The sequence below is a fragment of the Mirounga angustirostris genome, unplaced genomic scaffold, assembly GCF_029215605.1.
Source record: "Mirounga angustirostris isolate CCGP_5_RB_7025 unplaced genomic scaffold, mMirAng1.0.hap1 SCAF_1, whole genome shotgun sequence".
Taxonomy (NCBI): Eukaryota; Metazoa; Chordata; class Mammalia; order Carnivora; family Phocidae; genus Mirounga; species Mirounga angustirostris.
Genome location: NW_026991709.1, coordinates 79717963 through 79841126, shown reverse-complemented (window position 1 = coordinate 79841126; position 123164 = coordinate 79717963). Strand labels below are relative to the sequence as shown.

At 43.1% G+C, this 123164-nt stretch overlaps 1 protein-coding gene and 1 non-coding gene across 6 annotated transcripts; both read right to left on the bottom strand.

The window, feature by feature from the left end:
• Nucleotides 1–62734: 62734 nt before the first annotated feature.
• Nucleotides 62735–121894, bottom strand: ETV5 (ETS variant transcription factor 5). 5 transcript variants are annotated; one of them, XM_045903202.2, is made up of 13 exons: nucleotides 121734–121894; nucleotides 118563–118681; nucleotides 118341–118428; nucleotides 118163–118210; nucleotides 118019–118069; nucleotides 93008–93137; nucleotides 91799–92086; nucleotides 80344–80603; nucleotides 78309–78368; nucleotides 73581–73649; nucleotides 73252–73421; nucleotides 68815–68916; nucleotides 62735–65307 (listed from the first exon to the last, which is right to left on the bottom strand). In XM_045903202.2, exons 2-13 carry the CDS (start codon nucleotides 118605–118607, stop codon nucleotides 65086–65088), a joined length of 1533 nt encoding a protein of 510 aa, XP_045759158.1. In that variant the 5' UTR covers nucleotides 118608–118681; nucleotides 121734–121894; the 3' UTR covers nucleotides 62735–65085. The 5 variants fall into 5 exon arrangements, with proteins under 5 accessions (XP_045759158.1, XP_064440082.1, XP_064440084.1 ...); XM_064584012.1 differs by lacking the exon at nucleotides 121734–121894 and adding an exon at nucleotides 121600–121621; XM_064584014.1 differs by lacking the exons at nucleotides 118019–118069; nucleotides 118163–118210; nucleotides 118341–118428; nucleotides 118563–118681; nucleotides 121734–121894 and adding an exon at nucleotides 105821–105950.
• Nucleotides 99242–99348, bottom strand: LOC123834947 (U6 spliceosomal RNA). Its single transcript, XR_006788522.1, has one exon. It is a non-coding gene; the product is annotated as a U6 spliceosomal RNA (small nuclear RNA).
• Nucleotides 121895–123164: the final 1270 nt, after the last annotated feature.

The following is a 123164-nucleotide window of genomic DNA, read 5'->3' as shown; positions in this document are numbered from 1 at the left end:
TGAATCACAGATCTATACCTCTGAAACAAATAATGCAATATATGTTAAGAAAAAAAAAAGGATAGCAGGAGGGGAAGAATGAAGGGGGGAAATCGGAGGGGGAGATGAACCGTGAGAGACGATGGACTCTGAGAAACAAACTGAGGGTTCTAGAGGGGAGGGGGGTGGGGGGATGGGTTAGCCTGGTGATGGGTATTAAAGAGGGCACATATTGAATGGAGCACTGGTGTTATACGTAAACAATGAACCATGGAACACTACATCAAAAACTAATGATGTAATGTATGGTGATTAACATAACAATAAAAAATTTTTTTAAAAAAGAAAATTACACAAATGTATGTTTTCAGACAGCAGTGGCTCTCCTGGGTAAAATCTAAGAATTTAAGATGGTCAGGAGTCCTGTACATGCTAAGGAGACTTAGCCTCCCCTGCCTCACCCTAATCCTGGCCTTGCTGGATCCTGTCTTTACTGAACATTTTGAAATATGTTCACCATGGATGTTGGGGATTCATTTTGATTTTTAAAAATATTGCATTAAGATCTTTATCTTCATCATGCAGTTTTTGGCGATCCCTTAAATTGTGTACTGAGGGGCGCCTGGGTGGCTCAGTTGTTAAGCGTCTGCCTTCGGCTCAGGTCATGATCCCAGGGTCCTGGGATTGAGTCCCGCATCGGGCTCCCTGCTCGGCGGGAAACCTGCTTCTCCCTCTCCCACTCCCCCTGCTTGTGTTCCTGCTCTTGCTGTCTCTCTCTCTGTGTCAAATAAATAAATAAAATCTTTAAAAAAAAAATTGTGTACTGAGGTGAGTGCCTCATTTGCCTCACCTTCGTCAAGACAAACTCTCCAGATCCCCCAAGCTTCTCTGTTTCCTTGGATGTGTCATTAAGACCCGAGGAGAAGGGTAGAGTCAAGGTGTCATTCATTCTTCAAGATAAATTGCGGTGGAGAGTGGGAGACAGGAAACCCTCCAAGCTTGGCTAACCACTAAATCTTTTGTTTGGATTCAAATGTGCTTCATGCCTCCCCCACCCCCAGGCAGATTTATTTCCATATTTTCCTTTTTGATAAGCTAACTGCTGCTCTTTGAGCACATATCAGTTTAGTGCATTGGAGAGGATGAACGGCAATGTGGGGTAAGAGGCTGGTTGCCGTGAGGAAACTAACCGGATAGTGCAAAGTGCGTTGAGAAATAATAGCAGTTCATTTCTTTTAACCACACCACATAGATTAAGTGGTTTAATTTCATTTAATCCTCACCACACCGATATGCAGTAAATACTACTATAACCCCCATTCTGTAAATGAGGAAATCGAAGCTTAGGGGAAGTGTAAAGCTTGTCTAAGCTCAGGCAGCTAGTAAGGGGTGGAGCTGAGTGTTAAACCCGGGATGGTCACACTCCGCAGCTTGAATCATGTTATACAGCCTTCTGGCTGAGAGCTGACTGGGTGGAGGTAATTACACTTGGAAATAAGAGGCAAACACAGGCAAGGCGGTGTGCAGCTGAACGTTAAGAGCAGAGAATCCTTCCTGTTCTCTTCACTGGGTGGACCAAAAACACAGACTCCTTTCATCAAGGGAACCCTAAGTAAACGCTTGGACATCAGCTCAGGATGCCTTCAAACTACAAAGAAAAAGGCATTGAACTCTGGAAAACGGTATGGACGTTTCTCAAAAAGTTGAAAATAGAGCTACTATACGACCCAGCAATTGCACTACTGGGTATTTACCCCAAAGATACAAATGTAGGGATCCAAAGGGGTACATGCACCCCAATGTTTATAGCAGCAATGTCCACAATAGCCAAACTGTGGAAAGAGCCAAGATGTCCATTGACAGATGAATGGATAAAGAAGATGTGGTATATATACAATGGAATATTATGCAGTCATCAAAAGGAATGAGATCTTGCCATTTGCAACGACGTGAATGGAGCTGGAGAGTATTATGCTGAACGAAATAAGTCAGAGAAAGACAAGTATCATATAATCTCACTGATATGAGGAATTCTTAATCTCAGGAAACAAACTGAGGGTTGCTGGAGTGGTGGGGGGTGGGAGGGATGGGGTGGCTGGGTGATAGACATTGGGGAGGGTATGTGCTATGGTGAGTGCTGTGAATTGTGTAAGACTGATGAATCACAGACCTGTAGCTCTGAAACAAATAATACATGATATGTTAAAAAAAAGAAGAAGAAGAAGATAGTAGGAAGGGAAAAATGAAGGGGGGCGGGAATCAGAGGGGGAGACAAACCATGAGAGACTATGGAGCTGAGAAACAAACTGAGGGTTCTAGAGGGGAGAGGGGGAGGGGGATGGGTTAGCCTGGTGATGGATATTAAAGAGGGCACATACGGCATGGAGCACTGGGTGTTAGACGCAAACAATGAATTATGGAACACTACATCAAAAACTAATGATGTAATGTATGGTGATTAACATAACATAATAAAAAAAAAAAGAAAAAGGCACTGATTGTTTTCCGTGAGCACATGGTCTTAACGGGTCACTACCTGCCCTGGTGGGAATTAGCTTAGTTATAAAGCCTCAGGTTTTGTTTCCACCCAGACTATAGCTGCCCATTTTAGCTTCTCCTGTTGGGTCACTTTAAACTTCTTATTTTTCCTTGAAGTAAACTTTCCAATGAAGTATAATATATATATTATATATCATATTATATAATATTATTTGTAATAATTATATATAATTTGTATTAACTTAAAATATTTTATATTAATAATTTAAATATATTTTATATTAATAATTACATATTATATATCTATATATGATTTGTATTATATTTCATATATATACAAATATTTGTGTATATTTGTATATATACATGTATATACATACATGCATAGATATGTATATGTACATATATATTATATATATATAAAGATGCACACATCTTAACTGCACAGCTTGATACATTTTCACAAAATGAACATTATCAGCCCTGCAGAAGGCCCTGTTAAGCTCCTTTGGGTCACTATCCTGCAAAGTAACTACTATTCTGATGTCTATCACCGTAGATTAGTTTTTCCTTTTAAATTTTATGTAAACTGAATCATATGCTAGTTGTTCCTTTACTCTTTTGTTCCACATTTAATTTGTGAGATGCTTCCAGGTTGCATGTTGGAAGAGTTTGTTCATTCTTGTTGTTGGGCGGCACACTGGTGTGCGAATCTGCCACGCTTTATCCAGTCTACTCTAGATGGACAACTGGGTTGTTGCCAACTTTTGGCTATCATGAACAGTGCTGCTGTGTCCTTATAGACTTTCAGGTTTTTTTTCAGTCAACCGTTAGAATGTGCATGTCATAGCTGTAAGAAAAACGTGAGTGTGATACCGTCATGTTATGCCCAGTCCTTGGGCTCTACCACCAACATATTGTGTAAAAGCCTTCAGTAGTCTTAGGCTCTGTGTGTGTGTGTGTGTGTGTGTGTTGTGTGTGTAATTATTTGTCTTTACAACCTGGAATCACAGTTCTCTGTTCTATTGATATCATATAACTTTATGTTGTATTTTCCCATATTATGAAAATTCTTAGAAAATGTAATTTTTAATGGAGATATACCATTCTGTCCTATGGTTATGCCATAATTTATTTAACTGGTTCCCTAGTGGCAAATATTTAGATCGTGTCCAGTTCATTTCAATTCAAGTAATGCTACGGATAAACTGCCTTGAATATAAATCTTTGTCTCTTTTGCATGTTTGCTTGGAATGGTATTGAGAATTCTCCACCCGACTAGTGTAGGATTGTGTGTAGTTTAGAATGGCAGAGACACTGTGTATCTTTCTTGTGATATATCTGACTGTATTCCATTAGTATATTTATCTTAGGAAAGAGAACATACTAGGAACCTCTTTTGAAAATAAAATTGTATGAAGAATCTCAAAATAAAATCTTTAACCCACTAAGAGTAGGGTTGCTCAGTTGAATCTGGGGCAGGGTCTGGCACCCAGCTCATTTGGATACCTTTTGCCTCAAGCCTCTCCCATCCTTCCTCTCTATGACTTCTGCAAAGGTGCTTCTGAAACCTAGTTTGAAAACCAATGTGGTGAGCCAGGCGGACACCTTCTGATGCAGCTACTACAGCAGCTCTACTCTGAATAGTGGAGCTCAACTTCTTTTAGTGAACTTTCTTCCTGATCCTTCCTGTGTTTCTTCTCTCCTCGACCCTGCAGGAGCTGAGAATGCCTCTGTGACCAGGGCCATTTGGGAGCAAAAAGTTGGCTGGGAGAGTACTGACCAGGTTTGTGATTCCACCAAATGCACTGGTGCTCTGGAACCTTGGTGCCCAGGTGGTAAAAGGAGACCTGAATGATGAAGCGGATGCCGCCTTAAAAGGTGCCTAGGGGGCCTTTGTCACGACCAACTTCTGGGACCATCTCAGCCAAGGGACTGAGAGAAAGAAGCATGTTGGGTGGCAACCACCTCTGAGGTCTTTCCTTTCATCCTCCCTGGCTGCTCTGCCCTCCCTGGAAGAGGGGAGGCCTTCTGTCTGGGCAAAAATAGAGACCTCACTCCACTATATCCCACTGGCATTTATGAAATATATGTACTTTGGGTGCTTGGTAGAGGTGTCTTTGATTGTGAAATCAGGGTTATGTGTCGCTTGTCCAAATCTCCAGACCTCGGATACTTGAGAGGGACCGTGTAATGGAATCTGTCATTAGATTCTCTAGTTCCCATTTGCTTGTAGATGGAATACAAGTGGTGGCAGGAAGGACATCCCACATATTAAGGTTACCCTGAGAATGGAATGGGAAGAACAAAAGTGCAATGAGTATATTCACACTTCTGGCAGAGAATTTGGGGATGAATCAGGAACAGGTACACAGAAAAAGAAATTAACAAGCAAATAAGCCCACAACGATTAACTCCTGGGAAAACAAAAGTTTGTAGAAAAAGCAAATGTAACCATAGAATGTCACATGGCTCAGCTTCAGCTGTGTGTAAGCCCTGATTATTGATCCAACCCCACAGTTACGGCGCTGGGAGGATGAACAAGAGGAAATTGTGTATACATGTGGTGGTGATGGCCGTGGACAGTGTGTGTGAGAGAGACATGGAGAGAGAACGCTAAAAATGAGAACTCAGCTTTCATAGTAGGAATTTAGGAAATGATATCATAAACTGAAAAAAATCAAGACTTAGCCGAGTTAATATGTTATTTAGGAATAATGAAACAGCTAAGAGATGAAAATGGTTACTTCTGGAAAGCAGTTATCAGCACTGGGGCTCAGGGAACTGCTTTGTCATTATAAGATTTACTTTTGCCCCCTTAATGGTACTATTTGAGAATGATATAGATGTATAAATTAGAAAAAATATGAAAATTGAATTTTAAAAATATAATAGATGGGCTCAGCCTCTTGCAGAAGTGGCACAATTCAAAAAATTAAGAGCAGGATTGAGCCGTTTAAGGAATGTCTGTTAAATGAATTCCACCATTTACAGCTTGTCTTTTAGTGATAAACTTTGGGTGGGCTTATTTTAGGAACTCTGGGTTCTAATTCAGATCTTCACTCACTATGGAACTGAGGGGCACAAGTCACTTCTCTGCCTCACTTTCTGCATTTACTAATCCAGATTACTGATGTCTTCTCTGCCTGCTACATGGGTTTTGTAAGGGGACGAAAGAAGACAGTCAAAATAAAGAAGGAAGAAAGAGTAAAAGAGAAAGAGAAATGAAGATGCTTTGGAAAATTTGGAACTAAAAACACAAAAAAGAGAAGATAGATATATTTGTCTGTAAGTATATATTTTATACATACAAATTTTACGTATTTAATAAATTGTATAAACAAACTGTAAAGTGTGTAATATACCTATATCTCCCTCAGTTATGCCCTCCATATCCAAATGATGTGCAGATAGACTCCATTAGCCAAAAACCATATTTTATATATGTAAATGTGGCAATCGACCATAAAGACACTGAAAGCCAGAGGGAGGGGCCCATTTGGACTATTCCCACCAGGTTGTCTCTCAGCTTCCCAGAGGTCCCTGGAATTCCTTCTTCTCAGCTCCCCTCCCCTCTTTCCTGTTCTACTACCCCCTCCCCTCTTTCCTGTTCTACTCCCCATCACCTCCCCAGTGTCCTTGGGTCTTCCAGCTCTAGTGGGAGCAGGCTGTGGGCTTCAGCATTTTGGCACAGTGGAGTCTCTGCTTGCTAATTCTTGTGGTCTCTCGTATGATACTTTAAATATATTTTGATACTGGAAAAGCTCCCTCTCCAAGGAGACCGGTAAGAAAAGGAGGGGGTAGAGGGGACCCAGCAACTGTCCTCTAGTCTCTATGCAAATCTAGTCATCTATAGAAAGAATTTGTCCCTTAGGGAAAGCTCATGGCAGAGGCCACCAAGCACCTAGGTCTGAAGCATGTGATACACAGCAGCCTGGAGAAGGTAAAGTGCCTGAGTAGGTGGCAAATTGGAGGTGCCCCACTTTGATGGGAAGGGGGAGGTAGAGGAATATTTCTGGTCCATTGGCATCCCCATGACCAGTGTCTGCATGGCAGCCTTTTTGAAAACTTGCTCACCATGTGGAAGGCCGTGATTACGACACCTTAAGCAAGTGGAAGGTTGCAATGATTTCTTTTCCGTCTTTTTTTTTTTTTTTTTAAGTAAGCTCTGTGCCCAACATGGGGCTCAAACTCACGACTCCGAGATCAAGGGTCACAAGCTCTACCGACTGAGCCAGCCAGGCGTCCCTGGAAGGTTGCAGTTCAAGTTAGCCAGACACCTGCTGTCCTCCCCTTCTCTCCTGCCTCTTTCCCTGGCTTCCTCTCTTCAGTGGATAATGACATTTGAGTGCTTCCTACGTGCTTAGCTCTGTGTGAAGTGCTGAGAGGGATAGCAGATTGTCGTGAACTTCACAGAGAATGGGATCTTGGACTGAGCACACAAAGGGTTACATTTCCAGTCTTGACATACTGATGCTCCTTCTATAAGTAGTTAGCTTTGTGACCTCAAGCCTAAGCTTTCTCATGTCTGATGGGAAAGTTGGACAAGATGACTCCTAGCTCATCCACCTGACCTTCTGTGGCAGCAGGGGAAGCATTCTCCTCTTGACCTGGGCCCCACGGTCAGAATCCCTCAAGGATCCCTGGCTCCCCAGCGGCAGGTTCCCACCCCTGCCTGCAGAGCCTGATTCCACAGGTCTGGGTTGGGGCCTGGGAGGCTGTAGTTTTAACGAGGACTCCTGGGAATTCCAATGCTGCCTGGCTGGCATCCCTTTGGGGACATTTTCTTTGCCCACAGTCCGAGGTGGCTCTGGGGTGTGGAAGGAATACTGCAGTATCAGTGGTAGCAACTTAGCCTTTCTTCCTTGGCACATCATTAAGACTCTTCAGAAGCATAACTGGTAGCAGGCAGTGTAGACCTGAGCTAGAGCCAGGAGCACCTCCCCTGCCCCGTAGGCAACTCCGGTCATAGTTCAACAAATGACTAGATAAGTCTATAAATGTGGCACATCTCTTCACCCCTATTTCTTCCCAAGCCTCTACCAAGTTTCAGAAGCCAGCTCACCTGACACTTCCTGGATGGGCCCTCGGTGAAAAGATGATGCCTTTTACTTCTGCTAGTACCCAGTCCCACTAGGGGCCCCAAAGTCTGTAAAGCCCAGCGTCAGGTATCCCCAAATCTCACTCCCCACTATAGGAATAAGTAACATTTACTCAGCACTTACTAGGTACCTGGCACTGTGCTGTCTCCATTTTACAGATGAGGAAGCTGAGGGACAGATATACTAAGTAACTTCCCCAAGATCACGAAGGCAAAACCAGGACTTAAACCCAGGCACTTTGGCTCCAGAGCCATATTCTTTACCATTGTCCCACAGCTGCTTTTAAGCTTGGCCCAAGAATGTCAACCCTGAAGTAAAAACCAATCTCAAAGTCAGAACAGACTTGACTCTGAGTGCCTCAAAAGGCTCCAGCTGCTTGACAAATACAAAATATAATTTAATCCAAGGAATGAGCAGACATTTTGCCTAGAAGTTCTAATCTAAGGAAGTGAATTTTGCTACAAAAGACAAAATATGGTATTTAGTCCCTGGCTGCTAAGCCTGAGGTCACTTTTACTGGAATGACAATCAGGGGCCATGATTCTTGTCTTCGCTGTTTGCCTTCTAGCTGACTGGGTGAGTCAATAGACTCAATAGACTTAGTTTCTTCATTAAAAAAAAAAAAGCGTGCTGGGGTTAGGTCATGTCTACCCTGGGTTCTTGCCTGGGATTCTGGGAATCTAGGAGAGGCTGTATCAGGGCACTGGGTTTGGAGATGAGGGTTTGAACCCACTTCTGCTACTTGCTGGCTGAGTGACCTCAGGCAAATCAGGTTGTTTGGAGGATCAAACTAGCCACTATGTTTGTCGATTTGCCAGTCCCTTGTTGAGGAATCAGTAATAAACAGACAATGCTCTGCCCTCGTGATGCTCATATTCTGGTAGAGATGACAGATAATAAACATACTAGAGAAGTAAAATATATTGTATGTGAGAAGGTGACAGTGCTATAGAAAAACCAGGGCAGGGTGAGTATATGTGGAGAGAGCAGGAAGGAGAGGATGTGAGATTTAAATGAGACAACTGGTGGGTCTCCTGGAGAAGGTGACATCTGAGCACCTTCTGATGGAGGTAAATAATGGGCTTTGTGAATATTCAGGGCAAGAGGTTTTTGGGCAAAGAGAATAGCCAGTATGGCTGGATCAGAGCAAATGTGGGGGAAAGTAGGAGGTTGCTCACATGATCTGTGCTAGAGGTGATCAAAGAAGGGCAGGAGAAGGCTTCATGGAGAAGAAAGAGGCCGGGAGGTGGTCCTTGAGGCAGGTCTGGTTAAATTCTAGAATCAGCATGAGTGAACCAGAAGCTCTTTGGGGGAAGTAAGCAAATCTTGGCTCTTTCCTTATCTATCTGTGGAAGAGAGGTATCTTGGCAAGAGAGTAACTTCTCCAGCCTCAGTTTATTCATATGTTTAAAAAGGTTATCACAGCAGGGCACCTGGGTGGCTCAGTCGTTAAGCATCTGCCTTCGGCTCAGGTCATGATCTCAGAGTCCTGGGATGGAGCCCCGCATCGGGCTCCCTGCTCCGCAGGAAGCCTGCTTCTCCCTCTCCCCCTGCTTGTGTTCCCTCTCTTTTGTGTTTCTCTCTGTCATATAAATAAATAAAGTCTTTTTTAAAAAGTAAAAAGGTTCTCTCTCTCTCTCCTGGGACTGTTGCAAAGATGAAGTGAGGAACACAGGGGAGGTGCCCAGCACGGGGGTCTGGCACTCAGTAAGCCCTCAGGAATGGATCAGGCTGGAATGGCCTGGCCTAGAGTGTGGCTAGGACAGACCTGTCTTTTTTTTTTTTTTTTTTTTAAGATTTTATTTATTTATTTGACAGAGAGAGAAAGAGAGAGAGCACGAGCACAAGCAGTGGGGAGAGGAAGGCAGAAGAAGAGGGAGAAGCAAGCTCTCCACTGAGCAGGGAGCCCAACGCGGGCTCCATCCCATCCCAGGACCCTAAGATCATGACCTGAGCGGAAGGCAGATGCTTAACCGACTGAGCCACCCAGGCACCCCAAGGACAGACCTTTCACAGAAAAGCAAGAGGAACTGATGATACTGAGCACCATTTCTCCAAGGAAGGGGAAAGAGAACAGGGTTTCGGAGAAGGACGTGTAGGTGTGTGTGCGCTTCACACAGAGTCCGTCAGAGCTGAAAGGAGGGCCCATGGCTTCTCTCAAGCTGGCAAGCATTAACCAATACGCTCTTTGCCTCTCTTGGCTGTGGTTCTCCCAGCTGTGAAATGGGACTGTTGTTTGGATGATCTCTAAAGTCCAATCCAGCACCAACATCTCTTCAGAGTAGGGGGTCCCTTCTTCCTTACAGAGTCCAAGCCTGCTTTTGTAGATAATGATTTATTGGAACACAGACACATCATTGTTTATGTATTGCCTGTGGCTGTGCTCATGATTCAATGACAGGGTTGAATAGTTGGAGACAATACGGCCCACAAGGCCTAAAATATTTACATCTAGCCCTTTAAGAAAAAGCTTGTTGATCCCTGCGGTAAAATGATTCCTGGAGTTAGGGATAGAAGTTAACTTTTGTTTTTATCTGCACTTCTTGGTCCAAGTGAGTCTTGCAGGGGTATCTAGATTCCTAATTCTGCCTCAGGTACTGGAAGCAAGGGATTTCTTTTTTCTGGAGAGGGGAAGCTATTGTAGCTGTCAATCGAGCCACAAAACCACATGTGGGGACTCTCACTAAAAACCACACACAATTTCCTGGAGAAAATATGTTACTCCCAACCCCATGCAAAAAATGGACTTCTGAGGTGATCTGCCAAGTCGCCTCTACCTGGGTACAAATCTACTTCTCCGTGACTGACCTCTCTCCCAGGGCATTTGCATCTGGGTCTTATATTCAATTTGTGTTGCGGGGTTTGAGTTCTGTAAGGAAGAAGGGGAGAAAAGCGAAGGAGTGTGAGCATGTGGTGTGAGTGTGTGCATGTGTGAGTGTGTGTGTGTGTTCATTCTCAGAGGACTGAGTCGACATTATTTTGGAGGGCCCAGGACCTTCCGAGCATCTTTCAACTGTATACCTGGTGCCTGACTGTTCTTGGTACACCAGGTTGTTTCACAATGCAGCGGAAACTTCTCTGGCACCAAAAGTTTGAGGGCATTAGAGGCTGGGTGTTCTACAGAGTGGTTGATGCTGTTCTTAGTAACTTGGCTGACTTGAAGACGCTCTCCACTGTCTAGAGTGGGGAAGGATGCATGTGGCCACAAGGTGGCACTCCAGCCCTGGAAGTCTGACTCTCCCCCCAGTCTGGTCAGAGGAGGCCTTTGGCTTAATTAACTTCAGGGAATGCTGGCCTCAGAGCAAACTCCCATTAGCGACGCTGGTCTGGCTGAAACTGTCTGTCTAATCCCAGAAGGAACACGGTTCTCTCAGGAATTGAGACACAACAGAACAAATCTCCTTCCTTCCAAAATCTGCAGAAAAGAATCTCTTATTTGACTGAGGGATATTAGTAATCCAAATTACAGGATGAGAGAGTGACCCAAGGAGACAAGAAGTCATCTTTCAAGCTTCTCATATAGTGTTCTATTTCCAAACTCACTAAAATTTTAATTTTTTTTCTGCTTTCAAAAATAACAATGCTTTCTACAGACAACTCAGAAAATACAGAAAATTGTAAAAAAGAAAATAAAAATCACATCGTTTGATTTTTCAGAGATAGCAACTGTTAAGATTTGGCACATTTTCTTCTAGTCTTTCCCCAGTGTATTTATGTAATAAAATTAAAATAGCACCATATGTACCATTTTGTATCTGTTTTTTTCACTTAACATTATGTTATGTGCGTTTTTCTATTCTGTTAAACTTCTTCGAAAACATTAATTCTAATAGCAGCATAATAGTCTTAGAGAAAATGTATCAACATTTATTTTATCATTCCTTTTTTTCTGGACATGTAATTCGTTATTGATTTTTCATTATTATAAAAATGGCACATGACGATCTCTGTTTTATATAACTTGTTTGTGTCTGTCACATTTTTTAAAGCCAAGTGGCATAGCAAGGTGAGAGTTTATTTCTGGAGACTAAAGACAGCTTACACTGGATCCAATAGTTAGAAATGGTCTTTGCTGGTTCAGGTGGGGCATCTATGGTTTCGTTAGTGTCAGAAGGGACTCAGGGGGGTGGACTTTGTGGAAGGTAACAGAAGGTGGCTCAGTAGGTATGTGATCAGCAGCATTTCTGTTTGGGCCTGGCCCTGGCAGAGGTTGGGATGGTCAAAATGCTCGTTTCTAACCAAGGAGGGGAGTGATGATGGAAGGGACGCCAGACAGAAGGAAGGGGAGAGAGCCCAGTGCCAGAGTCAGGGAGCCTTGATGCGGCACAGAGCGCTCAGTGCCTGATTAATTCCATGAGGACATGTCTATGGAAGCCGGTCAGGTGAAGGGGGGTACAGATCCACAGTACCTTATCCAAACACTTGGGGCAGGAATGATTTAGCTTTTAGGATCTTCCAGCAATTTTAGATAGGTTATGGTCTACGTGTATTATGTAACATCACCAGCAGGGGCTGGGGCAGGAAACTGTCATCAACACATCAATATCTCTGCAGAAAAATATATGACTATTTCCACTAAATGGGATCACTGAACACCATAAATAACTTCGCATAAGTTCAGATCAGGTTTTGCTGCCAAATGAGTTGAGAAAAGTCACTGTGCTGCCAAGTTGCTCATAAAGAATGTGGAGAGTATCTTGGGTTTTAGGGTTAGGCCAAAGAATTGTGGACCTGTCTCATCACTAAGGGGAATAATTTCATTTCAAACTATTTTCAATGTGGGCTACAGCATTCCCTGTCTTTTAACTTGTTCTTAAAAGATCACCCCCCAAAGCCTAAGGGAAGCTGGGATTTCCTGCAGCAGAGGAAATGGCCAGCATGTGCCATGTCTCTCAAATGAAGCCAGATCGTGATGCCAGGCCCCCCCCCCAGACTAAACCCCAAAGTCCAAAGCTTCAGCTAGCTTATCTCAGAGAACCAGAGAGCCTCGAAGGGCATTTAAACTGTTCATACAGGCCCCCGACCACACAACCCTCTTCCTCCCTGATCCTGGTCCTCTTTACAGCACAGCATCTACATTTATGGAAGAGATAATGTCAGAACACAGTTGCTGGAACGCCAAAGGTGTCCCTGCGGTTCTCTTCTCAGTAGGAACACTGCAGTGGTGATCCGACACAGTGCTTTCACTCACACATAACTTTCCAGCTGGTGTTCAGGGTGGTATCCCCATTGGGTTAAGTGAGAAGCCCCAGACCTATCACCTTTTGTAGCCCCCCACCCCCCCACTGCAGTCAAATTGCCTCAAAAGGCTCTGGCCTGAGGAATTTGAAGCTTCTTCCCTCGCATGAGTTGGGGGCCATTCAGCGTTCTCCTGCATGAATGACTCTGAACCCTGGTTCTGAAACTCTCCCGACGCGGCTCCAGCTTCTCCAAGTACACTGTCACATTCTCAATGAACTTTTAAGTAGCTTTAATTTCTTAAATTAAAAATTCTTTGTAGAGGGGGCACCTGGGTGGGTGGCTCAGCCGGGTAAGCGTCTGCCTTCAGCTCAGGTCATGATCCCAGGGTCCTGGGATCGAGCCCCACATCGGGCTCCCTGCTCCTTGGGAGCCTGCTTCTCCCTCTCCCTCTGCCTGCCTCTCCCCCTGCTTGTGCTCTCTCTCCCTCTCTCTGTCAAATAAATAAATAAATTCTTTAAGAAAAATCTTTGTAGAGGATTTTCTGGGGGAACACAGTGTTCAATGAGCAAGCACAAGTGTTTGTAAATTCTAAAATTCAGTTTTGCTTCAAGGATGGAAGTTCATTCTCTGATTCATTTGTTAAACCATCCATTGACTCATCATTCAGTTATTCATCTATTCGTTCATCAATCCTTCACTTATCCATTCCACAAGCTTGATTTTTAGCGTCAGTGCTGACGGTACATTTGTGGACTTCTCTCCTGGGTGTTTTCCTGTCAGGGTGGTCCAGGCTCCCAAGGCTGCCACTGGTCCTTTTCAGTTTGTGACTGGGTCTGTGTCAAGCCAGGGCAAGAGGGACCATCTAAGCATTTAATTAAAGTGAAACCCAGAGGCTCTGCAGTGGGTGAAGGCAAGGAGCTTGAGGCGAGGCCAAGGTGAAGGGAGGAAAGTGGAACGAGAAGGAGGGAAGGGACTCCATGGTATCTTTGTATATTTCCAGCTTCACATTTCCTACGCCATATTGTAATTGTCTTACTTACTAGTTTTCTCTGGACTCTGAGAGACTTGCAACTCATCTTTGTCCTGGTGTCTGGCACAGGTTAGGTGACCAACAAGTATTGATTGACTAAATGAGTAAAAAAGGTAATTGATGACATCATTATAAGAAAAGGGAAATAAATATGTGCATAGGTTGGAGAGTGGTAAGAACCAGCAACTGGTGATTCGTGGACGAGAGGTTGTCCACTTCTGGGAGAGGAGGTGAGGCAGGCTGTGGATGGTGCTGAGAATAGCTGAGCCAGGATGGGATGTGCTCTCTCTGTGAGAGGATGTAGTGGCCTAGGATCTGACCCAGAGGAGAAGGAGCTGGGCAGTGCCAAACATCAACCATTTTTGGCTCTTAAGGCATCAGGTGGCAAGTGTTTATTGATGGATGACGTTGAAGTTAGTGCAATGAATGAATGATGCTGAAGTTATTGGAGGCAATCTTGGTTCTTGGGGGGAAGTCACAGACAGTGCATCTGAGGACCACTCTTCTTTTCAAAGAGCACTTTCCTTGTCCCCTGAGCAACAAACTCTAGGCGGTTGAAGCTCTCAACCCTGGGAAATGGTTCTGGATAGATCTCTAAAAAGGGGAAAGAAAAACAAAACCCTAAACTAAAAATAGGCAGTTTATTACTCATCTGGGTGGGCCAGGCAGAAAAAAATGTCTGCTCTTTCCTAAACAAGCCTCAGCATCCCTTAGTGGGGAGTGTCTGCAGGCTGGGGGGTTCCCTGCCCCCCTTGTGTATTTGCTGGGTGGTCCTTTCAGGCCTTGGGACAAGGCTAGGGTAGCCCTGGGCCAGCCCCACCATTGTTCTTGGAAGGCACATGAAACCTTTTCTGGGCTTAGAAGCGAAATTTACAGCGGCTCATCGGAAAGGAGAGACCTGGTAGGGGCCTAGTTTGCGTCTTCCTCTCCCATAAGCAAAAAGGGAAAAGAACTGTGACAGGAAGTCTACAATATTTTAATATTTGTTGACAGTAGACAAAGGAGTCCACTACCAACCTGTCCTCCCCGTCAACAATCTCCAGGCTTAGGAGGGGAAGGCTTCCCTTTGGAGTTGCTCCGAGTAGAGACGTGGAGAGCCAAGAGAGGCTCCGAGGTGAAAACAGGTTTATGCCCACAGTGAACAAAACCGCCCTCTGTTGCCCAGGGAATGGGTTGGGTGAGGGTGGGGCTGGGGTGATGAAACAGAAGGGACAAATGGGATCTCTCTCTGGATTTTAGAATTATTCCTAGAAACCTAAACTATGAAGTCAGATAATGCTGGATTTCATCCCTCCCTGTGCCACTGACTAGTTGTGGGAACTTGAGCAAGTCACTTGATTTTTCTGGCCCTAGTTCCCCTCCTCACAAGGGGCTGATGGGAGGACCAAAAGATGGAAAGCCCAAAGAGCACTTTGGATAGTCCTTGGCAGACAGTAAGTGCTCAATAAACAGTAGCTGTAAATATTATTGGGAATAATTCCTGCCCTTGCCTCCTTCATATGGCACCCCAAGTTCTGTGGGGTTCCCGGGGTGCTCTGGGTCTCCCCTGACCTGCCCACCCACTTGTGGCCTTCTGGACTGCAGGTTCATCCTACCCTGACTATCCTCTGCTGTGGTCTTGTCCCTGCCCAGCTCCCTTTGCCCACCACTAGATGGCAGGACGAGCCTTCCGTTAGAAAAGTTGACATCAGCCTTGACCCACATGGATTTCTCCAGGAGCTTTCTTTGAGAACAAGGCTCCAGGAGACAGTTAGATGGTGCATAATACAGCCCTTTGGTCTCTCTCTTTTAGGCTCTCTCAGTCCCCCTCCAAGGTCATTTCAACAAACATGTGCTGGACACTGTCTCTGCACCTGGCACTGTGGGATTAAGTGCCTTCTCTGTGCCTACTTTGGGATTAAGGAAAGGAAAGGAAGAGCCAGGGTATTATCCAAAGGCTCCAGCACTGGCCTGACCCACCACCATGGAGAGAGGCTTTCGGGTGGAGGGTGAACCTTTTACGGAAAGAGGGCTCCTGCCCCAGGAGCACAGAGCACTGCTCTCCAGCCCAGTGGTGAGGGGGCAGAGCCTGGGTGGTGCTCCTGCAGGCTGGCTTCAATGTCATTCTGTCTCCTGCCGAGGGGACCCTTCCAACTCTGTACACCAAAACTGTAAAAGGGGCAGAAACAATTCCCCCAAAGGAATTCAGGGCATTGTTAGGGAAAGAAAGTGCATGCCGGGCAGCCCCTCCGCCCCCCCTTCCCCCAAACTGTGCACTTTACAAAGTTACCATCCCCTGGCCATAGAGTCAACTCATGGGCTCCCTGCACAAGTGAATAGGAAAGCAACAGCATGAATTTTAAAACACTCCAGAGAATAAGTTGTAATAGAATTTCTGAAGGAAATACTGAGCTGCTTGTTGCAAGAGGATTAGAAATGTACATCCCTTTTGACTTGGCAATATTACTTCTAGGAACCCATTTTAAGTAAGTAAACACAAATATTGATAAAATAAAAGTTGCAGGATTTTATATGGAAGTATTGTTCATGAGAGTAAGAAAATGGAAATAATCTAAATGTTCAGCTCTAAAGGAATGGATAGGTGAACTGTTGAATAGTTTAAAAATTCCCTTGAATTTAAAATTCTTTAAAACTAGCATTTGTGGGGTGCCTGGGTGGCTCAGTAGGTTAAGCCTCTGACTTCCGGCTCAGGTCCTGATCTCAGGGTCTTGGGACCCGCAGGCTCGGCACTCAGCAAGGAGTCTGCTTCTCCCTCTCCCTCTGCCCCTCCCCCCATTCATTCGCACTCTCCCTTTCAAATAAATAAATAAAATCTTTAAATAAACTAGCATTTGTAAAGAATTTTTACTGCAAAAATGCTTACTATGTTTTAAGTGGAAAATGTTGGATGTGAAACATTATAGTTAGCTTAATTCCAATGATGTAAAGTATACATCTACATAGTAAAATCCTGCGAGGAAAACCACCAAGATAGTAATAGTGGTTTTTATTGAATAGTATGGTTTTTGGATGATTTCTATTTTCTCCTTTTAAGTTTCTCCTTTCCTCTAGTTTTCCATAGTAAACATAGGTTAATTATATGTTGAAACTTCATGGAAAAAAGGTGACTTTAAAAATTTAACAAATAATCTAAAAAAACAAAACAAACAAACAAAACAAAACAGAAACAGACTCATAAATACACGGGACTGGTGGTTTCCAGAGCAGAGGGTGGGGGGATGGGCAAAATAGGTGAAAGAGGTTAAGAGGTATAAACTTCCAGTTATAAATAAGTCACATATTTATAAAATAAATATGCAAAGTACAGCATAGAGAATATAGTCAATAATACCATAATGACTATGTATGGTGACGGATGGTAACTGCACTTATCATTTCGTAATATATATAAATGTCAAATCACTATGTTGTACACCTAAAACTAACATAACATTGTATGTCATTTATACATCAATAAAAAAAGTAAAAAATGAAACTTAATAAACAGCATAGATCAACCTAATGCTTCCTTATGTTAGGCAAGCTACAATAATTGTTATTTATGAGTGTTTACTTGGTATCATCACTATGCTCTGAGCTGTATATACATGCTTTCACGAAGTCTTTGTACCAACACTCTAAACAAGACTATCTCCTCAATTTACAGAGAAAGAAACATGCTTAAGAGAGTTTAGATAATTTGCCCAAAGTCATACAATTAGAAGGTGACAGAGCCAGGATTTAAATTGAAGTCCGTATGTCTCTGAAGTCTGTGAGCTTTCCACCATATAAGAACTTTGATCAACGCAATTCTCAAGTTATGAAAGGCTTGGATCATAACATTCATTCCGAATTCATTTGGCATTTGGGACACATTTGCTCTTAGAAACAAGGTAGAAACGCTAACCGGCCACACTGTATAAAGATCAACCCTCTAGAAGCTGGTGACACCTCATCCACTCCTATGCTCCGAAACCACAATATTCAGTAAGATGTTGCTCGCGAACCCTTTCGCCCAGATGAATAATGAAACCGATGCTAAGGTGAGGACAAGGCAGTACTTGGGAAAGTCACGAGCAGGGTATCCCCAAAGCCGTGTGTATGTACAGAAAGAGAAAGCGGAGCCAAGGTGTGACTCAGGGTACAGGCAAAACCCGTGAGGTCTGAGGGGCCGACTGGGAATGCATCCAAGAAAAGGGTGCTGGGCTTGAGAGTGGCAGCCCTGCATGGAGACCCAGGGAGCCCCCAGGACATCTCGAGGGGCATCAAATCCAAAGGTTCCCAGGAACCAGGCAGGTCAACCAATGAGCCAGGCCGGATGTCATCAAAAGGAAAGGGTGGGGACTGCGGCAGTGAGAGACTGCATACCGACCTGCAGGCATGAAGAATAAAATTTAACAGAAACACAGTACCACCACCGGTAACTTACCTCACCTGGTCCTTAAGTGATGATTTTCTGACCCTGCATTTAACAGCCGCAATTTCCCATTTCGTGGAAGAGTAGGGACCTGGTGAAGCTGTGAAGGCTGTGGGGAGAGTGTTGGACGATGCGGGGAAGGAGCAGGAGCACGATTTCAGGGTCTCCCGCGTTGGCAATGGGGAAATGTCGGGCGAGGGCGGTGGGTGGGGGTCAGGAGCTTGTTGGCACCAACTGTTCCTGTTGTGAGTCATTACAAATGAAGATTCTCTCATTGCTTCGAGCAAAAGTTTGGCCCTGGAGAAGGAGAAAGAGGAAAGGAAACAGCCTGTGTTGAGAGCGGCCTTATTTCATAGTCATTATTTCCTTTAGTCCCATTAGTGCCCTGAAAAGTTGGTGCAGGTGGCAAAGACTAGGTAGATGGTCACCAAAACTGTTTCCCCACCTTCCTGGGCACACATCTGGACCTCAGTTCTAAGTGTTCTTTGCAATTAATTGCAGCCACACATCTGTGCTATAGTCACTAGTCGGTGAGTGGAGGTGCTGTGTGATGTTTCTAGGCGTAGTATAAAACTCTTCCACTGGTCACAGTCCTCCATCATCTTCCTCCCACCTTTGGATTGACGTCTACAAAGCCTGATGACCTGGAGGCCATTTAGAAAACGGGGAAGCCAGACAGAGAAAGGACGTAGGCATGTAACTCCTCTCCTGCGGGAGAGCAGCCTGCAGATTAGGAACACCTGTTTTGTACTTCAGGCGAAGCAGAAACGAACTTCCACAATGTTAGAGCCAAGGAACTTTGTGTGTGTGTGTTTATTACAGCAGTTAGCATTGCCTTAACCAATATGCTGTTTTTATGCCCATTTTATAGCAGAAAAAACTGAGGCTCAGAGAGGTCAAGTAATTTGCCCAAGGTCACACAACTGAAAATAAATGAATTTGAACCCAGGTTTATCCAACTCCCAAACCCAGGCTCTTTCTATAATAGCGTACTGCTTCCAAGGTAGCCAGTAAATTCTGTAGTGTTTAGTTTGTGATTTCTCATTCCATTGTAACTAAGCTACCCACCCCCAAATTTGATGGGTGCCTCCAAAATGCAAGCAAGTGGGAAGAAAAACGGGGGCCGGGGGAGGGCTGGATCACCATCTCCCTCTAATAGCTCGCTGCAGAAGAAGACATGCACAGGGGGCTCCCAGGTCTTTCTCCCAAGAGCCAGGAGGGGCCGCTGACAGAGCAGAGTGTGGCCTGACAATCCTGGGGAAGTGTTTTGATTCCCAGTGGCACTCTTGCTTGCTCCCCTTGTTCATTAACATCTGTGTCCCTCCAATTTGGGCTCTGGCTTGAACTCTGTGAACTGCTCAAAGAGGCCCTTGCTACCTCTTTGTTCAAACAGACAATGGTTGCAAAAAAAGAGGAAAATCAGATGCAGGTGAAAGTTTATTTTTAACATTTCCGAGGCCAAATGGGGATTTAACATGAAAATCAGAGCCCTCACTTCCGCCTGCCCTCTCCAAAAGTGCTTGGGTACTTTGGGCTGGCCAGGACTCCAACACGCTTGGCCCCCTTCCAAGCAAGTGCACCACTTGATGAAGTCGACAGTTCAGGCCTTCTAGGGCCTTCTTTTGGCCCGAAAGGGATGTTTTGTTTGGAGATGGTGTTAAACTTGGGCCCACAGAGTGTGATAAGCTTAGGAAGACGTGCTGCTCGGGCCTCTCCAAATTTGTGAGGTCTCTCTACATTTTAGTCAGATGAGACTGAAGTTGGAAAAAATGTAATAATAAAGTGAAAATTCTTGGAAACCATTAGGTAGAAAGCTCCCTTGGGAGCGGGTCCCTAGCTTGTGTCCCCGTGTGGCTCCCCTAGAGGCCTGCAGAGAGCAGAGGCTTGGCGGTTCCTGGGACAAGCAGCAAGGACCACTGGGCCTGTCTTCAGGGAGCGCCGAAGTTGGGCCAAGTCGCTGACCACGTTACGCCATCATCATACCGTCTCCCGAGGGCAGTCATTCTCACTGTGTTGGATCAGTGAGGAACTAGCAGCTCTGAAACACAACGAGTCAGTTGTGAATCTAAGAGTATTAGATTCCAGAGTCGATCTTCCCTGCATTGTCTCATAGTGTGGATGAGCAGTAGCTTTCTTTCCGCGGATTTTCCACCTACCACAGGGAGGCAGAGACATGCAGAAACGGGTCTGTGCCTTCTCTCTCCTGAGAACCCCACTAGAGGCAGTTTTCCTGCAGAAAGGAAGCAGTGAGATGTTGTGGGTTCACAGCAGCCACAATTTGAAATAAAATGTTGCAAGGAAATGAAACAAAAATTAAGTGGCGTGTTCTTTTTGTGCGCTTTAAGCAAAATTGGTTTTCTGGTACAAACAGCTTTCCTTTCTGATTCAGTTCTTTCATCGGCAGGTCTTGGGCAAGTATGGACTGAGGAGAAAAGGAAGAGGAGACTAAGTGGGCTTGCAAGAGCTAAGCACTGCCTTTCTTTAGGACACTTGGTGAATGGGCCTTCCTCTTGCTTGTATTTTATGATTTTCTTGGTAAAGCAGAGAAAAGATGGGGTAACTGCTGGAGGGAAGGGAGGAGCGGAGAAGGGCAGGGAGAGGAGGTAGAGTGAAAGAGGACATCCGGGCAGGACCAAGAGTTGGTAAAGCCAGCTCCACCAGATGGACTGGGCTGCCTGGGGCAAAAATGAGGCAATACAGCCTGGGAATGATGGTCCTATTGCTCCATCCAGGGCTCCTCGCCATCCACCTCTTTCCTCTCTGCTCTATGCCTTCTTAGACTGGGCAGTCCCTACCCGCTCCTTCTGCTGCCCCTTTCCCAGAAGAAGAGTCACTCATTGAACCCCCACCTCTAGCCGGTACCTCTCATACCATACTGTCTCGTATGACTCCATTTGCATCACCAGCAACTTCTATGAAGCTCAACAAGGCAAAGTTATGGCTGGATCTTCTCTCACAAACCAACGTCTCCTTCTTTCTTTCCATTTTTAAAGGGTCATTGCCAGTGTCCGGGACCCCGGGGCCGGAGTCCACCTTGACCTTCCTTTCCTGTGAACTCCCACAGTCCCTCATTCACAAAGCCCTATCTGTCCTTTCTTTCGCATGCTTCTCACGTTTCTTATTTTTTCCTAACTCCCTCTCCCGTCCTAACCCAGAGTCTTGCATCTGCCTCTTGCACCTGCTTCTTGGCTGGTCTCCGTATAGAGTCTTTCCTCTCCAAACTGTCATTCCACTGGGTGTCATTTATTATTCGTTCATCAGGAAGATATTCACTGAGTACCCACCAGGTGCCAGACAGTGTCCTAGATGCCAGATGCACCAGTGAGGAAGACAAGCATGGTCCAGCGGGGGAGGCAGGCAAGGGTCAGGCACTTACAGTGCTTTGGGGTGAGTGTGGTGACCGGAGAAGTGCAGGCAGCTGGGGCAGCCCACGGATGGGGTCCTAGTCCACACAGGGAAACGTGTGCGGGGATCCCTGCGGACGCCGGCCACACTCATCCTCATACCACAAACGCTTTTATCCTGTTTTAATTAAAATGGGCCTCCTGGGCGCCTGGGTGGCTCAGTCGGTTAAGCGACTGCCTTCGGCTCAGGTCATGATCCTGGAGTCCCGGGATCGAGTCCCGCATCGGGCTCCCTGCTCAGTGGAGAGCCTGCTTCTGCCTCTCTCTCTGCCTGCCTCTCTGCCTACTTGTGCTTTCTCTCTGTGTGTCAAATAAATAAATAAAATCCTTAAAAAAAATAAAATAAAATAAAATAAAAATAAAATAAAATGAGCCTCCTGTTACTTTTTTTCCTTCAGGTTTGCAATGGGCCAAATGTGTCCCACCAAAGTTCGTATGTTGAAACCCTAACTCCCAATGTGATGTTATTAGGTGGCAGGGCCTTTTGGAGGTCATGAAGTCATAGGGGTGGAGCCCTCAGGGACGGGGTTAGTGCCCTTGTCGAAGGGACCCCAGACAGCCCTCTCACCGTCTTTCTGCCACGTGAGGGCACCACGAGAAGTCGGCAGTCTGCAACCCGGAAGAAGATCCCCACCAGAACCCGCCCGTGCCGGCACCTTGACCCCAGACTTCCGGCCTCCAGAACTGTGAGGGATACACTCCGGTGGCGCTTTCTTATAGCTGTCCGAACAGGCTGAGATGAGGTTCAAACTTCACAAGCTGAGATTCCGACCTTTTCCTCCCCGGACTCGCTGATGGTAGTCGTAGCGGTAATAACAGTAACCATGGCGGCAACAGCAAAACTGCCTGAAGATCCCACGTGCCCCGGACCCTCTCCTCAGCGCGTCTCCCATGCTCAGTCTTCACAGCATTCTCTGTGGAGGAGGGAGGGTTACTGTCAGCGCCGACAGATGAGGAAACTGAGGCACAGCCGCTAAATGGCAGGATCTGGGTTCAAATCCTGGTGGCGTGGCGCCAGGCCTGACACATCGACCACAGCACCATCGCACAGCCGAGTCACCTGCACGCGTGGACCTTGGGCTCTTTATCATACACCATCAAGTCTCCCTGAGGGCCTTTTCCCCCCGTCCTCTCTCTCCTGGGAATGCTCTTCTCTTTCTTCCTCTTTCTTTCTTCTTTCTTTTTTTTTTTTTTTTTTTTTAAAGATTTTATCTATTTGACAGAGAGACAGCGAGAGCAGGAACACAAGCAGGGGGAGGGGAGAGGGAGAAGCAGGCTTCCTGCGGAGCAGGGAGCCCGATGCGGGGCTCGATCCCAGGACCCTGGGATCACGACCCGAGCCGAAGGCAGCCGCTCAACCGACTGAGCCACCCAGGTGCCCCTCTTCTTTCTTTCTTTCTTTCTTTCTTTCTTTCTTTCTTTCTTTCTTTCTTTCTTTCTTTCTTTCTTTCTTTCTTTCTTTCTTCCTTTCTTTCTTTCTTTCTTTCTTTCTTTCTTTCTTTCTTTCTTTCTTCTTTCTTTCTTTCTTTCTTTTCTTTCCTTTCTTTCCTTTTCTTCTTTCCTTTCTTTCTTTCTTTCTTTCTTTCTTTCTTTCTTTCCTTTCTTTCCTTTCTTTCCTTTTCTTCTTTCCTTTCTTTCTTTCTTTCTTTCTTTCTTTTTCTTTCTTCTTTCTTCTTTCTTTCTTCTTTCTTTCTTTCTTCTTTCTTTCTCTTTCTTCTTTCTTTCTTTCTTTCTTTCTTTCTTTCTTCCTTCCTTCCTTCCTTTCTTTCTTTCTTTCTTTCTTTCTTTCTTTCCTTTCCTTTCCTTTCCTTTCTTTCCTTTCTTTCCTTTTCTTCTTTCCTTTCTTTCCTTTTCTTCTTTCCTTTCTTTCTTTCTTTCTTTCTTTCTTTTTCTTTCTTCTTTCTTCTTTCTTTCTTCTTTCTTTCTTTCTTTCTTCTTTCTTTCTTTCTTTCTTTCTTTTTCTTTCTTCTTTCTTTCTTTCTTTTTCTTTCTTCTTTCTTTCTTCTTTTTTTCTCTTTCTTCTTTCTTTTTCTTTCTTTCTTTCTTTCTTTCTTTCTTTCTTTCTTTCTTTCTTTCTTTCTTTCTTTCATTCAGAGAGAGAGAGAGTGAGCGGGGGTGCAGAGAGGGCCAGAGGGAGAGAGAATCTCAAGCAGATTCCGTGCGCAGTGAAGAGCCGGACCCAGGGCTGGATCTCACGACCCTGAGGTCATGACCTGAGCCAAAACCAAGAGTCGGACACTTAACCAACTGAGCCACCCAAGCGCCCCCTCTTCTCTTTCTTAGCATACCCTATTTTTTTTACAGAGCCTCGCTCTTTGGAAGAGGAGCTGAGTCTGGACTCAGTTCAATGTTCAACTCCCTTCTCCCTGACCCTCAGTTCCCCCATCTCTGCAATGGGACTATCACCGTGCTCTTCACTGGGCCTTCCTGAGTGTTCCATGAGAATAATGGATATGAGGGTGCCCTGCAAACTCTATAGTCATATACAAAAGTAAAGAAATTGGCATCATTTTTTCTTTATGTTTTCCGAGTCGGTCAGAATATTTCTTCCATACGGTCTGCACTTCACTGTGATGAAGTTTGCTTACACATTCCCTTGGCCACATGACTTCATCTTTCTAAACCTCAGCTCTGTCATCTGTGAAATGGGCATAACATTTGCCTTCTAGAGTGATTTGTGGCGATTAGATGCAAGGGTCTTTCTGAAGGATTACATGCATTCTAGCCACACAAGAATGTGCTTCACATTCGCACCTTGACTTTTCTCAAACTGCCGGGGTTAAATCATTTATGTCTCTCACTCGAAGACCATCTAGAATCATGCCTTCTCTCATTCTCCATGCTTTTAATACATGAATGAAACCCGTCTTCTTCGAGGCTCACATAATTCGGCATCAACAGCGGAATATTTACTTAGCAAAGAAAACTCCTCTTTTCACTCTTCTTGCCTGTGTCACTCTATGCACTGCCACACGCCCCAGCTGCCGCCCCAAGCCTGTTCCCCAGCGGCAGGACGTTTTGTGAGCACAGCAATACTCCGTGACCCTCTGAGTGCTTGTTCAGCTGGAATTACTTGTGTCTGGCACAGACCTTCTCTTTTGATTTTGGCAGAGCTTCAGGGAGTGAAAAAGCTGGGTTAGTGTGAGGGCTGGGATTAGAATTTGAGACTCAACAGATCATACTGTTAACACTTCTTCTCTTTGCTAACTTTATGAAGTTCAAGAAAAGCTTTCTGGGGAACGGCACCAATTTATTTGCCAAAAGCTGAGATGGGCCAAGGAAGATGTAGTCAGCATTTGGAATCTCCTTGCTTTAGAATTTAACAGCTAAGGAGGGAAGAAGGATATGCTGGGGAGCCGGGGAGCTGGGGGGCTGTGGGGGTAGGTGTGTAAAAGGGATTTGGAAGGATTCACGATGCTGAACAGGCTTGGCTCCTTGTGCTTCCACCCCCAACATCTCTCAAGCAGTCCCTTCCTGTCCTCTCTAGCACAGCCCCCTGTCCTGGCCCTCGTCACCCTCACCAATGACAGGTATACTTTCTGATCTGCCTTCCTGTCCCTCTGGTTCTTCCTAAACACTGCTGTTGTCCAAAGCTCCCTAGTGTTTATCAGATAAAAGCCTCGCCTTTAGCACTGTGTTCAGGCGACCCCAAACTCCCAGCTGTCCCCACCTCATCCTTTACCCTGCACAAACCTCACACCCCCAGGTGGGTAGGTGCTACCCCCCAGTGGGCCAGTATGGTCTAATCTGTGAGCCTTTGCCCTGGCTGCTCCCTCTGCCCGGATCGCTCTCACCTGGTTCCCATCTTTGCCAGGTGGATTCCTCCTGGTCCTCGAGGACACAGTTCTAATATAGCTCTTTCTGAGAAGCCTTTCTCCCTTCCTCCAGGCAAAGCTGATGCCGCCTCATCTCTCCTCCATGGAGACTGTGTACTGCATTTGCGTATGGGTGCCACTGGTGACTTTGGGGCCAGGACGAAGCTTTATTTATGTCTTCCCCATCCCCACCTAGTGTGTTCAGTGTATTCTACTTTATTTGAACTTTTGAAAGCTGATGGGACAAACTCCCATGATGCTAGGGAGGAGCCAGAGCAGTAGACTGAATTTTTGGCTGGGTCGGGCTCACCGATTCTGCCTTCCAGATGAGTCTCCAGAGAAGTTTAACACATGGGGTAAGTGCCTCCTCATTTACCCATGGGTAACTGCTCCCTGAGAATGTGTCTGTCTCCGAGAAGGTGTTCCAATTGACAGACATTCTCTTGGGGAAGGGGGGTGTTCTACTGTATCTGCAGCTACTCCTATCATGGTTTTCAGTAGGTGCATCCCAGGAAAATGGCCAGAAATGCAAATTTGAAGACCCCACCCCAGAGCTCCTGATTCAGGAGCTCTGGGGGTGAGATCCAGCAATGGCCACCAGCTTCTGATGCACACTGAAGTCTGAAAACTACTGGGCCCCACTCATACAAGAATGAAAACAAAATGCCATGGTGGCTCAAGGAAGGAGAAATAATGTTTGATTAGAAGATGAGGAAAGCCTTAAGAGGCCTTTCAAGAAATAACAAGTGTTCATGAATATGTGGAGAAAAGGGAACCCTGGAGCACTGTTGCTGGAAATGCAGACTGGTTCAGCCACTGTGGGAAACAGGATGGAAGTCCTTCAAAAAGTTAAAAATAGAACTACCCTATGATCCAGTGATTCCACTACTGGGTATTTACCCAAAGAAAATGAAGACACTAATTCAAAAAGATATATGCATCCCTATGTTTATTGCAGCATTATTTATAATACTCAAAATATAGAAGCAACCTAAGTGTCCATCAATAGATAAGTGGATAAAGAAGATGTGGCATATATCTACAATGGAATATTACTCAGCCATAGAAAAGAAGGAAATCTGGCCATTTGTGACAACATGGGTGGACCAAGAGGATATTATGCTAAGTGAAATAAAGTAGACATAGAAAGACAATATCATATGATTTCACTTATATGTGGAATCTAATAAACAAAACAAGCAAACAAACAAAGCAGAAACAGACTCATAAATACAGAGAACTGGTGGTTGCCAGAGGAAAGGTGGGTAGGGGGGTGGGCAATGTAGATGAAGGGAATTAGGAGGTACAAACTTCCAGTTATAAAATAAATAAGTCATGGAGATGAAATAGGGAATGGGAAATATAGTCAATATATAGTCACTATAGAATAGGGAATATAGTCAACAATATTGGAATAACACTGAGTGGTGACAGATGGTGACTACACTTATTGTGGTAAGCATGGTGTAATGTATAGAATCGTCAAATTACTTATGTTGTACACCTGAAACTAATATAGCATTACCTCTCAATTATACTTCAATAATAAGAAAAAAAAGGAGAGAAAAGAAAAGAGAAGTTCTTTGAGGTGGGTTTTGAAGATTGGGTAGGTTGCTTGAAATAACTACAAGTTCACACGTAATATTATAATTAATTATAATATTGTAAATATAAAAATCTTTAACCCCAAAACATCAACAGTTTGCTTTTACTGACGGTCTTTTCCATTCCAGGTCCGTGAGAAAACTTACACTTTATTTTTTTATAACTAACACAAATACAATTTTCTTATTACCAGTTTTCTTCCTGATACACTATGGTTTTTCTTATTCAAGCGTTTTGACCACTTACAATGAATGGCTTTAGGGAAATTCATTTAAAACAACTTTAGAAATTATCTACGGACTCATCACTGTAACCCAATCATCATGATCATTTCCTTCTAGTCCTTTTCCCGTGGAAATTGTTTCTGCAAGAAGGGTGGAAGCAGAGATGTATTACCCACACGTACTTTACATTCTAGTGCGAGCATTCTTTTTCATTACTGAGCTGCTTCATTCTGTGTGAGAGGCCAGCAAATCAATGTATCATAACTTATTTAACCCATCTCCTATTATTGAGCATTTTGGTTGTTTCCAGCTTCTGCTATGATAAACATTTTTGTGTATGAAGTGCTTCCTCCCACATTTTGAGTTATTTCCTTAGAATAGATTTCCAGAAGTGGAATTACAGGGTCACAGGAACAAACTCTTTTATGGCTCTTGATGCATGTTGCCAAATTCCTTCCAAAAGGTTTGTACCGATTTACATTGCCACCAGCAATGTGTGACAGTGCCAGTTTTCCCATATCCTTGGCAGTTTGGGGCATTTTAATTAAAAAAGAAAAAATTTTTTTTTGGCCAATTTAACAGGGGAAGAACTTTTTTACCTTGTTTTAATTTGCAATGTATTACTTTACTTAATATTACTTAATAAATGTCTTGCCATGTTTCTTTAGTGTTCTTAATGTGCTCTTTTATGGTTGCAATGTCTTTTTTATGGTTTAAATTTGATGAGTGGTGGGCATTCCAGCTTGGAGACCACCATGAGTCAGAGTGCAGGGCCAGGCAGCTCAAAGATAGCCTGTCAGGAATCGGACTCATTGTTCTCAGCGCCTTCCTCCTTCTGGGTTCCCCATCTCAGTAACTAGTACCACTAGCCATGTAGTCATTCAAGCCAAAGCCTGGGAGTCATTGATGACTTCTCCCTGCTCTTTATCACCTACATTCAATCAATAACCAAGTCCTCTAAATTGCTCTTGAAACCCTACTGCTACTGCTTGAGTCCAGGCTATATCATCTCTTTCCAAAACGATCGCAGAAGCCTCCTGATGAGTCTCGTTCCCCTCTCGGACATGCTTCATCTTGCAGGCAGACCTACTGGTCTCATATCCAAATATGATTCAAGTCAAGTCTAACAACTTCCCGTTACTTTCGGGATGAAGTCCCAACATTTCTTAGTTCATTTGCATGGCCTCCATGATCTGAACCCTGCCCTACTCTTTTCCAAGTGGTGCAGTTAGAGGGTTGTGTATGTCTCTTTCCCACTGAGCTGTGCAGAGACCATGGCCCAGACCTTTGAGGACCCAACCATGGCTGGCTGGGTTGGGCTTAAAAGGTGGGAAGCATTACCTGGTTCATATGAGTGGTCTCACTCTCATGCCCTATATCCAGACCAACCACCTGGATGGTGCTTTATCTGGAGCTACTCAGAGTAGCTCCAAGACTTGTTTATGAAGTGTGTATTACCGGTTCACAATGGAGTGAACACAGGAATAGAAAGTAGGTGGTTAAAAACTGTTCTAGCAATTTGATAGAGTAATTTTATGTTTAGAATCTAATAATTAAAAAGTTGTATTTTGGGGCGCCTGGGTGGCTCAGTTGGGTAAGCGACTGCCTTCGGCTCAGGTCATGATCCTGGAGTCCCTGGATCGAGTCCCGCATCGGGCTCCCTGCTCGGCGGGGAGTCTGCTTCTCCCTCTGACCCTCCCCCCTCTCATGCTCTCTCTATCTCATTCTCTCTCTCTCAAATAAATAAATAAAAAATCTTAAAAAATATATATTTTAAAAAAAAAGTTGTATTTTATGAGTCTTTTAAAAATTCAATTTGTCTCTTGGATTTTCTTGTATTTTACAAATTATTGGTCTATCAGAAGATTAATTGGAAATTTCAAAATAAAAGCTCTTGACCACAGATAGTCTGACTTGAATTCTCCTGGAAAGTTTAGTCTGAAACAAACAATCTTCCCTTAAGTGTGTAAATGTACTTTTTGGAGTAAAGAGATGTTTGAATGTCCACCCGGGAGAGTGTGTTTCAAAGACTGAAGAAAAGCACGAAAAGAAAGAAATCACAACCTTAATTTAGTGGGGTTTTTTTTAAAGATTTTATTTATTTATTTGAGAGAGAGAGAATGAGAGAGAGCACATAAGAGGGGGGAGGGTCAGAGGGAGAAGCAGACTCCCTGCCGAGCAGGGAGCCCGATGCGGGACTCGATCCCGGGGCTCCAGGATCATGACCTGAGCCGAAGGCAGTCGCTTAACCAACTGAGCCACCCAGGCGCCCTTTTTCTCTCTCTCTTTTTAAAGATTTTATTTATTTATTTGAGAGAGAGAGAGAGAGAATGAGAGACAGAGAGCATGAGAGGAAGGAGGGTCAGAGGGAGAAGCAGACTCCCTGCCGAGCGGGGAGCCCGATGCGGGACTCGATCCCGGGACTCCAGGATCATGACCTGAGCCGAAGGCAGTCGCTTAACCAACTGAGCCACCCAGGCGCCCTTAATTTAGGTTTTAACTTCATGATTTTCATAGAGAAACTGGTTAAAATAGAGAGCCCTGGCTTCTGACTGTCAAGATGTAACAGTACGTGATATAATGAATGGGATGGTAACTGGGAACACCTAAGAGGGGAAACTGGTTTTAAGAAATTCCTCATTTTCCTGGCCTGTAAAATGAAGGGGTGGGATGAAAAAAACTTCTGATATTCCTTTCTGCTCTAGGACCATGTGGTTTTCTTAATTCTATGCTTAACTATTTAGTTTAAAACTTTTCTAATAAAGGTATGTAACATGGAGAAACGAGGGCTTGGAAAAAGCAGCCAATAGAGAATCATTATTCTTCCTTACAATTTTCCTTTTCCATTCTACAAATTCAACAACTCTTTAATGGAAGAAGCTGCCAAACACTGAATCATTTATCAGAGACTTGGGTTCTCCACCCCTAACTAGCTGTGTGACTGAAGACAGATGACTTCACTTGTTTGTGTCTTCTGCTTTGTAATCAGGAGATTGGACTGTTACCAGCACCCCTAGAGTGTTGAGGGGTCTTACAGAGGGTGTGAGGGAGGAGGATGGGGAGAAGATTGGGTCCTTCTTGGCATTTTCCCATTCTCAGCCAGATCAATTTCTCTTTGTATTTAAAGATCAGGCCTTGTGTAAGATTTCATTAGAAGAAACACTTCACTGCTATAAAAGGTTTGGAAAAGCTCTCTATCAGTCTACACGATTGCCAATGTTCCTTTTAGATTTATGTCTACCTATTGGCATTGTACCATTTTGTGGCAGATGCCTGACTTGCAGTCATGATGTCTAGGTGGAGGGGTAGAAAATTCAAATGGAAGGAGACAAGCAAGCTGTGAAGAAGGCTGGAGTATAAGCTCAATAGGGAGCAGTGAGGATTGTGGTGAAGTAGGAAGTGCATGCCTTATCTAAAGAGAACCTCAGTAATTCAGCTTCTGCCCATTGTTGCCATGTGGGGATGCGGACACTGGCCTGTGCATTCAGTATGATTTCTGGGAGCAAAATGTGACTCATCTGCGTCCAGACTATGGCCACCTGAAATTCTTAAAATTTTTCATGCTAATTAAGTAGCACACATGAACTCCCAGGCTAGTGGCCTGATCATCTTCCCAACTGTTTAGCACTGTAACTGGAACACAGTAAACAGACTTTGGATGTTAGCTATCATTACTTTTATCATCATCTTCATTACCTAATAATGATGTAGCAGACTGGGATCTGTTAATAATTGCAGCTGAATTGTAACATAATTATACAATTCTGTGCCATTCAAGCTTAATTCCTTTAAAAGCCGTATCATAAAACGAGCATTTCGGAGCATTGCTGACAAGAGGAGAAAGGCAATAAAGGACGCCTCACTGTGAACTTGAGTCATGTCCAAGATAGGTCCCATACTGTTCTGCCAAGTGTGGTCCTTCAGACTCATCATGGCTCACAGTGAAAAATGTGTGGGTGTCCAGCACCATTAAAGACTTGGATGTATTCGCTGTGTGTGTGTTTTCAAGTCAGACCTATTCCAGTGATAATAAAACAACACAATCACACTCAATGAGGTGTTGGTGTTCTTGGCTTCTCTCTCACTCACATAATAACGATAGCTTTAAAGGAAGTTATAATATCTATAGAATAAGGCCCTCTTCCTTACTTTTCTCCAAAAATGTCTTGGCTTGTCATTTAAGCTTATAAATTTATTTTTCCAGATAAACTTGCTTACTCACATGGGACATAAATACCCAAAGCCTGATTTCAGATATCACGGTGAAATCCTATCCAGGCAATTGAGATTCTGCCTTAAAAAAAATTGTAAAACAAAACATAAAAGAAAAATATTTTTTAAAAATGTTCTCTCAGTTTCACCAGCCTAACACAATTATTGTCATTTCTTTGCATTCCCCTCATCACATATTCGTACATTGTTAAGTAAATAAAGAATCATGACTGTATCGAATTTTGTTAGTGGCTGGTGAAGGGGTAGGTGGTTACAAAACTGAGTAGGACATAGTTTCTCAAAGGGAAGGAGATGAAGAGGTAAAAAAATCTTAAAATAGAATAAATAGAGCAGAGGATGACAAGGGTGGGAGGTGGCTAGGGCGAAGGAAGCATAGAAGAGAAGAGCCATGGAATTACCTAGCCTAACGTTTGCCAAATCACTTTGAAACCTGTCTAGTAGAAGGTTTCTGACGCTGGAGTCCCACCTGGGACCAGGGACTAGAGTTATATTTATTATCATGTACTGTTTTGTGTTTTCCTCTTATTAAATTTTATATTAACAAGTAAATCATTTCTCATGTTGCTACAGAGACTTTCTAATTATTTTTTGTAATCTACTGAAACCTCCCCTTGTATTAGGTATGTATGTCATATTCAGTTTCTCACTAATATAAATGACAGTGACAAATACCTTTAGATATGTAGCTTTTTTTCTTCATTACAATTTCTTCCTTAGGATAAATTCCATGGAATTGGGATCCTGGATTTAGAAGGATAATTATTGTTTTGAATTGTGTCTTCCTGGAGTCTTGTATAAATTTACATTGCTACTAGATGAGGTGGAGTTTTTAATTTTTCTGTAGACTTCCGAGAATTGGATTTTATAAGTTTTTGTTTTCATTGCTTTGATTTTGTGTTTTGAAGACTATTGAAATAGAGGATCTTTGAAAACTTCCTGTTTGTTACTCTTTTTTTCTTGTGTTAATTGCTTCATGTCCCTCACCATTTGTCAAATGGGATTGAGGTGATGTTCTTGTATATATTTGACCCTAGGATAAATAATAGCTCTTTGGTCATTATTTTTACAAATAGTTATACTTTTTAAATCTTAGTGTGACTGCCAAATATCCACTGGGCTTTCTTGTACTTTGCTCCTGTCTCATTACGGTTCTTATCAGGTTGTGTTGCAATTACTGCTTTATGTACCTCTCTCCCCTATTGAACAATGAGCTCCTTTCCATACGCCCACCTTACACAGAATCTGGCACACCATTATTTGCTCAGAATTGCTTGTTGGGTTTGGAAGAAAAAGAACGCTTGATTGAAAGAAGTAAATGAAGAATGCTTTGCAGTGATACTACCATTTTGAATTTCTAGAACTACAGGGAGACCCGGGTTTTCTTCCTTCAGGCAGGAAGAGCAAAGGAGAGCCTCTGGCTGACCCTTGGGGAGGGCTAGCGGTTGGAGAGCAGGTCTTCCTCTCTCCCCTGGGGCTTCACCCAAGACTCTGGTCTTACTTGGAGAGACCCTGGGGGTCTGGGTGGGCAGCTGCTTTCCTTTGGTGCCACTTTCTGGGCAAAAGGTTCCAGTGTTTGGATTTTATTAGCCAGTAAAATTAAGGGGGAAATGCTGGAAAAAAATCACAGCACACTGTTGTTACTCTTGTGAATGAATAACATAACTCGCAACTAGACTATTAATGTCTAAATGGATTTTCTGTGCTCCAAGCCAAAACACATTTCATAAAGTTGCACAGAGATGGACGGTATCCCAGTTAATAAAAACACTTGTGGGCAAAAGATGCATGGTCTGATGGAAGGGAAGCTGATTGATGCTAGGTTGGGGGGACTGTTGCATTTCACTAGCATTTTATTTATTTTTAAATTGAAAAAAGACCACTTTATTAAATAATTGAACTTAAATATTATTATCAAAACTTAGCTGAAAAAAGTGAATTTACAGAGCAAGTGTTTAAAGATACAAATACGTAGATGGAATTTTATAAGCTATCTTGAGTAATTTTCAACATTGTATTATCAGCCATTTTAATCCAAATCCTAGTTTGTTTCTAATCGTAAGTAGGGATGTTTCTTTTTTTTTTTTTTAAGATTTTATTTATTTATTTGACAGAGAAAGACACAGCGAGAGCAGGAACACAAGCAGGGGGAGAGGGAGAGGGAGAAGCAGGCTTCCCGCTGAGCAGGGAGCCCGATGCGGGGCTCGATCCCAGTACCCTGGGATCATGACCTGAGCCGAAGGCAGACGCTTAACCGACTGAGCCACCCAGGTGCCCGGGGTGTTTCTTTTAAATTCACATTTAGGAGCACCTGCGTGGCTCCATCAATTGGGCTTGATCTTACCTCAGGTCTTAATCTCACCTCAGGTCTTGTTAAGCCCCATGTTGGGCTCCATGCTGGGTGAGGAGGCTACTTAAAAAATAAAATTTAAGGGGCACCTGGGTGGCTCAGTCGTTAAGCGTCTGCCTTCGGCTCGGGTCATGGTCCCAGGGTCCTGGGATCGAGCCCCGCATCGGGCTCCCTGCTCGGTGGGAAGCCTGCTTCTCCCTCTCCTGCTCCCCCTGCTTGTGTTCCCTCTCTTGCTGTGTCTCTCTCTGTCATATAAATAAAAATAAAATCTTTAAGAAAATAAAAATAAAATTTAAAAATAAAAAATAAATTCATGTTTATTTGGTGGAGTAATATCTCTCCCAGAATTGATGTGCAGCTCCAGAATTTTAGTCAATACTTAAAAATAAACAACTCTACAGATTCTGATAGCTGCAGATACCTTAGCTCAAAGAATTATTTTTGTGATTATCTTCCTTTACAACCTATTGTGATAATACATTTCAGAGTTTGATTTCTTTAGAGCCTCCATTATGGTGAGCTGAAGGAGGAAAGAAAGAATGCAAGCCACTGTACAGAAAGCTGAAAAAACCTGGGGCTTTCATCTGAAAAGGTAACTTTTCATTCTATTCTTAGAAAACTTCCCATTCCAGTGGATCTCCGTGGTGATTGGTGCTTGTGGCTGGATTATCACTTGCAATTGCACCTGCCTCTTCCAACAAGGCTGTTTGTAACAAGACTAAGAAATATGTGGTATGGGACACTGCTTAGACAAAATAGTTAGAATCATATATACATATATGATATATATACATATATATCATATACATTGTTTTCCTTTATCGTTACATATGTAGTATAGGCATAATGTAAAAAAAGTGATAAAATATGAAAAATAAATGATGTATATGTGGAAATGCACCAAATGTGAACAGTGGGTTACTTCTATGTCTTGGAATTAGGAGTGATATTTGTTTGTTGTTTGTTTGTTCCTATTTTTTCTGCATTAAACCTGAAGTTCTTATATTAGAGAAAAGGGAGCTATTTTTCCTTTTCTTTAATTTTGGAAAATTTTAGACTTGACTAATAAAGCTAGACTGTCACCTAGAGCTGTGCAGTGGATTTCAGACTCGCTTGGGACCCGTGACCCCTTTATGCTTTCGCCCTCTTCTTTCTCCCTTTTGGACTGAGAATACCTATCCCGTGCCTGTCCCACCACTGTATTTTGGAAATAGAATTGTTTTCTGGTTTCACAGCTCCACAGACAGAGTGGAATTTTGCGTCAGGACGTACTATATCCCAAGTCTCACCTGTAAATGACTTAGAGGATGAAATGTGGGCTTTTCGGAGTTGATGATATTTAGATGAGATTTTGGATTTAGAGCTGATTCTGGAATGACTTAAAACCTTTGGGGACTTTTGGGGATATTTAGTATGTGGGACAGATGTGAATTTTGGGGAGCTGGAGGGCAGACTATACTAGGTTGGCTAGTGTCTCCCCCAAATTCATGTCCTTCCTAGAGCCACAGAATTTGACCTTATTTGGAAATAGGGTTGTTGCAGATATAGTTAAGATGTAAGTTAAGACAAGGTCATGTTGGAGCAGTGTGGGTCTGTGATCCAGTATGACTGGTGTCTTTATAAGAAGGGAATATATACATAGAGAGAGACACCGGGAGAAGACCACGTGACAGGGGCAGAGGAAGGAAGAGCAAGGACTGCTATTAATACCAGAACCAGAGAGAAAGGCATGGAACAGATTCTCCCCTAGACCCTTTCGAGAGAGATCATGACCCTTGCCCACACTTTGCCTTCAGAACTGTGAGACAATACATTTCTGAGGTTCTCAGCTGTGCAGTTAGTGGTACTTTGTTACAGTAGCCCTAAGAAACTAAAATAATTTGCACATAGGCTCCTGTATGGGTATATTATGCACATTACAAAACGTACACAGAAATAGATATTGAAGGGGCGCCTGGGTAGCTCAGTTGTTAAGCATCTGCCTTCGGCTCAGGTAATGATCCCGGGGTCCTGGGATCGAGCCCCACGTCGGGCTCCCTGCTCCGCGGGAAGCCTGCTTCTCCCTCTCCCACTCCCCCTGCTTGTGTTCCCTCTCTTGCGGTCGCTCTCTCTGTGTCAAATAAATAAAATCTTAAAAAAAAAAAAAAAGAAATAGATATTGAAGAATGTGTAAAGATGAAAAAAACCCTAACATTTTAAACCTTTTCTTCCTTTTTTTTAAAAAAGTAATCTCTACATCCAACATGGGGTTCCAACTCACGACCCCGAGATCAAGAGTCGCAGGTTCTCCCGACTCAGCCAGCCAGACGCCCTGAATAAACTAGCATTTAAAAAATAATTTCAACTTACTTATTGTTCACAAAGAGTTTGGCATAAGAGAGCAATGGTACTATTTGCCGTTTTTAGATAAACCTATCTTGGGATAGTTTTACAGGTACAGAAAAGTTGCAAAACCGTGCAGAGAGTTGGCCAGAGACTTGGCTGGTGTGGCTGGGGGTGGGGGCAGGAGACAGGGCCTGCTGGACAGCAAGCAGCTGTGATATCTAGGAGAGAACACTGACCTTGGAGCAGGAGACCCACGTGAAAGCCTCACTCTGCCGCCCACCATCTTCCTGCCTCCCTCAGTTTCCTCATGAGGGAGAACACGGGCGACAAAGCTACTGACAGAGTTGTGAAGGTAAAGTAAATCCTCACTCTGCCCTGTGTTAGCTAAATGAACCCGGAGAAGATATTCGACCCCACAGTGTCCTCCTCTGTTAAAGTGGGGAGAGAGGTTGTTCAACTCTAGGCCACCTGGTCGTCTGTTCTTCCCTTTCTTTGTCCACTCAGCCACGTTTCCTAGGCTTTCCCTTAAACAGAGTTCTTGGTTACAGTTGCAAAAATGCCAAAAGGCAGCTCAAATATTTGCATGGAATGTTCAGACATACCATGAAAGCTTGCTCCGAAACATACAGCTCGTGGCACTAACATTATTGACGTGTGTGTGTGTGTCCGGGGGTGGGTTGGTGACCCCTTAAAGACCTTCCAGTCTTAGGATGCTTTGTTTCAAGAGAAGCAGAATCTAGGCTTGTTGCTTTTATGCTGCGAGTAGTCTTCAGCTCTGTCTGGAAAATTCCAGGAGGAGGCTTCTTTAGTACATATGTCGGAGAAGAGCTGATTTGTTCTAAAACTAGCAAGTGCGTGGGATGCTACGCACCATTGCTCCTCAGCACCCGCCCCTCGCCCCCACTTCTGCGACACCAGCCTTGCCTTCAGCTGAGGAACCTCTGCCACCCCCGCTCCTTTCTCCCCAGACTCCCTCAGGGGGAGGGGGCACCCTCCAGGGTCTGGACTTCAGCCCTTTCCTCCTTTTTTCCCTTGAGGACAAAGATCACTGAACAGGGATTTTAGAACAGAGCAGGTTGTTCTTACATCAGTTAGTCTCTGTTTCTCAATCCTGGCTACACTTTAGAATCTCTTGGTGAATACTGTAAAGCATACAGATTCCTGGGTCTCACCTTCAGAGGTTCTGGGGAGAAGCGCAGACACTGGTATGTTTGAAAAACCTTCTCAGGTGATGGGGCGCCTGGCTGGCTCCATGGGTGGAGCGTGTGACTCTTGATCTCGGGGTTGTGGGTTCCAGCCCCATGTTGGATGTAGAGATTACTTAAAAATAAAATCTTAAAAAAATAATAAAAAGCTTTTCAGGTGATTTTAAAGCCCAGCCAGGATTGAGAGCCAGTCCAGAGTTTTCTGAGCACCCCTCACTGAAGGCAGAAACCTTGTGTCTCTTGTGTACCACAGCATCCACTAGCGGCACAAATATTTGTTGAATTAATGAATGAAACAGACTCCTCAGAGCCGTGGGAAGTTCCTTGGATGCCCCAGAGTGTTGGGAAGAAGAGGGCTACTTTACTGGGTCCAGGCCCCCATCCTTACTTCACCTGGAGCGCTCACATTTATCTGTTAAATTTTAAATATATACTTCCACATAAGACATGGAAACCCTCATTCACTGATGAATTCTGGTTGTTTTAGATAAAAGAATAGGGACAATGTCTCCCGATGCAGCACAATGGCCTAAGAACAAGTGTTCTCACGATAAAATAAAACTCCAACACATGTTCATTAATAAGTTTTATAATTTAATAACACATCTGTGGGGTTCAATACAACCTTATGGCCATTTTTCCAAACACTTTAATTTTTAGAATAGTTTTAGATTTACAGAAGAATTGTGGAGACAGTACAGAGTTCCTACGTACCCTGTACCCAGTTTTCCCTATTAATAAATATCTTACATTAGTAATATACTCGGTTGCAATTAATGACCCAATATTGATACATAATCATGAACTAAAGTTCATCACTTTATTCTAATTTCCTTAGTTTTTACCTAATGTCCTTTTTCTGTTTCAGGATTCCACCCAGGATCCCACACTACATTTAGTTTGTCATGTACCCTTATATTTTTCTTGATTGTGACAATTTCTCACATTTTCTTCTTTTTAAAGACTTTGACCAGTTTTGAGGTGTGCTGTTTGGGTTTTTTAGAGTGGTCCTCTATTGGAATCTATTTTTCTCATGGATGGACTGGGGTTATGGGTTTTGGGGAGGAAGGCCACAGAGGTAAAGTACCATTCTCATCCCATGATATGAAGGGCACAGACTCTCAACATGACTTCTCACTGTTGATGGTGACCTCCATCACATGGCTGAGGTGGTGTTTGTCTGGTTTCTCCACTGTTCAGTTATTCCTCCCATCCCTGCCCTTGCCCTACTGTTTTCTTTGGAAGGCAATCACTTTGTGCAGCCCACACTTGAGGGGTGGGGAGTTATGTAACCCTCCTTGAGGGGGTAGTATCTACATAAATTATTTGGAATTCTTCTACTCGGGAGATTTCTCTTTTTCTTTCTTTTTATTTATTCAATCATTTATTTATAACAGTATATAATATATATACTCTGGATATTTATTTTATACTTTGGGCTATAATCCAATACTTCTTTATTTTGTTTTGCAGAATGTTCCAGCTTTGGCCATTGGGAGCTCTTTCAGTTGGCTCAAGTGTCCCTCTGACATATGACCATCAGTTTTCTTTCTTTTTTTTAAACACTTCCTTACTTTTGGGCACTACAACATGCTACAGGCTCATCGTGTCCTAGATTGTAGCCATCTAAAAATGTTGTGTTGTTGTGCACTCCTTGATTTCAGATTAATGTATATTTTTCTCAGAATAATTGAAAAATTTAAAAAGTATCAGACAAGTGTGTCAGGCTGTTAGAGATTTTACGATGTTGGTCAGCTTTTAAAATTCGTAATTTGCTGTGCTTTCTTTCCTTGGTCAAAATAAATATTATTTTTGTACCTAATTCGGTATTCATGATTTTGTTTGTTTTTCTTTTAAAAAGTCCCTCCAATTATAAAAGTTTTAGGCCCTGGGGAGCCCTTGGTGCCCCTTGCTTCTTCAAGTGAGCCAAGACATTTAGGAATGAGATCTAAGTCTTCAATAGTCAAGGTCAAGTGAGAGAATGACAAAATACGAACATGGGAAAAAGCTGGTCCAGCCCATGGGCCAGGACAGCTGAGCCTTCTCTTAAACTGGTTGCTGACCATGGGCCTTTGCTAAGAGCACTTCTTTGCCAATAATGGAATTCAGTTGTTATTTTACTAAGCACCTGGTACTAGTGACTCATTCAATAAGTACTCAGTGAGAACATTTATGTGTTAGGCATCTTTCTGCATAGCTGGAGACAATAAGACAAAGTTTCCAACTCAAAAGATGGGAGGCACATGAATAATTACAAATGGAATGTGACAGGTGTTCTGGGGCCATAAAATTCTCCAGGAGAGACTTATTCTCTCTTGAAGGGTTAGGGAAGGCTCCATAGAGCAAGGGATATTTGGATTGGGTCTTGACAGATGGGTAGAAGTTTACCAGGCAAAGAAAGGGTCATTTAGGTTAAGGAGTAGGGTGGCTGCATGAATAAGACTTAGGGTTGTGACAGGGCCTGCCAACCACAGTAGGAACCTTAGGGAGTCTAGTGAGCCCAAAGTATAATTACTGATTCTTTCAGGATCCTTGACTCGATTAACAGGCCTTGTGCCAGATTCATCGTTGTAAATTTAGCATCTACATGTTTCACGGTGAAGAGTAGGTACTCAAGAGCAGTGGTTGAGTGAAGAAATATGGCACTCGTTCTAAACTGACTCCTTCAATGTATGTGAATATCTGGCTATAGAGATGTCCAGTGTAGCATTATATATAATAATAAAAATCTCAAAAGAACTTAGATGCCCAAAAAAGTGGATTGGTTAGACCAAGTGTGGTATCCTCACTAATGCAATAGAATTCTATATAGCCATTAATAACAATAAAGATAATACTTATGAATATGGAGCAATATTTATAACATGTTGAGTGGAATAGGAGATTACAAAAAAAATATACAATATGAACCCAGTTTTGTAAATTATGTGTGTATATATGAAAATTGGGCAAGGATTTTTACAAATTATAGATTATTCCAATTTTCTCCTTTTGGTTATCCACTCTTCCTAATTTCTCTATCATGCATGTATGTTAAATATGTAATAAGAAAAATGTTTCCAGAAGACTCAAATTTTGAGAAAAAATGTTTCTTGAAAAGCCATAAAGCAGTAACCAAAACGAGTTCTCTGTTGAAATGCAAATCCTCGTGTGTGCATGTGTGTCCGCATGCAGGGGCGTATGCTGGTGTATATGGTGTGGATGTACCAATATTTTAACACCTTGTTGCCCCACATTGAATGGTTTTTTCTTAACCATTGTCTGATTGCATTCTTGCTGCAGTCCTTGGTTAGAGGCGGTGGGATTATGTAAATGTTATAAACTCACACTCGCAGCCTCAGCCCTCCCTCGGAGCACAGAGCACTAATTACCTGGCTGAGCTGAAACTCGTCCAGGGCCTTTTGATGCCTGGGAGCCAAAGCATTCTTCTTTCCCAGTCCAGAGATTATCTGATTGGGAGGGAGGCAAAAACCAGCCATATTAATATCCCAGGGCTTTTTCCTGCATCGTAGCCTTTAAAAGTCATACCGTAGAAAATTTGATCATACACAGACATGTCCACAAAACATGCTTAAGTGAAAAAAGCCCAATTACCAAAGTGTGATCCCGTTTTAGTAAAAACTAAAATGTTTGCAGAAACACAGGAAAATATCTGAACTAAGATTTACGATCAAGAGCAAAAAGCAAGATGCAGTATATGTGGTCTGATGCCTCTTATAGTAAGAAAGGTGTAAAACAGGAAGTTATGTTTGTCCTTGAATTCGCATTCAGGAGCCCTACAAGGATACACAAACAACCTAAAAGACTTCACCTGAGAGGGTGGCAGGGGGTGGGAAACATAGCTGAGGTGGGGGCAACACTTCTCAAGGAATATCTAGTCAATACCACTTTGTTTTGAACATTCAAAAAAAACGAAAATTACATAAAAAAAAATGAGTAGACATACCAAAATGCTAATTTTGGGTGCTGGAGAAACATGTTATGTTTATTTCCTTCTTTTAGTGCATCTGCATTTTCTCAATGTTTTTCATGTGTCAGAAAAGGAGTTATTTTAAAACCTTTTTTTTTTCTAAACTTATTAAAGTCTTTGTACCCTTGGTTGAAAAGAGGAGCTGAACGAGATTTCTAGCGGGTTTTGGGGAAAAGTGGTTGTGTCAGATACCATAAATGAGAATCCTTCTTTCACCTGACGCTGTTTATTACTTCAGGCTGCCAGGCTGCAAAGAAACATTCTGGACATGGTTTCCATTGTAAGAAGAGCAGTAGGCCCCAGAATTCTCTCCAGAATTGCATTTGAAATCCAGCTCTGGCTACAAGATGAAATGCAGATTTTCCACCACAGGCCAGTCCTTCCCACTCTCCGCCCCCAAAAGTTGATTCAGATAATACTTGAAAAAGAATCCCACACCACCTCCTTTCAGGGAAATGCAAGAAGTCTAGTCCAGAGACATTCTCTGGGCCTTTAGCATTTTTGATTGATTGTGAATTTAATATATTTTTAACTCAATTCAAGTGCTTCTCTCTCAAGAGACTGCTCCTCTTTTTTCTCGTCTGTGTTGTCTGGGTTGTAGTCAGTGGAGTTTGGCTGCGTGTTTGTTGACACATTTTCTGGGCAAGGCTATTTGAGAAATACTGACATTTCCTCTAACTTTCTCTTTAGGCGTCAACCCAGTTTGTCTCCCCATCCCTGTTGGGGTTCCAGTTTCTCTTTCTTGGAAGAGAAGAATCCGCTTTCGTCTTCACAATCACTTTCAGATTTTTTTCCTCTTTCTTTCTTCCCTTCTCTAGACTTGTCTCTATTCCATGGCCTGGGCATCTGCCCAGCCAGCTTCCGAACCATGCTGTGTCCTGAAGCACGGAGTCCTCTGCTCTCAGATTTGGAAGGGACCTCAGAGATCCTTTTAATTTGCATATTAGGAATCTCCTTTACTACATCCTTGCCAGATAGTCACTCAGTGTCTTTTTAAACACCTCTAGTGACAGAGGACTCACTACCTTTCAGACCAGTTGGCCATCTATTGTTGGTGTTAGAAAGTTGTTTCCTCAGGAAGCTGAGAGCAAGCTTGTGGTCCCCTTACTTGCTCTTTGGGTGATTTCTGATCCGAAAAGAATCACCTGAGACAGGAGGATGGGGAACAGAGATCATTGCCCAGCCTGGACCAAAGGGACCAGAAGTCTGGCATTTGCCCCGAGGGCAATGGTGAGAGTGGGGGTGGGGCGGAGGGGAGGTCAAATCTTCTGGATTTGGCCTTAGAAGACAGGGCTTCATCCCTGCGCCATCTTTCACTTACTGACCAAGTTATCTGGAGAAGTCATTTGTACTCTGAATCTAGTTTCTCTCATTTGTAAAACTGGTGTTGTAATAACTACTTCCCTGGGCTAATGGGACCACTGAATGAAATAACCCAGGCGAAAATGCTTTGTAGCTATAGACTTTTATGGAAAGCACAGTTGTCATCTAAATTCTAGATGCATAGCTTAGTAAGTCCGTGAACTAGCCCAGCCTGAGGAGGTTACAAAGTGGAGGGTTTGGGGATTAACTTTGCCTACACGTGTGTATCATTGGCAGGATCAGCTCGTGACCGTTGTTGATCACCTCTGGGGGGCCAACCCAACGTGATGACAGAATCTGGGCACATCAGAGGCTGAAGGATGTGAGTTCCCATCTGGTATAAAATGCTCATTTTCAAGACGAATGAGAATTGGTGCCTTGCCCAGTCACATGGCTCAGTAATGGTGGGCTGGCTGACCATTGATCCCAGAAGCCTGATTTTTAGGCGTAGCTTTTGTCAGTTTATCTGGTATTTTGGATGGTACAATCTTCATTGTGTAGGATTTCCTGGATCACTGTAGCAAGTTTAACATCTCTCCTCCCCATCCACTGAATGACGGCAGCATCTTGTCGTCTTTTTTTTTTTTTTTTTAGATTTTATTTATTTATTTGAGAGAAAGAGTGAGAGAGAGAGAGAGAGTGAGCACGAGAGGGGGTGGGGTAGAGGCAGAGGGAGAAGCAGACTCTCCGCTGAGCATGACCCCAGCCAAAGGCAGACAATTAACTGACTAAGCCATCCAGGCGTCCCTCAACCTTGAACATTTATTCGCTTTTACAGTCTCAAGCAATTCCTCATCTTCTGTTCTTACTCTCACACTTGTTTGCTCTTCCTCACTCTCGAGCACACTCTCTCCCCCATTTACCACCCACTCCTCACTACTGCTATCTGTATTTAACTATACTTAAGTTTCTCTCATTAAAAATACCCCTGGGGGTGCCTGGCTGGCTCAGTCCGTGAAGCATGTGACTCTTGATCTCAGGGTTGTGAGCTGGAGCCTCACGTTGGGTGTAGATATTACTTAAAAATAAAAAAATCTTTAAAAAAATACTCCCAAACCCCCAAACCTTTGACCAACTTCTCTCTCCTTCCTCATCACAATCAAGGCTGTGTAGGAAATGACAAGAGTAGTACAAAGACTTCCCACATACTTTTTGCTCAGACTTCCCAAATGTTTCCATATTACCACATTTGCTTTCTCTCTCTGCATCTAATTTCATCTAAACATATAAATGATATGTTTGTATTTATAAATTTTATTTTCTCCTTAATTTATTTATTATGTGTTTTTTTTTTAAAGATTTTATTTATTTATTTGAGAGAGAGAACGAGATAGAGCAAGCATGAGAGGGGGGAGGGTCAGAGGGAGAAGCAGACTCCCTGCTGAGCAGGGAGCCCGATGCAGGACTCGATCCCAGGACTCCAGGATCATGACCTGAGCCGAAGGCAGTCGCTTAACCAACTGAGCCACCCAGGCGCCCTATTTATTATGTTTTTATTTATTCTTATTTCTACTATTTTTCTGTGTTCTAACACATTGATTTATTCTTTTTTTTTTTTTTTTTACAGGGGGTGGCAGAGCAGAGGGAGAGAGAGAATCCTCAATAGGCTCCACACCCAGTGCAGAACCTGAAGTGGGGCTCAATCCCAAGACCCTGAGATCATGACGTGAGCTGAAATGAAGAGTCTGACACTCAACCCACTGAGCCACCCGGATGTCCCACACATTGATTTATTCCTGTATATATATTTTTTTCCTGAACTGTTGCAGACAGGATGCTCATTTACTGCTATACATTTCAGTGTGTATTTTCTAGAAACATAAGTCAATGGTCAAAATCAGGAAATCAGGGGCATCTGGGTGGCTCAGTGGGTTGAGTGTCAGACTCTTGATTTCTGCTAAGGTTATGATCCCGGGGTCATGAGATTGAGCCACGCTGAGGGTTCCATGCTCAGCAGGAAGTCTGCTTGTGATTTTCTCTCTCCCTCTGCCCTCCCCCAGCCCCACTCAAGTGTGCGCTCTCTCTCTCTCCCTCCCTTTGAAATAAATAAATAAATCTTTGAAAAAAAAATCAGGAAATTAACATTAATACAATGTTATCTGATCTATAGATCTTATTCAGATTTATCCATTGTCCCAATAATGTCCTTTATAGCAAAAGAAAATTCATTTGTCTTGTTTTAGTTGTGTTTTTTTTTAATCTGAAACAGTTCCTCAGTTTTTTCTTACTGTTTTGTGACGCTGACATTTTTAAAGAGTAGAGGCCAGTTTTTTTAGTAGAAAATCCCTTAGTTTAAGTTTGTCTGATGTTTCCTCTTGATTAGGAATTTTGTAGGAATACTACAGAAGGGATGCTGTGTTTTCTTAGTGCATTATATCAGGAGACATGGGGTGTTGATTTGTCTTATTATCGGTGGCATTAACTTTCATCACTTGATAGTGTTAAGCAGGTTTTCCTCTGTAAAGTTACTATTTTTTCCATTGCAATTAATAAGTATCTTTGGGGAGATACTCTGAGACTCTGCAAATATCCTTTAGTCCTCAAACTTTCACTTACTAATTTTGGCATTCACTGATGGTTCTTAGCTTGCATTAATTATATTATTGTAATGGTTGCTGAATTATGATTTTCTAATTCCTTTATTCCTTCTACATTTATTAGTGATTTAAATTCATGCTCTTTTGTCAAATGCCTTTTCAGCGTCTATGGGAATGATCATATTATTTTTCTTCTTAGATCTAGTAATATGAATTATACTGATTGATTTCCTAGTATTGAACCATCCATGCATTCATAGAGTATCCTCATGTAGTCTTTTTTTTTTTTAATTCTGCTGGGTCTGTTTGTTAATATTTCATTTAGGATTTTTATATCTATATTTATAAATTAGCTTGACCTGTAAATTTTGTGTATGCAATCCTTGTTATTTGTCTGTATCAATGTTAAATTCTCATTGTAAGAGACATTTACAAGGTTTTTATTTTTTCCAAAGCTGTGGAACTGTTTAAATAACATTGGCATTAGCAGCTCTCAAGAAGTCTAGTAAAAATTCCCTGTGTGTATGTGTGTGGGGGGCGGGGGATTCCCTGTGAAATTCTCTGAGTTTGCTGCTTTTTGAGGGAGTAGGTCTCTGATAAATTTCTCACCTCCTTTTATGGAAATTGGTCTATTTTTATTTTCTACCTGTTCTGAGGTTGATTTTAGGGAATCATATTTTCCTAGAAGTTGGTCAGGTTTTCAAAGTTAGAAAATCAGTCTCATGACCTTTTAGTGTTCTCTAATTTGGGTGTATTTCTCCCTTGTCATTTCTTATTTTGTGAAATTGAACTTCCTCATTGTATTCGTTTTGTTTGGTTGCTATAACAAATTACCACAAGCGTAGTGGCCTATTATCTCACATTTTAGTAGGTGGAAGTCTGACTTGGGGACTGCCAGGCTAAAATGAGGATGCTGACAGGGCTGCATTCCTTTCCAGAGGCTCTGGGAGAGAAGCTCTTTCTCTGCCTTTTCTAGTTTCTACAGCTGCCTGCATTCCTTGGCTTATGGTCTTCTACTTCCATCTTCAAGCCAGCAATAGCACACCAAATTCTCACATACATCACTTGGACCCTTCACCCATCGTTAGATTTCTCACCGACCTCAACAGGAAAAGGTTCTCTGATTTTAAGGACTCCTATGATTAGGTTGAGCCCACCTGGATAATCCAGGATGCTCTTCTATCTCAAGGTCCTTCAGCTTAATCAATATGTGAAGTCCCTTTTTGCCATGTAAAGTAACATATTCCTAGGTCCTATGGATGAGAGTGTAGACATCTTTGGGGGGGCCATTATTCTGCCTCCCATACCCGTTTTTTCCCTTAATAAGATTGGCAAATTTTAATCTATTTTATTATTTTCCCCTTATTTATTCATTGTGTCTTAATTTATTCTTATTTCTATTTTTTCTGTTTTCCAACTTTGATTTATTTTTCTTTCTAGTTTCCTATAGTTTATGTTGTTGTTCTTTTTTAAATTTTGGAGTCAGATGTTCAATTATTTTGTTTTTCTTCTATCTTCTTTATCAGTTTAAATAAAATTATGAAATTTTCATTGAACACTCTTTTAATACTAGTCCATAGGTGCTGCTATGTTGTTTTCATTGTTATTGCTTCTAGATAGACTAGAACTTTAGTAGTTACTTTTCCTTAAACCCAAGAAATGTTTAAGACAAAATTCTAATATTTTTTAAATTTTTTTATTTTTAAAAAAATATTTTATTTATTTATTCATGAGAGACAGAGAGAGAGGCAGAGGGAGAAGCAGGCTCCCAAGGAGCAGGGAACCCGATGTGGGACTCAATCCCAGGACCCTGGGATCATGGCCTGAGCCGAAGGCAGATGCTTAACCATCTGAGCCACCCGGGTGCCCCAGAACTTTAATATTTTTTAAAAATTTCTGAAGGTGGGGGGCTCCTGGGTGGCTCAGTTTAGCATCTGCCTTCAGCTCAGGTCATGGTCCTGGGACCCTGGGATCGAGCCCCAAGTTGGTCTCCCTGCTCGGCGGGGAGCCTGCTTCTCCCTCTCCCCTGCCTGCCGCTCCCCCTGCTTGTGCTCTCTCTCTCTCTGTCAAATAAATACACAAAATCTATGGGTATTAAAGAGGGCACATTCTGCATGGAACACTGGGTGTTATACGCAAACAATGAATCATGGAACACTACATCAAAAACTAATGATGTAATGTATGGTGATTAACATAACACAATAATAATAATAAAAAGAAATTAGGGCCTCCATGCAAAGAAGGATCTGAGGTGAGATTAAAACTTTCCAAGAAGTATTTCCAACTATATTCTACAAAGCTTTTGACCTCTGTTACATTTTTCTTAGTATATGGTCTGTATAGTTCCTAAAGTGTGCTTATTTAATGAATCTCAACCTTTCTGAAAGAAAAGAACCTACCAGTTAGTGTGATTAAAAAAATAAAATAAAATAAATACACAAAATCTTTTTTTAAAAAGAGTTTATTTAAAAACATTTCTGAAGGTGGAAGGGTCTTTTTATTTTCTGATTTTATTATTACTGGTATTACTGTACATTGGTCTGAGAATGCTTTCCTATGGTCCAATACCTGATCAAGTTTCATGAATGTTTCAGGGGCCCTTGTGGGGAACAGGAATGTGTTCTTTATTTTCGGGGTATAGAGTTGAAATTTTATCTATCAGAACTTGTTTATGAATAATTACATATGTAAGGTCTTATCTGTCATTGCTTATCTATCATCGTTTATCCACTTGACCTGTCATGGACTGAGAGAGGTGAATTAAAGTCTACTAGGGGCGCCTGGGTGGCTCAGTCATTAAGCGTCTGCCTGGCTCAGGTCATGATCCCAGGGTCCTGGGATCAAGCCCCGCATCGGGCTCCCTGCTCAGTGGGAAGCCTGCTTCTCCCTCTCCCACTCCCCCTGCTTGTGTTCCTGCTGTCGCTATCTCTCTCTGTCAAGTAAATAAATAAAATCTTTAAAAAAAAAAAAGTCTCCTACTAAAGTATTTGTGTTTATTTCTTCTTGTATCTTTTCTAACTTCTGCTACATGATGGTCATTATTACATTTCTTGGCGTATAGATTTTCATAACTATTAGATCTTCATTGTAGGTCTTCCTTACCTCATTCAGTGTGGTATTTTTGATGTATAAAAGCTTTTAAGCTTTTATGTAGTCAAGTTTTATCAATATTATCCTTTTTGGTTTCTGTGTTTTGTGTCATGCTTAAAAAGGCTATCTCTATTCCCAGTTTTTAAAATTATTCAGTCATGCTTTCTTCCAGTACTCTTGTGGTTTTGTTTTTTGCATAAAAATTTTAAAAATCATCTGGAATTTATTTTGATGTAAAGAGTGAATAGGTGCCTAGCTTTGCTTCCTACTCTTGAACGCTGGTCTTTTCAGATGGCTTATCAGATGTCTAAACATCTTTATTGGATAATCAGTTATAGGAGACATCTGTTGTTTCTGCCTCCTGCCCAGCATCCTCTGCCTCGCTCTTTAATAACAGCCCGTCCATTTTCCCTGGGGAACTACCTCTCAGTCCATATGGTTTGTCTGGAACTGGTACTAACTCCTGCTGCAGGGTTGGGTATATAAATCAAACTTGATGTCATCTCCCTGGCCGCAGTCACTGACTTGCGGATGGGGCATGACCTAAGCTAAGACAATCAGATCCAAGAAGACTTAGTTCTAAGACTTTTACTGATATTATTTCAGAAGACATCATCTTTTTCTATTGGACTTGAAGCTCTACAAGTGTAAGCCTGGGTTTAAAGGGACCACCATCAGGTATAACCCAAGAACGAAACCAACAAAATGAAAAGCAGAGACTTGTGTGATAGAAAGAGAATAGGTACTGGTGAATCTATCTGAGCCTCTGGATTCAACTTTGGCTTAGGCCTGGACTTTTCTGTGATGTGAGCCAAGAGGTCTACTCACCTTTTAAGATATACCAGAAAATTAATATCTGACAACCACCAATGTGTATATTGATTTACTCAGGCAAGATCATCAGAGGATGATAAAATCATCAGGGGAAATTTAATTGGGGAATGGTCTACTTATTAATCCCATAGGGGAATGAGTAATTTTAAAATAGAAAGAGCTAATGTGCCATGGTGAGCGCTGTGAATTGTGTAAGACTGATGAATCACAGACCTGTACCCCTAAAACAAATAATGCATTATATGTCAATAAAAAAAATAAATAAAATAGAAAGAACTGGTGTTACCACCTTAACCACGTGATCAGCTTCAGGCTCAGCCCTCTCAGGGTAAGCTGACATCATGTGCCTCTCAAGGTGATGGGATAGGAAGTACACCAACACTTAAGTGGTATTCCTGTGCAAAATGTTTAGTAGAATCTAATCACGAGAGATTATCAGACAAATCCAGCTTGTGATGGATTTTCCTAGTCAATAGGCTTGGTAAAGTTCTTACAACTTAGGCACTTTCATTTTATATACTTTTATAAATAGGTAGAAGGTTAGATGAATTTAAGTGAAATGTTTGCATGTGTCTATTATATTACTCTTTCATCTTGTCATAGATCTGAAATTTTAAAAAAAGACAAATTTGCAAACAAAGTATCCTTCATGCAAGCACACTGAAATAGGTACTATATAAAAATCTCATGGGCTTTCAAATTTGGTATGCCTCGTTCAATAAAATAGTTCAAACCTCTTTTGTCAAATCATATTATGAAATGTGCATTGCAATTATAGTCAATACTCATCTTATTTCAGCTTATAATAAGATTTTCCAGTTCTTATTAACAAAAAATAAAATTATACGCTAGCCGCTGGACCAATTAGTTTTAGCAGTATATATCTTTCTTTTTCATTAAATACATGGGAAATTTAATCATAATGTCTAATGAAATTAATGGAGCTATTTTGGCCTTTTTAATGCATTATTTTATTGCATTATCCCCCCAAAGCTGTCCACCAGAGTTCAATACCCACATGAACACACATTTACTGAAGGAGTATCTTGTTTTCAGTGATACTCATCACATTAATAGTAATTGATAACTTTAGTCACACATCACACTGAATAATTATAAAGTAATGAGTACTACCATTATCATCTCGTTCTGGTAACTCAGACGTGATCAATTATATTAGACATGCATCAGTTTGATCTCGACTGATTTTAATAATCTTCCTTACCATACGTGCTATAAAATGTATTATTTCAAGTTTTTATGTATTTCTTAAATTCTGTATTAACACATTTATCTGAGCTGAAAAATGACATCTGACGTTTTCTGACAGAAAGTAAGTCATAGTCCGGTTTGGCTGATGGGTTTACCACGAGACCCAGCTTTGCAAAAAATTATTCTAGTAAATATTTTCCAGCATGTTTATTATTGAATGATCTAAAGGGAACCTCTGAAGTTCTATCAAATAGAGTTCAGGCAAGTGATGCAACAAAGGCACATAAACAAAAAGTCCTGAGTGATGCAGCAGAGAGTTTAGGGCACTTCCCTGGTGTTCTTGCCCCCGTGTAATATCTTCCCCTTCTGTGTGGGCTTTGAACCAGCAAATGGCCGTACGGGGCTGACGTCAGTGTGGCAAGGAGCTGAGGGTGGCCTCTAGCTGGTCGACAACAGAGAATTTTCTCTGCGAATTTGGAAGGGAATCCTGTTCCATTTGTGCTTCCGATGAGACTTCTGTCCCTGCTGGCACTTTGCAGCCTTATGGGACCATGAAGTAGAGGACCCAGTTTAAGTCATGCCTGGACTCCTGACCCACAGAAATTGGGAGAAAATAAATGTGTGTTGTTTGAGGGTAATATTGTCATGTGCTAATAGGTAACTAATACAAATGGCAAAGATATGTTGAAATCAATATTTCGATATTTGAATGCTTTTGGAAACTATCAGATTAAATACAGGTCCAGGCAAAAGAATTACAGGTATAACACACAGTAGTAATTCTCAACTGGAGCTTCAGAATCACCCAAAGGGCTTGTTTGGTAAAACACAGACTGCAGGTCTCATCCCCAGAATTTCTGATTCAGTAGGTCTCGGTGGGGCCTAAAATTTCTAACATTTTCTAACATAGAAATTCTAACATCTCTAACAAGTTGCCAGATGATGCTGATGCACTTGTCTGGAATCCACACTTTGAGAACCACTGATGTCGAAGCATTTGGTAGCTAAGTCTTGGTAAAACCTTTTCGGTATACTTATCAGAAATGGAGGAAATGATTAGATTCTAGTGACTGGTAACTTCCAGCTTGTTTGTTTTTTTTAAAGATTTTATTTATTTATTTGATAGAGAGCAAAAGCAGGGGGAACAACAGAGGGAGAAGGAGAAGCAGGCTCCCCGCCAAGCAGGGAGCCCAATGCGGGGCTCGAGCCCAGGACCCAGGGATCATGACCTGAGCCGAAGGCAGATGCTTAACCATCTGAGCCACCCAGGCTCCCACAGTTTTGTAAGTTAAATTGATTCCAATCTTTCCTTTTCAACGAAATTGAAGGAGGACCTAATGGAATTGTCAATTGATAGATCATTTAAAATAATTTCTGATGAAGATCAGTATGTGGACTTTGGCATATAATGTGGAAGGACTATTCTATAATGGAGCGGCATTTCAATTAAATACACACACACACACACACAGCTTATTCCATTCTTAAGGATTTGTTTAAGTGAACAAGATATATTAGTTAGGGTAAGTTAAACTGCTGGTACAGATAGACTTAAACATGGTTCAAACATTATCAAAGTTTGTTTCTTAACTGGCGGGTGCTCTTCAGCATGTGGTGAGTCAGAGACCCAGGCTTCTCCCATCTCATGCCTCCGCCATCCGCCAGGGTCTTGTCATCATCTACATCCAACTGCAAGAGGGCATCGAGGAGGTACTCACGCTTTTCTAATAGCCCTAATCCAGAGGTAGCTTACATGTGCACTGTATCTATCTGGGTCCAATCAGAGGAGAGAAACCATAAGGTAATTTGAATAAGGAGAGTTTAATATGAAGAATTACTAACCAATACAGGAGACTGGAATAACGGAATTGGCAGTTCAGAAGTAAAGGAATAGCAGATACAAAGAGTGAGTACTAGCCCTAGGGTGAGACAGAGCACCAAGGAAGGGTCCCAACACCCTCCTCTCCCCTCAGGGCTGAGATTCAGACTTTACTGGAAAGGCATATATGTATTTATTTTTAAAGATTTTATTTGTTTATTTGAGAGAGAAGAGAGCACAAGCAGGGGGAGTGGCAGAGGGAGAGGGAGAAGCAGGCTTCCCGCCGAGCAGGGAGCCTGATGCGGGGCTCGATCCCAGGACCCTGGGATCATGACCTGAGCCGAAGGCAGACGCCCAACTGACTGAGCCACCCAGGCATCCCTACTGGAAAGGTATATTTGAGAGTTCCCAAGATCACCCTCAGGTTTCATGATTTGTGAGAAGGACTAACAGAACTCAGAAAAGCTGTTATACTTAAGGTTATGGTTGATCACAGCAAAAGGCTACAGATTAAAATAAGCAAAGGGAAAAGGCACACAGGGTACTGAGTCCAGAAGAGACCAGGCACGCTCTTCCAGTTGTCCTCTCCCAGAGGGACAGCACATCATTCTCCCAGCAGTGATGTGTGGAAAACACTCATGAAACCTTGCCAACTCAGGAAGCTCACCTGAGCCTCGTTGTCCAGGGTTTCCACTGGGGGCTGATCATGTATGCTTGGCTTACTGCCCATATGGCTGACCTCAGTTCACCCTCCAGAGGTCAACTGAGTCTACATGGTCCAAAGCCCCCCAAGTATAAATCATATTGTTAGCATAGACTATGTGGCTTGGCCCAAGGTCCTAGGTAAACAAAGACACTCTTCTCAGGCAGGATATTCCAAGGGCTTAGAGGTTATCTCAGGAGCCAGGCAAAGGCCAAACCATTTTCTGGAACGTGCAAGGTTTGGAGAATGCAAGCCTGCTAAGGTAATTCTTTACTGTCTTAGAGGGTATGGCGATGGCTCACTGTAGGACAGAGAGTTCCTGACTGGTAGAACTTGCTGGAAATCCACCCTCTTGGGTGCCAGAGAGAGCTGCTCAAGGTCCTTTGCTACAGAGCTGACCGGGAGGGTACAGTACCGAGGGAAGCTTCTGGCCGCTGGTTGCTGGGGCTACTGGGCACACAGGAGCCTGCGCAGGGCCTGGAGGAAGTGTGAGCACGGTGGGAGTTGCAAACATTCTGCTATAAACCCACTGAAGGTAGGGGCGCCAGAAGAAACCGCTGGAAGCTGCTTGCTACGCAGCAGCTAGGTGCTAGAGAAGCTGGGATAACGTCAGGAGCCCACACGCAGGAACTGGGAAGTAAAAACTTTCTCCTTCAGGGTCACTCCAGTGCCTTCTGCTGACAAAGCGTCACCGCCTCCTGGCAAAAAGGGAATGCATGTGGGGCCCAGATTCATTTCACAAAGCAAACAGAAAGGATGAACTTGAGCTGAGAAACAATATATTGACAATGGGCACGGCAATGGCAAGGGATGCTGGGGAATGTCATGTAGCCACGCTATGGCGACAATCTTATTACCAAGGGAGAAGAAGAAAATGAATTTGGTGGACAGCTGACACCGTCTGTCCCACAGTGTATCTTTGAACTTACTTAAAATTGAAAATCAGGACTAGAATTGACACTAAAACCCATCTCATTCATACAGTGAACTAATGGAAAAACAGGAGTACTCCCATGCCAGGGTTTGCTGACAGATTCATTTTTTATAAATTTTTACTTTTTAATTTTAATAAATATATCCCAGATTTGGTTATATAGTTATATTGTTTTGATCAATTGTGAACTATTAATTTAGTAATCACTCAATACAGAATAATTTTTCAACATGTAAAGCCTTGTTGCCAAAGGAAATTATTTAAAACAATTTATGGTATACAGGTATGATAGAGTAAGATTAAAAGGTAGGATAAAGACTTCCCAGCATAAAAATAGATTATATCGGGATAAAATTCTTTTGGGGGTGTACATGGAAATACGGATTCAAGCATAAAAAAGAGTGACATCAGGGCATCTGGGTGGTAGGTTGCTTAAATGTCCAAGTCTTGCTTTCAGCTCAGGTCATGATCGCAAGGTTGTGAGATTGAGCCCTCTGTGCTGGCTCAGGATTCTCCCTCTCCTTATGCCCTTCCCCACTCTCTCTAAAAAAAGAGTGACATAAAAGTCTGTGAAAGAGATTGTATAGTTTGGTGATAATCAATGATGAAATTTAGTAATGGTGGTAATTAAATTGGTAGCATTATTGAATCCATTGTTAAATTGGAATAATCATATTTTAAAATGTCAGAATTTACAATAAATTGGAGATTATATCCTTTTCAACTTTTCATAATATGATAGAAAATATTAAATGTTGACTTAAGACAGTGCTAACAGGTGTCTGGTTTTTAAAAATTCTTTTCTATGGTATGTGAGCAAAAAATGTGAAAACTACTGATATCATTCATCACTGAATTCTAAGTAGCTGGCTTGGTGCATGGTATGTAATAGGTGCTCAATAAATAATATCTGAATAAATAAATTAAAGAAAAGAAAGAGGGAATGGCAAATTGAGGTGTAAGCATAAACAATGTCTTGCCTAGACAAAGGGTATAAGAATCAAGTACGAATCACAGTCTTTTTGGTGAACCTTTTGCAGTTCATACAAATAACCTTGAAATATGCCTATCCTTTGCTTAAACGTCCATCTTCTAGGAATTTATCCTGAAAGTCATAAAAGAACAAAGACGCTGATTCACAGCATCTTACTTGTTCAATAGATCTCTTTTTGTTTGTTTAAATTTTATTTATTTATTTGACAGAGAGAGAGAGAGGGAACACAAGCATGGGGAGTGGGAGAGGGAGAAGCAGGCTTCCTGCTGAGCAGGGAGCCCGACGATGCAACGATGCAGGGCTAGATCCCAGGACCCTGAGATCATGACTTGAGCAGAAGGCGGATGCTTAACCAACTGAACCACCCAGGCGCCCCTCAGTAGATCTTTCTTAATCACCCCCTCTGTATTGGAGATAAAGCTGTTAGCAAAGTATACAGGGTCCTGCTTTCATGGAATTTACAGTCTATTGGGAAAGACAATCAACTAATCTTGCAAATAAATGAATAAGAATTGTGAGAAGTGCCATGAAAAAAAGATAGTGTGGGAAAAGTGGATAATGGGAGATGAGAGCAAAGGTAGGAAGGCCAGGAAATTGAAATTACTCACTTACTTGTGAGAGTAGTTGATTATTTTCCCCTGGGGTGACTTTTGAATTGAGATTAAAGTATGTGTTGAGGTTAAGCTGGTTGGAGGTCAGGGATGGTTTTGAAGGCAGTGTCACATTTCAGGTCCAGGGAATAGTTTGTGTCTGGCTGGAGCAGGAGGGGGCAAGGTATGGTTAAAGCACCAGGAGGCCTGGTGGGGGGCTGGAACATCTACAACAAGAGAGAATGGGGCAAGATGAAGCTGAAGAGATAGAAAGGACTCACGTTGTAAGGCCAAGTTAAGGATTTTGGTTTATCCCAAGAAATGACTAGAAATACTCTTTTGAGGACTACTTCACATGACATAAAAAGCACAGACTTCAGGTGTTCAGTTTGCCAAGTGCTGACAAATGGACGCGTAACAGCCCCCGAAACCAACATCTAGAGCATTTCTACCACCCCAGAGCATTCCCTCCACACCTTTCCAACCAGTTCCTGCCCATCCACACCTTGCTATCACTTTCTGATTTCTATCTCCACAGCTCATTCTTCTTCTTCTTTTTTTAATCGCTGAGTAGCATTTTGTTGTATGGATACCACAACCTGTTTATCCGATCTTCCCTTGATGGACACTTGGGTTCCTTTGGTGGCTATTGTGAATCACGCTTCTCTAAATGTTAGCGCAGAGGTCTTTTTGTGAACACATGTCTATATCTCTCTTGGCTAAATACTTATGATTAGAATTGCTAGATCATAAAGTGGATGCATGTTTACCTTTATAAGAAACCACCAGTTTTCCAAAAGAGTCGCACCATTTTACATGCCCTCAGCACGGTATTCTCGCCAACATCTGGTGGTATTAGGCTTTTAAAATTTTAGGTGTTCCAGTGGTTGTCAATGGAAAGGCACAAGTGAGGGGGTGACTTGGGCTTAAAAATCATCACTCTGGGGCGCCTGGGTGGCTCAGTTGGTTAAGCGACTGCCTTCGGCTCAGGTCATGATCCTGGAGTCCCGGGATCAAGTCCCGCGTCCGGCTCCCTGCTCGGCAGGGAGTCTGCTTCTCCCTCTGACCCTCCCCCCTCTCATGCTCTCTCTCTCTCTCAAATAAATAAGTAAAATCTTTAAAAAAAAAAAAATCATCACTCTGACTACAGTAGGGAGAAGGGGTTGGGGGAGGTAAGGGTGGATGTGGCAAGGCGTGTTACGAGGTGAGGGCAATAGTCCAGTGAGAGGTGATTGTGGATCAGTTATGACAGTGATGGTGGATGTGGATTTGAGAGATATCTAGAAGGTAAAATTAGTAGTTGGTTGTTAATTGGGAACATGAGAAAAAGCCCCAATTCTTTTTCTTTAAAATTTTAAAATTAACATATAATGTATTATTTGTTTCAGGGGTACAGGTCTGTGATTCATCAGTCTTACACAATTCACAGCGCTCACCATAGTACATACCCTCCCCAGTGTCCATCACCCAGCCACCATATCCCTCCCACCCACCTCCACTCCAGCAACCCCCAGTTTGTTTCCTGAGATTAAGAGTCTCTTATGGTTTGTCTCCCTCTCTGGTTTCATCTTGTTTCATTTTTCCCTCCCTTCCCCTACGATCCTCAGTCTTGTTTCTCAAATTCCTCGTATCAGTGAGATCATATGATACTTGTCTTTCTCTGATTGACTTATTTCGCTTAGCATAATACCCTCTAGTTCCATCCACATTGTTGCAAATGGCAAGATTTCATTTTTTTTTTTTAAAGATTTTATTTATTTATTCATGAGAGACAGGGAGAGAGAGAGAGGCAGAGGCAGAGAGAAGCAGGCTCCCCGCCGAGCAGGGAGCCCGATGCGGTACTCGATCCCAGGACCCCGGGATCATGACCTGAGCCGAAAGCAGATGCTTAACCATCTGAGCCACCCAGGCGCCCGAAGATTTCATTTTTTGATGGCTGCATAATATTCCATTGTGTATATACACCATATCTTCTTTATCCATTCATCTGTCAATGGGCATCTTGGCTCTTTCCACAGTTTGGCTATTGTGGATATTGCTGCTATAAACATCGGGGTGCACGTAGCCCTTCGGATCCCTACTTTTGTATCTTTGGGGTAAATACCCAGTAGTGCAGTTGCTGAGTCATAGGGTAGCTCTCTTTTCAACTTTTTGAGGAACCTCCATACTAAAAGCCCCAATTCTTGTTTTTTGTTTGTTTGATTTTCGAGGATAGAGATCACTTGGCTTGGTTTTGGATATATATTTGTGCTGCCTTAATCTTCAGCAAAGGGACTGCTCAAAAATGGTATAGTACATATGTACTGTGGAATATGATGCAGGCACTAAAAATGATACTGTAGGAAAAGACTTCCTGATCTGGAAAGATATTAAAAATATATTATTTAAATAAGTTAGAAATCTATGTTCACTGTATAGCATGACCTTATTTTTATAAATAAATAACAATACAGAGAAAAGCCATGTGGATGGGGCTCCTAGGTGGCTAAGTTGGTTAAGTGACTGACTCTTGATTTCGGCTTAGGTCATGATCTCAGGGTCCTGGGACTGAGCCCCATGTGGGGCTCCTCGCTCAGTGGGGAGTCTGCTTGAGGATTTTCTCTCTCTCTCTCTCCCTCTTCCTCTGCCCCTCCCCCTGCTCATGCTCTCTCTGTCTCTCTCTCAAATAAATAAATTAAAAAAAAAAAGAAAAGCCATGTGGAAGGATGTATGATAAAGTGTTAACTGTGATTTCTAGGTGGAGTTTTCAGAATAATTTTAAATATGGGCTAAGGTTTTTCTGTTTTTCTACAAAGAACATATGCTAATTGTGTAATATGAAAAAAGGTTATTTAAAAACACTTAACATTTCAAAAAAAGAAATTTAAGAGCACAGAACAAGAACAGAGTCCCATAGGAATGGCAAAGATGGTGGTGACAGCAATGTAATCTCTCCTCCTCTATCCCCGAATTGCTCACCAATACCTTCTGGGCAGGACACCTGGCAGGGATACCCAGGGCTCTTTCAGACTTTGAGAGTCAGGGAATAGAAGGGCTAGTGAGAGAGTCTGAGCTGAACTCAAGCCCAGGATTCTGAATCCATGGAGCCTTCTCTGATCCCTGCCTCAAACCACCTTCGAATCATTCGGTTGTGTCTCTTTCTCTCACTCCGTGGAAATGAGCAAGTAATCCATGACATCCATGTTGCTAATTCTGTCCTCACCCTACTGACAGGTTATCAGAAGCATCTGCCACATTGATTTCTCCTTTCTCCTGGAAATACTGTTCTGATTGTCCCTACCTGACTAGCCACTTTCCCCCCTTCTCTGACAGTTCTTCTCCATCGCCTCAACCTCTTAATCTTGAAGTCCTTAGGGCTCAGTCCTGGGAACTTCTCTTTTTTCTATCTAGACACATTCCCTTAGTGATCTCATCCAGCTTCAGCTTTAAATACACACTGACGACTTCTTTGTCTCTACAGTCTGGATCTTTCCCCTGAACTCCTGACTTGTATATCTGAATTGATGTTCCCATTTGGATTTCTAATAGGCATCTCAAAGTTAATATGTTCAAAACAGGATGCCTGTTCTTCCCCCACTCACACCCCCAATTTCTCCTCTTCTATCTCGGTAAGTAGCTGTAAATGGCAACTTTGCAATTCCTTGTACTCAGGCCAAAAATCCTTAGAGCCATAACTGACCCCTCCCTTTCTCTCACTCTACACATCTAAAACCTATTGGCTCTACCCTAAAAATATACCCAGACTATGGCCCCTTGGTGCCCTGGACCAAACCACATGTGACCTCACCTGCATTACCATACAGCCTACTACTTGGTTGTGTTTCCTTCCCTGTTCCCCTAGGACCTCAGCGGCCCTGAGTGGTCCTTTAAAATATAGGTCAGATTATGTCACTTCTCTCTCAAAACCTCTAACAGCTAAACATTAACAGAGCAAAGGTCAGAGTCTTTAAAGAGCCTGCCTGGCCCTAGATAATACAACCACAATTTCTTCTTTCTGCCTTTGTCTCTTAGTATGCCCCCCCATCTCCCTCCCTCTGATCTGGAGTCACAGGCCTTGCTATTCCTAAATATTCCACATGTATTCGAAGTTTCAGGGCCTTGCACTTGCTCTTCCCTCTGTCTACATGCTTTTCCTTCAGATATCCATCCGGCTACTTTATTTTTTCAAGTCTTTGCCCTGACATCCCTACTGAAAATCGCAACCCCCGCACTTCACCATTCACTATTTCCCTTTCCTACTTTATTTTTCCCTCTTATGGTGGGATGGTACTTAAGACCATCTAATGAATACTGTGACTATTTGTTTCGTGGGTTTTTTACCCCCTTCCCCAGATGTAAGATCCCTGAGATCAGACACTGGTACCTATTTTTTTCCTTCCACTAATCCTCGAGCTGTGCCTGGCATAGCATAGGCCCAACTTATTGGATGAGTAATAGTAAGTTATAACTTGTATTCTAGTTTCACATGGAAAACCATTTTCCCCACTAGCCTGTGAGCTGTTTAAGGGGAGGGTGGGTTTCTCTGTGTGACCCTCACCCCCACCCCTGCCTCAGAGCATCTTTTGCAGGGTCTTACACAAAAGAAATGCTTGCTATATGTTTGTTAACAGAATGAGGGAAGCAAAGAATCACCCACCTTAAGTATGGAGACCACAAAACCAAGGTCATCCAGGAGAGCGCTGCTAATGTGAGAAGTAGGTGTAGCCACCTGCCCCATACCTGCTCCATGTCCCCTCAGCCTCACCTGAGTTACTACGTCTACCGACAGCTCTCTGCACATGGACCCCTGAGCCTACCCTCTGCTCTTCCTGGTAGGGAGGTACACCAAAGAGTTCACATCCCTGGGAACAACCCTCAGCCAGCTGGGGCAGGAGTTGGTGGAGAAATGCCCACCCTCCTCAGCCTCTGGTCAGTGTGGTCCAAAGAAGGTGGGGTCAGCGTCTTTTGAGTCTGAGCCGCCCTGAGCTGGCGACTACAGCATTTAAGGAGTCACTAAGGTATTACCGTGCCACGAACAGGGCTTTATTTGAAAAATGCCATCTGAAATCATTTGTTTTCAGCATCCAGCAGTGCCTGGCTTCTAGCAGGTGCTCAGTAGAGGCTTGGGAAATGAACAAACATGTATCTTTGATGGTGGGACTCAGCAATCTTCAGAGCTTCCTTAAAGGTAATGACTTGAGGATGTTTTTAGCTGTTAAACCTTAGCAGATACACACACACCCTTTGAATTCCCAAAGGAACTCCTTTCTCCCATACCTCCTAAGAGATCCCGAATATCAGCTCGTCTTGTCAGTGCCCTCACTGATCTGGGAGGTTAGGCGAGGATGGCCCTGAGATCATTGAGGTAATCCAGTCAGTCCCGGAGCTGGGGCCAGAAGCCCCATGTCTAGTCCTCGCCCCACTGTAGCTACTGTGAACCTTCCAAGAAAGTACTTTGGGAGGCTCAGAGCCATATTTTCAGATTCAATTTCAACAGAGTGTTACCATTTAAGAAAGTCTGCCAAAAAGATAATGGGGACGAAGAAGTGCCCTGTAATCTGTTAAGTGCCATTCAAAGGTTAGCTATCTGAGCTTCACTGCCAAGGTCAATAAACCAAGGCGTGGGTATGGATTCAGGTCTTAAACTGGAGGAGCTGAAGAAAGGCTGGTCGCTCAAGGACTGGTGTCTGGGACGTCGGTGTATTTGCCGGGATCAGAACCCCCGGGGCTGGTTTGTGCTCCACTCTCACTCCCACCGCCTACTTCAAGTACAGTGCACTTACGCTAAATAAAATCAATGCTTACATATATATGTACTAAAACTGATGCTTTTCTGGCCTTTTTTCCCTTTTGCTTGTGTTCCAGAGGCCACACACGGAGCACCAGCCACCTGCACCACCAGGCAACGGATTGTGTAAGGTGTCCAACCGTCTGGGTACATGAGTGTTTTTCTTCCACATTAGTTTACGTTTGTCCCAGCTGCGTTAGAATTTAGATTCTGCGCATTCCCTGGCTCTCATGACCACATTCTTTTGCCCTCACACTACCTCTTTGTCATCTACCAACTGAGTAAGCATTGTTTGCCTGGCCTGGCTCATGAAAGGGGACCTCGATGAAGAGTAAACTTCACATTTTCTGGGCTTCCTTATCCTAGTGCCCAACGCTAGAAGGGCGGCCCAGTGTTTGGTGACCTCCCGCATTAGGTTAACGATCTGGGTCTGGGCCCGGGCTGGATAATGAGCCCGTGAATAATGGGGAACTGATTGTCAGAGCCTTATCGTGGTGAAGCTCGCTTTGTCCTCGGCTCCGCTGCCTTCTCTCCAAGCATCTTTTCTTAATCTGTCGAAGCTAATGGGTTTATGTGGCAGGCATTCAGGCCTCACAAGCTCCGATTCGAGCCGCTGTGCACGGATTCAGTCTCAGATGTTTGTACACTTACGGGCTTGTAAAAGAGTGAAAGAAAGATGGTAGATAAACTTACAGAAAGCCTTCTGTTAGAGGCCTGAAAAAAGGTTCTACTTATTTCTCTCCTGTAACAGGAGTCTTGAAAAGCCCAAAGGAAGGTGCAGAAAAGCGTGAAAGAGGAACACGGCATGGTCCCGCCCCGCACACAGCCCTGCACACAGCCCAGCACCCTGTATTTCCTTCCACCACACCTGCCCCACGCAATCAACCGATACATGCCCACCAGGAGGAGATGCACTAGGAAAAAAAAATTCCTTCTGCTGCACGTCTAGGAAAAAAACAGGCCAAGGCTTTCTGAAGTCTTTGTTGTCCTTCCCAAAGGAACAGCCTGATACTGGTAAAAATTTTACTTGTTATGATTAAAGCTTGTTGGGGGAAAATTAGTAACGAAGAATTTCTTAGGTGCTTACTGTTTTTGCAAGTATGTATCCAAGGGGATGAGCTAGAATCACTCTGGAACTCACAATCCTAGCCTCATTAGTAATCTTACACACAGTCCAGGGTCCAAACAGGAGCTAGGCTTTAAAAAATGGTTACTAATTTTCAGCAGGTAGGTGGGCTCAAGGAGATGGGGTGGTCTCAGCTCACCATTGGCTGAGGAAGAGGACCTCTCTACCTCCTAGTGCTTCGGATTCAGTTTTTATCTAGAGTTTAAGAGGTAAGGCCAAAGAGCACTATGCACTTCTATTTCCAGGTAACAGTTCCTTTAATGAGTCTCTACTCCAGTCCACTGGTAAGGCTAAATAACTGAGAGGGACAGAGGGAGAATGGGGTGGGGGGGAGAGGAAGAGAGAGAGAGAGATAGAGGGGGAATTAGAGAGAGGAAGCCAGGTGGCTTCTGCTTGCTTTCAAATTAGACCGCAGAGGGCAAGAAAGAGGCAGGTTTCAGGCACTTGGTAAACTGAAAGCAAACTTCTTTATTGTACACAGTACAGAATATAACGCAGCTTGGCAGGATGCATACGGCCCTGCGCAGGGGAAAGTACTTCAAATCAACTGGCAGGTTAAAGCCTTTCTGCACTGTAGACTTTCCACACTCTGGAAAAGAAGCGAAAACAAAAGAAAACAAATAAAAAACCAAAACCATCCGGGAGGTGCATGAGTCCAATGGGAATGCAACGGTGATGCGCCATCCTGTGTCCCGTGACAGTACAGGCCCCATAGTTACGGGGGGGCGGTGGGGGGAGCTCAGGCTACAGAGGGTTATTTCATACTTGCTAAGACAGCATAAATTCATCAAAAAAAGAAAACCCAAACCAGGATAAGAAAGAATATAAAACAAAACAGAAACAAAAAAACCAAAATCCTATACAGCATTTACAACAAATAAATCTCTAGCCAGCTGGGGGTAAAATATGCATCTATATATAGACTATGTGTAGGTTAGAGAGCTATAAATATGGTTGGGAAAGAGTCCTTTGATTAGAGTACAATGCTAATTAAGGCCCAAGCTAGAGGTTCAATACCTTGGCGGGCTAATTAGCTTCCAGTAGAGGAAAACCTCATGTGTTCGTTGCTATAAAACGCACCCCTTCTCCCTATGAACCTCTTCGCAGACGTGCGGCTGCTGGTCAGAAGGGGGACTGGCGGAGACGGGCGCACGCCCCAGTCAGAGGCAAACAACTCAAAGCGTGTTTCTTCCCCTCACCGAGTCAGCACTCGGTGTGGCGCGGCGGCAGACCAGCGGCCATTCTCAGCGTGCTAAGTGCCGCGGGGGGCGCGGGATCCTACAGCGGAGCAGGCAGCAAGACTCTACCACTTCCTAGGAACTTCTCCTCTACTCTGAGGCCGACTTGCACATCGCTTTAGCTGGGTGGTGGAAAACTTTTCCAATATCATACAGCAACCGGAGTAAACCTTTTTCTTTTTCTTTCTTTTTTTTTTTTTTAAGGTGGTGGGAAACTAAAATGCTAGCACTGTTTTTTTACCTGTCAGTGTCACACGTACATCTCAAACCCTATTGAATCATATGCAGGGTTTAAAGTCCAAGGATTAAAGAAAAAAAAAAAAAAAGAAAAGAAAACAAACTGATGAAATGGAAGTTGTCATCGGTCATGCCCGGGGAGACATCCCCAGGGTTCCCACCGGGTGGCCAGGTGTCAAATGGACATGACGCGTATTATGTACATATGCTTTCCAGAGAGGGCGTGTTAGAGGACACGGGGAACTATACACATAGAATCTAAGTGGTGTGTCCGGGCTGCCCTGCACACCTCAAAAATGTACAACTCAGGTGCAAATGTTCCGTCAGGCTGTCTGGTGCAGAAAGCACAAAGCAGGCAATAGAGTGGGCTTGTGCGCGGCTAAGGGGGCGCCCCCAGCAAAGCCCCTTTCAAGCTGCAGCGTCTTCATCAGTCGGCACTGCCCTGCTAAGGACGCAGTGCACAGTTACCAAAAGGTTTGTTTTTTTTTTTTTGCTTTAAATACCAAAACTACAAAAATCAGTTTATAAACTGTTTTTCCAAAACAACCACCAAAACAAAATGATCCCCCGAATCAAAGCAAAACAAAATACTGTCAAAAGTGTAAATCACCCTTCTAAAATGAAAGCCATCGACACACAGCCGTGTGACTGGGAAGAGAAAGGGGGCTTGTTCTACTTGGTGACCACATGGCTAGAAGGTTCCCAAGAGTAGCAACGGTTTATTATTTGAGAACCATGGAGTGGGTAACAGCTGTTCTGACTTTCCCCCCTTCTTTCTAGACCGAGGGGGAAAACATTTCAGCTTGAGCTAGAAGAACTCTCCGAATTTTAAGATCTACTTTTAACCCTTCGCGGGTTGAGCCTCCCCAGCTTCTTAGCCGACCGTTCTATAGGTTTGTCATTTCTTTTTCAATAAATTGTGCAAATCAGAGCCCTTCTATGTAAAGGCAATTAGTAGTCCATGATCAATGCAGATTGTCACACACTCTTGTCCTGGTTTGTGGGCACTAACCTGAACAAGGTATTGCTTTGCATATATTGTCCATGGGAAGGAGGCTCCATTGCAATCTCTTCCCAGTAACCTTGTCAGGATCAGAGCTGAGGCACCAGCCTTTTGATGGCTTTTCCGCCCCTGCCCTTTTCCCACTCCCCAGCCAAGGTATCTGTCTTTAAGGGTGCCAATCCAGAGACAGCTTGGGTTCTCCCGATAATACTCAAAGGGCAAGCTTTAGGAACAGCCAAAAACACAAACAAAACCACTGCCCTCGTTTGCCTGAATGGGAACTGCTAGCTCTAGGGTTCGGCCGCTCAGCCACTCAGAAACTTAGTAAGCAAAGCCCTCGGCGTAGGGGAGGCTGCTGCAGCGATCCATGTCCAGGAGGTAAGCCGGGTTGTCTTCAAAGTGGGTCAGCGGCAGGGTATCCTCCTCGCTGAGGTGACACTCGGACTCTGCTTTCAGGAACGGACGCTGGTTGTCGGGGAAGGCCATGGAGAAAAGGGCATCCGGGTCACAGACGAATTTATAGACGTATCGCTCCCCAGCCACCTGAGAGAGAGAAAACACACCTTCTCAGGCCCAGCTGGAACAGGGCACGGGGGGAAGGGGAAACCCAGGGAAGGATGATGAGGTATTTTTACGTCATCAGGTTCTCAAGGAGCCAGGGACCAAAGGAGGCTCATTAGTAGCTGATTGTCCAAATCATTCAGATTTATTTTGATAAATCTCGGGGACCTGTTATCTGCCAAGGGTTTTGCTGACACCACCGCTCAGCAGTTGAAGACATCTGAATTTCAGATTCACAGTAGATAGGCTCGCCATTTATTTATTTATTTATTTAAGTCCTTTTAGAGGAAAATTCTCACTGTGTCGTACTCATAGCTTAGAAAGAAAGGTTATGTCGAGGCTGGTGCTTGGTGTTACAAGGAGGATTGAAAAGTGAAAGGCAGAAGGTCAGACCCTGTTTTCAGTTACCACCGAAGTTCACAGTCTTCACAGTACTGCTTTGTTATTTGGAAGGGCTAGGAATTTGATCAGTAGAGCCTATGTAGAAATTTATATGTGTTCCAAAGCCAAATAAAATTGCTTTTTGGCTTAGCTGCAGTTTTAAATTATGCATTCCGTGGTTCTGCTACACCGAAGAACTGCGAACTACCTTTTTATGAATTTTATGCATTATAATATTATTAGAACCAAAGGTTTTGATTCGAAGGCCTCATGATGTAGTTGATGAGCCATCCAGGTCACCGGGATCAGCTATTCTCTGCTGGTCATTTAGCGTCAGTGCAAGAGGACCCAACCCCTGAAAATCAAACCTGATAACGCGCTCTGCTTGGGTAATGCAAAGCGGTAAGGGAAGGCAGCTGAAATTACTGATCAAATATTTTTACGCTCAAAAATTCGAAAGGTTGAAGTTAACTCTGCCCTTTGGTCATTCTGTTGTGATTCTAAAATCTCTTTTAATTGCAGAAATATGGCTTTGCTTCCAAATCTTGGGTTTAAAAAAATCCACTGCTACACTGGCAGCTTGTAGAGGTAACAGCAGAATTCTCCTAATAGGTCCGAAAGCTTATTTTATGGTGACATGTCTGTCTAGTCACCAGAACATGGCTGTTTGCGCCAACGTTCTTTGGAATTCAAACACTAGGAATCAGGGGCTGTGGGAGTGAAACGGGACAAGCAACATCTTCGCCAAAGCAAGTCAAGGGTAGCAGATGTACGCGATCCATCAACCCTATTTAGTTTTTTAAGCTACAGACTTACCCTAAATCTCTTGATGCCCCACCCCAAAAGCCAGTACTTATACACAGAAGAGGGAGGCAAAAGGACATAGTGGAAATAATATGAGATCAGGGGCCAGGAGTGGATGGCTTCCCCTCCTCGTTCAGTCACTAATGAGTCTTAACCTCTGTGCACTTCAATCCTCCCTTTTAAAAGCTGAGGGTTTGGGACCACAGCTTTTCTACCTCTCTCCTCACACGGGCATGCTATCATTCACCTTTAATTAGTTCTCTTTCACTCACGGGTCATGTCATAAATATAACAACAATCCTTTACATTGGGTAGCACAGTATTATCTCTGGAACATTTTCACATATATTACCCTGTGAAATTACAGCAGGGTTTTTTTGTTGTTTTTTTTTAATCTCCACTTTTATTAGGAAGAGAGGCTTTGGGAGGTTAATATAAAGCACCCAACTAATAAATGAGAGCATTAGGATCTGAACCCATCCAAGCCTCATTCTTGTGCCTTCCTGTACTCTTCGCCTGCCTTGTTCTCAGAAATGAAGTTCTCTTCTACTTCCTGAAACAACTGACGACCTAGTCACAGGGACAACTCAGTCGGTAGTTCAAGTGATTATGTCTTGTCACATTCCCTCAGGTTGGATCTGGAGTTGGGAACAGCGAAGGAATGATAGCACTTCTTCCTGAATTTTAGGATTCCACCTAATAGTATTAACATTAAAAGGGGAGTGAGTGTGTGTGTGTGTGTGTGTGTGTGTGAGAAGTTTGGGGGAAATGGAAAGTGATGGCTAGTGGGTTTGGGGTTTCTTTCTGGGGTGATAAGATCTTCTAAAGTTGATTGTGGTGATGGTTGCACAACTCTGTGAATATATTTAAAAAACCGCTGAATTGTACACCTTACACAAAGGGGAAATCGAGCAACCACCCTTCCTAGGTTATCTATCAACTCTGTGCCAAGCACTGAAGTCAAACCCCCAGCTCTGCCCCCCAGGAGCTTACATTACAGTACAGAGAGAAGGGCTGTGAGAGAAAGGTGTGCAGGTGCAACCGGAAGCAGGAAAGGACACCCAGTCCCAGGACTTCAGATTCTTGGGAGTGATGCAGGGATGATTGGCTGGCCGGTAATGAAGGCATTCGGAATGTTCTGGTTCTTAAATAGGATGATAGCTTAATAGGTGAGGTTTTTTTTCATTTTCAAATATGCTTGATGACCTCCATGCACATGGTGTATATTCTTTGGTAAACAAATCCTACATTAATTAAGAGAAGATGGCCGTGCCAGCGAGAGCAGTCAAGTGTGGGTGAGGAAACAGGAATTGGGTGATGGTTCCCAGACTGGGAATAGCCTTACAGTCTGTATGAAGCACTAGAAAGTCTGTAAGACTTTATCTTTAACTTCACCTTTCTTCTTTATCCAGAGGACCATGGCAAGCTGTTTAATATTTTTTAAGATGGTGAGAGGAATATGGGGTCACATTACCACCTACCTATGAGAAAGATCAGCCTGGCTTCGGCACAGACAAGTTCTCAGCGGCAATGGCCATATGCTTCTGCCAAGTGCATCTTATTGGCCACCTACCACACAGACTGCCTAAATGTGTAAATGCTAGAATCTGGGCAACAGCACGGCATAAAATATGGTGGCTTAAGAAAGATGAACCAACCAGTGATTAACCATCCCCAACTTCTCCCTATCCACGGGATTTTCAGATTTTGTGCCAGTTTCCTCAAAATATGCCTTATCCTTTATTTTGCAAAGAGTGAGCTGGTACTAGGTGATTCTGCTGCCATTTTACAAACCTTGGGTTTTTTTTAACTTGCGTTCCAGTTTTTTCTGTAAATTCTGAAAGAGAAATAGGATTTCCTTACTCCTCTAACGCTATTGAGAGTCTTTAACCAAGATATTTAGAGGTCTGGGTGTTTTGACAGCTGAAGACTTCAACTCAGCTCTTATGGCAGTGGAGGCCTTCAAGTTGATTCCTTCATGTACTCCTTTATGGATGCAATTGTTGGCCTATGTTTCTGGACATTTTTGTAATTAGAGGCAGTTTAAGTAAAACCAGGGAGCCTAATTTTCCTATAGTGTGTTCCACGTGCAACCTGTGGTGTTCGTTTTCCCAAGAGCATTAAAGTATCCTTTATATCTCATTTGACTCTTAAGTTTGTTCTCCCAAGATTTTTTCCTACCACAGAATCACTTACAAGGCTAACATTTTCTCCTAGCCATTATAAACAGTCACATCATAGAAGCCCTTGACATTTTCTTTGAAAGTGGTCAGAGTGGTCTAGGTGCTTCTTATAATGGCTCACCTTCTGCATGATGCCCTTTTCGTAGTAATAGCGTAGAGAACGGCTGAGCTTGTCATAGTTCATGGCTGGCCGGTTCTTTTGGATGCCCCAACGCCGAGCAACCTAAAGAGACAGGAAAGTAGAGAGCAATGCAAACTCATTCCCTGGGCCTAGTGGTATTCTCCCAATCCCAGGAGCGCCAGTTCTGTGATTTGACTGCTTTGGTCAATAGTCCACTTCCCTGACCTGGAAGCAAAAATACTTAATTCCCTCAAGACCCAACATTCAACAAAGGTGATGATTCAGTCACAACCGCTAAGAGAGGTGAGATCCAGAGGTGGAAGAATCCTAGCACTTTAAGATTGCAGAGGGCTTGGCTAATGTCCCAGAGGAAGCAGGCTCTCTACTGTTTCTCCACATATGAATTATTGACCAATACCCATAGACCATTAACATGTTGCCATTAAGTGCTATGGTTTCTGTAGCAGTCAATAAGGAATAATTAGAATGGTCATTCCTGAAACATTAGGAACACACTAGTGAGTTGCTAATGGGCCAGCAGAGCAAAAGTTCAATTCTAATAAGATTGGCGAGGGGCTGGGAGCTGTTTACTTACTGCAGCTCATGGAGTAAGGGGGAACCAGATCATTCCAGCCCACTGCCATCCAATCCCCTGCTCCCAGCAGACTTGCAGAATGGACATTAAAACATGCAGCACCATTATCCACTTAATGAAAAATTAACAGGGCTTCCCAAACAGTTCTGAAGTGCATTATATCCAACCCAGTCCACCTGAGGTGCAGTGATGGGGAGATGTAATTGGAGCTTTGGGCAAAGAAGCCTTATAGCAAGAAAACTTCCTAGTGGACTTTACCCAATTGTCGGGACAGCCAAGCAATTTCTGTTCTCAAGTATCTCAACATCCAAATCCTACTTGTAAGGGCAACCGTCCGTGTAGGAGGAGAGTAACTCTAGAAATGGGAGTCTCCTCAGAGGTCTTTAAATGTATGGAAACCAGGGGCCATGTTTTGAATATTTGAGGTCACTTTTGGAAACTTAAAAAAAACACACACAAAATAACTATATTCCTTTGAGCTTTAAAAAAACAGATGTTACACATGGAATGGGAAGTAGGGAGACTGCAAATGGGAAAAGCGGATCATAAAAAAGCATTTCACTTAAAATACTTCCTTAAAGCATCTGGGCAGAATGAAAGCAACATCTTCTGAAATCAGGATTCTAAAATGACCTTTAAAAATACCAGAAATGATCTGATAAGCAAGGAAGAATGCGTCTGTCCTAATTACATTAGAATAATTCAATAGCCATGATTCCTCTCTGCCTTGCAACAGACCGTGTGAAAGCGAAGTTTCCATTCGTTTGCCCTGGGCCCCGTATGGCACGCATGATGTCCCTGGCTCTCCTTTCTCCATACTGCACCCATTCAAGTGTCTCTTCGAAATAGCCAAAAAAGCACAATTCACCAAAAATCCATCCTTTGGTTAGAGAAGATAAACATTTTAGACCAACAGAAACAGCGGTGCAAGGGAGACCTGCGCAACCAATACATGTCCTTCCATCCTGTTCCAAAGAAAGGACACTACGAAGCTGTCCTTGAACTGCTGTGAGCCCGCAAGTGATGCAGGGCACCTGAAAGGAAGCCCGGCCTCATCGCCTTACTGGATTCAGTGGTGGAAATCAATTCTGGAATATTCTTCAACTTCAGCCTTGACCTCTCTTTGCCGTCACTTGCATAGGCAATGGCTTACTGGAGCGAGGTTCTGTACATGCACCGACTTCCGAGCAGCTCTGGTAGCCATAGTTACTGACTCATCCTCTTGGGCCGGGGCCCTGTGATTCAGTAGCCTTCCCCAGGGCTGCTCCTCCCACAGTAATGCGTGATGCGGCACAACCGTAAGCTGCTGGAAATGAGGGCTGCCCTACTTCTGGGGGGAGGGGAGCAGGCAAGAGCTTGTTAGCAGCTCTTTCTTTCATTTTCCCATTCATTACTTTGATCACACGCATCTTGAGGACAGAGGCCGAGAAAGAGTTAAAAAAAAAAAACCTCACTTTTTTTCCCCTCCCTTTTCAAGAGAGAGCAAGCCACAGCACGGGGAGCAGCTCTTTCTCGCAGCCCATCCTTTTAAACCTCCCCATGGCATCAGTTATCTGCCACATGTTCAACAAACAACCCTACCCCCCAAAATATTCATTAATGCAGATTCACAGTTAAAATGGCTCCAGATTAAAGCCGAGTCAGTCATAATTGAGAGGGTACTAAGCTGGATGACTATCAAAAGACATTTGATTAGGGGGCCTGCCAAAACGCAGTTCTAAAACCACAATTTCCATGCACAGTGTAATGGATATTATGGATAATTACCCAGAGTGCACTACTCAGCCACACAGCTGCCTACAATTACGTCCCAAACAGCTTCCTCCTCCGCTTCACCCTTCAAGCTCCCCCCATGACAACGTCTTCCAGCTTTCTCGAGGAGTTGGTCTCTTCCTGACTTTAACAAAGAGTGGGGACGGCAAAGTTATACAACCAGTAGGGAAAGAGCTCAACCAACGCTGCACGCGGCATGTCCTGCGGCCCAAGTGCGCACGCGGCACAGAAGCGGTTCTGGAACGTCAGAGAACCGAACACTCAGAGCTCGCGGAGCGCTGGGGGATTTCAAGGTGGGGTGGAAAGAAGTACTTCCTGCAGAAACGAAGCGGTCCCGTCAGCCGAGGGAGGTGCAAGGCCACCAGAGGCCTCTCGTGTGACTTGGCTACTTGGCATTTATGAGCGTTTTGGATTAATATTAGTTTCTCTATGAAGTACGAAAGCAGGCGCCCTTTGCCATCTGTTCATCATTGTCTTTCCTGCTGGTAGGAGAGCAGAAGATTCAATAACAGCTTTACAGAGGGTCATAACCAGGTTTACCTGCAACAACACAGGCTCTGCTTAGGCCCGAGGCAGTGGCAATAAAGTAATAAAAGCTCCTGTTTGTGAAATGAGATAAATCAATAAGGACTGGCCCCATGACAGACGTGCTTGCAGCAAGCCTCAGTGGGTCCGGGCAACACGCTTTCTTCAAGCCTCCTACCAACCAGGCCAAGAAGGTGGGGTGGATGGCTCTCGAGCATGGCGCCATTTCCACATGACTTGCCCCAGGAGAAGACTCCGAAAAACACAGGCGTACCAAACTCTGGCTTTGAAGGGAGACTCAGTCTTAACGGAAACGGCTGATGATAGGAGATGTTGACACACTTTCATTGTTATGAAGGATACAAGACAGGGAACACCACAGATCCTTCTTTTATAACTGCCTTTAGTGAAGCCTTCCTTGCCCCTCCTACCAGCTAGGATTCTTTAGACTTTCCAATCCACATAGTCTCCTTTTCTCATTTTAACTTTCAGACCATTTTCTTCTTCCAAATCAAGTGCCAAGTGGCTACTTCCTGCTGTTAACCCCCCGGGGCCAACTGATACCCTTGGTGGGCTGAAGGGAGCCCCGGAGTTAATTGAACATCTCAAACTGCCCTTCTTGCTCAATGCCTTCCAAGGGGACTGTTCCCATTTCATTTACACCCAACCCAAAGATACCTTTTGCTCTGCTGGTTTAGCATATAATACCTAGGTATATGCTACCAAAAGAAGCCTACATCAGATTTTCAGGGCATTTTTTTTTCCCATTTATAATCTCTCTCGAGTCTAAATCAAATAGAAATTTGAAATCAACCCCTTTGGAATATGCCAAACTGAGAACATGATTTAATTTACTTTGCTATGTGATATTCAGGAAAGGGGTTCTGTAGATTCTCCCCATTGAAGAAATGGTCCTGGTGCTGTCTGTAGGCCTTTCTGTCTATAGTTCTGGTGGTGTTTCTTTTTCTATTAAAATAATGAAGGTTTGGGCTACCTCTCAACTATTGTGATGCCACATAATACACTTAAGAAAAATCTAGGCTCATAAGATTGACCCATTTCTGATCATTTTCTCTCCCTAGGGTAGAGCCATTTGAAATATATGGTGGGGTAGTTGCATCTGATATTACCAAAATGTCATACAATATGTTCATGTAGCCTCAAATATAGCCTGTGACATACGAGGACCCACACCAAAACAAGCTGGTATCACTGAAACAACACTTGAAAAAGACTTTCCAAGATGGAAAACAGATGCTATGTGGATGCCTGTCTTCATGGCCTCACTCTTCTGATTTTGCAGACGTGTTACTAGTACTTTTTGTGTTTTCTACAGTGGAGAACTCTGCCTGTTCCCAAATTGTAAATTGTCCTATTACTAGGAAGAGAACTACCAAGCCCATTGGCCAGGCCAGAATTTGAATGAGAAGGAAGAGCAAACTTAACACAGTAAAAAGCCTCAGTGGAGAACTAAACAAGAGCAGACATCATCATCATCATCATCAACCAATCAAATATCCTCCAAGCCCAGCACCAGTGCTTACCTCCTCAGGCTCTATCAGCTTAAACTCCATGCCACGGCCCGTCCAGGCAATGAAGTGGGCATTGGCTGGGTCATCAAGCAGGGTAACCAGGAACTGCCACAGCTGAAGAGAACCTCGCCTCTGGTAAGGAGGCCCCTCCCGATACATGGTGGGTTCTTGTTTGACTTTGCCTATTTGGGACGAGGATATACATGCAATACTTTAGTCTTAGGTTTCTTGGACAATCTGGGCATGACGGAGTTGTTAATGCCAACTTGGCGTTCACAAGACTGAGGCGTTCCGATACCTCTGACATTCCGGCTTAGCAACAAACTGGAGGGGCTACTCACCTTCCAGTCTCTCAGGAACAACACAAGTGTCATCAAAGTACAACCGGGGATCTTTTTCATATGAAAAACCTGAAGGAAAATTTAAAAAGAAAGACCATGTTGCTTAACAAATTCTATCTGTATTCTACTAAAACTCCGGCTTTCAGGACTAAAATGGAATTCTACTATTTCAGCTCCTAAGCCCTACTAATTGCCATATGTATGCCAGACTGAATTTGGGGGGCCTTCAAAAGGACTTAGGTGTTCGTGTTCTGATGTCTCAGTCAGCGAAGCGTCGATTCCTGCCATTCAAGCTAAAACTGCAGGGAAGTGCTGAGTCACCAATAAGTTCCTTCACATCTTGTTATGAGGTCTGTATAGGTCAGTGTTGCTGTGACTAAGCTTTTATATCTGAGAAGACATCTCATCTATTTCAGTTGGCCTAGCCGGGAGGATTTGGTTGATCTGTACATAGTCTTGCCATTTTCCTTTTAGCAAATATTAATTTCAACCTTTCTCAGGACTTGTCGAGGCTGCCCGTGTACCTCATTCAATTATGAAAGAGCTTGGAGGGTAGACAATGCTGCCAAAATGAGTAAAGACTTGGGCCTGTGGAGGATTGTGACCAGCGACAAGTTTAAAAGCAAGCTGGAAGTATTATCACCAGACATAATGGAAGAAATCTGAAGAGACTTTCCAGCAATAAAAACGTATTCATTATAGAGACAACAAAACAGAGGTCAAAAAAGGGGAACTGATGGGCTCAACACATGTAAGTGGAAATGAAAGGAAAAGAGGGCAAAAAGTGAAAGGGGTCAAGGAGAAGGAAGGATGAAGGGGGCGCCTGGGTGGCTCAGTCGTTAAGCGTCTGCCTTCGGCTCAGGTCATGATCCCAGCGTCCTGGGATCGAGTCCCGCATCGGGCTCCCTGCTCAGCGGGAAGCCTGCTTCTCCCTCTCCCACTCCCCCTGCTTGTGTTCCCTCTCTCACTGTCTCTCTCTGACAAATAAATAAATAAAATCTTAAAAAAAAAAAAAAAAGGAGAAGGAAGGATGGCCGGCACTCTCAATCCACACACCCTTAATGTGCACTCCGCGCTGACCACCCAGTCATGTCACCAGGGACCCTGACAAGATCAGTGGTTCAAATCAAAGTCAGTTAATAGGCTTGATGGGGACCCTATCCCTCCCTGTGGTCGAGCCTGCTCCTCTTCCAGCACACTCCTCAGCAGAGAGCCCCGGCAGCTCCCATGTGCTCAGCCCAGTGCCCTGCTCCATCCACCTGGCTGGGTACTACAGGGGTGTGTGTGCGTGTGTCTGGGGTGCGGCGGGGACAGGCCGCGAGGCTGCGCTGCAGTGAAGGACTAGCCTGAGATTCTGAGAGGGATTTGCTAGCACTTGAAAAGTCCACGGGTAAAGACGCCAAGAAATAAACGGCTGTTCTTTCTTCACAATTGGCCAAGATCAAGTTCTTCTTGGCAGGACCAGTGCCATGCTTAAAAGGCCTGGGACTGGGAAAGCACTGCCCAACTTGGAAGAAACTGAGATTATCTTGAGGTTTGTATTATTCATCTTTGTTTTCTCAGCCCCAAGAACTATTTCTCTGTTTGCTTCACGATATCAAAGGAAGTATATTTTATTGACATTTATTTATTATTTAATCCAATAAATATTTATGCCAGGCACCAGAAGAGGGTGGATAACAAGAAGAATAGAGACTCGGTTCTTGCACTCATGGAGCTTGTACCCCGACGGGAGGAGACATATAATAAAGCAGGGAAAGAAAACTGAGCCTCGGGGTACTGTGGAGCATTACAGAGTGTGGGCCATGGAGCCAGAATGATGGACCTGGATGGGCTGTGTGACCTCTGTGCTCCAGCTTCCTCATTTGCAGACAGCGGAAGATGCTAATTGTATGAGAATTAGTTGTGTGAGAATATTATGAGTTATTAACATATGTTCTGTTACATTGATCTGTTTATCTTTATACCTCCGTGTCAAGAGTAGTTCCTGGCACATAACTGTAAAATAAATGAATGTTAAAAAAATTAAGATAGTAATTGTACACTGTGATAAGTAGTATTAAGAAATGAATTGTAGGGGTGCCTGGGTGGCTCAGTCGGTTAAGCGTCCAACTCTTGATTTTGGCTCAGGTCAGGGTTGTGAGACTGGGCCTGAAGATTCTCTCTCTCCCTCCCCCTCTCCCCCCAAAAGAAATTAATCGGATAATGTGAGAGCTTTATCTTATATAGTCTCTGTTATGGATTCTAAATTCCTTGAGGATAAGGACCATGTCCTGAATATCTTAGTATCCTCATATCACCTCGTACATAATTAGTGCTCAACAAATATTTGAATAAATATGAAAGATTCTCCATTAAGAAAAGATTTAAGAATACAATGCTAGCTTTTAAGTCAGGGTTTCAGTGCCTCCTATGATAAATTTATTTTCCAGTCTGGTACTAGGAAACTGACTCTTATGACAAATTGTTATACTTTATATTATCAACAAGAATTACATAATCCCTTTTTCTTTCTTCTTTCTTTTTCTTTCTTCCTTCCTTCCTCTTTTTTTTTTTTTTTTTTTTTTTCCTTGGCTGCCAGGAAGCTATAAATTTCCTGACTTTCCATTTGGATTTTGACACTCCAGTGATGTTTTAATTGCCTCATTATAAAGTCATTATAAGTAAACTCCTTCAAAGTTTACACATCTGTCAAACTTGCCATGTTATTTTTAGTGCTCTTCTTCCTGTTCTTCCTCTAGGTAAGGATAATACATTCACAGTATACAGGAAAAAAAATGTAAATCTCAATGAAATTCTAGGTTTGGTTTTCAAACCAATCAGATGAGGGCCTGCCCATGAGTGTCGTTTTGGTGTATCTGCGGTTTCTAGTCACTGCCCCACGAGGTCCTCTAAAACATCTGCAAGATGCTGTTGGCTTAAGTGAAATTAAGTCAGTTGAATTTGCCCCAGCAGTTACAGCAGTTGTGGCCACAACCATCCCACCACTCAAAGGTGGCAGGAAGGAAGAACCTGTTTGAGGAGCCCAGTGGAGAGGAAAGATTTACCCGCCGCGCAGAGATTCCAGGTGAACGAGCACTAAGGCAGGATGGCTATCTTAGTAATCGCAGATGCCAATCAGAAACACTTGTCTCACTAACTGGCATCCGTGGTGAAGCCTATAGAAGAAGGAAGGAGAAGCCACATCATGGTAATTTAGAGTAATTAAGAATGCAGGTCTCTTTGAAACTAGCTTCTCCGATGCATGGGGGGTGGTCAGGGAGAGGAATGGGAAAGAGTAGGGGGGAAACACACAAACTCGCCTGATATTCTGTGTGTAGTAAGCAGTCCAATGCTTTACTAAAAATATTTCCTGTAAGAGCATGCTCCTTTCTAAATGTTGTAATTATGCACAATGTTTTCCTCCCTCTCTTCCCCCACTCCCTCCCAGTTTGCCTGCTGCAGACATCAGTTGCTGCCGCAGAAACATTCGGGAACCTGGAAGAGAGCCCCACACAGCTGTGCCGATCGATCACAGTCAGAGGTCCGGTAGACAGCTCTTCCTTCCCAGGGCTGGACACACATTCAGAATATTTTCGGGCACCCAGTGCAACCCCACTGGGTGTCCCCTCTCACCAGGTCAGCAGGAAGCAGCTACCCATAGAAATCACGCTTGTGAACCAATCACTTAAAAAACGAGCAGATGCTTCCTAGTACTGTCTTATGAGCTTTTCAATCCTCCTTGGATACACACTGGAATCACCTGGGGACCTTGAAAAAGGACTAATGCCTAAGCCCCACCCTAGAATTTCTGATTTACTTGTTCTGGGTGAAGCCCGGACACCAAAAGTTTTAAAAGCTCCCAGCTGATCTAACGTGCAACCAAAGCTGTGACTCTCCATGCTAGAGCAGTTCTCAAAACTGAGCGTGCATCAGGACTCCCTGGAAGGCGTGTCACAACCCAGAGTGCTGGGCCCCTGGAGCCTCTGAGTCAGCAGTGTGGGGTGGGTCCCGAGAACCTGCATTTCCAACAGATCCCAGGTGAAGCTGATGCCATGGGTTTGGGGGAATCACACTGCCCTGGGTATTTAAGGACAGATGTATAGGACAAAAAGCAACTCAGTCGTTAGGCGTCTGCCTTCGGCTCGGGTCATGATCCCAGGGTCCTGGGATCGAGCCCCGCATCGGGCTCCCTGCTCAGCAGGAAGCCTGCTACTCCCTCTCCCACTCCCCCTGCTTGTGTTCCCTCTCTTGCTGTGTTTCTCTCTGTCAAATAAATAAATAAATAAATAAATAAATAAATAAATAAATAAATCTTTAGGACAAAAAACAAGATGTACTTCTGGGGAAAATGTTCTAAGAAAAAAATCCCTTCCCCGTTTCAGTGTTCAGAGAAGAAGTCCTAAACGTACCATCTCAAGTATTCACACAGTTCCCAAGTTCTAGTTCAGGCTGATAATATTATAAACGGCCACATACACCTCCCTGGATGGAAATGGGGGAACCAGATTGGTTTATTTTTTCTTCATATTATCCTGTGACCTCTGAAAAGTGAGAGCCATTACTACTGAAAATGATGGTGGCCCTCACTGCATTCAGGAGTGTGCCCCCAAATAACTGAAGGTTACCATCAATTAGCTCTCATTTTCATGACTTAAGAAAGGTTTAACCTATGATCCCAAATCTTAGCCTGGAAGCTGAGAAATTTTAAGCTTGCTTGAATATTATTTTTTTTTAAAAGTTACTTACCTTCATGGCTGCTGGAGAAATACCCCCCTCTGATATAGGACGACTGGCAGTTAGGCACTTCTGAAAGAGAAACAGACACATACTCTGTCAGTAGCTTCTGTACGTGAGTCAGCACATCTCTTGAACTGCAGCCCCGTAGTGAAGCCCCTAGACCTTCTCCTGCTCCCAGGTCATGTCTTTCTGGTCTTGACCTGGGACAGAGGTGCCACCCTAACTGGCAACATGGGCAACACCCTCACCCACCATTTGAAAGTAGGACTCTTGGCTCCTCATCAAGAGAACGAGAAGGAAAAAATGATGCTTCATTCTTATAACTTGTTCATTTTAGAAATTAGTTAACACCAAATCTGGGGAGAGAGCTAATGGTATAAAAAGAAACTGGCTTTCAAAAGGCCGAGCTTGGCCTTCTGTCTCTACTGACTCAGGGGCTTTGGGGGTTAGAGTGGGATGAGGGGTGCTTTAGATCTTTCCCAATTTGCTCCCCTTTTTAGGCCAAAGAGGTTAGGGGATTTGAGGTTAGGAAGCGAGGGCAAGGCCATTTGGAAGGACGTTTCCCCATGTTGGAAGTGTTGGAATGAAACCCGAACTCAAGTGGGCTCTTTTTCAAGCATCAGGTTATCCAGGTGTCCACTGAGAGGAAAGCTGGTAGGTTGAGTTGTGCCCATGCGGGACACATGAATTACAGATATGGTAACATCTGCTGAGTGTCTTGATTTAAGTGGGGTGGGGTGGGGTGAAAAAACTCTTCAGGACGGATTAAAATGTCAATCCCCAAGGAAAAATATTGCTGGTCATGCCTGTTCCTGAGAAAAATACATCAAAGCTTTTAGGAGGAATGCCAGTGAGAATTTTACAAGCTATCAATACCTATACACTTGGTAATTTTTTTTATCATAAAGCAACAGATGTCTCCCTTCTGTCTACCTCCCAGCCTTTCCCATAATCCATTTCTGCCTGAATTGAGCAATCTATGTATTATCTCCCAGAAAGCCAAGAGCAAACTATATAGCCAATTCCACTTGCAAAATTCATTCAAATACATACTGCCCCACCCTTCCCCAGGGTCTTCAAGAAAAACTGCCATGGAAAAGGCTGAAACCTACCCACCACCCTCAAATTCCTTTAGCACCAACTGCAAGAAGAGTGAGAAAGTTTAAGTAATTTCTGAAAGAAGAGGAAAAGAAGAGGAGGAAACAGTTTCTAAATGTGCCAAATGCAGAATTCCAACTCTTCTTACCCCTAATGATCTCATTTAATATGCCTGGCCTATAAGATTCGTAGTTCGTGAATGAGTGTGTATGGTGGTGGCAGAGGAGGGGGGAACCCCCAAGCACAGCTTAAACTTCTTGATATGCTTATGTTTCTAGACAAGAGGTAACCCACAACCAGACAAGGGTGTCCTAACATGTTACCTCTCCCCGTGTACATCAGCAGCCTCTGAAGGACACCAGCAGCCTCCTTGCCCAGATGAAAGGAATGCAATAGGGCAGTGAATCCCATGAGGCAATCAACAAGACAGCCTTTTCCATGGTGTACCCAGCACCCCATATAGTCATGACATACCAGGTGATTTCTCAGAATACCAGTCATTTCAAGAATAGAAAGAATCCCATTCTACGTGTAGACCCTCTTCTCCTTATGCTCATATTGGGAGTTTGTGAGTCTACCCTTTTCAAAAGGAAAGCCGTAAAGCTAGGGGCAAGGACTAAAATGCAGAAATGATATTTCCTAGGTCCAGTGACCCTTAGATAATAGGTCTTAAAAAGGGCATTGCCACGACTGGATCTTTAGGCTTGGACTCAGAGGTGTACTCCCCACCACTTCTGAATAACTACTGCACTTCCTCCCACTGGATGGCTTTTCTGTTTTGTTTTGTATTTAGTTATGAATAAACAAGTTGGCTTTAGTAGCTCCTAAGTTCTTTGAGGGTGATTTTTTATAAAACTATTCCCTAAAGCCCTGCACAGAGAAGACAATAACGACCAGACAGATCGATGAGAGAATGAAGGAAGAAATGGCATGACTTTGTGCTAACCTGAATCAACGCAGTAATCCCGGGGCTCCTGCTTGATTCCCATTGGTGACTGGAACCCATGTGCTGGGGGGCCTGGCATGCCTGGGACCCCATGTTCATAGAGTGGATCATGGTATTCTTGTTTGAATCCCTGAGGGGGCGGGGGAGCTGCAGGGACAATCGGTTCTGACATTTGCCGGTGGTAATTGGGGCGATTATCTCCAGGAACTCCCGACTGAGGAGGGAAGGGGTGGCAGGGTTCAGACAGTTGTCTCTGAAATCTGCAAGAAGAAAGTAGTTACAGTTTTTAGCTAAGAACATGATATATGCCTACTCTGATTTAGCACTGGGAATTAGAAGTTCAGATAAATGAAATTATTTGCAAAGCACTTATTAATGCCTATTTCTGAACATTTTACCCTCTTTCCAAAATTATAGGGCATATTTCAGACCTCTTGAGTCAGGGAGTGGCAAAAAAGCAATCAAAGCAATGACACGGTAGCCTCTTGTCTCCCATGCATGTTTATTTCATACAGTCCCTCTGTACAATTGGGCCAGGTTATGTGTCTAAATATATAAGACCACTTATTTGCAAATAGGACTAACGTATACATATGTTTATTAGTTCATTCCTTCTTTTACCTGTAGATAGAATCAAATTTTAAAGACCAAAGAGTACAAATTGACCAGTTAGAAAATGTAATTTAAAAAATCCCATTCGTAATAGCAATGAAAAACAGAAAATCTCTAGGAATAATCAGGAAATGTGTAGGCCACATAAGAATAAAACCTTAAAACTGTTTTTTTTTTTTTTTTAAAGATTTTATTTATTTATTTGAGAGAGAGAATGAGAGAGACAGAGAGCACATGAGAGGGGGGATGGTCAGAGGGAGAAGCAGACTCCCCGCCGAGCAGGGAGCCTGATGAGGGACTCGATCCCGGGACTCCAGGATCATGACCTGAGCCGAAGGCAGTCGCTTAACCAACTGAGCCACCCAGGCACCCCAAAACTCTTTTCTGAGGAAAAGAAAGAAAATTTAGTTAAAGAGAAAACATTTAGAGGACTTTGAAGCTATTGGTTCACTGACAATTATTCTTTAAAAGCAATGCCTTCCCAATCAACTTGATAAAATGATTCTATACTTTATTTAAAATAGTAAACAATTTTTGAAAAGAAATAATGATCTTTTAGATATATTCACAAATTTTCTAAAACTGCAATAATTAAAACAGCAATATAAGGAATGAAAGATAGGCATATCTAAGGAATTGAATGGGAAGTCAAAAACTGTCAGGTATATTCTAAAATTTACTACTTGTTAAAGTTAGCATTTCAAATTAGTGAGGGGAAGGTCCCTGTTTTATACCACATGTCAAAATAAATTTCATATGGATTCAAGATTTCAATGTGAAACCTTAATGACAGAGAAAATATATGTGGAAACATATAATCTGAGAGTGAGGGAAAACCTTTTTACACATCATACCAACAGTGGAAATCATCAAGATAAATATGGATATTCCTCATTGTATAAATTTCTACAGTTCAAAAAACACCAGAAACAAAATCAAAAGAAAACAAACCGAGGAGAATGTCTCTAACAGTCAGAAAACATCAGAAACAAAAACCAAAAACAAAACAAGCTGGAGAAAAATCTCTAACAGGTACAGCAATATTGTTGACATAAGCAGCTTTTAAAAATCAGTAGAGAATGAATATCCCAGTAGAAAAAAATGGGTAACGGACATAAATAGGAAAATCACTAAAGAAGAAATACTAATGATCGTAAACAAACAAGAAGTTCAACGTCATTAGTGATCAAAAAAGTACTAAGAGAGAAAAGGTTTGTCCTGGTTACTTGGAGGATGAATCGGTAGTTAATAGATCTGTGCCTGGCACAGAAAAAGCACTGAAATCATAAATACGATGAGATCTAGTTACAAGGATGGTCACCAGTGCAAGCCTCCAACAAGGGAACTGGCTAAGCACATTGTGATATAGCTCTTTAGTTGAGAGCAACGATCAAATATGGTGTAATACACAAATATGTAAGAACCTGGAAAGATATTTTTGACATACTGTGGAAGTTACAAAGAACATCAAATTTTTGCAAAAATAAAAATTATTTATGAAAAAAAGTATGGTGTCATACAAATCTTGGAGAGAGCTGCATAACTAAATGTGAACACTGTTTATCTTTGGTTGGTTATGATATTAGAGGATTTTCTTTTTTTGCTCATCTGCAGTTTAATAAATATACACTACCATATAATAAGACAGAACAATAAAAGCCTTTTGTTATTAATTGGGTAGCATTAATATCCTTCAGCTGTCAGAAAAATCCAAAAGTATGTCAACTGCACTTTCTCTGTTGGAAGGGCAGTATAGCAAAAGGGAAAGTGATAGAGGGCAAATTTTCTTGGCTTCAGTTTCCTCATCTGTAACATGGGGGTGTATTACGCATCAAAATGCTACTGGAATGATAAAATAAAATCATGTCTACAAAGCATGGTTTGCACCACAGTTGGAGGATAGGTGTAGAAGTTAGAGATGGTAACCCTCAAGGTGAGGTCTCGATCCATGAAATATGTGTAAGACACTCATCTCTGTGTATAAAGAAAAGCAACTGTGAATATATGCCCTCAGGTAGAAAGCAGGAGCCGAGGTTCAGGTTCAAAAATAAAAAATTTACAACAATGAATTCCAGTGGGTTATTTAAAATCAACAATAGAATCCTGTAATATTAAGGTCTTACTCTAACTTTCACTTGAATCCTATGAATAGCTTTCATAAAATAACTTGAATTTGATTTGAATCAATCTGTGGCAACAGGTGGCCAACAGATTTCTAGAATATCAAGATTCAAAATCTTTAACTGAAGAGATTTGGATGCAGAAGAAACATTGTTTAGATCAGGGTTTAGCAAGGCACTCACTCTGTGGGGATCTTTACCACCTTACCAAAAGCAGTACCGCAAGATCATGTCATAACATGAAGATCACCAAACAGTTTTACATATGCTTATCCTTTTATCCCAGACACCAAAGGCATCAGAATCTGCCTGGCCAATGTATTAAACAAGTTGTACAAACTATTTAAGGTTCGAGGGGTTGAGAGCCTTTCCCAGCGGCGCTGAATGCATTACAGTGGAACTTCTTCAGGAATGCGGATTTTCAAGGTTGCTGTTATTTAAGGAAACCCTTCCAGGGTCTTTGAAGAAGTGTAAATTTGAAACCCGGGTTTAGGCTTGACATTTAGAATACAGGCAGCAGCGGCCCACTGCAAACCTGATTTTTGAAGTGAATTCTGAAGAAGTGGGCAGAAAAGAAAGATGAAGATATTCTCAAGGCCTTATTTTTATAAAGTACCAAACCTCCCAGCCAAGTACTAACTAGGCCCGACCCTGCTTAGCTTCCGAGATCAGACCTTACACTAGCAGGAAGAAACAGTAACAGAGGCACCCATCTTCCACATTCTCTCCCCTCTGCCACCATCTTGGCTCCTTCAAAGGTGACCTCCACAAATCACTTCCTTTGATGGCTCTGGGAGGGCGCAGAACCGCTCAGTTCTGTAACCAGAGCCCCTGCAGCTGACAGGCCCAAGCCCTTCACTTCCTCCCGGTGCCTAGCTTCTCACCTTCCAGAATGAAACTCTAGAGTCGGCCTGGTGCGGCCCCTTGAGGAAGAGGTACGTCCATTTGGGTACCAGCCAGCAGCCCCTGCCCCTCCCCCAAGCCCCACTTTAAGGGTGCTTGGAGCTTAGGGGCCGGGGATCTGCAGAACAGATTCTATAATTGGGATGGTTCAGTCCTGGTTTGTTTTGAGGGAGTGGCATGGCAAAGGGGATCTTAAGGGTAGGTCACAAAACCAACATGTTTGGAGAAAAGATTCGCTCAGAGCTTGCTGTTGATAATGGCTTTTATTTGCAGAGATTAGAAAAGTAATTCCACTCTTGTCCTCAAAATACATTCTGTGAACTTTACTCACTGACCTTCATTTGAACCCCCTTCCCCTTTCCGCAATCCTTTTGAAGTATCTAAGAATGTGTTGTATATATAATACAGCTAGGACAAAGATGCCTCTTGTTTACTGAGGCAGGCAATCATTTTCAGTGGAGGAGCGGCTTGGTTCCTCACAAACCCCTTCTGCTCACCCCGCTCCCTTCTCCCTCCCACACCCGCCATCCCAACAGAACTCCTCAGGCCATAGTGAACTCACAGTTGGTAGTTGGTGAGCAAAAGGAGATTTCTGACTATCAAGTGAGCTTAAATTCAATAGGTTACAGATTAAAGCTTTTTCGGTGCCAGTTTATTTAAAGAACCAGTTATTTATTTATTTGTCAGATTTATATAGCGCCTTTCCTCCCAAGAGCTCACCCACGCTACCAACATTTGGTTTACGTTATGAAAACCGTTAGATGCTTTTTCTGCATTTCCTTTTCGGTTTCTGCTGCCAACACACAGAGTAAACACAATGCTTAGAGGAAGAATGGAGAAAAGTGTGGATTGGAAGAAGGCTACGCAGTGGCTATGGGTGCCAGGTAAAGTAGCCGTGGTTCAGAGGCCGCCGGGAGATGATACATAAAGTCGGCCAAGAAACCAACACCATGTACTTAATGTTTCCATTAAGGCTAAGAGAAGATAGAACAGGGAAGCAGCATAGTCGGGTGAGAGGCTGTGGCTGTGAAGGCAGAAGATCCTGGGCTGAAATCCAATCTTTACCACTTACTGGCTGTGTGACCTTGGGTGAGTTATGTAACTGTTCTGAGCCTCATTTTCCTTATCAATAAAGTAAGGACAACCAGGATACCTGTCCAAAAGTCTGTTGTAAAGGTTACAAAAGCTAATGCATGAAACAGGGCCTGGCTCGCTGTTCTCAGTATACATTACCTTCAAACACCACCATCAACTGCCCATGTCCTCCCCTACCCCCCAACAAGCGAAATTCAGAAGCTAGACAACCGTAAGGGGAGATTAAGGAATTGGGAGAAAACTATCACACAAATATAACAGAGTCCACTAGTTGTCTACCCAATATCCACTCTCCTTTCTCAGAATGAAAATGCTGATTTGTATTCACATTTATTTCACACTAATGTTTACTTTCCTGCCATATTCCAAGAGCCAGACACTGTTACCAAACAGAACTCGAACACTCCCTAAAAGCCCACCACAGAACTCTGAAAAAGCTCGCAGGGCTCTGTGAGGTCTGTCAGCACTGTCTCGACTCAAATTTGGCCCATCTAAACTGTGATAAAACACTGATAGATGAGGAACAAAATATGTCCTTTAAAGGCCTAGATGTTTGTCTGATTTCCTAACATCAAACACAGAAGAAGGACGGGGATGGAAATACAGGATGTCCTCAGAATATCAGCTGGTGAGAGTATTATTAGCTTTATATGTACAACACTAATACGTCTGATGATGAAAAGATTAGGAATAAAGGGAGCTTTACATGGTAAAAACTTACCCTTAACCAGTGAAGCAACAGAAGTTTCTAAGCTGTGCTATCTGCATCATTTTAGGAAGATTCCTTTATGGAATACGAGAGTGATCTTTAAAAAGTGTCACAGAAGCTAGCATTTACTGAGCACCTTCTCTGTGCCAGTACGACGTCATTTAATCCACCCGATGATTCTAGGTGGTAAGTAACTACCATTCTCCCATTTCCAGATGAAGAAACCAAAGCTCAGACAAAGTTAAGTGCCTGCCTGAGGTCATACAGATAGGAAGTAGCAGAGGTGGGATTCAATCCCAGGCCCAACTCCAGAGCCTACACTGTTTCTATAACTACTCTTAAATACTCTCTTGATGATATTTAAATAAAAATCATATAGTCCAGACACCTAGAAAACTCCCATATGTTTGGAAATTAAGAAATATATTTTTAAAGAACTACAGGATTGAGAGAAAAAAAGAAAACACTTAGAACTGAGCTTTTAAATTAAATCAGAATTTTAATTTAAATCAGAACTTGAGGGATGCAGCTAAAAAGCAGGACTTGGGTAGGGAAATCAAATAACTGATTGTCCAAATCAGGACATCTGGGGGAGTAAAAAGGAAAGCTATGAGCAATAACTTCCATTAGGCATAAACTATAAGTGACCTGGGACAAACTCCAATATCTGGTCATTCCAGCCTTAGGAGAAGTTTTATTTGGTTATATGTTATACTATAAAGAAAAAAAGCTAAAAAATTAATGAGTGAATCATCCAACCAAAGCAGCTAGGAAAAGAAAAACAATGAAAGAAAATAGAAAGAATAAAAGATTTTAGTAAGAGCAGAGAGAAATCAACGAAAAAACATCTAATAGAGAGGATGAACAAAACCGAACTTGATTTGTTGAAAAGACAGATGATATTGTCTGCCAAGGACTAACTAGAGATTTTATGGCAATTAATTGTAAAACTCAGACAAAATGGAAAAATTCCCAGAAAAAGTAATTTATTAAATTCACTCAACTAAACAGAAATTCAGAGCAACACCAGAAAAGTGAAGATTCTTAACTGGTAGTTAAAAATCTGCCCACAAGGAAAATATCAGGCCCAAATGATTTTACTTATAAATTCTTCCAAAAATTCAAGGAATAAAGAATTCTAATTTCACATGCGCTATTCTGGTATACATAAAAAGGAGGACACCCTCTACTCATTTGAGGAGAATAACTTCAATGCTAAAACCCAACAAGGATAATATAAGAAAAAAAATTATACCTTATTCTCAATCATAAATACGGATGCAGAAGTTCTCAATATATGTTAGAATAAAAAGTCCAGCAAAAAAGGTAATATATAACAAATAAGTTAGGTTTAGCACATGAATACAAGGTTGGTTTCATATAAACCAATGTAGCTCACTACATTAAGAAATGGAAGGAGCAAATTCATTTGATGATGTCAACAGACAGAAAACATGTTTGATAAAATTCAATATCCATTCATATTAAAAACTCTGAGTAAACTAGGAACAGAAGGAAATTTCCTTTAGCTTGATATGAGGTAACAAGCTAAAAACAATCCCTCTTAAGATTCAAAACTAAAAACACCCCTCACTCTAACCATTAGAAGTACATCATTCAGTCTGTCAAAGAAGGTTCCATTAAGCATCTCCGAAACTCAGTTTCGGATCCCAAAGTGAATTTGTGCTGCCATACATAACATGCTATTAACAGCAGTGCGTGGAGAGGGGATGCGTCAGACACATTCACTTCATTCCAGGCCAGGCTACAGATATGACTCACAGTCAGGTTCTTCCCTCTCTAAAAACTACAAAATCTGAAGGACAAAAATGAACAGCAATTTATTGGGGATGGACTTTAAGGGAGGAAGTAGAAACAACAGAAAGCCTCAAGTATATTAAATCTCTTAAATCTGTACAGCATCTTCAGGGAATGAATACTTATCTATCAAATCACAATTCCACCAAACGTAAGCTCATTCCTTTAAGCTTTGAAGATGTGATCATAACCACTGAGGGAGAGAATTTTCTCAAACAGGTTAGGTTATTCACATAACTGACCCTTTCTGGATGACTCTGGGGCATTCTATTCTATCAATTCAGCAGGACGGCCTATGACAATACTGATCCCTTGGGGAACATCAAGAAGCAGAGGATTTTTCCACCAGCAGTACTGTCTTAGATGCTGTCATTTCTTGAGATCTGCCTCTTGATGCTGAGTGAGAGAGCAGCAGATCCCCAAATTTTTAGATGATAAATTTCCTAGCGGAGCCTCTTCAGTTGAATTGTGGGAACTCCTTCAACTTGAGATGTAATGAGAAGTGGTATAACAGAGGACAAAATCATACCTGGCCAGTACGATGGGTATAACATAGGAACATTTTCTAAATTCCTCCACTTAGCCCATGTAAACATCGTAAGCAGCACGATGAAAAAACTTTTGAGATCGGGATGGCTGAACGAAAAATACGCCTCCTCTTTAAGGAGCAGCTGGTCTTTAAGGATAAATGGAACATGTCTCAACATGCCAAATTACATGGTTTTTTTTTTTTTTTCCTCCTTGAGGGGGAGGAAATCACGAATATAAATCATGGCTTCCAAACACAGTATTTATCTTCTAAAAATAACTTATGACTTGTGAAAAATTATATACTAAGATTATATAGAACATTACGAATGTACTTTTGAATAGATTATATTTTATTTGTTTAAAGTATAATTCTAGCAAACTGCTATCACTATCAATAAACATACACTGAGAACAAGTAAGATACTGGGCTGAGAAGGTTCTAAATCATGGTTTTTAAACCTCAAAAAGTTTATTCAACTGCAGAGGCATACTGTGAGCAAAACAAAAAAGATAACTGTCACAACATGAGTTTAGACGAGTGAAATAGGAATTTAGTAGGATTTTGTAATGTAAAACAAGGATAGAGTTCTGGTAGTTTAAGAGAATGTTAGCAACCCCCCCCACCCCCCCAAATCATAACCAAAACAAGTGGTGCAGTTATAAATGCTTTGGTTTCTAAATGTAGGCCCCTGTAGTTGGCTATGTGACCATTAGGAAGTCCCTTAGCTGCTCTGAGGCCTGATATTCTTATCTGTGGAATAGGGTTTTTTACTCTGCTTTGGTTAGAGGATTGTTAAAAAGCTCAAATAAGACTATTTCCTGGGGTGCCTGGGTGGCTCAGTTGGTTAAGCATCTGACTTCGGCTCAGGTCATGATCTCAGGGTCCTGGGATCAGGGCCCCATGTCAGGCCCCATACTCAGCAGAGAGTCTACTTCTCTCTCTCCCTTTGTCCCTCCTCTGCTCATGCTCTCTCTGTCTCTCTCTCAAATAAATAAACAAAATCTTAAAAAAAAAAAAAGACTATTTCCTTCATATCTTACAAAATACCATATATTTTTGGTAGGGGGTTATTTTTGAAGTAATATTCTTAGATTGCATTTAATAAAAAGTTAGCAAAGAACAAACTCTAATTACCAGAAAAGTAATCTGCTCCATTTTAGGCAGGCATAATAATTAGGAGAGGTGGGATTATGAGGCTTGTTATCATACACAAGTGCAATTACTATTACTTTTACAAAATCAGACCAAGGCTTTTAGTTTGCCTCATTTTCTGTGTGCTCTCTAGTATCTACAAGCAAAATCATTTGTCATGTCTTTGATGTACTTTGCATCACCCAAAGAGCACATGGATACCATCATTAATAATAGACAAGGGCAATAAGAACAAAATTCGGAGTCCTGGGTATTTGATACTTGAGGAAAAGGTGGGCTGGAGTAAGGATGGGGGTAGAAGAAACAGCTGGATCATGATTTCTCAAAGTATGACAATAAAATATCCAGGCCATGCCCCCAGACCCACCAACTCAAAATCTGGGGCAGAGTAAGGAATCTGCATTTTTAATAAGCCCCTGTGGGAACTCCTGCTGTACACTTGCAACTTTGCGATTACAGTGCCCTAGGGTAGAAGACTGAGTGTCCCAGTGTTGCTTTTCTTTTATCGATTCAGGACTTTGCCCTTCACCCCAGTTCTCTCAAGGATCTCTGTATCAGCCCAGTGTGTGTGAGGTCTTTTTATTCTAGACCCACGGTCCTAATGGCAGAGTGCAGGGGAAGTAAGTCTAAGATACACAGGCAGATGTCAGGGAGGAATCGCCCCCTAAAAAGAAATACCTGGTTTCCGGTTCCTACCTCTCTCTTTGGACACCTGAGGGCAGATAGTCCTACATGTCAGGGATCAAACCTTCCCCTTTTGGGGGGAGGGGGCTGGGTAGCCTGGTGACAAACCTATTTCACCACTGAGACTAAGGCTTCCTGTCTGCCAGGGCTGCAAGAGGCCAAACATTCTCCTTACACAAGCCCTCTGGGTAAGAAACAGGGATTGAGGGGGAACTAGGAATAAAAGGAATTTAACATGAAGTAATTTCCCTTTACACACGGTATAACAAATACAAGGTTTGTTAAGTATTTCAAGGACCAAATATATGTCCCCCTTCATCCCTCCTCCTCAATTAATAATCCTTGCAGGAAATCAGGAAGATACTATTAAAAAGCACAAAACCAAAAAACTATTGAAATAGAAATGGTATCCAGGCCCGAGTGCACAAACTGGCAGCCTTGCAGAGTGATTTTGCCCAGAGAGGTTTTGTTTAGTCTGCAAAGTGCTGCTGTTGTTTTTAATTTGAATTAGTTGCCAACTTAAAAAACAAAACAAAACCACACAACCTGGAATTTTTACATGAAAATCCAATTTCCGAATTCTCCTGAAGAAGTGCAAGGCTGTTAACAAGGTAATAAACTGGCAAAGCTTGGTGGTAGCTGTCTCCTTCAGGTGAACTCCCTCTTGAAACCAAGGCCCACCACTGAGCCAGCCCCCGAGTCAACGCTCACCCCTTGGGCCCTATGTGTCATTGGTGTTCATGGCTCTTGGCTTCCCTAGGGGAATAAAGACTACCAGCCAAATTATGTAGTTCTTCATGGTGACTTTCACAGCCAGGGGGGCAGGGGATCAGAATCAGACAAGAATGTCTGCTTTCTTTTCTGTATTTCATCTAGAAATAAAGTGACCCCTGAGAAAATACCAGGAGGTATTTGGGTTGGCCCAGGCCTGAGGAAAGTATACTCATACATCCTCCCTCTCCTGCCCCTCAGCCCCACCCCCAGCCAATGCAGAACAAGAAAGAGAGGAGGGAAATGCAACAGTCACCATCTTGCGACCCTTGGTAACATCACTGACAACTCCCCACCTATGTATGTACCAGAGAGACTCGAAATAAAAGATGGGTCTCCAGAACAGCCTATATAAAGGAAGGCCACAGGCATCCAAACTTCTAGAATACCCAGATAATGGACTTACAAGGCTGGGACCTAAGAGGTTATTAAGTTTGGTGTTAGAGTAGGTTGCCTTTCCACTTTAGTTTGTTTGATGAGTGAAAGACTCTGGGCAAGTTATTCCTGATGCCTCAGTTTCCTTATTAGGAACATAGAACCTACCTGGAGCAAAACCAGAAGATTTCTCTCTCAAATGGAGGTAATTACAAATAAGGTTTTTAGCTAATTTCCTGTTAAAATGTGTTAAAATCGGAGGAGTAATAATACGTTTTGTAATTTAGCGATTTTCCCTAATACGTAAATAAAATGTTAATAAAGTATTTGTGGGTAGCATAAAGCCAAGTTCAATGCTAGTAGGCAGATTCCAGTGAGAAGCCAGGAAACCAGCCCTCGATGAGCATGGACAGACTGTCTAACCTGGTCAAGTCTCTCTTCTACCTCCATAATGGGGGGATGGTACTAACCATCTCTCCTTTATCTACTTCATAAATTGTCTAGAGTACAACAGAGTGCTATATAAACAGGTCATATTCCTATTATTCGTCTTACCTCACAAGACGCCTCAACGCAATGGGAACTTTACAGGTACCTGGTAAATATGACTAACTGCTTCCTCTCTCCCCGTGGGGTAAAATGGAGGGGATGGAGGCAGCGAAAGAAGCCCAGATCAGCACCCACCTCTGTTCTGATGGATACTGGTTTTCAGGCATCATCTTTGGCATCTGCAGGGGCTGATGTGGCGGCCGGGGGACCGCAAAGGTTTGCTGCTGTGGTCCAGGTTCAGGAAGTGAGTGAGGGGCAGGGGCGGGGCCCACACCTGGGACCGGGCCAGCTGCAGGGGCGTGTGCAGAGGTGGGCAGAGCTGCCTGGGGTGGGGGGAATAGGGAGTTCTGATGGGTGGGTGACAGGGGGGTGGTGGGAGGGGTTAATGGCTTGAACCCAGAGGGAGGCTTCCTATCATAGGCACTGTAAACAGAAAGAGAGAAGGAACCATTAAGCTGCAATGAAGCCATTAGCATGGTCGCCAGGTCCAGCAAGATGGCTGGGCTAGGTTGCAGACCCAATCGCCAGGAAATGACAGCATTAACATAGTTAAATTGCTGGCAGCCCCGAGGGAATATTTGTACCTCCGAAAAGTGACAAACACTCTGCGTCACAGGGACTTGTTTAACACTTCTAGTGATTCTTCTCCAAGATAATTTTAGCCTCTGTTTCCGGTTTCCTTTTCCCCCCTTCTAAAAGCACTCTCCATGTATGCGTGTGGAGGAATGGATGGGGTGGGGGGCAGAGTTTATGCCCTGGGGGGGTTCCTGGCCCCCTCTCCCAAGTACTCCAGGGTCCCCAGGAAGTAGTCAGGATCTCTGTGGAAGATAAATTTCTGCCGTAACAGGACTTGAATTAACGACTCTTCTTCCCCTTTCCCAGGCAGTCTGTGTTTATCTTCTAGAGCAAAGAATGATTTAAAATTAAAGCTTCATTCCTGGGGCCTGGATATTCTTAAGTAAAGGGCACAGGCACGGGGACTTTTTCATATATTCTGATTTGAAGATTACTTCTTTGGTGCTTAAAGTTCACATTAACATATGATAGACATGAAGAAGTATATATTCCCTCCCTAGAAGCCACAGATCAAATATCCCAGTATTCAAGGTTCTTTCCCTCAGGAGGGCTCAGTACCCCACGCGCCCAGTTCCCCCGTGGAGCCTGCTTCACAGTTTTGCTTTTCATGTTTTGCACAAAGGCCCCCGGTCTGTACTGGCCTACACCTAGAGGACGACATTGCCGTGGGAGAGCACTCTGAGCGCTACCTCTGAGTGTCTGCTGGAGTCCTGGCAGCAGCCGGCTCCACGGCTCCTCTCCAGCCAGCCTTTCTCTGGTGTCACTTACCAATAGCTGAAGAGGCACTTTTCTCCATAGTTAGCACCGAGAGCCTGCTCGTGGCTGCAGGATGACAGCTCGGAGGAGGGGCTGTGCAGCTCCCGTTTGATCTTGGTTGGAGGTGGGGCATGAAGCACCACTGCAATCAGAAGAGGGATGGGGGGGGCGGAGAGAGAGAGGAGAGCCGATTAACAGGGAGCAAAAGGCTTTCCTTCTGCAACCTGTCAATAGTGGATGGCTCTTGGAAGTCATGCCGAGTCACATGCCCAAGAAAGCCAAACACTGAAACACAGAGCCTTCCATCTAAAACCAATGAAAAGTTCTTTCAAAGTTGGAAGTCATCATCTGACACTTTTAATTAGCTGTGGGTTTTTTTTCCCCATTTCTTTTGTGTTGGGTCTACTTCCTCAAAATTCCTGCAGGTGATGGTTCGTCAAGGTGCGAGAGAATACCAAGGGTTGCAGACATGAAGAATTTTGTTTCCAAAAGGGACAAAACAGTCAGAGATACATTGGTAGACATTACACATTAACTTGTCAAAGGCTTGAAACTGCTCTGGCAAATGCATTTCTTATTCAGAGGCATATAAATTAAATACAGGACTTTTTAAAAGTCCTTTCTCAAGCAGCTCTAAATATCAGCTCTGAGTAAGAAATACTTAACTATAAGGCATTTCAAAAAATTTAAGAGCAAAGGAATAAATACAACAATGGACCAAACCACAACCTAGCTTAGGCGAACTGTGTAAGGACAAGTCCTGGAAACCTTTGAGCTTATGCCGGCTCTGTGCCTTTCCTGCCCCAGGAAGGGCAGGTTTTCATAACCAATCTTTTCAGATAAGTGCCAATTACTTCTCCAAAACTGATGAAATAGTACACAGAGCTCTTGCATAACGTTTGGAAATCAAGTGCATATTCCATATGTGGTTCTGAGAGGGCAAAGTTTTTCAAATCAAGGTGACTTACATGGGAGTGAAATGAAACGAAATAAAACCAGGTTTGCCTTTTCTGTCTTATCTAGGAGCTGACTCATTTTAAAATGAGAGGGCATTTGGGGCACCTGGGTGGCTCAGATGGTTAAGCGTCTGCCTTCGGCTCAGGTCATGATCCCAGGGTCCTGGGATCGAGTCCCACATCAGGCTCCCTGATCCTTGGGAGCCTGCCTCTCCCTCTGCCTCTCTCTCTGTCTCTCTGTCTCTCATGAATAAATAAATAAAATATTAAAAAAAAAATGAGAGGGCATTTTACCCAAAGTAGAAGGACAAACTCTAAAAGACGCTACACCATTGGGCTGTTTACTACTTATGAATTAGGATTGTTGTTCTCTGCCCAGCTCTCATGAAGGGTGGGGGAGAGACGAGTTAAGTTTTGTGCCAGCAACTCTCCACTCTATCAAAGGTCACATTAGATAGCTAACCACAATCAGTGCCCTGGTGCCCCGCTAAAATTTCGGTCTGACTCAATGCTTACTCCTAGAACACTTTCAGGAGCTTAGTTCATTCTTAGTGATTATATTAGGCAGAATGAGTGAAACGATCATCTGTTTTCTGCTGAGAAGACTGAACAATCTTCTGGACAACTGCTTGCTCAGGTGCCACCTCCAACCCCAAGTTCAGGTCTCAGAAGTGAACAAACGCGACAGATGACTCTATCACAGATGACAAGTTTATAAAGCAAAGTGCTGTCAGTGACTGACTGGAAAAGCTAGGTTTTTATAATTCCTTTCCTACATAATGCCAACTGCTTTTCCTAAATACATGGAGTAAGTTTGGAGCTGGAAGATTTTATTTAGAAGTCATTAGAGTCTCTCTCGTGATTTTTTGATGGTGACATCATGGCAGCCAACCCTCAATTGTTATCAAATGTTTTCAGACATTCAGACACAGAAAATGGCTAAGCTTGTTGTTGTTAGAATGTTGTTAGTAAATGAAAAGGCAGAGTCAGACAGCTTGACACAGAAAAGCACTTCTCCAATGAAGTGGATATTCTGGTGGTTCTCAGCACGATCCCTTTGTCATTGCCTTTCCTCTCATTAGCCTTCTGCCATAAAAGTTTTGGGAAAATCATGAGGAAAGGTTGATGATGCCCCAGTGTAAACAAAAGCTAACATGTCCTTGAAAAGTCTACTTTTCTTTATCTAAAGAAAATCCCTTATAATCACGACTTTACCTACATTTAGAAAGTAAACAATTATGGTATCACTCAATTTTCTTATTTCAGGTTTTGGAAATGTATTGACATTTTCACAGGATTATTTAAAAAGTTACCAGTTCCAACACCAGAGGGTAAGCCAAAGTTGTCCAGAAAGAAACATTTTCTAATGGCTTTAGGAACAGCATATACCCATTTTGAAAGAAAATCTAAACTGACCGCTGAGTCTGATGTCCTGCTTTCTTTAGATCTACGCAGTACTCTTAGTGTATGTCCTACCATTTTGCCTTTAACGTAAATGGTATCTTCTATCATCCCCAAACTGTCTTATACCTGGAATCTTATGTTCTCCACACACAGGAGGAGTTCAAGAAATACCTGGTGAGTGCTACGGTCTGAATGTCTGTGTCCCCCCCAAACTCATATGTTGAAATCCTAATCCCCAATGTGATGGTATTAGGAGTGGGGGGCTTTGGGAGGTGATTAGGTCACAAGCGCAGAGCTATGTGAGGACAAAACGAGAAGAGAGCCTTCACCCGACCATACTGGCACCCTGATCTCAAACTTCCAGCCTCCAGAACTTCAAAAATAAATGTCTGTTGTTTATATGTTACCCTGTCTGTGGTATTTTGTTATAGTAGCCTGAATGGACTAAGACAATGAGTGACTGATTGGATTGTGCTTCCAATTAATTCTTAACCTTGAAGGCTGGGACCGCATCTACCCTACATGGCGAGGCAGTGTTAGTCATAAATATTTTTTCCCCAGGAATGAGCCATTCGAAAGAGAGAGAAGAAAGTGGAACACGGCCAGAGCGAGAATTGAAAGTTTCACAGATCAGTGACAAGAAAACCATTAGGGGCCGTTGGAGTGGTAAGGAAGGAGGCTCAGCTCTCCAAAGGGACTGCTGGGCCAGAGGATGTGTGAAGGAACCTAATTATGGCATACATTAGTCAGAGATAGTGGTGTATTTAAAGCAGGAACTTAGAAGCCCAAGGAATGTCCTTGCTTTCAGTCTGTTCCCTCCTTTGTAAAATGAGATATGTGATGCTGCCTTGAGAAATACAGAAAATGGCACAGCACCTTGCAGATGGTGCTATGATGTTGTGTAATTATACACTGTGTTTTCAAAAATAGAGTATTTAACTTCGCACAGGCAACTTCCTAAACGATGACAGAGACCTAGGAGTGCAAAGCGTGGCAACAGATTGGAAAGGAAAAAGGTCATGAACTGCCACGAAAGTTGGAAAAGAAATGCCAAGAAAGTTGACTATGTAAGTTGATAAATATTTTCTACAATTAGAAAATTTTTTAAAGATTTTATTTATTTATGAGAGAGAGAGAGAGAGAGAGAGAGCACAAGCAGGGGGGAAGGGTAGTGGGAGAATTAAGTTTTAAGCTCAGAGTTTAAGCTCAGAGTTATAGAAAATAGGCCCATGACAATAATGGTGCCCTGACAATAATTCCCACTGAATATAGATGACCTTTGTTGTTATAAAGATAACATTCATTCATTCATCCATTCACCCACTCACTGAGCCATCTTCTATGGGCCAGGCATCCTAGAGATGCTCCGGACAGGATGGTATGCCCAATAGCCATGGCCCTTTCTTCATGGCATGCACAATTTAGTGAGGAATCAGACTTTTCGCATCATCTCCTAGATGCACTCACAGTTAGACCAGGGCCTCACAGTCCTCTTCATTCAGGCCCCTACATTTATAAGGACCATGAGGCCCAAAGGAATTAAAGTAATTGCTCAAGGTCTTGGAGCTGCTATTAGAGGGGACAGAAATCAAGTGCTTCTGTCATTTCAGTAATCTACTGCACTGACAGAAATGGGAGACATTTCACTCACCCACTTTGTACACTAAAAATAGAGGACATAAACCTTTTTTTTTTTTTAACAAAACAACAAAAATATCACATTACACCTGGCTGAAAGTACTCTAGAACAAAGAAAAAAAATGAATAAAAACTAAGACCTCTGGAAAACAACAAGGTAGACAGACAAGAAAGAGGCAGCCAGACAGAACCCTTAGCATTTACTTTGTGACAAGTTGCTCTAGCATACATTATTTTAGTCCATCTTCCCAACCCAATGAGAAAGATACTTCTAGTATCCCCTTTTCATAGGATAGAAAACCCAGGCTCAAAAAGGTAAGTAATCTGGCACAGTCTCATACCTGTAAGTGGTCAAGATTCCTACCTAAGCAGTGCTTAGTGATTCTATCATATTGCCTCCTGAGAGAATCTGAAAGAGACTACATTAAAAAGGCATTAAAAGAAATAGGGAAAGATGGAGAAGAAAGACAATACCAGAGAAGAGAGTGGAAGAATACCTTTTGCCAGCTCTCAGGGTCTGTATCCTCATGTGTACTCAGCACTCTCCAGCTGGAAGCACACCTGATACACCTGCATCCATCCGACTCCCACCTTTCCTGTCCCTAGGCCACCAAAATGCCCAGGATCCCTCTTTCACTCCTACTGGCAACCAACATCTCTTGACTCCAGTAGCCTTTACTTCTTATCAGTCCTTGCCTTCTATTCCCCTAAAAGATCTCCCCTCCCTTCTATAATCCAGCTGACCAATATCTTCTGCTTATTAAGACAGCAGTTTGAAGAGCTGGTATCTTCCACAGTCAGTCACTGACTGGCCAGATCCCACATTACTGCCATGGATATCATCTCTCTCTCCAAATGCCCTGCCTCTCCTGAAAGTGCTTCTAGACAATTCCCTCTCAATGCCACCTGTGAGACAAGAACACTTTGAGTGAGCTGTCTGGACTCTTACTGAACTTCAAGAACTCTGTTCAGGATCCATACACAAATATGTATGAGAGTCTCTGCTTGTTAGGGGTAGGAAAGACAAGGATGCCTGTCTGACCAGATTTAAGTCTGTATCTGTGGTCGTGTACCACAAAGTACAATATATTGCTTCGTAGACCACTATAACACCATTTTAAATCTAGATATTATGTTCATAGATCAACCAACTTAACTTTATAGTTGGTTTTCTTATTAGGGAACTCCTTGGGAGATTTTTCTATCTGACACAAAAATCAGGCCTGAGGGACTCCTGGGTGGCTCAGTCGGTTAAGTGTCAGCTGTTGGCTCAGGGCATGATCCCAGGGTCCTGGAATCAAGTCCCACATCTGGCTCCTTGCTCAGGGGGAGCCTGCTTCTCCCTCTCCCTCTGTCTGCTGCTCCCCCTGCTTGTGCTCTCTCTCTCTCTGATAAATAAATAAATAAATAAATTAATTAATTAATTTAAAAAATCAGGCCTGATCCTAGCCAATGCAATAAGTCAAGAAAAAAATAAATAAAAAGCAAATGGATTAGAAAGGAAGAAATATAACTGTCATTATTCAAAGATGGCCTGACTTGGTATGTAGAAGGTATAAAAGTATCCTCAAAATATAGAAATCAATAAGCTAATTTACCAAGATCAATGGCTATAAGCCTAATATAAAAAAGAATCATTTCTGTATACATGTGAAACTTAAAAAAATTTACAATAGCAACATATGACATCAAATACCTAGGAACACATCTGATAAAAGACATGTAAGACGCTGAAACCGAGAACTACAAAACACAAGAATGTTAAAGAACTCTCAATATATGGAAGGATATATCATATTCATGGGTTAGAAAGCTTAACATTATAGAGATATCAATTCTGCCCAAATCTGGCTCGATGCAACCCCAAACTAAATCTCAGCACTACACAGAAATGAGAATAAAGAAATTACAATTACATTGAAAAACACGGAAATTTCACAAATATGCTGAGTAAAAGCCAGACACAAAAGAGTACATACTGTGTGAATCCACTTATGTAACATTCAAAAGGACAGGAAACTAATATATGGTGTTTAAAGTCAGACTGGAGCTTACCCCAAGGGTAGTGCCTGTTCAGGGGGCACAAGGAATCTTCTTGTACTCTGATAAGTTCTGGGTCTTGATCTAAATGCTTGTACAGTTTGTCAAGTTGTACCCTTAGCAATTGCTATACATTATATCAATTAAAAGTTTCTCTTTTCTTGTATTAAGTTTTTTATTTTAATTCCAGTATTGGAGTTATTTTAGGAAAAATATGGAACGCTTCACGAATTTGCGTGTCATCCTTGTGCAGGAACCATGCTAATCTTCTCTGTATCGTTCCAATTTTAGTATACGTGCTGCTGAAGGGAGCACAGGTTTCTCGTTTTTAAAGCAAGCAGCCCAGTTAAACAGGATTCCTGAGTTAATACTTATTAAGATTTCTCAAATTTTAGAAAATCTTTCTTCTGTGATGGTATAGAAATAGTCTTCCAAAGAACCCCAATTGTTTTGAAATAGAAAACACAGACAAACTGGCCCATTCAAGAGAAATGATAATTCCCTCTGCTGACAAAATCTGTTTCCTGTGCACAAGTCCAGGCTTGTGGACTCTGTCCAAGGCAGCTACCCCATGCCCCTGCTGGCTATTACAGCACATACGATCAAAACAAAGGAAAACCCTTTTGTTGAATGTTATGATGAACGACGGTTTGATTTAAAAGGAATTTTTTTTTTTTACTAAGACAAAACCCACCTCCTCTAATAAGGCTTTCCTGGGGTGTTCCCATAATCATCAAAGTTTCAATTTGCCACTGACTTTGTTGTGCATACATATAACATTTATGTAGCTGCTGAGTGTTAAAGAAATTGCTGATCAGTGACACTGTAGTCTGAGCGGGAGAAAGACTAAGCCCGTCGTTATTTCTTTCGCTTCACACACAGGCTTTGCCTACTTTCCCCCAGTGGTTGTTGCTCAGGTTGTTTTGGAGTTTTCCTCCCTCCTTCTTCAGTTTCAGTACCTTCATCTGGGGCAGACTCATCTTTCCCAAATCAGCTGTGTGGGCCTGCCCCCGGGGGAGGACCTTATTTGGTCACACTTGACAGCCATGACCTTCTTACTTTACATGGAAAGTTGTCTCTTATGATGGAAGTTGACCAGAACACCAACACCTGCCTCCAAATGGCATGTCCATGAGGCTATGTCTAGGTGGCCCAAGCTTATGTCTCTAGAGCCTCTCACAGCGCTTCTGAATGTGGAATGTATGTAGTCGTGGTAAGAGACTTCTTGAGATTCCAGAGTGATGTTCCTACAGTGAAGGTCTATTCTTGAGCTTTACTATTCCCTTTGCCCCAGCTTTGGGCACTGTTCCTCTCTTAGGCCACTACCATCTCATCTCATTTCCCTCCAGAGTAAGGAAATATGTACTGTTTAGTTCAAGAGTGGGGGGCGGGAGAGCCCAAGACATCTGCCCATACTGTTCTTTGGTTATGGCAGTGAGTAGAGCATGAGGAAAGAAGGCAGGGGGGAAAACCATCAAGCAGAAGGACATGTGAATATAAACATGATGCAAAATAGAACCAAAGAAGCCACCCAGAAAGAGCAGGTGTGACCTCTTCTCTCCTCATGTACTCTTAACTTGTCAGAGTACCCCACTAGCAAAGACCAAAGGACTTTAAGTCACCAGATGTAGTGCCCCTTGGGACTTGTGGTTTGAAGAGCACAACAAAGCCAACAGGCTACTTTCCAATATACTGCTGCCTTTCCTTAGCTCTGACCTTTTTTGGACAAATTTTGAGACAAAGTGCAAATAGCCAGTTAGTAAGAAAAAAGGAGTAGACAGAATGAGGCTTATTTTTTAAGTTCTACCATACTACCAGAAGAGGTCAAAAATAGGTCTTTATTTTAGGGTTGAGCAGATTAAAAATTTATTCCAAGCATAACATATATTCCTAATGTCTTAATAGTCTTTGTAAGTCCTATAGCAGTACTAGTGGATGACAGGGACAGGCGGTGATACTCTGTTCTGGGAACCAAGAAGGTTCAAGGGAGATGAAGCAAGTGGATAGGTTCTGGCACTTAAAAAGAGCATCTGGAAAAGGAGATGCCTTTTGGATTTCCAAACCAAGTAAGAAACATGCTCAAACCCATTTGAACAGTTAACATTAATTCTGCCTGGCAACAGTTTCCAAAAATAAAAATCTGAAGTGTTATCAAATGCAGTTAGGGGGCACACGGTCTAAAAGCAGAATTGGAGGAGGTATGGGAGAATGCGCCGTCTTCTTTAATATCTGACACAGCCAACCTTGCTAAGCATAAATTTAAAAATTGAATATAGTGAAAAATCATCCATAAATAGTAAAATGAACTATTTAGTAAGCCGTGCTAAAAAAATTCGAATGCTTCCCTCAAAAGCCCTCTCCTCAAACATGCAAAAACTATCTCCGACCCAAATATCTAAATCTGACTCTGTTCTTGTACACTAGTATTTTAAGGTCAATGCAGTAACATGGATATAAGAGTAAGGGAATCAGCAACACAGGACATTTCTGGGCCTAAGGCCAGCATTTTTGTGTGTTGTTTGCATTTCTATGTATCCTTTAAAAATGTACCCCCCAGGGGAACTTGGGCGGCTCAGTTGGTTGAGCATCCAACTCTTGTTTTCGGCTCAGGTCCTGATCTCTCGTGAGATCGAGCCCTGCGTTGGGTTCCATGCTTAGCATGGAGTCTGCTTCAGATTCTCTCTCCCTCTCCCTCCACCTTTCCCCCCTACTTATGCACACAACACACCTGGGTTCTCTTTCTTTCAAATAAATAAAATCTTAAAAAAAAATGTACCCCCCCAAAACAACTGTCTAGGACCCTTCAAAAAAAGGTCAATGTTATGGGGAAAAAAAAAAGACAGAGTGTTGTAAAGAAGATAAAAGACAACAAGAAATGCAATACGGGATTCTTAATTGAATCCTAGATCAAAATAATATTAATATCAGCTATAAAATACATTTGGGGGACAACTGGGGAATTCTGAATATTACTGTATAAAAGTTAATTTTCCTAGGCTACGTAGAATATCCTTAATCTTTGGAGATGCACACTAAAGTATTTGGGGGTGAAATATCATAAGACATTTGGGGAACAACTGGGGAATTCTGAATATTACTGTATAAAAGTTAATTTTCCTAGGCTATGTAGAATAGCCTTAATCTTTGGAGATGCACACCCTAAAGTATTTGGGGGTAAAATATCATGTCTGCAACTTGCTTTTCAATGGTTCAGAAAGAAAAAAATAATCTATACACAGAGAAATGAAGCAAATGTAGGAATATGTTTTAAAAATCAATCAACAAGGGGGTGCCTGGGTGGGTTAGTCGATTGAGTGTCCGACTCTTGATTTTGGCTCAGGTCATGATCTCAGGGTCAGGAGATCAAGCCCCATGTTGGGCTCCGTGCTCAGTGGGGAGTCTGTTTGGGATTCTCTCTTTCCCTTGGCCTCTGCCCCTCCCCACCATGCGCTCTCTAATAAAGAAATCTTTAAAAAAATAAAAAATGACACTACAGATAAAGGGCTAGTATCCAAGATCTATAAAGAACTTCTCAAACTCAACACCCATAAAAAACAAATAATCAAGTCAAAAAGTGGGCAAAAGATATGAAAAGACACTTCTCTGAAGAAGACATACAAATGGCTAACAGACACATGAAAAAATGTTCATCATTATTAGCCATCAGGGAAATCCAAATTAAAACCACACTGAGATACCACCTTACACCAGTTAGAATGGCAAAAATGGATGGGGAAAGAAATAAATGTTGGAGAGGTTGTGGAGAAAGGGGAACCCTCTTACACTGTTGGTGGGAATGCAAGTTGGTACAGCCACTTAACAGTGAGGAGGTTCCTCAAAAATTTAAAAATAGAGCTACCCTATGACCCAGCAATTGCACTACTGGGTATTTACCCCAAAGACACAGATGTAGTGAAAAGAAGGGGGCGCCTGGGTGGCTCAGTTGGTTAAGCGACTGCCTTCGGCTCAGGTCATGATCCTGGAGTCCCTGGATCGAGTCCCACATCGGGCTCCCTGCTCGGCAGGGAGTCTGCTTCTCCCTCTGACCCTCCCCCCTCTCATGTGCTCTCTCTCATTCTCTCTCTCTCAAATAAATAAATAAAATCTTTAAAAAAAAAAGAAAAGAAAAGAAAAGAAGGGCCATATGCACCCCAATGTTCATAGCGGCAATGTCCGCAATAGCCAAACTGTGGAAAGAGCCGAGATGCCCTTCAACAGATGAATGGATAAAGAAGATGTGGTCCATATATACAATGGAATATTACTCAGCCATCAGAAAAGATGAATACCCAACTTTTACATCAACATGGATGCGACTGGAGGAGATTATGCTAAGTGAAATAAGTCAAGCAGAGAAAGTCAATTATCATATGGTTTCACTTATTTGTGGAACATAAGGAGTAACATGGAGGACATTAGGAGAAGGAAAGGAAAAATGGGGAGGGGGAATTGGAGGGAGAGATGAACCATGAGAGACTATGGACTCTGAGAAACAAACAGGGTTTTAGAGGGGAGGGGGGAGGGGGGATTGGTTAGCCGGTGATGGGTATTAAGGAGGGCACGTTCTGCATGGAGCACTGGGGGTTATATGAAAACAATGGATCGTGGATCACCACATCAAAAACCAATGATGTATTGTATGGTGACTAACATAACATAATAAAATTAAAAATAAATAAATAAAAAATAATAAAATAAAATAAAAATAAATCAGTAAGACAGATATTATAGTCCATCTCCTCTGAGATACTTGGAGAAAAAAAAAAAGCCTTTGTCTTATGGTTGACTAACAGGTCAAAAGTAGATGTGCTAAGAACTTTAAAACCTGGCCCATTACCAAATTGGAAGGATACTATCCTGTTTATCCTTTACCATGTTTGGATAATACAGCCCCAGGAACTAAAATTACACAAAGGCAAATGCTGGTCACATTCTAACATCTAAGCCTGTGGTTCTCAAATACTTTTTTGGCCCTGGTCCACTTAGAAAGGAGAAAGGAACACCCAAGAGAGGGCAAAATGAAAATCGCCACTGCTATCAACAGGAGTATGGCCCATGGCCACCTTTACCATTGCCTGGGTAAAAAGACAGTAATTACACAAGTACAAAATATTAATAAAAGTAAAATCTATCAGTAATTCCACATACATATCAATACACACGTAACAGAAACTAAAACATATGCCCAACTCAAGACCACAAAGCATTCTTGGAAAAAGATGGGGAATGTCTACCCCTTGTAAATATATGTGCACAACAGGTTTAGAACATTACCAGAACAGCTGGACAACTCCTTAGATTTTATCCCCAGAGTCCTCAAGAGGACACAATGTAGTCATCACCAATCTGTGAAGGTTGGCAAAATAAAAAAGAATTACAGTCCTCTTCCTTGAGGTTCTCCTTTGTTTTCTTCCTCTCTAAGCAGCTGGTTTGGCTCCTTCTGTCCATAAAGGCTGAGCAGAGCCAGAAGAAGCAGCTTGAAATGGGTGGCCTTGGCTTTTGGTGCTCTGAGCCTTAGGGAAAAAAGGCACAAGAGTTTCTGAAGGCCTCAACCGGACCAACCTAGCTTACCTGGCTAGATCAGAACGGGATGCGGACTAAAGCCCTAAATTGTGTTTTAAAAGTATGCTGGCTTGGAGAATCCCCTGTGCATTTATGTTTTGGGAATCACAGATTCCCAAAACATAGCAAGCAGGAGGACTCTGGTGTGGAATCAAAGCTCTCTACACAACTCATGGGAGATATGACAAACAATCTGATGCAGACAACACCTAGGTGAACATACACTATTTCAGGGCAGACTCTTTCTGCAATCTCAGCAAGAATAGTTTCATTTGTCCTGGGCAAAGTCCTACATGAAGAAAGCAAGGCTTCCTCCCTGGGATAGAATCTGGTATCAGTAGGTACAAGGAAAGTTCTCTTTAGGATTGGCACGGTGGCAATATTTAGGATTTTACATTGGTGATTAATCATGGTGGTGGTGGGGGGTATGGTGTTGATTACTCCAGGTTATTTTTTCCTACTTGTCCTGTTGCTAGTCAGGGACGAGAGGACTGAGTATCATCACCCTGGTGGTATATTTCTGGGCCCCAGGGTATAGAATCAACCATGAGGTAGCATAATTCATCAATTAACAATTCTAGAAGCCCTTCCTATATGGCCAATATTATCCTCTGTACGATAAATATCACAAGAGCCAAATTAGGAACTGATAAAGCTAGTTCCCGGAACATCTGGCTTCAGGAATCAGATTTCTTCTATGCAGTGGGAAAAACCTACAGTCAGCAAAAGAGAGGCTTCAGGAATTAGTGTGTGGACAAAAAAAACAAAAACAAAAACAAAAACAAAAACAAACCCCCCCCCCAAAACCCCCACTCTATTTTTCATGATTTAGAGCTAGAAACTTGGGGTAATATAATAAGCTCAAAAAAAAAAAAAAAAAAAGGACTTTGACCTTGCCATCATGACATGGACTATGGGAAAAGGCAGATCCAACAAATAGGGTTGGGGTTACACTGGTATTCAGAAAGGATCATCCAAAAGTGAGATTCAAGTCATCTGACCCTGCATGAACATGGCCGGGGAATACCAGAGCAAAAGAATAACCAGTGAAACCACAGCAGGTCTTGCTCAAGGAAAAGAAGTGAGGGAAGAAGATACCTTTTTTCGCCCGTAAGATAGATGAGGTTATACCAAGTATTTGGAAATTAAGAGCTGGCAACTTTTTGGGGATGCAAGCCCAGGGATTCACATTGGTGAGCTCCTATTAAACATGAGAGGCACTTACTTGAAAGATGGTGTGGAGACTACATCTCCAGAGAGACCACTCTCAATTCACAAAGGGGGCGGCGGAAAAACAGGGTTAGCGGGGACATCAGAAGGTTACTTCAGACTTCTGAAAATGGCAACCCAGAGGCCTTGAATACAAGAGTTAGAAATTAAAGGGAAGAAAAGGAGCTTAGAAAAGCACTGGCCCAACTTTGAAAATGTATAAATATAGCATTAGTGGAAAGTGGTATCTGAAATATCTCTAAGTGGTTACCTGCAAAGGCGGGAGAATTCCTCCCAGGATACATGAATGAGAGTTATTGATAGAATTTCTCCCACCTAGGTTTTAAATTAGACAACGGAGTTGATACCATGAAGCAGTTAAAACCATGACACCATGCTCTGTAAGCCTCTCCATCTTCTGTTTACCTGGGATAGCCCTAAATCTCTGCTATGGACTGGAGCTGACAGCAACATGGGTCTAGGCTGGGCCATAGATACATACTGAGCTCGCAGAACATTGCTTTCTCTGGGGAAATGCTGGCTGTTTATAGGGTTGCCGTTGGACCAACGACAAGAGGCTGCAGCGCTCACCCTGGCTCTGGAAAGCAAAGTGTTTCTAAATTTTGTCTTGTATAGGGCCGGTGTTACGGCATTTTATGTCCTTACTGCTCCCTGGAATGTGGAATATATGACAGGACATAGATTCAACAACAGAGAAATCCAGCTTCAAAGATGCCAAAGCACATCTGCAGTTCCAGCTCAAGGGGCCCCCGGGTGGAAGCTTCTGTTAGAACTCCCAACAAAGCCCTTCTGGCAAGGGTAAAAGCAGGAAAAGATAAAAACTGGTGGTTTTACACTTACAAAAGGATTTACATTTCTCTGTGACTGACCTGACAAGGGGTCATACTTTACAGGAAAGGGCTTTATCGGGGGTATTCTTATAGTGCTGGGATCATATTATTTGAACTATAATGTTTGTATCATCTAGTGACTTCACATAATGGGGAGGGGAAAAGGATGATTTGGAGGTTTGCCTCTGCTAGGCTCAGAGCCATGATTACAACATCCCACAAAAAATTTCCTCCCCCCGCCCACCCCCAGTCTCTTCCAGCAATGGCAGCAGCTGGCCGGCAGAACTCGCACACGGTATCCCAGAATCAAATCACCAGCTGGAATACTCTTGGTCAAAAGATGAAAAACTCAATTTTGCCCATGAAAATCAGTTTGGGAGGTCACTGTGTAATACACAACGGCAACCCAAAAGGTGGGATATTGCCATGCAAGCTGACCACTCAGAATATGGGGGGGCACCCCCACCTCCGGGGGAGCTCAAGGCTTTCCCTACCTCTTTATTTCCCCTCCAGAGAGGAGAAAATGTGATCCAAGCCAAGGATGACATCCAGGTTCTAAAGGAGAGACAGATGGGGGGTGGGGAGAGCTTTCACTAGGAAGAGCCAAAGTGGTCCTCACGGCTATTTGCCTCTTCTGTTGCAAGGGGCTGGAAACTGCCCCCCACCTTCAAAGGCAGAGTGGGCTCTGGGAAGAGCTCAGGGTAATAACCGGCCTGTTGTAGGCCTTAGGAGCAAGAGTCCTCACAGGCTGACCTATGGTCCAGTGGCAAGTTTGCCAGGGTAAAACAGTTGGCTGGTCATGTCTTTCCTCGGTCATCAAGTAAGGGGACCAGTTGCTAAATAGAATTAGGGATACTGACCTTGCCCTTTCTTTAAACTTTATCAGTACTAAACAAGAATGACACAGGTGATTTTTGAAGGTTTCTATTCCAAGTCTGGCTAAAATAGAAGGAAAGAGAGTCTTTGTATGGATCCTCCTTGAAAGAAGTGGTCGTGTTAGTAAGAGGGACCCACTTTGGACATAGGTACTGAATCAGGGATGTCCTGACTCACAGATGCGGAAGTGTGGGTAAGAAAAAGTGTCTATCCCAGAACAGCTCCTTCTTGTTCTCGGTACAAAATCGCAAATCTTTCAAGTAGTCATTTCCAAATAGAAAACCGCTGTTATCAAATCGGGAAGGTAATTTAATGCCAACGGTAGCAGAGAGGTGTTGTTTTTTTTTTTCCTTCTGACCCAGATGAACTAGTTTCAGATTTACCTCAAGTTCACACTCTCCACACCTCAGTATTATTTTTGAAACGGCTTGGATCTGTGCAGTTTCTTTTCTTCAAAGGACTCATTTATCCTAACAACTTAGGATTATTACTTTAGAATTTGAAAATGGAAACCCAGAAGCCTTGAATAGAAGAGCTAGAAATTAAAGAGAGGACAAGCAGGGCGCCTGGGTGGCTCAGCCTGCGTCTGCCTTCGGCTCAGGTTATGATCCCAGGGTCCTGGGATCGAGCCCTGCATTGGACTCCCTGCTCAGTGGAGAGCCTGCTTCTCCCTCTCCCTCTGCTTGTGTTCCCTCTCTCGCTCTCTGTCAAATAAATAAATAAAATCTTTAAAAAAAAAAAAAAGAGAGAGGGCAAGCTTCGAAAAGAACTGGCCCCACTCTGACTGAGGTAAGGCTTGTGTATTAACTAAGATGGGGCTCTTCCACCGAAATATTTTGTACAGAATGCATATATCTAATTGCATCAATGTGTCACATCCCCAAATTTTGGGCGATTGGAGAAACCAGAGCGTGTGACAGTCAAGGAAAAGGCTTGTGCGAATGTACAGAGCTGACTCAGAGGAGAGTCAAGATAAAAATAAGTGGTTCCCCTGGCTTTGAATGAACATCCCATTTCGACTACCACCGGGTGGGGCTTTTTAGACCCACAGCCTGGAGAGCTGGTTTCCACCTGGGGCGATTGGTTACTTTCAAGCTTAAAAAGACTAGTAGGATGAAACGGTGCCTTACTGGCCTGCTTACCCCAAAAGGAAAATTTGAGCATTATTCATCCTAATTCCTTTCCTGGGGGGAGCTGCCCAAAGAATTTCAATATTCAGCTTTCACCAATGTGATAGACAACTATTTGTTTGATTTTCACTTGTGAGAAACAGGTCTGAAGAGAGCCCCTGCGGTAGAGATGATGGGATGGTTTCCTCTCCTGTGGGCCTTACGTCAACCACAGATTTTACCATGAAGGGCTGCTCACAGGAGGGCCCACACCGTCAAGAAAAGGGGAAACAGGGCATTTTTCCTGAATGGGAAAAAAACCCCGCAAAACTACACTTTCTTTAACATCCTTCCTATAATTTATTCCCAATTTACATGATTCTCATCTGAACTAGCATTTAAGAAAAGTGTTAATGATACTTGAAACAGGACTCAAGCACGGTGGAAAATTTTATCTTTGACTTCAAACTTAAAAATCTGACAGGAGAAAACCCAAACTCTAGAGAAATTAGGGAAATCAGCTTCTCTGAGAACCATTCCTCTATTTATGGCCCTCCTTCTCCTAAAAGCAGAAACTCGGCAAACGTGTCAAGGGTGTTCACACCGTGACTCGACTCTTAGCACGTGCAGTCTTACTGGGAAACAGAGCATTAGCTGCACGAAGTCTAAACGCAGCCTAGGAAGACTTGGCTTGTGTATGGGCTTAAAGGAGGAATCAGAAAATGAAAACTAGTCCTAACTAGTTTTTTTTCCTATATATCTCTAAGGTCATCCCAAGGACTCTCAGAACTCTGGTTTTGAGATCCTCAGCTTCTCTGAGCAGTTAGAAGCTGGTGTTGGGGGCTGTTGAAAGATGGGGCGGGAAGGGAACCTGATAGAGAATGTGGTGTGCAGAATACATTCACCAAGGACTGGCCGTGTGCAGAACTCAGTGCTAGGGCTGCAGCAGAGAGAAGCAGAACACAGGGCTTCTCTGCTTTGGGAGAGATTGTTTCCTGTTTTAACAAGAATGTAAATTGGGAAGCAGGGATGAAGTTTAATATTTGTCAAAATAGAGATGACATTAAGGCCCTCTGCGGCTGTCTCCTTACTCCTCAAGAAAGAGTCCATGGAGAGGGAAAGGAAAGAAAAGGGAGTTGAGGGGCAGAAATCTTCTGACCTGAGACAGCCCCTTCAGCACAGGGAAGCTATCCCTACTAAATTATTCCCCATTAAGATTCTGATTAGGACAATTGGGGTAGGCATTCCAGGATCTGGTCTTTACTGTGGGCGGGGCAGCCGCATAGAAGACACATCCCCTTCTTCCACTCGACCTTTTCTATGGGAAAAGTACCAAGGACCCTCATTAATTGCCCTTTCAGGCAGTCACAAAGCCTTTCCAGGCACTCAGCTGAAAAGTGTTTCTGGAAGCTGAAGTCCTCCTCAGCCCCTCTAGAAAAGCACAAATATCAGCATCCTCTTACACAGCTGATATCTAGGGTTACGTCCTGAGAGGTTTCAAACTCTCTCACAAAAGGACGATCTGCCCAGGCCTGTTCTTTTTTTAATAGGGAAAGGAAGACATTCTTGCAGGCTCAATTTATAACAAAGGAAATATTTCAGAAAAACAACAGCAACAACAAACCTTGTAGTGAAACACAAATGCCAACAGCCTCATTTCAGGTGTGAGGATGAGGAGTAGGAACTCACAAGAGCTCTTTAAAACTCCGAGGAAGCTGCACTGAATCGGTATTATTAAGTTTTGTTTTGCTTTTTAACTGATTGTCCTTTTCATGCTTATCCCACGGCCCTGGTCTAGCGCACATAGCCCTTTCGGGGTGTGTCTGTGAGCTGTTGGCCAAGATGGTGGAGGATGTTTCGAGTGGATACTGAGGCAAGCGTACCCCTAGAACCTGGCCTCATCTGGGGTGAGGAGGCCGCTCTGGTTTTGGGGTTGCTCAGAGGCTGGGTTCTTTCTGATACTTCCTGGTCTGCTCGTGGGGAGGCAAGGCATTTAATGAGTGCCCGGGCGGAAGGGTCACAGCCAGAGCAAGGCTCCCCTGGAGCTGAGTAACAGTCTGAGAAGTATCATTTTAAAATGACATGGATCTGACCACAGTGGGAAATTAAACAGGACAGAGAAGGCCAAGGAGTAGGGAAATTACAGCTTTGTCATTCCCGAGTCAAAATGCATGCCTAACCAAGAAATCTCTGCGCTGCCGCAGACATCGATCCTCGGGCCTGGAGTCCGGGCTGGAGCTGACAGCAGATGATCAGGCAGGAATCTTCAGTGGGAGCTAAAGCTACCGCCCCACGTCAAGTGGCAGATAAAAGGGTAATATCCTCAGATCAAGTCTCAACACCTCTCTCTCCAGGGAAGCTAAACCACCCTCTTCTATTAGCAGCCCTTTTGGACAGCTCCAGTGTAAAAAGGGAGGAAAAAAGGGGGGGTGCGGCCTCATTGGTCAGTAGCAGTCCTACCCCAGAAGCCCAGACCATCTGCCTGGCAGTTGCAGGGTTAAAGCCAGGACTTAAAAGAAAACTGGAACCCCATTAAGCCCAGGCTCATTAAGCCCAGGCTCAGAGAACAGGGAGCAGCAGGGAAGCCAAAGGAAACTAATTTTGGAGGTTCTCCAAGCTGCCAATCACAAGCATATTTCTAACAGTCCCAGTGTTGTTTGAGTTGGTTGTTTTTCCACAGGCTGCACAATAGGGTCTGGTTATTCATTGAAAAAGTCTGCAAGGGAGCCCCGCCCTCCATTCACAACCAATTTGGAATGCTCCATTCAGGCAGGAGGGGGACTCAGCAGCTCAGCTCGCTGGGGCAGACGGAGCAGAGCCCAGCTGTCGCCACAGGGACGCTAGCTCGCCCAGTGCGCTGTGTTTATGTAAGAAATTCAGACACTGCAGGCGCCTGCCTGCTCTGCACCCTCCCTAAGATTCAGATGGCCAAGACCCTGGCTGAAATCTGCAAGGATGTGCAAGTCAGCTCCATGTAAGGTCGGCAAGTGCCCTCTGGCAAAAGGGGGAAAGGCAAAAGAAAACTATCTAGTGCTGCCCTGTTCAGAATCTGACTGTAGCTACCAGCTGAGAGAAAAAGACTTCACTGTATTTCTCCTGCCCCCAGGCAAGCTGGTTTGCCTTAGAGGACAGCTCTCTATGGAAGTCAGCCTTTCCAGACTCCTTGCTTTTCCATTCACTGCCAATAGCTACATGGGGAGCCACCTGGCATCCTCCCCAAGGGAGAGGGTCTCTGGAGACACTACTAGATTCTCTGGCTGCAGAGGGGGGAGGGTGCGAGCTACCTATTATGAACAGCTTCACAGTTCCTTTACCGCTTCACATCCGGCTTGAAAGCTTTATAATCCTCCCTACCCACCCCCCCCCCACACACACACCCATGCCCATGAGACATCAAAAGGGAAGAGCATGGATATCTTGGGGTTGGCGGGTGAAATCTACTCCAAGGACAACGCAAAGTACAAGGCTAAAAACTGGTTTGGTTTCTTAGAGATTTTTTTCAAATCTTCAATAATTACCCTGAAGAAGATCTGATGAAGCCAGTCTGACAGCCAGAGTTTATTTCAAGAAAAGCATACTACTTTGTGAAAATCAAATCCAGGAGATAAATTAGCTCTTGGGTTGGTTCTTTTTTTTCATAACATATTTGGCTATTTTCAAATATCTTCTGTTTACCTCTTCTCATTGCCTGCCCGCCCCCCCCCCCCCCCCCCCCCCGCCGCCCACCAAGCTAGTGAGCTCAGAGGGTGACATGGGAAGAATTTCTCTATAGTTTTTCTGACCACAGAATCTCCATTCAATGTCTTGGCTGCTCTGCAGACCAGTGGCAAACTCCTGGCCTCTTGATAGCTAGATCTTATCCTGCTCCCTGGAGTCTTTGTGCCCTGTGCTGCAACTTTCTACCAATGCTTCCTCATTCTGGGCAGGGGAACACCCTTTATTTGCTTTGTGGGGGCTCTTTCCCTGAGAAGAGCTGCTACTCCCTTGCCAAGCCTAAAGGAGTACTTACATTGTGGTTACAGACACACACACACACACACACACACACTCTCTCTCTCTCTCTCTCTCTCTCTCTCCCTTAGGTGCGCCCACCCGCATATACACTAGGGACCTAGTATTTGGCCTCTCCTCCAAGCTGAGCCTCTTAGAAGGCTGGGACAATGATAGAAACTGACGACCAAAGCCTCTGTTAAATGAGCTTGATGAGTTCACAAAATGAATTTTTAAAAAAGCAACCTAATCCCGTACTGGCATCAGCATGCCTGGCGCTTGTCCAAGAGCTGGGAGCTGCAACATGACAAGACTCCGAGCTCCTTGGATTCCGAGTGGAGAAGCACTGTGTGCCAGGGCACAGATGGGGCCCAAGCTGCCTCAAGGGCAGCCGTGCGCCTGAGAGGGGGCTGTCAGCCTCTGAGGCTGGATCTACTCTACCACCATTAAAACTCGAGTAACATGTGGAGGGGACAGTCTCTTGGTAGAGAAGCACACACCCCACCCAAGCCCCCCCCAAACAAATATTTTTTTCTGAGACTGAAATTAAAACAATGATATTCCTAGATGGTAGAAATGGCAGATAATACAAATCCCCAGCTTCATCATGCTACCCATGTCTTAATCTTATAAAAGTAAAGAATGCTGAAACGGGGTAGATGGTGAGTTCTTGAATGATACCAGGATTTTGTTAGCTCTGGAATCTACATCAGTGGTCTGCCGGGCAGACACACATGTAATTCCCTGTCCCAAGTTCTTGCCAAACACAAAGGACTGGAAAGGTTACTGGGTTTTATTAGAGGGCTAAGAGCAGAAAGACATCAAAGAGGAAGAGAAAAAGTCATTGTTTGTAATAAGCCTAACTGAATTAATGTTAGAGAAAATAGATTTTGTGGGAACACTTGGCTCTCTTAGATAAACGGGGACTCTAGGTCTTAGAGCCTTAAGAGTCCTGGTCTAAGGATCTTGGAGGCTATCAAAACAGGAAGGATTTCAAGTCACTTAGCACCTCTCAGTGGTAAGGTAGTGAGTGGGCTAGCTAACAAAGACTTTGAAAGATACACTGTAGCCTGGAGTCAAATGACCTCTCCCCTCCACATACCCCCCCCCCCCCCCCCCAGCAGCACTCCTCTGTCTTCTCCTACCTTCAGAACCTCTGGCTCTCAAAAAGGACAAACTGATAACCTTGACTCCCTCACATCTCTCCTTTTCCAAGTGCCTACTGTTACTTTCTTACCAAACAAAAGACTTTGGGACAACCTTTTCAAATAGAAATGGCCCACGACCACAAAGCAAGTAAACTCAAGAGTTTTGCTCCAAACTGGGCCCCAAATGATGTGCCCTCTCCAAAAGGAAGGCCCTGCCTCTACTCTATCAACTTCATATGTAGTTAAAAAAAAAAAAAAAGTCCAGCTGAATAATCTCCTACTAAAACAGGATTAAGATCAATGTGTTTTAGGCTCAAGGGCTGCCATAACAGTTAATTCTATTTCCCGAGTCACCTATTACAATGTATTTATGAAAAGTCGATTTTATCAGTTAATTAGCCAGTCCTTAGGAAATTACTAGTACTTCCTTCCATCGGTCCATTCTTTTTGAAACACAGATTTAAAAAAGAACACTTCAAGGGGAACATAAGGTCATTTGGATTTTCAAACAGTTCTCTAAATTATATTTGCTATGGAGGCCACAGTTTTAAAATAAGATTTTTATCATGACTTTTCCCCAGTGTAAAATATTTTTGTTATTCAAGATGCTGACAGGTAAACATTCACAATATCACAGCTGAAACAAATGAGTGTGATTAAAAGAAAATTAGAACTGAAATCTCCATTTAAAAAGTACTATTTTTATATGCTAAAATCTAGTAATACCCTTAAGTGCCAAGTTAGTCCAGAAAAATTAATGTAAGCTCCCCCTCCCCAAACCTAAGCACTTTGAGTTCCAATCTTATCCATGGTTTTGATTTATAGTTAATTCTATGAAAATGTACAGTGAAAATGTAGAGTAAAAATGTATACACATCTAACCACTGACTCAGATTTCCAGGTTTGTAACTCTGTGTTAATACACATACACACACTTATTTATATTATATAAGATATATATATACACACAGGTTTATCTGTATGTACACCAGTAGGTCTTATAATAAAGATGTCAGTTTTATAGTTTTTCTGTTTTATAGGCTTCTTCCAAATCCTAGATGGAAAAACTCAAAGCACCAAGATACTTAGTAAGTTTTTCAGGATCATGGAATGAAAAGAACTGAGGTGACAAACTGGGTGGCCAACAGTCTCCCTAAGTCTTCCCTGAGGGTTGGCTCTAGGTTCTTGAAATCATGAGAGAGAGCCTGAACCACACCTGCATGGGCCAGTACCCCCTGGCTCTGCAGCTCTGTGAGAGCTTCTGTAAGGATAATATTTTATAATTTCTTTTTCTCATTTCACCTGACCCCTCCCATTTGCCCCAAACCGCCAGTCAGTCTCTCCAGTTATCTGGACCTTATATTATCCCCTCTGTAAAACGAAGGGGTTGGGAAGACTATCTCTACAAGGTACCTGCAGCCCAGTCTGGGATCTTCAAGGTTACTTCTCAGGACCAGGGGACAATGGGGGGCACTGGCAGAATCCCTCTTGTCTATAGGTTGCACTTTTTGTTGCCTTGAATTTGACCTTTAAGAATTTCCAGATGGGGGGATACTTTACTAATGTCTGTATTTGTGAGGTAAGGTGAAGTCTATATAGCTAGAAGTAAGTTGAACATTTCTATAACACTTAGAAGAACAATGGTTTAATTTATTCAAATCACACTTATGGATAGATGCCTATGGTTAGGAACCCAAATCTGGAAAATTTACAAAATATAATCTCTTTAGAAGCTGAGCTCATAGCACTTACTGAAAAAAGTAAGCCATAATCTTCAAAACTGACATTCTAAAATAAAAATTACTACATTACTTAGTATTTCTTTTTCTCTCTCTCTCACACACACACACACACCTCCCCCCCCACATATAGAAAATTAATCAAATCATCATTAAAAGGACAGATTATAATCAGTGTGTCAGGCCACAGAAGAATATTTGTTACAAATGCTTTTGCTACTACAGAGAAAAGGTTTGCTTTCCTGGGCAAGTGCAAGTTTGGTTTACAGTTCATTGATTGGCTGACTCAAATCAACTCATAAGGTTTTATTAAATTTGAATGAGTTTCTCCCCCTCCCCTGGGATAATCATGGGCTCTTCCAGAAGGTGACTGCAGTGAAAGCTGATCCTCAATCCAAGGCTGGGGGACGTGCTCACAGAGAAGTCTGCCCAGCCCCGGGCTCTGCCAGCTTCCATGCATCCCTGTACTCTTACTTAACCTCTAAGGCAAGCTGATCTATTTGAAGCCTTCCTTCTTAAACCTCCATCTCCCGAAATAAGAGGCAGAGAAGGGGAAAGAATTATTAAAACACTTTTGAGGCTACTCAACCATCTGTTTTATCCTTAAAGGACAGAAAAGCTCAACCTTAAGAAGTTAAAGCAAAAAGCAAACAAAGTAAAAAACACATCACACTTGATAAGCAGAAAGATCTCTGAAAGCATCTCCATTTTAGGTGGGTATGGCCATTTAATTAAAGAATTGAGCACATTCTATTGGCTGAGTGGGAATTATTTCTAAGGAGCCAAAACACATTTATTGATTCCTTCACTTTAGCCTATTCCTGCAGAGAAACATCTCTCCAAATATAAATCTTGTTTACTGACATCTTTCTCTAAAGAGCATACCTTTGCTTCAGCACATGAAATCAATCTGAATGCAGTCATCTCAACTCCCTTTTAACTCTTTGGGTTACAGAGAAACAAACAAAAGTGTCATAAAAGCATTTCAAAGAACTTCTGCCAAGAAAGCCACCTCCCAAACAGACTGCAGTTTTTGCTGCTCTGAGTAGGAAATGGAAAGGCTGGGCCAAATTGTCAACACAGAACAAAGTGGGATTACAAATCCTGTCTTTTATCTTGCAACACACACACACACACACACAGGCACACACACAATATTTGGGTTATCTTTATTTAGCCTTTTAGTGGCAAGCTTCCCAATCACTTGAAAGCAATCAAAGGGCAATAATTAACATACATTTACTTTCCTATAGAAAAAACGATAGCAAGCTGTGACATCGCTAAGGTAACTATGCATTTGTGGGTTACAGTTTATTCCCTTTTAAAGTTTCATGGCATTGTGCCTTGAATAGGAGGTATATCATTAAAGAATGTTTAGCTGGTACCTCTAGGTTTTCATCTAATGACTTAGAACAGTCAGCTTTTACTTAAATACAAAGATACCCTCTCTCTCCTGTGGCATTTACACACATAAACACACACACACACACACACACACAAGATAAAACAAAGCGGGAAGAATTTGTTGGTGCAAAATGAGAAATCGAGTCCTTGCCTGGCTCAGGTGCTTGCTATTATAAACTATGACTAAGAGACATGAATTTCTCTATGATGCAACTCTCAAGAGAGGCAGCATTTTCTCCAGGCCTCTCTTAAACCAGCTCACTCGCCAGTGACTAATGCTCTCTAGAGCTGCCCCGTGCTGCTCACATTTCATCAGCCAGCTTTGTCCTTGAGAGCTCTGCCTGGACCATAAAAGCTCCCAAACCTGTTGAGGACAGCCCGGAAAGATCAGTGAAAAGCTAACCATGCCCTTGCCAGCACCGAGAGCCATCTTTTGAGCTTCCCACTGCATTTATTAACTCAGTGATAGGTGCACTTAATGACCATTTGAAGAATAAGTTTTTACTCCTCTCTGAAAGATAAAGTCCTGACAATTACATAAAAAATAAGAGTAAATCAGGTCACACTGTGACCACCCTGTGTCAACTTAGAAGTAGAAACAAAATTGACAACATGTTGGGTGAAGCCACAATTAACTGGAATCTTCCATTAACTATTTTCTGCACCTTTAAAAGAGAAAAAAATGTCAGACTCATCATCTGCATCAAGGACTTAATTTATAAAACAAACAAACAAACAAAAAAACACCATAAAATAACGTCTGGTTAATGGATGTTAAGTCCAACATCTTATATATATAATGTCAGTTGATCTATAATTTTGAGCTTGAAGCCTTGCAATATTCTTAGGCAAAAAGAAATTTAGGATGAAATTATGTTCAGTAAATCTTTTCTGCAATAGAGTAAAAGCATTTTAGAAATAACTCCAATAAAGAATGAAACAAAAGTTTTGAGGGTTAACTTTGAATTATTTAAAGAAACTAAATGCATTCCACTGTCCAAATATGCTGGCAATGGCTGAAAAAAGTCTTCCAGACATGGATGTTCCAAGACCAAACGTTTTCAGAACAAATGTGCCACCACCAGAAAGGTACTTACAGTTATCAGACTGGAAATCTGGGACAAACTGTTCATCATCAGGAACTTGTGCTGGAAAAGAGATTTTTATTTTAGACATTTAAGTTTTATTACAAAACGCAGTAAAATGTTTCATATGGAAAATCGGACAGCCAAGAAACTTGCCTTCAGCTAACCAAGCCTCTTGAAGTTGACTGAGATCCTGAAACAACTCTGGAATTGAAAACAGAAGACACCAGAATGAGAACTCCTGTGCTAGGGAGAACACGGAGGATGAGTCTACATGCGGCTCTCACAGGGGGCCATTTGAAGAAGCCACAAACCAAAGGGAAAGCTTTACTACCTTCAGAATCATGGGCCAGATCTGTGTCCAAAAACTTCCTCTTTCTGTCAATCACAGGCCGCCCTCTACATTCCTCTGAGCGAGATTTCTGAAAGAGGCCAAAAGACAGTGAAGGCTCAAGGGTAATAAAGGGGTCAAAGGGGGTTGTGCCACTAAACCAATGAGGAGAAGACTCATATTCTAAGAGGGAGAACAAAACAAACCAAAGCCACATAAACTTACCCCTGGGACCATAAAAGGGACTTGCTGATCATAAAACCCATCCATGGTGCTTCCAATGCCTTGAATATCACTTTGAAAGGTTTCAGCATTGAGTAATTTCTGGGGGGAAAGGGGTCCTCCTGTAATAGGAATTTGGGAGATTTTTAACTGAGAGGGAGCAAAGAAGAGAAATGAAGTAATTTTTACTGCTCTTTCTTTAGGACCTGTGCAAAATCGCTACCTTTCTCTAAGGTACTTAAAGCCCACTCAGAGTGTAAGCTTTACAGACTAAAGGTGTGCTTGATTAAGGGCATCAGAAGTTCATAGTGACTTAGTGTCAAATCCATTTACCTAGCCCTCCTGCCCTCTCTCTCTAATCATAAGTTTGCTACTATCTGTTCCCTATAAAAACGAAAACCAAAACCCCTTATTTTCATTATAAAAGGGTGATTTCAAGATTCTCTCCAATAGAAGATTCTCCAGAGCATTTGTAATGTTAGGTCTTTTTTTTTTTTTTTAAGAGATAATTTAATTTTTGACAGTACAGTGACAGGAAGTAGAGAAAATGGGTTTAAGCATTCCAAATTATTGGCAATTAAGAATTTGACATACATAGTGTTTCTAAAAGTAGTTTGTAGGTCAGTGGTAAGACACCATATATAGTTCCAGGAATATATCGATCAGAGATATACTTATCTTCACACAACACTCTTTTAAAACCTAATTCTTCTGTTCAAACAGACAAACGGTCTGTATTGTCACAAATATTCCTATGGCAACTTACAGAGATATCTGTGCTATCAACAACTAAAATAAATAAAATAGCCATGAAAAGTAATGGATCAAGGAAACTAAATTCCATCACACAGACTTTAAATGCATCTCTACCACAGATCTTAAAAAAAACATTAAAAGCAAAAGATCCATGTAAAGAAAATTCAGTTTGTTTCTTACAGGGAAGTAATTTTCCCCAAACTTGCCCCCCCCCAATTAAACTTGTTCCGGCACTGTCAAGTCTTGGGGCTGGGAAGAGAGGTTGAGGGTCAAATGGAAAGGAGGGAATGCTTTCTAATTTGGGAGGAATAAAGTAACAACTTTAGGAAGGTACCATTTTCCTGAACCCTTTGTTTCATTCTCCAAATAGAAATGCAGTTAAATCAACAAAGTGGAGAAAACAGTAATTTCATTTATCCCCAGCTCTAAACAAAGCAAACTGCTTAAGAATAATTCTTTTGTTTACCCTGCATACAAATTTTAAATAGGGAACTTTTTCTCAGTGGGCAATTCCACGCAACTTGTTTTTCTTAAGTGAGCAGGATACAAGAAAACCCTTCGTGGTCAACCTCCTTTCAGCACTCTCGCCCAACTAGTCAGAAATTTTCAAAGTCAAAGAGAAAGAGAGAGAGGAGCAAAACTGCACACAGTCCATAATTTCCTAGAAAAACATGCCCGCTAGCTTGCCTGCATGCCTTCCAAACAGCGCTAAACGTTCAGAATAAAGCCTCTTTCTCAAATGTCATCAACCCGTATACAAAATCTGAGAAACGTCGGCAGTGAGTTGAGGGCCATGAAAATGAGTCCTCTGTAGACTTCAAAATCTGTCCGATTAAATCGTGACCTTAGAAATTCTGTCAGTGTCTATGGGGGAAAGGGACAACGGGGAAGAGATCGGAGGGGGGGACATATTTCCGAGCCTCATGATGAAATACGTTGCAAAACACTTCACCACGAAGAGCAAAAATACCTTTTAAAAATGAAATAAAAGAAAGAAGCTGCCATACGCGAACCAGAAAGAGGCATAGAGGATTTTTAAAGCAGCTCTCAGAGTTCAAGGGCTAGGAAAATCTTGTTTAAAGTATAATTTTTTTTAAAGCCTTAAGGGAGTTTAAACCACTCCCTTTGTGGTCCCCCCTTCCCGGTGCCCCCAGGAAAAGTTTAACGCGGTGCAGCGGCGCGATCGAGGCCCCTCCCCCGCGGCGCGCAGCGGGCCTGGTTTTATGAATGGGAGAGCGAGCCGCGGCCGCCACATCAGGTAAAGGGCTGTAACTGGATCCCTAGCGCTGGGCCCCATTCACAAAACAAGACATACTTCCACCCAATTCCCAGCCTTCCCCATTCATGAAAACTCCTTCAGATGCGCCCCCGCCCCCACTTCCAACGCACGCCCAGCCTCCGACGCAGGCCCCTCACCCCCAGAGATTTCAGAAGAAAGCTCAATGCTTCATTCACAAAAAGGGAAAGAAAAAAAAAAAAAAACCGCAGGGAGCAGCGAGCCAACGAAAAGAAACCCGCTTCATTCATAAAGTCATCCACATTCATAAAACCGAGCTGCGGCGCCGGGCGCTACCAACCACCCCCAACCTCCAAACATCTCTCTTTGGCACTCCTCAACCAGGAGTTCGGTTCCCTCCAGAGCTCTCCTCTCCTCTGAAAATGCGGACAGATCGCTAATCCAGTGAGAGGCTCCAGCATCTCTCCATCTCCCCACCCTCCGCACCCGTTTTTTCCCCTACTAGCCCCAGGCCGCTGCTCTGATGCTCCCCGACTTCTCGAGAACCGCGATGCAGCCTGACGCCCTCAGGCTGCTGGGGTGGGAGTTGGGGGATTGAGTGTCCACTTCCCACAATCTGAAACTTGCAAGGCCTGCATAAGTTCCTGGCCAACCCCCAATCCCTCAGGCTGCACATGCCTGTGTCACTTAACCCCTCCTGGTGCTTTGGGGGGGCATCACCTCTCAAATATTCCCCTTTAAGCTGCTTCCCGCCCCCTCCTCCCCACTGCAAAGCTCCGCCGGGCGTCTCTTCTCGCGAGCCTCCAAGGCTCCTCCGGGCTCTCAGACCTCCAGAGACTGTAAAGCCCCGCAACTCCGCGTCCCTCCCCCCCCCATCCCCACCCGAGAGCCCCCGCACCTCACGCCCGGGCGCGCCTCCCCGCGATGTGCGGAAACCCGCTCTCTGAGCGCTCCGGAACCGTTAGCTACCCCCACCCTACGCCTCCCAAGAACCGAACCGGACCCGGCCACGAGAGCAGGGGGCGGCCAGCCGGGGGGGGGGGGTACCTCAGTCCAGATAGAAAGTGCACCCGGACTTTGAGGATTCTGAATCAGCCAGTGAACTCTTGCGGGCTGAGCCCTTCGGACCGGCTCCTGAACACCCCTTCCGATGCCCTCCTGCCTCCTCGACGCCCCCTCACCTGAGGCAGCCGCTCTCCTCCGGTTGCAGCGGCCCCGGGGCGCAGGCGCGCTCACGCACGCGCGCACCGCGCCTGGGCGCCTGGGCGAATGGCTGGGCCGAACCGCTCGGGGGACGCTGAACCGCTCCGCGCACCAGCGGCTGGACTCTGCGCCGCAGCTGCCAACCAGGCTGGAGCGCTGGCCCGGCCCCCCGGGGCCTGCTGCTCCGCCTGCCACCATTGGCCCGCGGTCCTAGCTCAGCCTGGTTCTCATTGGCCCGAGGCCGCTCCTGCGCCTGTCCATCACGTCTTGTTTACCCTGTCTGCGGGCAAATCCAGCCAAGCCGCCCCATCCACTCCAGCCCCCATTGGTCAATATCGCTTTCCTCTCCACCCCCTCAGGGGTCTGTTTTACATAATTTATGCACCGGGGGCCATTGGCCAATCAGCACAGGCTTGTTTATATAATGAATGTAAGGACGTTTTTCATTCATAAAAAACGCGACCTGAGGGGGAAGCTTAGCTGAGTCAGTGAAGCACTTAAAGGGGCCGAAGCCGCGGAGAGTCGCCTTTACTTCCCTCCCCGCAGCTCTCCCAACTTTTCACCGAGGCATGGCTCTTCCCCGTCTCCATTCACCCCTATTACCCCACCCCCACGCCCCGCCCCGCAACGCCACCGCCAGGATGGGCCACTGGGCGCCAGACGTTCGCAGCTGCAGCACCAAGCAAAGTTATCATTTTAGAATTCAGGCGAGAGGAATTCGTCATTCCACCCAGAGAGAAACTCGCTGACCGACCTGGGCGTTCGGCCCACAGAAACACAGAAAACGGAAACCGAGCCCTCTAATCTTAGTTACCTTTAAGAGAGGCCTTAATTTCCTTTAACCAGGTTTCCAGTGGGGAAGAATAAGCAGTATCTCCCTTTAAAATCTGAGCTCTCAAACAGATTTTGGTTACTATTTTATCCTGGCGGGCCTAAGGCCCAAACAAATTCCGTTTGCTCCCCCTGTTTAATTGCAGTTTACAACCTCCGCCAGAATAGGTTCTGGACCCGAGATGAGATGAGAGAGGGTCGGAGCTCAAAGAAATCCTCTCCAGGGATGGCACCAACCAGTCAACCGACCTAGAAACGTAAATCCCTCCGAAACGGGCCTGCAGAGTTAGACCGCCTGCCTCCCTTCCGGGACTGCTTGTTTTCCATTTAAGTGTTGAATGCAAGATGGTGCATTTGCGAATTAGATCCCGTGCAGCTGGGAACGGCGAGAAGCTACTCTGCCTGCCAAATGATCGGGCACTAGCTGCAATTGCTGAGATTCTTAACAGGGTGTTCCAGGAAACAAATAAATAAGCAAACCTCTCCCCACTCTGCCCCCTCTACCCGCTCCTGTGAAGGCGGGGCAGCTCTCTGCGCTCCCCAGGATGTTGGGGTGCCCTGCCATTCACCCCGCGTGC

What these genes read in the sequence shown, in the direction of transcription:
- ETV5 (XM_045903202.2), bottom strand. Translation starts at nt 118,607, where the DNA reads ATGGATGGGTTTTATGATCAGCAAGTCCCTTTTATGGTCCCAGGG. An exon ending in TCCCTTTTATGGTCCCAGGG is followed by an intron (nt 118,429 to 118,562) that starts GTAAGTTTATGT and finishes GGCCTCTTTCAG; the next exon opens with AAATCTCGCTCAGAGGAATG. An exon ending in CAGTATCCATCAGAACAGAG is followed by an intron (nt 80,604 to 91,798) that starts GTGGGTGCTGAT and finishes TTCTTCTTGCAG; the next exon opens with ATTTCAGAGACAACTGTCTG.